The sequence below is a fragment of the Castanea sativa genome, chromosome 6 (genome assembly GCF_040712315.1).
Source record: "Castanea sativa cultivar Marrone di Chiusa Pesio chromosome 6, ASM4071231v1".
Classification (NCBI taxonomy): Eukaryota; Viridiplantae; Streptophyta; class Magnoliopsida; order Fagales; family Fagaceae; genus Castanea; species Castanea sativa.
In genome coordinates, this window is record NC_134018.1 from 45,889,816 (window position 1) to 46,029,584 (window position 139,769).

At 35.6% G+C, this 139,769-nt stretch overlaps 8 protein-coding genes and 1 long non-coding RNA gene across 19 annotated transcripts; 1 reads left to right on the forward strand and 8 right to left on the reverse strand.

Annotated features, from left to right (window-relative positions):
• Window positions 1-4,508: 4,508 nt before the first annotated feature.
• Window positions 4,509-10,160, reverse strand: LOC142640539 (BTB/POZ and MATH domain-containing protein 3). 2 transcript variants are annotated; one of them, XM_075814674.1, is made up of 5 exons: window positions 9,559-10,144; window positions 7,657-8,005; window positions 5,784-6,060; window positions 5,203-5,247; window positions 4,509-4,923 (listed from the first exon to the last, which is right to left on the reverse strand). In XM_075814674.1, the coding sequence occupies exons 1-4, from the start codon at window positions 9,981-9,983 to the stop codon at window positions 5,204-5,206; spliced, it is 1,095 nt and encodes a 364-aa protein (XP_075670789.1). In that variant the 5' UTR covers window positions 9,984-10,144; the 3' UTR covers window positions 4,509-4,923; window position 5,203. The 2 variants fall into 2 exon arrangements, with proteins under 2 accessions (XP_075670789.1, XP_075670790.1); XM_075814675.1 differs by lacking the exon at window positions 5,203-5,247 and having other exon boundaries at window positions 9,559-10,160.
• Window positions 10,161-17,425: 7,265 nt separating this feature from the next.
• LOC142640059 (uncharacterized) lies at window positions 17,426-17,851 on the reverse strand. The gene has a single exon (XM_075814159.1). It carries the CDS (start codon window positions 17,849-17,851, stop codon window positions 17,426-17,428), a length of 426 nt encoding a protein of 141 aa, XP_075670274.1.
• Window positions 17,852-25,759: 7,908 nt separating this feature from the next.
• LOC142640391 (putative methyltransferase PMT11) lies at window positions 25,760-31,549 on the forward strand. The gene is made up of 9 exons (XM_075814451.1): window positions 25,760-26,623; window positions 26,932-27,081; window positions 27,192-27,462; window positions 27,820-27,930; window positions 28,194-28,353; window positions 29,246-29,503; window positions 29,591-29,713; window positions 30,409-30,486; window positions 30,920-31,549. Exons 1-9 carry the CDS (start codon window positions 25,940-25,942, stop codon window positions 31,125-31,127), a joined length of 2,043 nt encoding a protein of 680 aa, XP_075670566.1. The 5' UTR covers window positions 25,760-25,939; the 3' UTR covers window positions 31,128-31,549.
• Window positions 31,550-31,712: 163 nt separating this feature from the next.
• Window positions 31,713-39,822, reverse strand: LOC142640392 (protein HESO1). Of its 8 annotated transcripts, none has more exons than XM_075814460.1 (11): window positions 39,411-39,822; window positions 38,861-38,926; window positions 38,584-38,735; window positions 36,925-37,089; window positions 35,157-35,335; window positions 34,980-35,075; window positions 34,544-34,613; window positions 33,389-33,519; window positions 32,531-32,641; window positions 32,153-32,418; window positions 31,713-32,110 (listed from the first exon to the last, which is right to left on the reverse strand). In XM_075814460.1, the coding sequence occupies exons 3-11, from the start codon at window positions 38,726-38,728 to the stop codon at window positions 31,936-31,938; spliced, it is 1,338 nt and encodes a 445-aa protein (XP_075670575.1). In that variant the 5' UTR covers window positions 38,729-38,735; window positions 38,861-38,926; window positions 39,411-39,822; the 3' UTR covers window positions 31,713-31,935. The 8 variants fall into 8 exon arrangements, with proteins under 8 accessions (XP_075670575.1, XP_075670572.1, XP_075670573.1 ...); XM_075814457.1 differs by adding an exon at window positions 39,141-39,173 and having other exon boundaries at window positions 31,713-32,418; window positions 39,411-39,821; XM_075814458.1 differs by having other exon boundaries at window positions 31,713-32,418; window positions 39,562-39,821.
• LOC142640393 (uncharacterized) lies at window positions 37,581-38,576 on the reverse strand. The gene is made up of 2 exons (XR_012845190.1): window positions 38,247-38,576; window positions 37,581-38,139 (listed from the first exon to the last, which is right to left on the reverse strand). It is a non-coding gene; the product is annotated as an uncharacterized LOC142640393 (long non-coding RNA).
• Window positions 39,823-45,365: 5,543 nt separating the features above from the next.
• LOC142640394 (protein HESO1-like) lies at window positions 45,366-58,825 on the reverse strand. Of its 2 annotated transcripts, XM_075814462.1 has the most exons (12): window positions 58,698-58,825; window positions 57,946-58,092; window positions 52,370-52,528; window positions 51,032-51,207; window positions 50,851-50,952; window positions 50,415-50,484; window positions 48,973-49,097; window positions 48,593-48,703; window positions 48,275-48,468; window positions 46,729-46,819; window positions 46,160-46,219; window positions 45,366-45,736 (listed from the first exon to the last, which is right to left on the reverse strand). In XM_075814462.1, the coding sequence occupies exons 2-12, from the start codon at window positions 58,082-58,084 to the stop codon at window positions 45,722-45,724; spliced, it is 1,242 nt and encodes a 413-aa protein (XP_075670577.1). In that variant the 5' UTR covers window positions 58,085-58,092; window positions 58,698-58,825; the 3' UTR covers window positions 45,366-45,721. The 2 variants fall into 2 exon arrangements, with proteins under 2 accessions (XP_075670577.1, XP_075670578.1); XM_075814463.1 differs by lacking the exon at window positions 50,851-50,952.
• Window positions 58,826-63,726: 4,901 nt separating this feature from the next.
• LOC142640396 (protein HESO1-like) lies at window positions 63,727-79,786 on the reverse strand. Its single transcript, XM_075814464.1, has 12 exons — window positions 79,614-79,786; window positions 78,873-79,019; window positions 76,019-76,180; window positions 70,120-70,292; window positions 69,955-70,050; window positions 69,541-69,610; window positions 67,464-67,594; window positions 67,025-67,135; window positions 66,428-66,894; window positions 65,078-65,165; window positions 64,500-64,559; window positions 63,727-64,074 (listed from the first exon to the last, which is right to left on the reverse strand). The coding sequence occupies exons 2-12, from the start codon at window positions 79,009-79,011 to the stop codon at window positions 64,060-64,062; spliced, it is 1,512 nt and encodes a 503-aa protein (XP_075670579.1). The 5' UTR covers window positions 79,012-79,019; window positions 79,614-79,786; the 3' UTR covers window positions 63,727-64,059.
• Window positions 79,787-83,363: 3,577 nt separating this feature from the next.
• Window positions 83,364-95,343, reverse strand: LOC142640397 (protein HESO1-like). Of its 2 annotated transcripts, XM_075814466.1 has the most exons (10): window positions 95,130-95,343; window positions 94,291-94,437; window positions 91,168-91,281; window positions 91,076-91,123; window positions 89,815-89,990; window positions 89,634-89,735; window positions 86,489-86,558; window positions 85,047-85,171; window positions 84,187-84,294; window positions 83,364-84,071 (listed from the first exon to the last, which is right to left on the reverse strand). In XM_075814466.1, the coding sequence occupies exons 2-10, from the start codon at window positions 94,427-94,429 to the stop codon at window positions 83,586-83,588; spliced, it is 1,368 nt and encodes a 455-aa protein (XP_075670581.1). In that variant the 5' UTR covers window positions 94,430-94,437; window positions 95,130-95,343; the 3' UTR covers window positions 83,364-83,585. The 2 variants fall into 2 exon arrangements, with proteins under 2 accessions (XP_075670581.1, XP_075670580.1); XM_075814465.1 differs by lacking the exons at window positions 91,076-91,123; window positions 91,168-91,281 and having other exon boundaries at window positions 95,130-95,323.
• An 11,636-nt stretch (window positions 95,344-106,979) lies between these two features.
• LOC142640796 (protein phosphatase 2C 37-like) lies at window positions 106,980-109,000 on the reverse strand. The gene is made up of 4 exons (XM_075815057.1): window positions 108,410-109,000; window positions 107,975-108,289; window positions 107,644-107,749; window positions 106,980-107,511 (listed from the first exon to the last, which is right to left on the reverse strand). Exons 1-4 carry the CDS (start codon window positions 108,881-108,883, stop codon window positions 107,171-107,173), a joined length of 1,236 nt encoding a protein of 411 aa, XP_075671172.1. The 5' UTR covers window positions 108,884-109,000; the 3' UTR covers window positions 106,980-107,170.
• Between the last annotated feature and the right edge of the window lie 30,769 nt (window positions 109,001-139,769).

Consider the following 139,769-nt stretch of genomic DNA (forward strand, 5'->3'; position numbering starts at 1 on the left):
CTACTCAGTAAAAATTAGGGGGAAGTTGGTCAGAACACAAACTGTAAAATCTAAGGGTTCTGAGTATTAGAGGGTCCACAGAAAATCTGACCCCTCCCTCTAAAATGGTCATTAAAGGAAAAAAACACCACATGAGGGCGTCGCTGAAGAGTGATGTCACCCTCATGGCAATAAGTAACATCTACGTCCCCAGGAATATCATAAACTGCCCTAAAATTAGCCAAAGATGCTTCAGTGTTAAGAAGATGTGAGTAATCCATTCCTGATCCTAGAGTGAGAAAAAGAAATTGAAGAAAAAGAAGGAAGAAACGAGGAAGCTTACTGTGGGCTTTAAGAATTGGTGATCTTGGTTGAAAAACCTATGCATAGGAGGAATATGCTCAACAGAGAGAAAGTTGAAAGAGTAGGGGCGTGAAAAAGTAGTATGAAGCGTCAAAGGGAACTATTTATAGGGGAAAAGCATTTAATGAAAAAGGAGCGGGAAAACTCTTTTAAATTCTTTTTCGTAACTCCCACATGCATGGCCTCGGTTCACGAACCATCAGGTCATGATGGCGATTGGACTTGACAGCCTGACATAACACTCCTTTTTAGAGAGCTTTAATAATCGTCATATTCTTCATTTAATGACTAACGGTTAGGCTTCCTGAGGAATCTCCAGCTTGTTAGATGGTCCTTAATTCGTTCCCAGTAGTTGGACACGAATCAACGGGAGGCTATTGTACGGGACATGACCCCGGGCCCATTGGGCCTTGGCCCGAACAGTCTCTAGGAACATCACCAAGCACAAGTCCAATGGTGGGTCCATTTCGTTTTGAATGCATAGTAGACAAGCCCATACCAATCAGATATGACTTGGTCGGGAACACATTTACTCAAAACAGTCTATGACCTCGGCAGGTCAGTATTGCATTGGGGAGTATCGTTGTCAAGCAACCTTTTGAAGGCTAGAACCAGTTCCAATGTCATTACCACAGTTCCGAATGAAGCATATTCCTTGGCAGGAATAATTAAATCAGACCCTACCCACACGAGTGAAGCCAGAACGCAATCAAGACCACTCCACCAAGCTTAAGCTATAAATAGTAGGAGGGAGTAGAGAGACGGGGTTGGCAATTCTGAGTAAAAAATAGAGAGTGACAGAGAGAGCGAGTACTATCGAAATAGAGAAGAACTTAGAAAGGAAAGAGGAGAAATTCGTGAGGGCTAAAAGGTGTTATTAAGATACTTGATAAGGAGCTACCCTTAGTAGGAAACACTAAACTCACTATACAAATAAATTGTGAGCCCAATCCTAAGCCTTGTCCAATGAGGAAATTTTGGGTACGCACACAAGTCAATATAGTTGATTTTTTTTCCCTGTTTTTCTAAGCAAAAAAAAATATATGTATTGTAATATGATATACTCAATAGATTACCACAAATAAACTACACATCACACAAAACTATCACAATAATAACATCTTTCTTTTTGTACTGACTATTAAACTAAAGAAAGTATCTCTTACATCAGTTTCATGAGACCTATGTCTTACTGACATGTGAGTCCCTCGCATGTGGAACCCACATGTCAGTGAGACATGGGTCTCTTGAGACCGTCACATACAAGATTTTTCCATCAAACTAATATCGTTGTCTAGCACACCGATTATTGAATTTTCTAGAAAACATTTGGAGACCCTTAATTTTCTAGAATTGTCTAGCATACCAATTATCAATGTATGCAATATGATTTGTTATCGAAAAGACATAATAAATTTACAAAAACACGACCCCTTAATTTTTTTTTTCTTTGCAATCAATACTTAAATAGAGAAGAGGATTTGAACTTAGGGGTTAACACTTAACAGGTTCTTCACAATAGAAAAATTAGATAATGCCACCGACTATAAGGCTCTATATGGGACCCAAATTTAAGAAGAAGAAGAAATATAAGAACCCAAATAAATATATAAAAATAAGTTTAACCAAATAATTATCTTGCTTATCTGTCCTGTAAAATTATTGAGTTATATCAGCATTTCAAATTAAAATGGATCAAGAAGTGCAAGTTGACAAAATCTCCATTGTGCATGGAACGGGAACCCAATTATAAGGCTGTCTTGTACAATCAATTTGGTGGTGTTCACAGTTGTATACGAACTGCAACGAATTTGGTCCTCATAAGAAAGTAAAACTGCTTAGTATTTATACATATCTATTGTCTTCCTAGCTAGCCCAGCATATTTCTCTCACTAGCACACGCTCGCTGCACTATAACAGCAACAAATTAAACGTGTTACATGAGAAGTGAGAAGGTAAACCAACCCATCCGTGTGATCCGGGCATGCCTCTAGAGCCTGCCTTCATGAAATTGTGCCTATAAAACCGAAGCTTCTATGTACCTTAATTAAGCTTACTAGGAAAACAGCAAAGATGGGAAGTCGAGAAAAGAATGGTGTTAGTTTCTTTCAAATGCCTCTTCACTACCCAAGGTACAGCAAGAAAGAATACTTGGACATGCCTGAGTGGAAGCTCGACCAGCTTCTTGCTGAGTATGGTTTGTCTACGCATGGTGACTTGGATTACAAGAGAGAGTTTGCAATGGGTGCCTTTCTCTGGCCTGATTTACAGAACCGTTCTAACTCTTCTCCTTATCGTCATTATAGCTTTAAACTTGCTTCATCTTCCTCCAACAAGAAAATTAAATAGTTGTTGTTTTTTACCTTCCAATATGATATATATATATATATATATATATATATATATATATATCATCTTGATGTTGATGTGCCTTCTCAAAAGTCAAAACCCAAGTCTTGTACTTGTTGAAAGTTTAAACGGTCCTAAGAGAGATGGATAGTGACCGAAGTACTTTTTTTTTTTTTTTTTTAATTTTATTAAGACGTTCTTGTTACTCCGTTAAATGCATTTTATATTATGTTTCAGCTGCAATATTAAAATGGGATGACATCTGTTTTTCTTTCTTTCTTTCAAACATGCTTCGAGATATATAATATTTATTTATTTCATATAACAAGTACTACGCCCACAAATAAAAATGAGCCCAAAATACTCTTTAAAAAAGCCCAAATTGATCGGCTTACTTGGGCCTTAAACCTCTAAGTCGCTGAGCTGTTGCTGCTAGGGATGGCAATGGGGCGGGACGGAGCTGAAGGATGGGGTCTTCGTCCTCATCCCGTATGGTTTTGTCTTGCGCCATCCCCGCCTCACCCCGCATATCGGGTAAAAATTTCTCACCCCATCCCTGCCTTTTGGGGCCCTGCGAAGACCGGTCTCACCCCGTAAAATTCTACTTTTTGTTAATTTGTCTTACAACTAGTACAATTTTTTTAATGAAACTTATTTCATTAATAAAAATATACTTGAAATTACAACTAAATTTATCTCATAAAATCAAATCAATTTTTAGAAAAAATTGAATAATATATCCAAGTGTTTAACAAGACAATCATAAAATTAAATCTCATAGTACAACACATAACAAAATAAAAGCCAAAGAACCACATTGGGTAGAATAAAATAAGCTAATATTGATATAGTTGTTTAAATAGTAGGGTTTTAACTTTTAAGATATGAAAATTTTACAATTATAACCTTTAGCAACGCGGGGCGAGGCGAGGACGGGAATGGCGGGGCGGGCTTAAAAAGTCTAAACTCATCTCCGCTCTCGCCCCCACTCCCACTCCATGGTGCGGGGCTAAAATCTTGCCTCATCCCCCACCTCACCACCTTTGCGGGATGGGGAAAACCCGCGCAAGGTGAAGTGGGGAGGGGTTAGTTAAGCGGGGCGAAGAAAAATTGTTATCCCTAGTTGCTGCTTTGTCTCTTTCTTTTTCTCAACCCCATCCCACTTTTTTTTTTTTTTGGTTGGTTGCCTTAGAGTAGAGGGTAGGATTGAGAGCAAGTCCACGAGAAATATAGACCTAAAACACTTGTCCCCCCAACTTCTGAAGATCACCCTCGCCGGCTAAAATTCCATTAGCAGGACTCGTGAATTCTGTATCTTAGAATGGAGTATGAAGGGACCAAAGTTGATGTAGTTTTTTTCATATTAAAATATGTAGTATCCAAAGAAAAAGAATCATCCTCATCAACTATAATAAGAGGCATTAAAGGACCAATACGGGTAAACAATAGAGAATGGCCCATAGAATGTGATCTGTTATCAGAATTAATCCCACCAACCTCCACCTCCCACATGGTTTGTACTTATTGGATTGTTATATACTTATATGGATTATTTAATTAGTGAGACTCATCATTCATGTGAGAAGAGAGAATACGCATTTATGATACTCTGAGAGTACACAAAAATTTTCCGAAGAATCAAAGGTGGGTATAGTTGTTATTTTATTTGAGAATCCATGGCTGTTAGGATTTGCTTGGTACAAAATTATTTGGATAATTACCCTCTTTTATAATGACATTTCATTAATTAATAGTTTACACCTTCACATCCCACAGGAAAAAAAAAATCGGCAAGGCCATTCAAGTCCCTTGTAAAGTTCAGTGATACCCAAAGTAATTAACTTGATAATGTGGAAGTTTGGGACAAATTTCGCCTTTCAGAACCTAAAACTTTATACAGGAACTAACTCAGAGGAACATAATGAGTGACTAGAATGTTATACATAACTAAAGTTCTGTTTATGAGACAACTTCTAGGATTAATGGTTCTGAGCACTAAAGGTTACTAAACAGACTACAATCGCCTCCTCAAGCGCCTGCCATTAGGATTCACTGATTCTGCTTCGGCACCATCTCCTGCTAGATCTAGCCCAAATACACTGCTGCTACTCCTCTTCCTACTCAATGGAGAATTTGGGTTCTCATCCATTGATGCAAATGTTGCCAGCAGCTCTGACAACAATGAGGGGCAGCTCTCCTCCAAGTGCCCAAAAGCTTCTGACTTCATTACCGCTACAAACATGAAAGGATATGATTACTTCAACATACAGCACAACTCTTACCCTCAAAACGAGGGAGTTCTCCCGTCACAAAAGATTGTGAAACATGCGTCCTTTCTTTGGCAGAGATCATGTATAACAAAATTATAAATTTGGATAAACAACACAAAAAAGTGAAGACGCACTCAAATAATATGTTCAAGACAACATAAAGTCATGCATACAAGGAATATTTTTTTCATACAAACAAATTTTGCAAACGTGCGATCCTAAATGATGCGAGAACTCATACATCAAAGACGTGTGTGAAACACGGCCTCATCCTCGCACATTTGACCTATAAAGCATGCAGCCAAGTCGATTAGAAAATTTTGTAGGCTTCATTTCTATATAATTGCTCAAAACATTCAATCATTTGAAATTTATATAAAAAAAAAAAAAATTAAAAAGTTATCATTAAGAGGATGGGGGAGACGGGGATGTGGGGGAAGGCAATGCCCTAGTACGTAGGATATATACAAAAGAGAAGGCAAGCCAGCTCTTGAAACAAGCTTTAATTTCTTTCAATAAAATTTTGCACTGAAAACTGCATTTGATTGCTTTATTCATACACTTGTGAAGACAGCCTACTGAGTTCACACTTTTAAACTGGTATTTTACAGTTACACAATATGCAAAAAACTTTTTTCATACTGCCTTTTCAAGAAAGAAACAATCGGAAAACTGGACCATCGTAAATGATTAATATATCTTGAAAATATTTGACAAGGTACCTATGCATGATGAAGCCTCAATATTCTAGATTAAGCAGAACATAATAAAAGATTGACATAACCAGAGACTTTGCACATCACTACTATGGGTAATACACACCTCCCAAGTTTGCTGGATTTGCTGTGAACTTTAAACAGATGTCCTTGAGCTGTGGACAGTGGTGTTGCTCCGCTAAGGCAAGTATTGTCGCCACAGTGTCAATATTGATTGCTTTACACAATTCTGATTCGCATAATAATTTCAGTCGATCCAGATTATATAGGTCAGCAGCAGCCAACAGATGCTGAACCATGACAGTGGATGAGCACATGGTAACTGTGCTCTCAACTTCGTCTACATCAGGAAGTTTGTCGGTGTAGATAAACAGAAGCATCGCCTGAAAAAACAGATAAAGGTCCATGCGACTCAATATAAATGTTCTAAACAAAAGCATTTCATACTTTGATAACATTTATGGTTTGACTTTTCAGGAAAAAATAGGCTTCAAGACATCCATTTTAAAATGCAGCTAAGCCACATAACAAAATAACAGCAGAGCAACTTAATCTTACAAATCTTTTTACCTTTTTCTAACCATTAAGGAATCACTGCTAGTAATTTCAAAGCACCACACAGATTATAGGTTTCAATCATTAGCTTTCTTCTATCTTTTTTTTATATTTTACACTTAACTTCAATTCTTTTAAGAACAGAATTTAGTAGGGCTGAACCCAGTTTGGTGCGGTCAGTGTGGAGAAGGGATTTGGCACTGAACTGAGGGTTTCAGTTTTGCCATTCTGGGAACTGAGACTGATCAAGAAACCCCCAAAACAGCACCATACTGACCCAAAAAGAATTGGTACAGTTTGGCCACTTTTCTAGCTCAGTTTTCCCTTATTTTCTGCCCGCATTCATATGCAGCAAAGGATCTAAATCATTAATCAACCAGTGCCCATGTGATAATTGCCACTCTTGGTGGGGCTTTAACCTTCCAAATTCTCCTCCAAGGAGATGAAACATCCCCATGTGATTGTAAAGCCAAGTAGAAAGTTTTAAACTCAAAACTGACTGCTTGAAAGGACCATATCATTTTATCATCAGTAATCCACAAACGTTGGTAGGTAATATAATCAAGAAAAAAGACCAAAGATTCTAACTCCTAGTCTTGCACTGCCCGAGTGAAACTTGGATTCCAATGGAAATTACCATTTCACCGGCCCATATAGTTCACCACTGTAGCACGTCTATCCCTAGCAATTTGGAATAGCTCAGGAAACAAAACTTTTGGTAATGTCTCTCTTCACAATATGTCATGCCAAATTCCAGCATATTAGAAAACACAGAAAATGCAGTGTTTAAAATTCTATTTACTTTCATTCACTTTTTCATACAACAGTTATTGGTCAATTTTATTCTAACTTCAAATCGAACTACATCCCATAACTCCTTCCCCCGCCCCCAAAAAGAAAAATATCCATATGCACGCTCTGACATTGGGAAGCCTTTTATTTTATATGTTTTCCAAGGTTTCATATTAAGTTTTGAGATTAGGAGTACTTCAAGTTATTTGCAATTAGTTTTTCTAAGCTCTTCACATACTAGTGGTATCAAGCCATATAGATCATAGATCATCAAAAATTACAGAATACATGTGCTAGAGGCTGATAAACAAATACTGCATCAATGTCAATACCTCAAACATTATAGCCAAGACTCTCTCTCTCTCTCTCTCTCTCTCTCTCTCTCAAAGAGCAATAATATCCACACCAAATTGTCTTATTTGTGTCCACGATTCTGCAGCTACTCAATTAACAATATACATCTTAACAGCATAATGCAAAATAGTAAAGCAATTGCAGTAAAGAACACATTTCCAATCTACCAAAGTGCAACACACACATAGAGAAGAATCTTAAAAGATGTTCACATGATCAAGTCATTTCTCTTCCTTAGAATTGTAACAAAAGGGAGCATTATGATCAAGAGGCATTACCTTGAAGATGAAGGGGTCAATATCCTTTACAACTACTTTATCTATGTTAGGATTCCCAACAAGTCCAAAAAATTGGGCTCTAAATACAGGAGAACGGGCAGCAAGTATCAACTTATGAGCTTTGAACATTTCACTGCCAACCTGGAAAACTATGTCACACCCAACTTCAGAGTCTAGCAAGTCCTTAAAACCTTGACCCATATCTGACGGGGGTACAGAAATAGTACGCAGTTTAGGGCACTCAAGATGATTTCTGACAACTCCAACCTTACAGTACATGACAAGGCAATCATCCTTTAAATAGTCAGAAGCTTCTAAAAGATTTCTTCTGTAAAATCGCTTGTAACCCCTGAGATGCATGTGCAACAGCCAAATTAGTACAACACATAAATCTCACGCCCCCCCCCCCCCAAATATATGTGTATATATATATATATATATATATGAAAAAGCACAATGGTGGAGCAGAAGGACAAAGATTACTCAAAATAGAATTTTTGTAGAATAATTTGTAAATATGCACAAGTATGAAAGCTTGATGATGATTATCCCATGACAGGCAGCTCAGCGGGCATAATGCAAGAATTAAGAAAACTGTTAAATAATTTTTTTTTTTTTAATTTTGATAATTCAGTTATTACAACAAGCGGGGAAGGGGTGATTAAAACTTGGTTCTCCTTATAAAGCTTCATGGTGTCAAAAAATTAGGTCAGTAGATTTGATTTATATCCAGAAAATTTTAATAAATCATAAACCTACATAGTGGGTCTTTAAATGAAAATTAGTAGATCCAACTCTAATAACAATTGAATGCTTCAACTTCTTATAGATGTGTCCTAGAACTAGAAAGCTTAAAAATCTAAATTCCACCTGTGGCCACGATAGAGCATTTAGCTAGAAAATATAAACGAAAACTATATGGGAAATTTATAAATGATAAAATCCACCATTACCTCAAATCATATCATACATAGAAAATGAGTAAAATGGAACTTCTTAGTAGGTATCCTCTATTTCTGGCAATATGTCCTTTTTTCATAACTAGGCTTTCAGTTCCAGATATTTCTGAAATTCCATTACTATCTCTTCCTATTTTTCTTCCAAGGCTCCTCTTTAAATTTAGCATTCCTATCAATCAATGCACCGCTCATAAGCTAGTCTAATAGAAGTCCAACAAAGGAGAGCATAACTGGGTCCTCCACTTCTAACAAATATGGTGATTTTTTCTTCTGGTTTTCCCATCAATTTCCTCCTAGCTCTCCCATTGATATTATAAATAAGCGATATCCTAATGATTTTCCTAACCAGAATGGTCATGATGTACATGCACGAATAGCTGCTTCTTCCATTTTAAAATAGCCTTCTTCAAAGCTTTATATGGAACCTCATCCCCTTGTAAAAATAAGGTGGAGGGTGAGGTCGTGGGTTCAAGACCCATCAAGTGCGCATGCCTAACTTACCAATAATAAAATAAAATAAGCACACCCTTCTTCAAAATATAACATCCATACAAAATTGACAACATAAAATCACTCACAATTGTTAATGAAGACCATTAAGTTACTAAATTAGCTACTGAATTACACACTTCTCCCACATCAAATCATTCCTCTCACACTCAAATATCATTTGCATACCATAATCCACCTCAAAAGCTTACTCAATTATCAACCTAAATTAAAACTTACCATTCTTTTTTTATTAAAACTGGCAATAAGCACACACAAACATCCCTAAAACCTTTCAATTCAATTAAATTGAATTCAAGCCACTAGAAAAACCATAACAATTCCCAATTCCCCCTAAATCTCCAGCTCTAAAACCCTAATTCCAAAAACCACAATGCAACAACAAATTCAACAACAAACAAATCCACGAAATCAAGAAAAAACCATCACATACCACATGCTGCCTCTGTATTTAAGCGTATACGGACCACTCTCAAGCGCGCGTTGAAAATGGCTATGCACCTTGTTATTCCCATTCCCACTCTGATCCACCATCGACAACTCGAACAAGGCCCTCACGTCCGTACCATCGCTCGCGAGAGCGATGAACACCGAGACGTACATCGAATTGTCCTCGGGGTTTTTACCGTCGGGGTAAAAGTAAATCGCCCAGTCGTAACCGCCCACCGTGAACGTGTCGCTCATTATGTATTTACCCACGCCCATCCCTTTGGCCAGAGAGTAACCTTGCACCGTGAAACGGTGCGTTCCGTTCACCGTCTCGCTGATGAAGCTGGAAGACGAGCCATTGTCGGCGCCTGGCTTGGGATTCGCCATGGGTTCGCTTGATTCGGCGATTCCCGGAGGCTTGCGATTCATCGGAGAGTAATTCGCCGCATGAATTGGGGGCAATTTGGGAATTTTCGGCGGAGTAATTGGACGGAATGCAGGGAAATTAGGGTTTTGCCGTGGCGGAGAGGAGGAGCAGTGAGAGATGGGAATGTAAATGAAAGAAAAAAATAAGCGTGTGGTTGTGGGAGAGAATTGGGAAAAGTAAGTGAGGGCGCCTTTTATATATAACGGGACCTAATTGTGGGCGGTCTAGAGATAGAAATTAAAATAGAAATAGAAATAGAAATAGAAGGGTCTTCAAAGCCTCGTGTTGTGTGAAATACTAAAATGTTGTGTGTGTTTTTTTTTTGGTACGGGTCTGAAAAGTCGGTAGTACTCCTTACTGCGTGGTGGTGAGTTGGGGATTAGAGTGACGTGTAAACTCAGAAATGCTGCGTAATTTGCTATACCAACCAAAAATTTTAACTTTTTCCTGTTACTTTTATTGACTAGAAGCGGCGGATTCTCTTTTCACGTTTGTTGTAAGAAATTTTTCCAAAAATAAATAAAACACATTTGTTGAAAGAAACAAAAATAAAATAAAATTGGTGCAATTACGCTCTGTTTGTTTCAGTATAAACGTTTTCTAGCAAATGGTTTATTTTTTAAAGAGTATTTTCTAGAAAATTGTATCATTTTTCAGTATTTGGTAACGATCTTGAAAAATAAACTTGAGAATATTTTCTGATGTTTGGTATGCAAATTTTTATTTTTATTTTTTAAATTTCTTGTGTAATTTAAAACATGTGTATTATGTAAACCAACTAATGTAATCAATATAAATAAAATAAATAAAAAACCAAGAATGAATTTAGTTTTCATACTAAAATTTTGACAATAGATACAATTAAAATTAGTTGTCAAATTTTCATGATCTCTACTGCTCATCTTGCTCATATGTATGGACATTACTGTCCATACATACATACATACATACATACATATATACATACATATATATATATATATATATAAATCATTTGTCTATATACATAAAATTGACATGGGAATACATCTTTAATAAGTACAAATAACAATAACTTTTAATTGTCTATTTTTTTTGCTTGTACATTAATTGTCTACTATGGTCAACGACAAGTCTTTAATATTACTCGAAATTATGTATTTATATAATGTATCTACATAGTATATTATTACTACATAGTATCTGCATAATGTATCTACCAGCAAATACATTTCCCCTAAACAATTATCATTCATTATATAACAATATTATTAATTTACCGTAAAGATTATCCTATGTAAAAGCAATTTAGAGCCGGCACTATGTTTAAAATTTTCGTTTTTTACTTCATTCATTCTTTCTTCTTCTTTTTTATTTTTTATATTTTTTTTAGCACTCTTATGTGCAAAAAAGAACTACCTAGAATTTATCAAACCAAAAATTTCTTAGAGAAAAAAATAAAATCAAGTTTGAAATTCAAAGTAAAGAATTGAGATTTTGGTAGAGAGGAATGAAATAATTACCGCTGCAAATATGTTCTCCTTTGCAAGTTAGTAGAAAGGAATAGAATAATTACTGAGCAATGAGGGGAAAAAAATCTAATAAGAGAACTGTGTTATAAAGGGGAAAAGAAACATGGAGAGAGAGAGAGAGAGAGAGATCTATAAAAGAGGGGAGATAAGAGGTAGTGACAGTGAGGGTGTGAGGAAAGAAAAAGAAAAGGGAAGAGAGAAAGAGTAAGAAAGTGTACTATGAGAAAGATTGTTTTCCAAAAAAAAATTTTGGAAAACAACTTATAGAAAACAAGCCTTATTTTTATTAGGATTTTCTATTGACTAAAGATAGTTTTCCGTTGACCAGTTTTTTTTATGTTACCAAACACTGAAAATTATGGAAAACTATCTTTACAGAAGGTTTTCCAACGAAACAAACAGAGCGTTAGTGTGACATCTCTTTCACATCATTTTATCACTAAATTTAAAATGACTGTCTCCGTTAAAACCATACCTAAATGATCAATTAGACACTACTTTTTGTTGTTAAAATTTTGTTTTATTTTAGTAAAGAAAAGAAAATTATTCAACACGAATAATTTGTGGTTAGTATACCTACTTCAACAAGAATAAGTGACTCATAATTGATTATATAAGAAAATAATTTTACAAAAATATGTTATATATTGTGTGTGCCAAAAACTAGCAGCCCAACGTAAAGGAGATATTTTGGTGCTATATCATGACCCGAAACAATTAATATATAGAGGTAGGTTATCAAGGTTCAACTTTTCAAACTTAATTCAGTATGTCAAATGATTAAAAGAGGGTTGTGCGTTCAATGAAAGATTTCCAAAGGAAAGAAAGAAGGGAACAATAGGAAAATATATGTATAATTGCTTCCTCGAAATGGTTCAAGGAGTTTCCGATAGTTTGAATACACTTCTTATTTGGTTACAAAGTTCTTGATTACATTTGATCTCTTCTTTCTCTCTCAGTTTCCATACCCTTTTTTGGAGGAGATTATTTTCCTATATAGCTACCTGGAATGCATCTCAACTCTCCACCTGGACAATCACCATTTCTCATTTGGATGCTTGTCCCATCAAAGCCTTGCTGGAGGTGGTGGAATGCGCTATTAGTTGTGAGGGCACTGTTCAAGGGGTCACTCTTTCATTAATGCGGCTAATTAAGTTGGTGCAGTGCATTGAATGCAAAAGTGATGGGTACTTTATCTGGAAACTTCCCCTCTTCTTTAATTGCACATCTCCACTTTTTCCCTTACTCATAATCTCCTGGCCCAAGTGGCTTATCTACAGTCCTCCGAGGAGTGTTTGCTCTTTGGGCTCTTCAAGCAAGTCATTTCCTTGGTTTCCATATTAGGGCACTTATCAATGTGTTGGGCCAGGACTAGTGAGAAGCCGGGCCCATTTTCTCCTCAAGTCTGGACTGCTTGGTAATATTCCACACGCGCATGCGCTCACACACACACACACACTTAAGAAATGTGAGATAGTTAAATTTAAGTACTCCAATTAAATTCAACTATGTGAGCTCGAATCCTAAGATTATATATGACGAAATGTACTGGCCAATAAGTCACATTGATAATATTATTTGAAGAATTTAAGATATAATACCTAAAGAGCAATACCTATATTAAATTTATTATGAAAAGAGGAAAATATAAAGTGTGAAATTTGTTAGACAACTAGAAAAGGGACTAGGAAGCATAGCTTGACTAAATGCGGCGGATTCTTTTTTACATTTGTTGTAAGAAACTTGTCAAACTAAAAAAACATTTGTTGTAAGAAAAAACAAATTGCTGTGATTAATGTAACATATTTTTCACGTAATTATATCACCAATTTAAAAAGACCATCTCCATTGAAATTAAAAAAAAAAAGAGTGTACTTGATTAAAAAAAATAGAGAAATAACTCAAATAATTTACGTCATACCTACATCCACAAGGATGACTCTCTAATAATCAATTATATAATAAAATAAGATTACAATAGTATATGTTATATATATTATAATAATTTTAATATATATTATATTCCATTTTCAACAAGTGTGAGATAGTTATATTTAAGTATATCCCTTTTAAGTGTAGCCCAATTAAATTAAGCTAAGTGAGTTCGATGCTAAAATTATACATGACAAAGTTTATTGGCCAATTAAGTCAAATGGTTATACTGTATCGCCCAATAAATCACATGGTTAAATTTAATTGGAGAATTTTAGATATACCAAAGGAACAATGCATAGAAAAATATAAAATGTAAAATTTGCTAGACAACTAGAAAAGGAACTAGGAAGGTAGTAGTCCTTGCATGAATGCTACAAATGTGGCCTTTTCATCCACATCATTGGCCATAACGATCTTCTTATTGAATCACGCCCATGTACAACCTCAGTGTTTCACTTCACCTTCTCGTTGCTTGACGTTCAAACTGTAGGTGGGCAAACATATGTTCATATAAGTACAAAATATATTTTCGTCTTTTTACAACTAAATTAAAGTTTAATGGGTCCCACTTCAACCTCATAGTTTTGTGCTTTGACACGTTTTCATTGCTTTAATGGTTTACCTCTCTCCGCGCAATTCAAAGATAAATAATCTTATCTTATCTTCTCAAAAAAAAAAAAAAAAAATGTTATCCTATCTACACAATTTTTTTTACAACAAATTTCATAAAAGTTGACAAAATTTGTTTTACAACTATTGAGTTGTTAAGTTGATATTAATCTCTTTAGGACCAATCATTGAACCATTTTATTGTTTATCATTTACAACTTTGTCATTAAAGTGATTGTTAAAAATTTTGTGAAAAAAACTATTAGATTTATTATTTTTGAAACATATACTTGTAGTCAATTGTGATATATACTTGTGAAAAAAAAAATTTCACAAGATATATACTTGATATCCTTAGTGTTTACAATAATGATCTTCGTATGATTGAATAATAATACATTCTTCGACAACTCAAAATATTATAAGCAAATACCCTTACATAATGTTACTTTCCAGATTAAATATTTAATTCTTCTCTTTTAAAAAAAAAAGTTTTTTATTTTTATTTTAAAAAGCTTACTAATTTATACAAATCTTTAAGAATAGGTGTCATTTATCACCTATCTCATGGAAGAGTGTAATTTTGTTCATCGTTTGATTTTTTTTCTTTAAAATAAAATATTCCATTATAAAAGTCATACAATAAGTGAGCATGGTTTTAACTATTACATTTATACAAATCTTGAAATAAAAATTAAAAAAAGTCCACTCACATAACCTGAAGAAGGCCAGGTTTAATTTTTCATTTACTTTATATAGTTTATCTAAAATCAAGTAATGGCTAATTTAAGTTAACGTTTAATTTATATATAAAAAATGTCAAATTTAAAACTAGTTAAACGTCATAGCTTGCAACTAGTAGTGTTCAGACCTTATCGGCAAGGTGCTGTATATGAGAGAGTAATGTAATGAGCCCAAAGATGCAAAACAGCCCAAGACCCTTCAAGACCAGCCCATCAGTGTACAATACACATGTAGAGGACGAGATATGAGATTTAAATAAACAAATTGGTGCAAGACTAACTCAAACAAAGTTAAGGCCATCTTTGGTTTGAGTGATTTTCATCACTTAATTCTCATCATCCATTAGAGCGCTTGTACAACTTTTGATCCTCGAATAGCCAAAACCGAGGAGCTTTTCTGCATACGTTGTCAACCTTAGACTTTTCCTTAGGTAAGATATTTTCTTTAAGAAATAGCACAATGGAGTCCATCCAACTAGGTCCAACTCTAATCTGATGACTACAGACTGTATCCACACTCGTCTTAGTAGGCTTACATAAATCTTCCACCAAGATGACCCGAGGTAAGCTCTGTGCCAAGAACATTGCCAGGGTGGCTAGAGAACTAGTATGAGTATTTTTGCTTCTGGGGATTTGTACTAAGGTGAAAGACTCAAATTTTGATTTTAAATGTCTAACCTAACTTAAATACCCCTACATCCTCAGATATCTGGCTACTAGCTCTCCTTCCACTTGGCCTACAACCAGTCTTGAATCCGAGAACATCTCCACTGTCTTCCCTCCCAACTTCTGAATCATAGTCATTCCTACTAGTAGAGCTTCATACTCGGCTTCATTATTCGTGGCTGAGAAATTTATCCTCAAAGATTTCTCAATAACGATCTTTTTCCGGAGATATCACAACTAACTCCACTCTTAATCCTCTTTGATTTGCCGTGCCATCCACATACACCTTCCATGACAGAGGTTCCTTCAGGGATATCGTGCCAACTGATTTTTCATCCATGTTTGGCCTCTTAGTATTTTCTTCTAACGAGGGCTCAGCGAACTCGAGCACCAAGTCGGTGAGGACCTGGCCTTTTATAGAAGTGCGTGGCATATACTTGATATCAAAAGCTCCCAAAATTGTACCCCACATGGCAATCCTTCCCGTATAATCAACACTCCGAAGTAGAGACCTAAGCCAAAGTTGTGTCAAAATCACAACTGTGTGGGATTGGAAGTAGTGGGGAAGTTTACGTATAGCATGCACCACTGCTAAAATAGCCTTTTATAGTGGTAAGTAACGAATTTCAGCTCCATGCAATGATTTACTCATATAATAAACTGGTTTCTGTATGTCATTGTCAACTCGTATCAACACCAAACTAACGACATGGGAAGCCACAGCAATATAAGTAAACAAAACCCCATCCTCCTCAAGCCTGGACATAACGGGTGGCTGAGAAAGGTATTCTTTAAGCTGCTGAAAAGCCAAAGCATACTTCGTAGTCCATTCGAATCTCTTCCACTTATGTAATAGGTGGAAGAAGGGCCTAAACCTGTCCGCAAACCGAGAGATGAATCGGTTTAAGGGAGCAGTCATTCTTTTCAATTTTTGAACTTCTTTAGGATTCTGAGGTAGCTGCAAGCTAATAATTTCCTTAACCTGATCAGGATTGACCTCAATTCCACAATGAGTGACCATATACCCAGATATTTACTTGATCCCACGCCAAAGGAGCATTTGGAAGCATTAAGGCGAAGCTTGTGTTTCCTTAGTATCTCAAAGATATTCCTAAGGTCCTCCACATGTTCGGACACCACTTTACTCTTCACCACCATGTCATCTACATAAACCTCAATACTTTTACCTAATTGTGGCTCAAACATCCTGATCATTATCCTTTAATAGGTAGCCTCTACATTCTTCAAACCAAAAGGCACCACTTTGTAGTGATACTGTCCTGTGAGAGTGACAAAGGCTTTTTTTTTCTGATCATCCAGGGCCAAGGGTATTTGATGATATCCTTGGAAAGCATCTAGGAAACTCATTCGAGGATGCCCCACGGTGGCATCTACCAGTTGATTTATACGAGGCATTGGGAAAGGGTCCTTAGGCCAGGCTTTGTTCAAATCTATGAAGTCTATACATACTCGTCATTTCTCATTCTTCTTTTTCACTACCATTGTATTAGCCAACCATTCAGGATAAAAAACTTCCTTGATAGCGCCTACTTGCTTGAGTTTGATCACTTCCACTTTAATGGCATCAGAATGCTCTTTAGATGAACGCCGAGGTGGTTGCTTCTTAGGAAGGACAACCAGGTTGACATTCAAGTGATGACAAATGAAATTTGGGATTACTCTGGGAGCTTAAGCATTCCATGCGAGCACGTCGATTTTCTTCTTCGAAAATATGACTAACTCTTCCTTAACCTGAGAAGGCAACTGAGCTCCAACCTGAAAGAATTTCTCCGAATCATCATCAATAACAATTTCCTCCAACTTCTCACACACGAGCCTTTCTAACGCTATCTCTATAGGCATGACCGGGGTCCTTGATTGCTACAAGCCCCCCTCAGCAAAGACCGAGGATTCAGCTTCAGGCTAATGCATAATTGCAGCCACCATGCACTGCCTAGCCAGGGATTGGCTCCCAATCAGCTATTCAATATGGTCCCCTGGTGGATATTTCACCTTCAAATGCAGAGTTGAGGAAACAGCTCCCAGGGCATGAAGACAAGGTCTTGCCATAATGGCTATGCAAGGAGAGTAGGCATCTACCACGATGAAGTTCACTTCCACCACCTCTGAACCTGTTTGCATAGGTAATCTAATATGACCCTTTGTAATGACAACTTTCCCATTAAAACTTATTAATGGTGAATCATAGGCTGTCAAGTCCTCTGGTTTCAAATTTAGCCATTTGTATAAGTCAGGGTACATAATCTCTGCACTACTGCCTTGGTCTACCATCACCCTCTTCACATCATACCCTCCTATGAGCGTGACCACCAAAGCATCATCGTATAGCTGCGTGGTCCTAATCTTGTCCTCTTCCGAAAAACTCAATGCTGGTAGGATATTCATTCTAGCCCTCTTCAGCCCAGAATTAGAGTCCTCGGCGAGTGTTCATGCTATAGACATCACTCTGGAGGGACGAGAATTGGTCCTTCTAGGAGCAGCAAAGATGACATTAATCGCGCCCAAATGAGGCCTTGAGGAAGTATTCTCCTGAGTTCCTAACCCTGTATGGTCCCCCTACTCGTTGGGCCGATACAAAAACTGTTTTAATCTTTCATCCCTGACTAGTTGCTCCAAATGATTCCATAAAGTCCTGCAATCCTCGGTGGTATGTCCTCGCTATCGGTGGTACTGATAATGAAGACTCTGATTGCGCCTCATGGGGTCCCCCGCCATCTTGTTTGGCCATTTGAAGTATGACTCATTTTTAATTTTCTCCAAAACTTGATGTACCGATTCTCGGAACATCGTGCTGACCACTCGAGGAGTCGTAGATCCAAATTGCCCAGCAAAATCTCTTCGGTTTCTGTTATTGTTGTATCTGTCCGACTTGAAATCACTCCTCTCTTGAGGGATAACCTTCGTTTTCCCCTTCCCCTTCCCCTACTGTTGGTCTCTTCAACCCACTTATACTAGTAAATACGGTCCATAAGCCAGCGCACACTCCTCACAGGCTTTTTGGTCAGTGATTTTCTCAAATCATACCTGGTAGGTAGGCCGACCTTGAAAGTCTTTATTGCTACATCGTCGAAGTTTCCGTCAATCTCATTAAACATCTCCCAGTATCTGTCTGAGTATGTTTTCAGGGTTTCCCCTTCTTGCATGGTCATAGACAACAATGAATCTAAAGGCCGAGGGACTCTACTGCTTGTAATAAAGCGAGATTCAAACGCTTAGGTGAGTTCTTTAAAAGGAATCAATAGAACCTGCCCCCAAACCGTTAAACCATCTCATTGCCATAGGTCCCAAGCTAGATGGGAAAATCTTGCACATCAAAGCTTCATTTTTGGAGTGCACAACCATCCTCTAGTTGAAGTGGCTAACATGTTCCACAGGGTCTGTTCGGCCACTGTACATGGTGAATGTTGGTTTAGTAAATCACTGAGGAAGTTTCCCTCCTTCAATTCTACGTATGAAGGGTGACCTGGAAATTTGATTAAACGCTCTGCTTATAGCGTCATTTCCCAGGCCTCTGCAAGATGAGTTCTTACTTCTGCGGCCATGAGGGCTGTCCTCCTCACATGAGAAAGACTCACTAGAGGGAGTCCTTTATCGGGGCTTGCAAATGCTGTCCCCACCATCATCAGAAGAAGGGTCAGAAAAGGAAGGAGTTCGCCTCAACCGTTTGTGGCTCAACTTCCTCTTTAAATGATTAATTTCCAACTGCATGACTCTAGCATTTTCCTCATGAGAGACTTTGCTCCCACCTCGTGACTAACTCCTACTAGTGTGGGTGGTGTGTACACTTCCTTCCTACTCCCTACCTCTTTTAAGATTCAGAAAGTGATCTTGACATTGGGACCCCATCGATTCTACTTGGTGTGGACCTGATCCTACCATAACGTTAAACTTACTAAAACACAAGATTTTCTCACAGAAAGCGTCAATTGTAAGGACACAATTTACACCTAAGCCCAAAATAGAAAAGTGAATAGGCCCAAAGAGCCCAATACAATAATTTCGTAGAGAGTGGACTAGAAATCTAAGTTTTAATGAGTTTAGTTAGCAATCATAGTGGGTTAAAAATCAGAGTATGATGAAGTTGGAATAGTTTGTATAATGAAAATTGATGATGCAAAGAAAATCAATAGGCTGGATGCTTCAGACTTGAAAGGATTACTTGCTCTTTCAATGGCCTGGAAAAGAAAGAAAAGCGATCAAAGGTGACCGGGGTTGCCGGCCAAGAACCCTCCTATGGCAAAGTTAGTTTCCTCTCTATATTTTCGTAGTTCCAACTTTTTGGAAAATATAAAGCGTACATTTTTCTGGTCTGAATGTGTGTTTATATAGTGTCTTAGGAACAATTATTGGGCTTGTAACCTCCCCTAGATTTGAGGAGGTGCGAGGGTTCAAGGACAACTTCCACAACTGTTTAGAAGTTATATTTTCTTATATAACGGTCACCGGAAGTTATGCATATGTTACGGAGTGGTGACATGTACTCAGGAATTCCGAAGTGTAAAGGGCTCGTCTAGGGGTCCTCTTGTTGTATATACCTTGCTTCTAAAGGAGGTTGTTCCTCTTATAGACGAACCTCTTCAGGACGAGGTTGATAGCTTTCCTAGGACGAGTAGATGCGGTTGTGCCAAATTTGACTGAGGGTATGTTTTCGTCTATGGACAACCATGGACGTTAGCCTCGTCCTGGTGCTTTCTTTTGGACGACTGCTGGTGTGGATAACCATGGACGGTTCGGAGTACTTTACTTTACTTCATTCCTCACCAAAAATTGTCCTCGGACTTAGGGCGAGGAGGTTGATTCTTATATTTCACTCTTCTAAGGACAGGTTATAGATATTGTTCTTGAGTATACAACGTTTTCCTTTTCTCTTTTTCCTATCCCCTCTCATGGGAGATCTTTTATCTTATATAGACCCTTTTAGATGATTCTGGCCTTCCACATGTTGATCGCACAGGTCATCCCCTATGTTCCAGTCTCATCTAGCACCTTCTACGAGTTCATATAAGATGCGGCACCTAAGGCAACACTGTTCAAGAGTCTTCACCACATAAATGCGGCCAGAAGGTTTGGTAAAATGCACTAAATGTGGTGGCAGTCTAGTTTTTCAATCAGCTCAATGCCATCCCCCTTCCCAAAGTCCTTTCTGCACAGTAAAGCCTCCTCTGATGGCGCATTGACGACGTGATCACCAAATTCAAGGACCTAGCCTCCTCGGCCCACTAATTGTCATTCTCAGTCAAGCATGACACGTGGCGTGATCACCTTACTCAGAAGCTTTGTACCCTATAATAGCCCCTCAAAACTCCAATTTGTTTCCTCCCATCCGAGAAGGGAAATGGGGTTTTGACTTCAAGCAATTAACCTGATACGTGTCTCTGACTCCCCCGTGCGAGAATGTCATTTCGCATGTCCCGTAACTGTACTTAACGTTTCGGAATCCGTAATGCTTCATTAAATGCTCTAGGCAACGCCCTATTCCCCACATCCAACGGTGAGATAAGGATCCCACAGTTAATAGTTTTCCTCGAATTTTGGGCGGGATAACTCCCAATTGAGACACAATAAAATATTATATCATTTTCACAATACTCTTGTTTTTTGTTGAGATGAATCTCAATATAATTTATTTTATTTTATTTTGATCAATGATGTACTAACACCTCAATTTATTGTAAAAATATTATGAGATTTTGTGGTGTTACTAAAAGTCTAAAACATCTCCTCTAACTTTAAACAATCTGACACAAAATAAATGCCACCAAACAAAACTTGTTAGCTGTTTACACTTTTGACCAATATTAACTCCTTTTATCTTTTTCTTTTTTCACTTACCTAAACTTCCTTCTTTTCATTTGAAGTTCACCTCGTGGAGTTCTAATTACACATAATAATAATAATAATAATAATAATAATAATAATAGTAATAATAATAATAATAATAATAATAATAATAATAATAATTATTATTATTATTATTATTATTATTATTATTATTATGGGGGGCAGTGGTCAAAATACGCTTTTGGGTCTTGGGCCTGATTTAGAGGTATTAATTCGTCCGAGTAGAGCTTTGAAGTCCAAAAGTAAGCTCTTACTGGAAGGGTTGATGGGGTTGTTTGAGGAGGGGAATCTCCTCGGCCAAGTCAAGTAAAGGTCGAACGATGTGTCATGATGTATAGAGGAGAATGTTGAAGGGTCTGTTGGGTAAAGATATGTTCTACACAGTTATAAAGAGGAAGAACACATGAGAAATATCATGGGAAAAGCTATTACCACTGCATTAAAGACTCTGCACCTACCCATCTAGCCTCATTAATGGGAAAATAACATCTGAACAGTATAAATCAACCTTACAACTGTTGTTTGAAAACTTCCAGAGGGCGGTGGATGGGACAAGTATCTGGATCATTGTTTTGATCCATATATGGAAGAAGGGGGATGATATAAAGGGAAAATAGTGGCATTCCAGGGGGAGAGAAAAAAGAAAGAAAGCATTGTACTCATCATCTTCAAATTTAATCTATTGTTTGGAGAAGAAAAGACAACACAAGTCATTCTTGGCTTACGTCCGAGGAGAGTTTTTGCTATTTTATCCATTTGTTGTGTAGCTAATGGCAATCTAGCCTACCATATTTACTATCCAATATCCATAAAACCTAGATTTTAAGCCCACGCTGTACAAATTTGATTGTATAAGGCTTTTTGGGCCGAAATCCATCACGCGGTTGGGTCTGGGTACAAATCGTGCACCTACAATAATAATAATAATAATAATAATAATAATAATAATAATAATAATAATAATAATAATAATTATTATTATTATTATTATTATTATTATTATTATTATTATAATTGATGGGGTATAAAAAAAATACAACTCCAACTTCGTTCATGAAGGTCATCCAAGACAAAACCAAGTAGTCAAAGGTTGTAAGAACCTCGTCTAGGATAAGGCCGTCCATGCAGTAAGGTGCATGGACAGAGCTTTGCATGGTCAAAATTCAACACTATGCCTTGTCATCCAAAGAGAACCATCAACCTCGTCCTGGGAGATCGTCCAGAAAGGAACGACCTTGCTTGGAAGCAAGATGCACCTAACTGGAGGTTCCCTGGATAAGGACCCTTGGATGAGCCCTTGACACTTAGGAAAAAATTCCTAACAACTCCGTATCACATGCAAAACTTTTAGTGACCGTTTTGTGGGAAAAATGTAACTCCTAAACAATTGAAGAAGTTATCCCTAAACCCTTACACCTCCTCAAATCTAGGGGAGTTACAAGTTTGATAATTGTCTTTAGGACACTATATAAACGTCCACTTAGACCAAACAAATATATGTTTTTACATTTCCCAAAAAGTTGGAACTCCAAAATTAAAGAGAGAAAACTAACAGCAAGTAGTCATTTCAAGTCCGAAGCATTCAGCCTACTAATTTTCTTCGCATCATTAATAATAATAATTATTATAATAATTATTATTATTATAGGGACACAATTTACACCTAAGCCCAAAATAGAAAAGGGGATAGGTCCAAAAAGCCCAATACAATGAATTTGTATAGAATGGACTAAAAATCTAGATTTTAATGAGTTTAGTTAGCAATCATAGTGGGCTAAAAATCACAGTAGGATGAAGATGGAATAGTTCGTATAATGAAAATTGTCCTCGAACTTAGGCCGAGGAGGTTGATTCCTATTGTTCACTCTTCTAAGGACAAATTACAAATATTGTGTTTGAGTGTACAATGTTTTCCTTTTCTCTTTTTCTGATCCCCTCTCATGGGGGATCTTTTATGTTATATAGACCCTTTCAAATGATCCTAGCCTTCCACCTGTTGATCGCGCGGTCATCCCTCACGTTCCAGTCCCATCTAGCACATTCTACGAGTTCCTATGAGATGTGGCACCCAATGCAACACTGTTCAAGAGTCTTCTCTACATAAATGCGGCTAGAAGGTTTGGTGAAATGCATTAAATGTGGTGGTAGACTCTAACTTTTCAATCACCTCAGTGCCATTCCCCTTCCCGAAGTCCTTTCTGCACAGTAGAGCCTCATCTGATGGCACATTGATGACAGGATCACAAAATCCAAGGATGTGGCCTCCTCGGCCCACTAATTGTCCTTCTCAACCAAGCGTGACACGTGGCGTGATCACCTTACTCAGCCTTGTACCCCATAATAATAATAATAATAATAATAATAACAACAACAACAACAACAACAACAATAACAATAACAATAACAATAACAATAACAATGTCTTGTATGTTACTAAAGCATTAAAATGTCCATTACTTTTTTCTCCTTCATTTCTTGCATTTTCATAGTTTCAAAATTTGAGTTTCTACCATGAATCCAAAATTTTAAATAATTAAAAGACTAAAGAAAAGTTGAAATTTATTTTCTCAATTTATTTTGAGGAATCAAATTAGATCTCTAAACTTTATGTATATAGATTAATCTCTTACTTTGATGATTGATCATCAATAACTATGAATTTGATGTTTTACAATTGTTTATTTATTTTACAATTTTTAATTTTAATAGGCTTTGTATGACAATTATTGTTTGTTATAATTTTATTATTAATATCAATTAATAATTTTAGGTTATTTTTTTTATTATTATCTTTTGATCTTGCCCCCCCTTAAACTAAAATCCTGACTCTGCCATTGCTTACCACTTATGAAGTGGATGACAAATAATTTATTGAATGGCTATATGCTGTATGTCGCATGCATGCCATAGGGCTATCAACTTCCTCTTATAGTTCAAGCGCACTTGCTCATCACTTTGTGGAAAGGATCTACCTCGTGAGTGTTGTTGCCAAGGACATGGCTTGTGTCCAGTGCATTAGTGCACTGAACATGATATGATAAATTAAAAATTTGTCTACATTCTAACGTATAGGATACAACTAATGCACTAGACACAATGCATGCCAGTCCTATTGCCAAAACATCTCTACATGAGCTTACAATTTTGTTGTGCAAGCTCTATAACCACACTCTCTTCCAGGCTCCACATTCATTATTTTATGGCTATCATAATTGGCAATGGAGATTGGTGGGATTTAGTTTAGACCTTAGGATGGTTCGATTTACTCTTCAATTTTTACAATTATCTTGATTGTGTTGGAGGACACTAACCATGCATTTTATGGGCGTAATCTTTATTGGTGGCGGAAATCCCAAGCTTAAGATCTTTGTTTCTATGGCTATAGATAATGTGCCATGAGAACCTCGCATTACTATTCTGATGTTGTCCTCATCCAGGTTGTTCTTGTAACGAGCTTGGGCATTGAGGCGCTTATCCTTGATCGTTCATTTGGATTGAGAGGGAGGGAATGAGAGTAGAATAGAATAGAGTTGGCCCAAAATTAGCTTATTTTCAACTAACTCTACTCTACTCCCCTCCACTCTCCCTTCTTCTCCCTTCAATCTAAACAAGCTCTAAGGTTATTCTTGGAGGGAGGGGATACCTCTTGCTCTTTAAAAATACCCTCCTCTCTCTTATAATGTTTAGCAAAATAAAATTAAAATTAAAACATTTTACTAGAGTGATACTAGAAAATAATATTACGAATTTTATCACATAAAATTTGCAAACTAATTTATCACCAAACAATAAAAATACAATTTAAGCATTCATTTATTAAATAGTTAAAGCACATCAACTTATTATATGATTTTTTAAGTTTTATATAAAATAAAATGGTCATGTTAACAGTTAATGGATGTGGGATTATAGCATTTATTAATGGACAATTTTAGAAAAAAATTTGATATTACTTTTATAAAAAATATAAAAAAGTTGTAATTTATTTTTTATAAAAGGTTTCAAAAAATATTTCATGCACCTAAATTTTCTAAATAAAATTTATGACAACTTTAACAGTTTTCCGTTGGTCCCTAAAATAACTCAACCATTAGTTTACAAACGTTGGTTTATATCAAATCGATGAATAAGGACCCTACATGATCTCATGCTTATCAATACTCACAATCGAACTTACATCTAATAAGTCCATAATCAATACTTTTGACGGTTCCTTTCAAATGATAAGATTTCAACTTCAATTAACCGGTAAACTCAAGTCAAAATTCCTGGAGGGATTTTACACGAATGGCTATCAATTTCCCGCTAAATTCCAACCGTATCGACCCCTCAGGCCCCCATCAATCCCACTCGTTATAGCCTCTCCAATAAAACCAAACTTCCATACTCCCCACCCCAAATCCCACCACGTGTATAATAAAAACAACCTCATATCCTGATATCCATCACCCATGCAACTCTAACAAATCCCACAAGTCCTCAAAATCACCACTGTCTCACACTCACAACACAGTCACTCCAAAAGGCTCACATTTCTTCAGCCGCACGGATCTAAGATCTATAAATTTTTTTTTTCTTATTCTATAACTCTCTTTTCAATTTGATACAAACACAAATCATAGAAAGAAAGAAATGAAAGCCCTTGTAAATGGGGAATGGTTAAAAACACCGGTGGTGTTGAAAATCTCAGCTTTCTTTGTAATTTCGATCACATTCTTTTACTTAGGCAAGCACTGGTCCGATGGGTACCAACAACTCATTTTCTTCAACACCTGGCGCCAAAACCCTTCTTCTTCCGCCGTCGTCGCGCTCTCTCCCAACAACGACAGGTCGTTTAACCTCTCCGCCCTCATTGGCCAAAACGACACCCAATCCATCGTCACCGACAAAACCCTAGACCAAGCCCAAGTCCCGGCCTCGATCGCGATCTCGGCCCAGCCGCCGCCGCCGCCGCCGCTTCAGCGATTCGGGATCGTGAACGACAATGGGACGATGTCGGAGGAGTTCGAGGTCGGTGAGTTCGGCGAAGGCGATTTGGTGGAGGAGTGGAGGAACGAGACGAAGGTTGGCGATGGAGATTCGGATAGGGATAAGGGGAGTAGGGTTAGGGTTACGAAGTTTAGGATGTGTCCGACGAGTATGAGTGAGTATATTCCGTGTTTGGATAATGTGGAGGCGATTAAGAAGCTGGAATCGACGGAGAGAGGGGAGCGATTCGAGCGGCATTGCCCCGAGGAAGATCGTGGGTTGGATTGCTTGGTTCCGGCGCCCAGGAAGTACCGGACTCCGATTCCATGGCCGAAAAGCCGGGACGAGGTATCGGTTTTGTTTCTCCACCTTTTTTTTTTTTTTTTTTTCGGTTTGATTGGTTTTTGCTAGGTTCACTTGCAATTATATGATGAAAATGCGTGGAATTTAATCTGGGTTTTGATCAAAATGGGTAACTAGTTAGATTTACATGCTGATTGAGTAACACTGCATTGTTGACAAATATTACATTGCTTAATATCTTATTGGTTACCAATATTAAAGTTTATTGGACTGCACCTGATGAAGCAGAGGTCACTAGTTAGAATAAATACATAAATGTATTTTGTTAATGGAGATGCTGGGTTTTGTTGTAGGTTTGGTTCAACAATGTTCCTCATACTCGTCTAGTCGAGGATAAAGGGGGTCAAAACTGGATTACAAGAGAGAAGGACAAGTTTAAGTTTCCTGGAGGTGGTACACAGTTTATACATGGGGCAGATGAGTACTTGGATCATATTAATAAGGTTATTATATTTTTATTTTTTATTATTATTTTTTAAATTCTGGGATAGAATCTAGGAATTGGGTATTGTATCTTGTTTTTAATGTTTAAATTTCTCATCTATATGTGTAGATGGTCCCTGAAATTGCTTTTGGTCATCATACCCGAGTTGTTTTAGATGTTGGGTGTGGTGTAGCTAGTTTTGGAGCCTATTTGCTGTCACGGGATGTCATCACCATGTCTGTTGCACCCAAGGATGTTCATGAAAACCAGATTCAATTTGCACTTGAGCGTGGCATACCAGCAATGGTGGCAGCATTTGCCACTCGACGCTTATTGTATCCAAGCCAAGCTTTTGACTTGATACACTGTTCACGATGTAGAATCAATTGGACTCGTGATGGTATGTCCTTTTTGTTTGCATATTGGTTTTATCCTTGTTAGATAAGAAGAAGGAAAATTGATCAAGCATTAGTGTTTATAAGGTTCTTATATTTTGGCGCCATTTTGTTGTGCTCACTCACTCTTTTTTACTTACTGGTAAAATGGATTAGTTTTTCCTATAGTTTGAAAACCTGCTCCTGGTGAACTTTTGACACAAGTGTTCTCCAATATTGGTGTTTTAATCCTCCTAAAAAAATTATTTAAATTTGGTTTAATTTTTTTATAATCATATCCTTTCATTGCTTTTTTTATTGGTATGCACACCAAATTGGTTTTTTGAACCCCAAGCTCATCCTTCCATTACTTTGTGATGAAGATGGAATTTTACTTCTTGAGGTCAATAGGATGCTCCGCGCAGGAGGATACTTTGTTTGGGCAGCTCAGCCTGTTTATAAGCATGAAGAAATCCTGGAAGAACAATGGAAAGGTATTACTACCAACAATTTTTTTTTTCATGGTATTCTTGTTTAAAGTGGTAGTGTTCAGTTCTAACGTTAGAACTAGAGAGAGTTCAGATTTTGGAATAGAAGTGCATAGAAACAGTTCTAAAAACTGTCTCATGTCTATTTCTTCTGATTGCTATAATTAGTTTTACAGATTTTACTTTGCTGGTCCTTCTGACCTGAACATTTATTTGAGTTGGTTGTTGTCTGTATTAATCATGCATGTTTATTTGCCTCTGTATTTCAGAGATGCTTGACCTTACTACTCGTCTCTGCTGGGACTTTGTGAAAAAGGATGGATATGTTGCAATATGGCAGAAGCCATTTAACAACAGCTGTTATTTAAACCGTGAGGCAGGAACTGTACCTCCACTGTGTGATCAAGATGATGACCCAGACAATGTTTGGTGTGTTTGCAATTCTGCCTTTCATCACCTATTTTTCTTTTTAAGAAGTCTGTCAAACCTAAGATATTTTGTTAGTAAATATTGTGGCTCTTGTTTGATCAAGTAGAGCTTTCCCATATATAAAAAGTAAATATAATGGTTGCTTTTTATTTTAAAACACACTTCTTGAATTAAGAACAAGAGATTATCATTTTTTCACTCATCATCTTTCAGCTGTCCTTTGATTCTTTTTCTTTCAGACCATCTAAGTCAGCATGCTTTGGTGCTCTATCATTCATTGGCCCCCCTTACCATGGTGCTTTTCAATTCCAATTCACTACTTAACCCCTGTACACTGCCTGTGTACTGTGGTTGTGTTGTATTCATTTATTTATGAATAAAATTTGCTTTTACTGATCAAAATACAAAAAAATCCAATTCACTACTTAGACCTTTCTCCTTGTCCCTACAAAAAAGCTGTGCAGGTTTTTCTTTGTTATTTTCTCCAGTGGAAAAGATCTGAGAACACATGCTTGAAAGATGTTGATGGTATTTTTAAAGTATAAATCATTTGTCCTACTTGTAGTGTTCCACTTAATGCTCCACCAACTGCAGTGTGCCACGTGTCTGGTTTATTTTCTTTCTCCCTTCTCATTTTAAAGTTTGGTTAATAACAAAAAAAGAAGAAGATGCATGTGACAGACTACGATTGGTGGAACATAAAGTGGACACAAATAGTGTGGGATAGAGGATTTTTTTTCATTTTCAGACAGTTAAGATATATTTGCCAATAATTTGATGATTTTGTTTTGAAAAAGATTTTCAGTCATGCACAATGAAGTTTTTTCTTGTTGTTATGACTTATGAGGTATTTTAGTCATCAGTAATAGTATTCTTTGCATAACCATGTTAGGTATGTTGATCTGAAGGCATGCATCACTGGGCTTCCTGAGAATGGATATGGAGCAAATATTACCACATGGCCTGCACGTTTGCAAACTCCACCTGATAGGCTTCAGAGCATACAAATGGATGCATTATTATCTAGAAATGAACTTTTCAAGGCAGAGTCAAGATACTGGAATGAGATAATAGAAAGCTATGTTCGTGCTTTACATTGGAAGAAGATTAGATTAAGAAATGTAATGGACATGAGAGCTGGCTTTGGAGGGTATTATATTAATGTCATATTTTACTCTTCCATTTTATATTTGTATACATCTCTCATCATTAATGGTCTATAAACTGGAATTGGCAGATTTGCGACGGCATTAAAGCAACAAAATCTTGATTCTTGGGTTATGAACGTTGTCCCTGTTAGCGGGTTCAACACCTTACCTGTTATATATGACCGGGGGCTTATTGGAGTTATGCATGACTGGTACTTTCCAAAACTTTTTCTTATCATATTTCACCTTAAATATGTACATATATGGATACTGTAGTTGATTAGATTACATAATCTTATTAGTCATGTGTTTGACGTGGATATTATGGTGGGAGTGTAATCGTCTTACATTTGAGGATTTCGAAATTTCAGGGACACATTTGATAGAATTGTTTGCTAGATTGTTGTTTTATTGATCTCAGGTGTGGGGTTCTACTAATTGTAACTTCATTCTTGTGTTTTTAGAGTAATTTTCCTTCTGTACATAACATTTTGGAAATCTTTAGACTCTTTTATGTTCATTTCCATGTTCATGAAGTATTAAATTTCAATAAAATACTCATTTACTTTTCCCAAAAAAAAAAAAAAAATCTTATTGGTCATCTGCACCTCAAATATGTACATTATTGGAGTAATCCAGTTGGTCATTTTTTTTTGGATACTGTAATTGATGGTTCTGATAACTTGATATTTGACATAATGATATGTATCCTTCCTTTGTCTAAGTAGGTTTTTTTTCCTCTCTGAGGTTAACTTTTTAACATTTTGGGATAGGTTGCACTTAAATTCTGGTACTGGTTATATTATAAATTGATGGTGTGTGCATACATTGTTGGATCAAAATTAATTATGAGTTATTGGTTACTGTCGCTTTGTGGCTAAAAATATTCTTGCATATTATTGTCCAGGTGTGAGCCATTTGATACATACCCAAGAACCTATGATTTTTTGCATGCAGCTGGCCTCTTCTCTATCGAGAAAAAAAGGTACACCCAGCACTCTTTAAAAAATTCCTAGGTAGTCAATTCCCATATTAAAGTTGTTACGTGCTTTTGTTTTTCTTCATCTGACTTGTTCTTTTATAGAGGTAACTGATGAACAGGCATAGTGGCATGTAGGGTTGACAAATTGTGCCTGGCTAAGAATTTCACAGTTTCTTGGTTATAATCAACAGCTCTACTTTACTAAGATTTAAAGTGGGGAAGTTGTATTATTGCTTTTAAATATGATTTTATTCAAATAATGTTTGAATTTACTTGATATAAGGAGCACTAAATTAAGTCAAATAATGCAGGTTTAGAAAGGTTGATTAGGCCTACATTTACTTGTTATCAGGGTTTTTGCTCATGATGTGGGCTTGGGATCCCCCTTGGGGAATTTTAGTGGTTTTCCTTAATTTGTTTGATTTCTTTGTATCAGGTGCAATATTTCTTCAATCATGCTTGAGATGGATAGGATACTGAGACCTGGTGGGCGTGTATATATTCGCGACACTCTTGCCATAATGGATGAACTTCAAGAGATTGCAAAGGCCATGGACTGGCATATCGCTATGCGTGATACATCTGAGGGCCCTCATGCGAGTTATAGGATCTTGACTGCTGATAAACACCTTTTGCGTGGTTGAAGTTATGGAAACCACGAACTGTATTGTTTTTCCCAAATAGAAGATCCGCAAACCAAGCTATTTTTCTCTAACAGGACAGTTCTAAGAGCAATTGAAAAGGTCACTGAAAATGACAATCATGCAGAGAGAGAATTGCTTTTATTGTGTAGTGATTTGACTATTGACATCTGGTACACTGAGATTGCATTGTGATCTTGGAGACTTAACCTTTGGTTGGTGGGGGGGGGGGGGGGGGGGCACGGATGCGGGAAACAATATGTTTCTATATACAGGCCCAATTGATTGCAGCACGTCATGTAACTTACCTGTAATATACCATGTCATAGTACAACCAAGATTTTTAAGCTAGAATTTTATTACATTGTTTACCCAGATGTAAGAGATACATAAAAACCATATTTTATTTGTTCATTTTTTATGCACCCCCGTGTTGATTATTGTGTACCACCGTTCAGAATTCTATAGTTTACAACTAAACCTGGTCTGATCCTTAGTTGCAAGTGCAGCTATACCTGGTGAACATTCATTTTGTAGAAATCGATAATGTTTGGATGGAGGGAGTTGAAGGGGGAGAAGAAGAAAGGAGAATGGAAGATGATTAGAATATACAAATTTGATCCTCAAGAAACCGCTAATGTATCACAAAACTCAATCAGCTTCTCTCAATTGATTTGGCAATGGTCAACATATACCATTCAACAATTATACTCTTGGCAGACATCAAAACAACTGGGTGATATTAAAGTTTCAAGAGAAACGATGTACTGTGCAGTAAAAAGCCAATTGAATAATCAAAAACTGGTGACGCCTATCTATCAGATCTTGCTCTCCATCTCTGCTGTCCTTGATTGTGATTCGCCTGCACAGGTCTTGTCATAGTTGAATAGTGATTCGCCTGCACAGGTCTTGTCATGTTCTGAAATTGATGCTGTGTTTGTGGGGTCTCAAGCCTCGTGTTCTGAAATTGATGCTGTGTTTGTGGGGTCTCAAGCCTCATGTTCTGAAATTGATGCTGTGTTTGTGAGGGTGTGTGCATGTTCCTGTACATTTGTGGACGAGTTGGTTGGGGATGGTAGCGTCTGCCATTGTACGTTGGGCTCGGAAGGGGTGTTGCTCTCGCAATATACTGTGATACCTGTGGTGGGACGAGTGTGGCAAGGAGAGAACCCTGATTCTGATCAGCTGAACTAAGTCTATGGTGGCTTCTCTCAAATGCTTCAGATATCCTTGTCAAGTTACCCATACTAACAGTCCTTGCGGAATTTTCTGGCTGCTCAAAAGGATCCTCGATCTAACCAGACATCAACAGTATCAATAACAGAATCAGTAGCCATGGGGCCGTAATAATTTTATCATTAAAGAGAGAGAGAGAGAGAGAGAGAGAGAGAGAGAGAGAGAAGTACAAATATGGCATAAGTTTTGGGCAACCATCTCATATTGCTCCTTATGAACTCCCACTTTCCTGTGTAGGGACAAATTCCTTGTTCTGAGGCCCTCAAACCAATGTTAGAAAACTGCCAAAAAATAAAAACCTTAATCAGCACCATAGCAACCATCCTAAGATTGGGGAAGATAATAGGCAAACTTCAACAAACTAATATAGAGAAAGGTACTTTCCAAAGCATATAATTTATATGCTACATATCGCATCGTCATTTGACTCGAAACATTTTTAATGAATTTATAATCTAGATATAGAGTTAGTGGGGGAAATTACATTTTACCCCCCCGCCCCCCCAAAACCCTAAACTATACCCTCTTTTACTCTTAACCCCCAAAATAATTACCTGTGTAACACTTGCCCCCTAAACTATGAAAATGCACACTTATCCCCCTAAACTATTACCCATGTAACACTTTGCACCCCATCCTATGGGTAATTGTTTAGGAAAGTGTATTTTTCATAGTGTAGGGGGTAAGTGTTACACGGGTAATAGTTTAGGAAGTAAATGTATAGTTTAGGGGGTAAGTGTTACATAGGTAATAGTTTAGGGGGTTAAGTATGCATTCTCATAATTTAGGGAAGCAAGTGTAAAAGAGGGTATAGTTTAGGGGGGGAGGGGTAAGTGTGCATTTTCATAGTTTAGAGGGGTACATGTAAAATGAGGTATAGTTTAGGGGGGTGAAGTGTAATTTTCCAATTAATGGAGTAATACAGAGGTGTACTATATCCTGAAATTTGATGAACACATCATATAAATCTCTAAAACCAATATTTTTCATTATCTATCAAGATAGAAGGCATGACATAAAATGATTACCTTAGCAAGGAATGACCTGAAAAGCTCAGACAAAGAACTGCGATTAACTTTTCGGGATCTGGTTTGCCTGAACCTGACTATGTTAGCAGCACATGTTTCTGCAATATGTCTCTCTACATTAGCTCTCACACCTGCATGAAGCATGTTGTAATACAGTTTCCATGACAATTTGTCTTCTGAAGTAGCTAACTGATATTTGATTCAACAGATATTTCAATAGGTACTCCTAAGCATTTTCAGTAATAGTCTAGAGTTCTAGAAACCATCATGATTAACCAAAAAAGAAAGGGTTAAAACCATCAATTCAAATTAGTGTCAAATGTGTCATGTAGAATCTGTAATGAACTCAAAAAGAATGATCTATCCTGCACATCCATTACAATCAAGTTGACCAACCTTCTAATAAATCAAAATCCTTCTATCTTTAGTAAAAGAGAGAAATAACCATCCTTGTAATTGACCTCAGATTTTTCACTCTTTCATTTTTGGCTAAAATACTATTTACACCCTTCAAATTTGAGGTTGCTTCTAGAACGAACCTTTGACTATGAAAACTTGCAATTCACACACTCAAGTATACAACAGTGTAAAAGTGTCCCTTCTGACAACATCTGTTAGAATCTTGCCGTTAACCAACCCAAAAATGATGTCGTTTTGAGCAAAAATATAAAAAGGCAATGTCAATTATAGACAGGTTAATATCAACAATGTCACAGAGCATAATGGAAGGGGTACATTGACATCATTATAACAGTCGAGGGTGTAAATTGCAAGTTTTGAAAGTCGAGAAATTGATTTAGAAGCAACGCCAAACTTATAGTGTGAATTGCATTTTAGCCTTCATTTTTAATGTTTTGTTAGGCAGGTCACTAATCTCAAACACCATATTTAAATTCCATCATTGTCATATGTAGACAATCAGATAGTTTAACCTTTTATCCCATCTACAAAGTACAGACATGGATTTTCTCTAAGGAAGAAAGTCTGTGCGAATCAGTTCTGATCCTGAACCATCATTATAATGTTTATCTTGATCCTTTTAACTTCAACTGAAATTGCCCTTGAACCACATTCTCAATTAGAAATATAAGCATGGAGAGAGAGAGAAAGAGAACATGAGTCAAATTAACCTTGTACAATCTAAAAGATAAGTACCTTGAAGATCATCAGCAACATTTCCTGTGTATATATCTCTAAGAGGTGGTAAAATTGCAGGCTCACATGTCTGAATAAAAACAGCAAAGAAGAAAATTAAATTTTCACATCACTTGTCAGAGCTGAATCAGTAAATTTCAAAATGCATGGAGGCAGAGACAGGAAACCAGACCACCTCAAGAATTTATATATATAAATCAAAATATGTAAGTGAGAAGAATATTATACCCTGGTGTCTCAAACGTCAAAAACAGTCCAAAAATATGTTTTATCTATGCATATATAATTCAGAAAACCAGGTCTAAAGTAAACATATTGGATTCATTTCATGGAACAGCAAGAAAATCTAATTTAAATTTCAACTTAAAAAAAAAAAAAAAAAAAAAAAAAAAAAAAAAAAAAAAAAAATTCAACAGTAATAATTATGAAGAATTACCTGGAAATGGAAGATCACAAGCAGACTAAGAGAGTATGAGTTGAAAGTTCCACTTTTTGGATTATTTATATCATGTGCTTTCGCCCATTCTTTTACCTACAAAAAAACTAGAACGAATGCATCAACTACCGGAACTTATTCGCGCAACAGAAGTATTAGATTGCTATGAAAATGTACCAGTAAAACCATGTCATGAAAACGCTCATCTATTTCACTAATCCTAAATAAAAGTTTGGATTTCATTTGGCCCTGCAGGTTATCAATCGATACATCACAAGAGATGCTCTGGCGGCTACTCTCAAACTTTAGAATTGGAACTCTTGCATTGGGGATATATTTTATCCTGCGCCATCCACCTGCAGAGTAACAATGTTAAGAATTGAAGAAAGAGACATCATAATGAAGAACAATAAAACAAAAAAGAGCAATATCAAACCCTTTTAAAACTTAGGTAAGCTTGCATTACATCATGCAATTATGCTCCTTATTTCTTTTCCATTTTAACAAAGTATTACTAAATTTAAAACTTTATAGGGAAAATCACTGGAGTTCAAATAAACAATACATAGGGAACAGAAGGATTCAATTTCTAAAAGATTATTAGAAGGCCACTTTGATTAAGAATTAAACCTAAACCCAACAATAACAACAACCAAGCCATAGTTCCAAAATTTTGGGATCAGCTACTGATCCCCAACATGCTAGTTAGGACTGGTGAAATATATTCTTTTTCTCCATCCTATTCCATATGAAGTCATACTCTCCATTACTTCCTTCATTGGACATGTCCTTTTCTAATTTTTACTACTACTAATGTTATTTTAGGCCTCCCTCTACCTTTTGTTGTTCCCTGGACTTGAATCAACTCATTCTTCCTCACTCATGTATTAATTGCTCTCCGATGCAAATGACAAAGGATCACAAGCTACCCTCACTCATCTTTTCATCAATGGGAGTCATCTCATTTTGAATCCTATCTTTCCTTGTATCTCCACTTACTTAACATTCTCATTTTGACTACACTTATTTTATGAACATGTTGCTTCTTAGCAACTCAACATTCAACACAATAGAGTATATCTGGTCTTATAACAATCTTATAAAATTTCACTTGAACTTATTAAAGTAACATTCCATATACTCTGTTTTAATCTTGATATTCAAACTCAATCTATAGATTATGATCCTCGTTTTCAAGGTTTCAAAAACATTTTTTTTATTTAAATTATTTTAAAGATGGACACAATAAAGACATAAACACACGCATGACGAATTAACCAAAATTATGAGGAAAAAAAAAAGAAAACAAAGAAGAGAAAAATCATTTTTTAAGTCTCAACTCCCAACACTGATCCTATAGATGCAATTAATCTACTCTTTTACAGATGCAATGTCCAATATAATGAATGATGCATTTGCAGACCAATGTCATATTAAAGCCACATATAGAATTTTAACCATTTTTTATTACAGCTTGGGAAAATGGCCATGAGTCTATTCTGTATAGCATATTACAAACTACAAAGACTATAAACTTTCACAACTGACCTGCACGCTTACTAAATTAGGGGGGGGGGGGGGATTGCAACTGGTGAAGATGGTACAATGACTGAAATTCCTACTCTGCATTTAATATATATTACAGTTCCCTTCCGGCTTCATACGTCTTTTTTTTTTTTTTTTCTTCTCTTCCTTTCTAATGATAAGTTCCATATCATAAAATGTCCCAATTGTGAGAACATGTGTCAACACATGCACTAGAGAAGCAATTACAATAATGCAATACTTAAAGTTAACAAACTGCTCACAGGCCCCATGTAAGGAGGGGGAGAGATAGTCCAAAAATAAGAAATATGAGTTCTCTGAAGCTTCTATGCTTAAGTCATGAGGCAAGACAGGATACAAGCATCCAAGAGAGAAAAAGCTTGAACTCAAAGTAAATTACCCATCTTTCTCAAAGCTTTTTGGAAATCAACTAGTAAATTTTGTTTGCGCTTTTTTCCAGCAGATGAAATATATGCACCATTGGGTAAGTCAATAGAAATATCCAAATCACCCCATCTTGTGAACAGATTGGACACAAATGAACCAAACGGCTCCACTGTTGCACCTGTTTGAGCCAAGCAAGGAGTTCATAAAACATTTTACCTAATTTCAAGCTTTATTCATTATGTTAATAAGACATAAAATTACATGATGAATAAACAAATGATATATGGGGAAAAAAATAAGTGGATAATGAAAATTCACTTAATGTGATGTATCTTTATTTATTTATTTTTTTGATAAGATATCTTTATTTATTTATTTATTTATGTTTGATGGGTAATGAGACGTGTTATGGTTACTTGTCTCTTTCTGCTTGAAGAGACTCAAAGAAAAAAGACAGAGAAGACATAAAGGTTAATATGGCGTTAAAAAACTACAGAACTAAAAATTTCAGTCCTTGTAGCACACGCATGAATCTCCTTTTTTTTCTCTCACTCTCTAGGGACCAAAGCACAATAAACCCTGCCTAGCCACCCCATCAACTCAGAAAATATGGATTCCCATAATGTGCAGGGGAGGGGGGGTGGGTCATGCATCAGTAGACATAGTGGATGACTGTGACTCCCTCCAATTAGTGTGCCAATCAGCTAAGAAGTTCCTATCTCTATGCACATGGAGGTGAAGCTTCCTCACCAAATACAACACTCATAAGAACTTTAGATCCTTCAAGAAACAAAAATGTCATAGAGTCAAAACCTCTCATTCAAACTCAATTCTACATATGCAATTTAGCATAATAAGTTCTAAGAACCAGAAGAAGTAGCCCAATTTTCCAAATAAACAGAAAAGTCATCTAATTGCTCTTTATACAACAACTAATCACTCATGCTCAAAACAGAGAACTTCCTATTGACCACTCCACCTGCACAATTATCATGCCAGCTGCTAGCTCCCTCTTTACATTCTAAGATCCAACTGAGGATCCAACAAATATGGGCCACAAGGTATGCAAACATGTAAACGTTATTGGATTAAAAACTATAACATTTCAACATCTTATAGAAAACCATGGCCACTATATAGTCTTGGCCCAGTGGTGCTATATAGCCATCTTGGAGCAAATACCATAGGTTCAATTCTATCAAATGATCCCCCTCCCTCTCCAAGGGACCTGCAATCCAAACAGGTTGATCAATGATCAGCAGCCACAATTCTTTGGCTGGCTTTTTTACTAATTTTAATTTATAATCAAAGATCAATTAATGGCAACCAGAAAACCTTAATTTCCACTTAACAGCCCATGGAATTGGAACCCTCTTGTTTTACTAGTATACTCTGTCTTCAGGCACAATAGGGAAGTATACCAGTTTCAGGGATTTCCTGGGATGCAAAAGTTTCCTTTTATTAACATGATCCATTCAAGTGGATGGATCTGGGATTAAAAATTTATGGAATATAGAGTGGAATCTTTCCATCCCCACAAACTTATATATTCATAAATTCTAATGCAAATCATGGAATTTTTACTGATTCTAAGTATTTTTCAACTGAAAGTTGGCAAGTTTAAACGACATAAGTAATAATCCTTCAACAGAATCATGAAATTGCAAATTACCTCTCAAGCTTTCCACAGATTCGACAACTCCTTGTAATTCATTAATGACTTGCAACCGTGTCGACCTATCTCCCTGCTGAGGTTTGACCACTTGAAGTATCTCCTTGAGAGTATGCTCCAGCTCCAATGTAATATAGGCACTCATTTTATTTCTGGATGACATTTGAGACATAGTTCAGTGTCAAAACTCAAGCGCAACGATGGCATCCAGTGCTAATTAAAATCAACCACAGCACAAGGTATAAACTATTTAAGTCACACCTACAATTGCTAATACCTTATTCCAATAAGAAGAACTTCATCAAATCAAAGCCACAGAGCTCCTTAGTTCACCCACCATAACCTGAGCTTTGAGTATTGTTCACAAAATAAAGATGATATTCATATATCATGCAGTCACTACAATATAGTTCATTCCATTTAATGTATACTTAGATGCAGAGGTAAGGATTTATTGAATGAAACATAACACTACACATAAATTTAGGGATTAGTCTACCAAGCCTGATGAAGTAAAACAACTATGATAAAAGTTTAAATAATGAAGACATACGAACCAAGAAGAATTTTCACAGAAGCACCCTTATTTCCTGATTTTCAATTCATATACAAAAAACCCATTACTCAGAACCCCCATAAACAAACAAAAGAAAACAACTTTACCCAATAAGAGAACACCCCACAAGGAAATTTTGGTCAATCTTTCAGATTTTAACAATAGATTATCAAAATAACAACATATACATACACTCAAGACTGTTTAAAAAAAAAAAAAAAAGCTAGAGCAAAAAACATATATCAGAATCATCGTCAACAAAAAACATTACCAGAAGCATAACTGAGAGACCCTTTTCATCCACCTTTTCTAGGACTCCAATCAATCCAAGGTACCCAATCACATTGCCTTTATAAGGGCAACCAAGTTGATAACTTTCTTAAAGAGCAATACAAATAATATTATCGGCATATAGTATATACCATGACAGAGTTGTATAGTGTAGAGTAGAGCTGTAGAGTCTAGCTTTGCTTAGAGGAAGGGGTTTTCTTTGGCTTCTGTGGCGAGGTACGAAAAGTTTGGAAAAGCGTAAAAAAGCAAAAGAGAAAAAAAGGAAAAGGGTGGGTCTGAATTGGGTAGTCACAGAGGTTGAATCTTTGTTGGGGAAATTGTGAATTCTCTCATGTGTGTTTCACATGTACTCCAGAGTTCAGACCCTCCTCAGTTTGTGCTTTGCTTTGGTGGACCATTGCTAGTTATAGGAGGCATAAAAGCGATGGAGTCAATGATCAAACAAAGACTTTGATTTTGAAAAAAAATTGTTATTTTGAAAAAAAAAAAAAAAATCCTTTGATATGGGGATTTACTTGGGAGGGAAAAATTTGTCATACACATATAAGACTTACTTCTCATACGTAAGTAGGCCCTACAAAATTTCTCAGAGTATGAGACTTGCTTCTCACATGCATGTGAGCTCCACACGTGATAATAAAAAGCATAATTATCAGAAGCCATCGTCATAACTTGAAGCTCTATAAATAAAGAAAAAATTGAAAAGTCTTTTTTTTTTAATAGCCTTCAATGATTCATTAATTTTGAAACATAAGCTAAAAAAAAGTATATTATTGTCAAATAAGATATATATGGTTCAAACTTTGCATACACCAAAAACCATTAGGTTGAAATTCTAAAACCAATGTTAGGTTTTTCAAATTTCAAATAATTTGTTGCATTAACCAATAAAATACAAACAATATTATCTACTAATATTAATATATATAAAAAACCAATGTTTTTGTAGCTAAGAAATTGTAGTTAAGTTTTACTTTTATCCATGTAATGAATTTTTATAAAATGAAGCTTTCTTTTCTTATCCTTTTTTGAAAAGTTTAAGGGAACCAAATTTAAACAAGTAAATAAATAAACTAATAATTATAGACATGGAATAGATGACTTATTAAAAAGTCACATTTATATCGTGACAATAACAACCATAAGGTGGAAATATTAAGATGAATTTACACCATCAACATATGATGAAGTTACTTGTAAATTAGGTTAGCAAAAATGTTACTTATAAATTAGTTTCTAGTTTCTCAAATTTCAAAACTTCTAATTTATATCATCGACTATTACAACAATGTCAATGTTCCTTTCCGTAATAGTTGATCACATTTTCACCTTTAGTTTTACCCAAGAAGCAATATCACTTTATGTTCTATTCAAAATGACATTGCTTTTGAATGGATTGACAACAAAAATCTAACAGATGTTACGAGGGGGGCATATTAATATCGTTGCAATATTTGATGGTGTAAATTACATGTTTTTATAAGATTTCTTAAACTTTTATTATTTTCTTCATACAACAAAGAATAAAAGAACTTGCTCTATATTTTCTTTCTTTACCAAAAACACTGTTTTCACCAGATCAAGTCAATATTCCATGCTTTCATACTATCCCTAGTTCCCTACTCGCTTGCTTTTATCCATGCCGTGGATTACAAGATATAACGTAACGTATGAGGTTCAATATGAATCCCACCTTATAATTAAGGGATTATCATAAGGTATTTGTTAATTAACCATTGGAATTTTATGTTTGTATCAATTGATACTTTTTTTTTTTTTGAGAAAGAAAGAAAAAAAAAAAAGAAGTATGAGCATTAGATTTGTTCGAAACAAAACACTATACTTGTATTTTTTTTTTATGGGTATACTTGTATTTTCTATCAATTAGACCAAGACACCAAATCAATTTTTGACATAAGCGGTGATTGAACTCCAGATTTCTTATTTAACCATTAGAGACTTTACCAATTGAGCTAACTGAAATCTACCAGTCAAATGCATTTAATTGCATGATATATACATGATTTCGGTTACTTTGTTTATGAATTTTAAAATATCATTATTATTTTCATATCATAAAATAAAAGTTGTTAAGCTTTAAAGAAAAATATTTATAAACTTGCTCAATAAAAAATATTCATAAACGTTTTTATTTGTCATATATCTGAAGTGTATACATTAAATATTCAAATTGAAAAGTTTAAAGACAAAATTGAGGCTCATGTGTTTTTGTAACTAATTAACTTATAGGTTAGCTATTTACTATTTAACTTTTATATATAGCTTTTATATAGAACTTTTTAGAATTTAATTTTTTAAATACTGTGATTGATCTCTAGTTGAAAACTTTAAAGAAATGCTATGGTAAATCAAAAAAAAAATATATATATATTTTGAGGTGTAAAAGAACCCAAAATATAAATAAAAACATGTCACCCTACTCAAAATTGCAAATGCATATGATAAATGCCTACCTTTAAATTGTCCCCACCATCATATTTTTGTACCATAAATGCAATTATATCATTTCATATCAACATGATGGAGCTCCATGTTCCCTTATTTTAATTGGTAAGTGCAACTGTGCAAGTTTGTCTCTTTCGAATTGTTAAAAAAAAAAAAGAAAAAAAAAAGAAAAAGGGTAAACTTCGCATGCAAGATTCGCCGGCAAAAGTTTCATTGATAGGATTTTTATGGTAGTGTCTTGTAGCCGTACCATGGTCCATTGACTCATGAGTGAACAGTCTCACCAGATTTATGTCTCAATGACACGTGACTTTACAATTTTATTGAGACATAAGTCTCCTAAGATTGGAGTCTTTTGGGTAAATATTGTTAAAAGTGAAGTTTTTTGGGGTTATAGTCACTGTTCGAAGTTATTTGGAGAAATGAGGAGAGAGAGTGAATTTCGGCAACAGTGTTGCCGAAATTCGAAGAAAAGTATGAGAAAGAAAATTAAAAGTGAGGAGAGAGAAATTTTGGAATTTCGGCAACAGTGTTGCCGAAATTCCTTCTGCCCAAACCCTGCCCGCTTCACTGAGTGCCCATGCGCGTGAGTGCCCAAAAGGAAAAAATAAAAAAGGTTTTTGGCAATCCCATTGCCGAAAATGGAGGGAAAAGAAGAAAAAAAAAAAGTGGCCATATAGTGCCGAAATAGGGAAAAAAAAAGTAAAATTGGCAATGGGGTTGCCGAAATAGGGGGAAAGAAAAAAAAAAAAGTGGCCATGTAGTGCCGAAATAGGAAAAAAAAAAAGTGGAAAATTGGCAATGGAGTTGCCGAAATAGGGGGGAAGAAAAAAAAAAAAAAGGAAATGTGGCAAATAAGAGCCAAAAGGAAAGCAATACACAACTCTTTATAAAGGAAAGCAAGCGTGGCACTACCCCAGCTATATTGCCCAACTACACCAAAGTCCGCTAACAGCCTGAGAAAGCAGCAATGCAATTTATTTTGGCTCTTATTTCCAAATAGTAAAGTCAAGACCTGGAACATGTATGCCCTAGCATTTCCTTATTTGCCACATTTCCTTTTTTTTTTTTTTTTTTTTCTTCCCCCCTTATTTCGGCAACCCCATTGCCAATTTTCCTCTTTTTTTTTTTTTTTTTTTCTTCTTCCCCCCTATTTCGGCAACCCCATTGCCAATTTTCCTTTTTTTTTTTTTTATCTTCCCCCCTATTTCGGCAACCCCATTGCCAATTTTCCTCATTTTTTTTTTCCCTATTTCGGTACTACATGGCCACCTTTTTTTTTTTTTTTTTCCTATTTCGGCAATCCCATTGCCGTAATTCTTTCTTTTTTTTTTTTCCTTCTTTTCCCTCCATTTTCGGCAATGGGATTGCCACAAACCTTTTTTATTTTTTCCTTTTGGTCACTCACGCGCATGGGCACTCAGTGAAGCGGGCAGGGTTTGGGCAGAAGGAATTTCGACAACACTGTTGCCGAAATTCCAAAATTTCTCTCTCCTCACTTTTAATTTTCTCTCTCATACTTTTCTTCAAATTTCGGCAACACTGTTGCCGAAATTCACTCTCTCTCCTCATTCCCCTAAATAACTTCGAACAGTGACTATAACCCCAAAAAACTTCACTTTTAGCAATATTTACCCAAAAGACTCCCTAAGATTGTCTCATACACAAATTTTCCGTTCCAAACAAACGGGGCTGCACATACATTTCATGGGTTAAAATGAACCCCTAACTTGAAAAAAATATATTTTATATATATATATATATATATATTATTGCTTTACTAATTTAAATCTTGTTTTAACTTTTGCACACCCTTATCACATATCAGTTTATTCCACAATCAAACAACAATTTAAAGTATTATTTATGTATGGATGAGTATGGTTGTGTGAGTTTAATAATTATATAGTGCAAGTGGAGTTGAGTTATTTCACTTAGTTTAAAATATTTTTATAAAAAAATGACAAATATATAACCACAATTTCATAAAACAAAAATATTATACAAACTTAACAAAATAAAATGGTCATATAGATAATAAAAACTAATAAAAACTATCATGAGATGATTTCAAAATATAAAAACTCATAAAAAGAAATTGTAAAATTTTATATATTTGCATTTTTTTTTTCAATAATTCAATACATTCAAATTCTTTTTTTTAATTAAATTTTTGTTTAATTTGAGTTTCTTAATGATCCACCTAGGAAAAATTCCTAGAGTCACTGGTGGTTCTAAAGATATTGTATTGAGTTAATGAGGGACTTTTGGTTGCTGATTTTGGCAGATAATTGCTATATGGTGTACTATGAATTGAAACTAGGTGCAATAACCAATTGGTATAAATAGTTGAGATTTAAAGTTGAAAAAACAACTTTAAATATCAACTATTAAATATAACAAATGAGTAAAAACAAAAAGTAAAAAAATGTTGTAAGTAGATTGGGGTGAATTGCATGGTGCAATTGCATTCTCAATCTGGTGTACTATGATCTATGGGTATTCCTGGAGGGCAAGGGTCGGGGTTCAAGTCTTCGGGAGGGAGCTTCACACACATATACACTTAGATTAGGTTAGAGTAGAATTCTATTTTGTATAAAAAAAAAAGTATAGTATTTAGACTATAAATAGGAGATAACATGTTTGGATTCATAGATGTGTTAGTGTCAAAACGTAATAAATTTGGGTTATATCAATAGAATTGTGTTATGATTAAGTCAAATTAGAACCTACTCAAATATGATGAGGTTATAACACTCAAAGATGATGAATTGATGATTTTATGCTCATGTCTTTTACAACATAACAAATGTTCGAATGAAACCTTGTTTCACTAGAAAGTACCTTGGTGTCAAAATTATTTAAATCGGGTAAAATGAGGGCTGAACCCATTCAGGAGACATGATCTCTTTTTCCCCCTTTTTTTTTTTTTTTTTTTTGTGTGTGGAGGAAATGAGACTTGATCTTTGTCATTCTTTCTCAAACCCTGAGTACAGTGTTTAGATTGTCACAGTAATTCATGTTCCTAAACTTTTTTTGATAGGTATGTTCCTAAGCTACCGATACCAATGTATATTCTCTACTCTACTTACTCATGTTCAGCCATGGTATATTTTGTACTTCAACTTCATGCAAGTTGACTGTTAATTTGCAGTATTTCCACCAAAACTATTCCTACCTCAGGGCCACAACAAAAATGGGTAACCTCTGCAGAGCATAAAGAGACTAGATTCTCAATTTAAATACAACCAGGCTTCATGCCTAGGCCTTGAACACCAGTCTGACACAACTGAATACAACCAGGCTTGACACCTAGGCTCTGAGCACCATCTGACATAATGTATTAAGGCATGCATCAGTAGTTCAGTACCATTTCTGTTTAAAATTCCTGGTTAAAATGATGCCCATATACATATTCTGCATCCTTCAATCTCCAACCTAATTACACATCATTTCTGTTTCACTAATATATAGGGGAAGGGAAACTACATTTACCTTCTCTAACATATATAGGGAAATAAATTACATTTACTTTCAAAGAGGTTCGAACAATTGTGACAGTTTTAATAGCTGATACAGTCTTCCACAATCAACCTGAATCCATAACTAAAAGAAAATCAAAATGGATTAAAAGATTCCAAACACTGTTTTTCCAGTACTAATCACACAAAAGTAGTAATAATTAATATGGCAATTTCAACAAAATATTCTGTGACGTTAAAGCTCCAGCTTTTATCTGAATTCACTGCAGCTCCATTAGGGGCATCATCTCCACAAAGCTGAGCAGAAACATCATTTATGGCAGAATTCAACTGCAAATGCTTCTCAGTTTTTTGGTTCCTGTATTAATAAATCACACAACCAATGCAGTATCAATGCATTGTAAACATCATAAATGACCCAACTAAAACAATATCAATCACAGTTAAAAGATGATGAAAATACAAGTTAACATAAACTATTGTAAAGTGTTACTTTTCTTGAGGGTTCCAATGTAGCAAAGATACAAATCCTAAAGCTTATTTATGCATAATGAATCATACAAATCAAGCCATGCCCAGGCCCTAGAATGTGATGCCTAAAAACCTAAGAGAGAGAATTATACATTTCTTTTATTCTTGTTTTTCTAATGAAACCAACCTTGAGTATTCCTCTTGTTTAAACTAAAAGACTTTACTTTCAAACACCAAACACATTAAAAAACATGCAAACACGGATAACGAGCAACTTTTAAGGATTGCAATTGCGAAAACAAGTTCTCACATCTGAATCATCATCAGAATTATCAAAAAACTTCTTCAGACCATCAGCTGCCTTGCTTATCTGCAAAAAGTAAAAACACGATATATCAGTTGGTGTCATCAGAACTTTGGCCAAATATATTAGTGGGAGAAAGAAAAGCCTCTGAGCTGTTGCTTAGATAAGCAGTACATTAACCACGTCATAGCCTAAAAGTGAACTTCTAGCAAGGTTCAATCCATTAATTACTGATGTATCACATGCTTAATTGGACCAAATAACTATATACATTAACCCATCTCGTGAAAGTAAAACTTAATTGAAAAATCTTTAACCTGTAGGCTCAAAAATAAGATTAGTAACATCAATGTGTCGAAAAACATATACACCACTCTGCTTAATTCAAACCTAATGGAAACACAGACACCCAATACTCCCAATACGAAACTATCAACAAATATACTTGCACTATTTGGTCTTCCACCAAATAAATCATATTTTAAATCACATAAATTGATAAGGAAACATAGGCACCCAACACCAAATAGGTTGGGTTTTAGTAAGATATATAAAGCTAAATAATCCAACAATACCTCGGGTGCAAACATGTAGCTTAGTGTCCCAGCTACCAAGCCTCCCAACAAAAGGCCACTAACGAAGGCACTTGATGTTCTAGTATCTCCACTGCACTTGCACAAAATAGAAAGTAATTAGAAAAAAAAGATATCTTTCCAAAATGAGAAGTAGCTAAGATTCTTTAACAGGAAAAGACAGAAACCTCAACAGGAAGTGAAAGAAGATTAACTGTTAATTGCATCAAATGTAAGTGTTGCAGCTGCGACGTGTTTAAATCTTTTTCTTTTGTTTTTTAAGTTAACATATAACACAGAAACTCATTTTTAAAATTCTTCTCCTTTCATCTACTTTCTCAGCAACCAAACAAATAAATAGCCTACAAACAACAGCCACCCAGGTCCCAGAATCAACAGAACAAAGAAGCAATTAACAATATTCCCAAGAAGCCCCCTTCAAACCCAACAAATCTGTTCCCCATCTCCCATAAAATAATTAAATTAGAGATATCACCCTGATGGTATACCTTTAAAACAAGGAACTACTGTGTGCTTTAATTTGTGACACTAACCTTCTTAGTAGTTAGCTCCGTGAAGCATTTTTGCTACCTCAGAATTTGATGATGTGGCAATTGCGTACATCACCTATTGGGAAGAATTGAAGGAAAAGAATGTTCTACCCTTTTACACCATTTGAATGGAGAGAAACCAAATAAGGATTGAAGGAGAAAATTTGAGAGAAATCAGAAATATGAGCGTAGCACGATCTGTTTCTTCAATTCTCATAATAAGCAATGTTGCCACATCAATGATTCCTTTTAACGGACATACCTCATACAGCTAACCAGAAGGGATGTAAGTGTCACAATTCACAAATAGAGCAAATGGTAGTTCCATGTTAACATTTGTAATTTACCCCCAAAAAAAAAAAAAAATCTCCAAAAAAAGGACTATACCCCCATCCCTTTTCCTCCTCCTGCCCCCCCCCCCCCCCCAATCACCACCTGAACACAGTAAACCATTCATTTCCCCAAAAACAGATCTTCAAGTCATGCAGAAATGTCCCTGTATGCTTTAAACTTTATGTGGATCTTAAAAATATGCCACAACAAAAAATGCATCAAAATGGTTAATAGAAACATAATTTTGTTGAAGCATCAATAATCATTACAAATCTTTCCATGTTTTCAAGATCCAAAATAGGCCAAAATCAATGTGGGTGCCCGAATTTGCCCGTTTTGAGATTTGCCTATCAATATGTGTGTGCCTGTGTTCCACAGCCCATTGGGAGTTACAATGCACTTAGATTATTGCAATTTTAGAATAACCTTTACCAGTTAAGGATTGATAACCTCAGTAAGAAACTGTAAATAAATCACATAAGTCAATCTGCTTCTCTGAGTTGATTTCGCAGGGGGCAGCATATAATATTCAACAATTTATTCTGAAAAATATCAAAATACCTGGGCGCCATCGAACTTTCAAAAGAAATAACAAACTATACTGTAAAAAGCCATTTGAATAATCAAAAACTGGTGAAACCTATCCATCAGATTTTGGTCTTCACCTGTGCTGGCCTTGATTGTGACGTGCTTTAATTTCCGGGGATACTTGTGGTCGAACAAGTGTGGCAAGCAGAGAATCCAGATTCTGATCTGCTGAAATAACCCTACTCATCTCAAATGCTTCAGATATCCTTGTCAATCCACTCATGCTAACAGCCCTTGCAGAATTTTCTGTCCGCTCAAAAGGATCCTCAATCTAACCGGCCATCAACAGTGCCAATAACAAAATCAGTAGCAGTGGCAGCAGTAATAATTGTACCGTTGAAGTGTCAAAGTGAGAGCTGACAATGATGTGCATGTGTGTAGAGAAAGAGAGTTACCAATATCGCATCATTATTGTCTGACCATCTTATATTGCGCCTTCTGGACTCACACTTTCCTGTATAGGTACAAATTCCTAACTTTGAGGCCTCGAATTCTTTGTCAGAAAACTGCACCCCCCCGCCCACCAAAAAAGAAAAGAAAAAACTCCAATCAATAGCATTAGGTAGTACATATGATGCCATAGCATCATATTTTAAAAGGGCAGTATATAAACATCTGGTACATAATCAAATTTTAAAATAAATTTACATTCCACATATATAGTGTTAATCGCATAATTCACAGGTCAAATATATCTTGAAATTTGATGAACACCATATAAATGTCTACAACCAAGATTATTTATGAAGATAGAAAGCATGACAGAAATGATTACCTTTGCAAGGAATGAAATGAAAATTTCAGACAAAGAACTGTGATTAACTGGTCTGAATTTGTCTTGACTGAACCTTCTTATGTTAGCAGCACATGCTTCAGCAATATTTCTCTCTGTTCTCAGACCTGCATGAGGCATGTTGAAATACAGGTTCCATGACTATATGCCTCCTTAGTCAACTGCTATTTTGATTCAACGGATTATTTAGATAGGTAAGTTTTTTTAGTGATAGTCTCGAGTTCTACAGACAAACATGATTAACCCAAAAACGAAAGCGCTCAACCCAGCAATGCAAATCAAAGACTAAAGGCACAAGAATAGGATCCCTTGAAATAACATTCCCCCCCTAAAAAAAAATTGTTTTAGAGAACATGTCATGAACTCAAAATAATGCATCTATCCCACACATCTATTACAACCAAGTTGGTAAATCGTCCAATAAATCAAAATCTTCCTATTTTGGATTCAGAGCTATGTGTCACTATAACTTCCAGAAACCCCAAAAAAGAATGGTTGCAATCCAATACCATTACTTGAACTCATAATTTTACCTCTTTCATTTTCCAAATGTTTTGTTCTGCTACGTAGATGATTTCTCTCAAACACTATGTTTCAATTACATCTTTGGCACATATAGATAATCAGTTTGATTTATGCCGTCTACATATATTCTAGAAGAAAGAATCAACATTGGTTAATCAGTGTTTTCATTAATTCCTCATGATTTGGTGCCATTCCGTACTCCCAACAACCGTCACATGGGTCATATGGTTAACACAATCTTTACAACTACAAATTTTGTTACCAAAGTACATTAAATTTAACTAAAAATTCAAATTCAATAGAGATGAGATTTATGACAAGACAATCTAATGCTAGATGGCTCCTCTTCCAAGTAAACTGCACCCTTGAATTACCATTTGCCTCTCTTTCAAGAATACTAGCATTATTATTATTATTATTATTATCTAAGCCTCGGTTACCCTAGTATTCTGCCAAACCAACCATATGGCTTTGATAATAGAAGAGGAAACAAAAACCCTGGTTCCTTGAAATTTGGACCACACCACTTAAGTGTAAACGTGGCAGTATAAAATTTAGAAACACCAAACCCAAACATAGAGAGAAAGAACATGATTCATATGAACCTGGGACATAGGAATATTTTCCTTACAACCTAGTTGACCTGATCCTTTGTCATGTCTTTAGACAATGCTACTATAAGTGTGAGGCAAACAAAATAGTCTTTTAAAAGACAAAAAAAAAAAAAAAAACTGCAAATTGGCATTCTAAATCACCCCCCAATAAATTAACCAGCATACAAAATAGAAAAATGATTAATATTTTTTGAGAAAAGAGTAGAACTCAGCTTATGTCTCAACCACTGTAAGAATCCAAAACGACATAGATGTTTTGTGCTAAAGATTGAAGATGAAAATTACCTTGAAGATCATCAGCAACATTTCCTGCATATATATCTTTAAGAGGTGGAAAAATTGCTGGCTCACATGTCTGAAAGAAAACAGTGAGAAAGAAAATTAAATCTTCCTACCACTTTTCCGAATTGAATCAGTAAATTTCAAAATGCATGGAAGCAAAGACAAGAAACCAGACCAACTCAAGAATATATATGCATAAATCAAAATATATAGGTAGGAAGAAGAACATATCCTGGCATCTCATAACATGACAACATATTTTAATCATAAAAGGAACAAGGCTGATACAACAGTATAATACTCCTTTTTTTTTTTAATTAGCATTAAGCAAACCAAGTCCAAAGCAAACATCTTGTATGCATGACATGGAGCAGCAAGTAAGTCTCTTCGAATTTTAACCCTTTTATAATTTATACGAGAAATAATTAAAAGGTATTACTTGAAAATGGAATATCACAAGCAAAGTAAGAGAGTATGAAGTGAAAGTCCCACTCATTGGAGTTGCATCATTTATCTCATGTGCTTTCGCCCATTCCTTGACCTACACATACTTGAAAGAATGCATCAAATACCGTAACTTATCCCACAACAGCAAGTATCAGATTGCTACAAGAAAATACCAGTAAAACCATGTCACGAAAGCGCCCATCTATCTCACTGATCCCCAAAAGGAGTTTGGACTTTATTTGGACTATCAAGTTATCAATTGATATATCACAAGAGAGGATATTGTCGCTACTCTCACATTTTAGAATTGGAACTCTTGCAGGGATTAATTGCACCATCTGCCATCGACCTGCAGATCAAAACTGTTATGAAATGAAGAAAGAGGCATCATAATGAAGAATAATCAAACGAAGAAGAGCAATGTTGAACCCGTAAAAATTAAGTAAGCTTGCATTACATCATGCATTATGCTCCTTTCTCTTTTTGTTGGGGAGTAAACACCTTGGGAAACCTCCAATTAAGTAATTAATATAACATATAAGGATGCCACCCAACCCAAAAGCTTAAACTTATGAGTTTAGGCCTAACTATATTATATTAACCACTCATTCTTCTTATTATTATTCAATGTGGGAGTTCACTCACACGTTTTCTTTGAAAAGGCAATACAAATAGAGAAGGCCAATTTGATTAAGCATACATAAACCCAGGGGTCTAAATTTTCAAAGATTATAGAGAGACCACTCTGACACCATCAGTCCTTGTCTTCACAATTTCCAAAAGCATTTTCTTTTTCAAAGATGGATACAATAAAGACACAAGAACGCGCATGAGGATTGAGGAATGATATAAATTTTGAAAAAAAATAAGAAAGTTAGTTTACTATTTACGGCTGCAATGTCCAATATAATGGAATGATATATTTCCAAATGTCATATAACAGCCACTCATAGAATCTTGCACATTTTTCTTTTCAAAAAAGAATCTTGCACATTTTCAATTAAAAACTTGAAAAACGGCCATGAGTGTCTGCTGTATAACATAATTACAAATTACAGAGACACTAAACTTTCAGAACTGGTCTGCACGCTAAATAAAGTTTTACTAAATTCCGGAAGAGAAAAATAGCAATCGGTGAAGATGCTGCACTGACTAAAGTTTCCCAATTTGCACTTTATATAAATTAAAGACTTTACAGTTCATGTCCAGCTTTATGCATACATACATGCATACATACATACATACATACATATATTGTTTTAGATAAGTTCTAGGATTCATAAATACTTTTGGTCCATATCATTAAATGTCCCAATTGCGAGAACATTTCTTTCAAGACATGCACTGGAAACAAATAATTACAATAAAGCAATAATAAAAGTTAACAAACGGGCGAGAGAGATTGTAGAATATAAGAACCGTGCATTTTCTGAAACTTCTATGCCTAAGTGACAGAATACCAGCATCCAAGAGAGAGAAGGAAAAAAATTCTCAAACTCAAAGCAAAGTACCTGTCAAAGATTTTTTCAAATCTTGAAGTAGTTCTATTTTGCGGTCATATTCAACATGTGAAATATATCCACCCTTGGTTAAATTGATGGAAATATCCACGTCACCCCATTTTGTGAACAGATTAGATACAAATGACCCAAATGGCTCCACTGCTGCACCTGTTTGAGCCAGGACATTAATTTATGTTGTTAATAATAATAAAAAATTAACTAATGGCAAGCATTATTCCTCATGTAAATAAAACATAAAAATTCATGATGGCTGAACAAATGAAATGCAGAGAAAAAAAAAAAAAAAACCAGAAAGAAAATTTACATAATCTGATGATCTTTATTATAGGTTACTTCTCTCGGATTGAGGAAATAAAAAGAAACAATGAGGACAAATATTTATATGGTGCTAAAAACCTAATGAAGTCATTGTAGAATGAAACTTCCTTTTTTCCTTTTTGTTGGGTTAAGATAGCTGGAAACCGGTAAATTAATTTGATTTACCCAAGCTGATTAATTAGATTCAATTGCATGCAAATTGTAGAGGCACAACAAATTACCAAATAAACTAATATGCAGCGAAAAATAAATTAACACGGTGATTTGTTGACAAATGGGGAAAACTTCTCGCAAGGCAAAAACCTAACCAAGTGATTTTAAGGTCACAATTCTCAATAATCTACTAATCAATAATTAAGCAGTTACAAATATAGGAATTCTTACCACTACCCTGACCTATCCTAAAATACCAACCTACAATTGAACCTTTACTTCAATACCCAATTGAAGTTGATCTTGTAGTAGCCTTCTTTCCCTTGATGCACAAATCTCCGATCTTTGATTAGCCCTTTACACGGATCTCAGTACGTGACTAACTCTAGCAACTTGAATGGTGTTGTTGGCTATAAAATTCTTCACTTCATCAACAATGAAGATCATAAAGCATTTGGTTACAAAACTCTGTAGCGTACAAATGCAGTAGCTTCTCACAGAGAAAATAAATCTCTTTATCTCTGTATTCATATGTGATGGCTCTTCAAATAAGCCTTATATATGTATAGGATTATGAGAAAAAAAACCCTAAACAAATACATAATATTTGGCCAAATTTCAAATCTGAAAATTCTGAAATCGTAATTCTCAATAGATCGAGGATGTGTCGAGCCATCTGTCGAGCCATCTATCGAGCTTCATATTAAATCTCGATAGCAGTCATCTGTTGAGCTATTTATCAAGACTTAATGAATTGTTTTTCTTCACTTGTTTCTTGGACTAATCTTCATGTCTTTTAATACAAACACTTGAAATGCTTGAACAACATATTTTTTGATGTATTAAACCCAACTTAGATCTACCCAATTATAAGTAAAGTGCATTTTGTCAAACTAGCTAATTACATAAAATATGACACAAACACTTTTTTCAATAGGGACCAAACTACAACAACTCTAGCCCAGCCATCTCGTATCATGTCAAAAAGGATGGAACTCCTTTAAGGATTTCCTATCTCTATGCACATGGAGATGAAGCTTCCTCACTAAGACCAACATAAAGAACTCAGGTTCCAAGAAAAAAAAAATGTCATCGAGACAGAATTTCAAGATAATTTGAAACAAGTTTTGTTTATAACACAGTAGACATATAGGTCGGGAATTCTAAATATGCAACTTAAGTTCCTCAGGGACTTTCAAGATTGGGAGCGAGAAGGGGTGAAGGATAAAAAGATTGCTTATTTTGGACTCCAAATGGGAAAGGGTGTATTTGAGAGTATTTTAACTTTGACCTATTTGAAGTATAATATGTGGTTTGATGCCTATTGCCAAGTTTAGAATTGATTGAATTTGAAGTGGGATAAATTATTTGACTTCATGTTTAAAGGGGAATGGTTCGGCATTGCCTCAATTAAGAACACTTTTTATGCTTGAAGGATGAAATGCAGGTAACAATGAACTACAGAAAGCAAATACATTACAATCTAAGGAACTATGTACAAGGACAAAACTTTTAGTAGAATCAGATGCCATTGGATTCCAAGTAACTAGGTTATTCATGATCACACTAAACCTGATTCCAAACAAAGCAATTCAAAGTCTAATTATGCAGAGCAGTGAACATATCATAGTCTGAGTAAACATTCTAAACATCCAATCAAATCAAAGAAAATGCATTATGGATCAAACAGAACTGACAACTAAAAAATTGAATCAAACTAAAATAAACTTGCATAAATAAGATTAAATTGAGTAACAAGATTACAAGAAAGCCCTTACAAGCATGAACACCTTCTAAGCCCTATGAACTACGAGAGAATCTCCTAGGGAACTAATATTACAAGGAATGATATGGCCTCTGTATAAGCAGGTTTGTTAGTGAACAATGTTGTCCTTTTCTAGAGAATCAGCCCTCATTTGTACTCGAGGCTTGATCAAAATTGACAGTTGTTCCTTCCAAGTGTCTTTCTTTCCCTGGGCTTGAAATACACTTGTCGCAATATTGGAAGCTACTTTGTAACTTTTAAAACCTGCATCTATGCCACATGCCTCTACTTCATACACTTTATATGGGTCAATAACTGCCATGGGATCTGCTACATTTGCCCCCAGGTCATTTTCCATGTACCCGTGCCTTCACAGGTTTAACTTCCCTGTTGTGCCACTTGGAATGTCCTTAGCAAGCCAGGAAATTTTGGATTAATACCATCAAGGAGGTCTAGTGTATGATCCTATTAGGAGAGTTTGAGTCATGTGCATCTGCAATCCCTTGGAAAGGCGTGTGGGGGTAGCAAGGTACCTCATAAGGTGACTTTCTTTGTGTGGACAACAACCTGGGATAATCATGTTAAGAGGAAGATGGTGGTTGTTAATGAGCGTATAATGTGCAAGTGTAGTTGTGGTACTTTGCATTTGTAGCATTTGGAGTGATATGGGTGATGCCAAGGTGGGTCGACTTGATGTTTTCATGGAGACGAGTGTTTGGTTGATCAAAACTGGCTGTGTGGCAAGCTAGTCCTCATTATATTATGTGGACCATTTGGAGAGAGAGAAACAATAGGACTTTTGAGGATGAAGAGAAATCAACGCAGGATATTAAGAGTAGTTTTATGAGAACTTTGTTTGAATATCGCACTATGATTGAAGGGGTTTCATGTAACTATTTAGTTGATTTTTTGGACCATATGGCTGTCCATTTGTAAATTTTTTAACGAAGCTCTCATTATGAGCTCTTCTTTCTTATAATAAAATATCTTATTTATTGAAAAAAAAAAAGTTCGAAGAGCAAAGAGAAAAAAGGTGCTTAATTTTCCAAATAAAAAAAAAAGTCATTTAATTATTATTCGCATAAAACCAATCACATGCTCAAAAAACCCTCCAATGTGCCACGCCACCTGCAGAACTATATTGCCAGCTGCCAGCTCCCTCTTCACATTCTAAGACCCAACCAAGTATCCAATAGATATGGGCCAAACGGTATGTGCTAGTGTAAATATTAGTGAATTCAAAACTACAGCATTTCAACATCTTAAAGAAAACCATGGCCACTAGGTTAAATTTGATCAAAAATCCCTCCAATGTACCATGGCCAGTGATGATATATGGTCATCTCAGAGCAAATACCATAGGTTAAATTTTATCAAATGCTCCCCCGCCCTCTACACAAAGCCCACAACCCAAACAGGTTGAACAGCAGCCACGATTCTTTGGCATGCTTTCTTACTAAATATATATCGTAGATCAATTAATGGCAACTAGAACACACCTTAAATGCCACCTAACAGCCCGTTGAATCGGAAATGTTTTTTACAAGTCAACTATATGTTTTTTCATAGTATGAAAGTCGACCAGTATCACAATTCCAGAGATCAAAAAGCTTCCCTTTTTTAACATGAGTGGTGAACCCTTCCAATGGATGGATTTGTGCATAAATTTTTGTGGGATATAGAATGGAATCCTTCCATTCCCACCAACTTATATCTTCAATTGCAAATCATGGAAGTTTTACTGATTTTAATTATAAAATAAAATAAAAATCTTTTGACAGAACATGAAAGTACAAATCTATATATTACTAAAAGCTGAAACATAGCGTTTGAAACTATTGCTTTCATGTTGCGCTACATCAGCTGCCACACCATTTAAAAAAATATATAATTTGTACTACAATTTTAAAATGGTTTTTACAGTTTTCAACCCTATAAATGCAGCCCACTACTTATTTATTTACTTCCACTATCACCGTATAATAAATCTGTATAATTAATCTAGCCCACCTCTTATTTATTTAGTTCCACTATCAAGCCCAAGCCAAAGTCTTTTCAGTTCAACTTTAGGGTTTTGTGTGAGCCTTTTCAGCTTAAAAGAAGGAAAAAAAACAAAAACAAAAACGTTGAAGCCTTTCAAGTTTTAGGGTTTTTTTTTTCTTTCCAATTTTATAATTGTTTTTAATATTTATACTTCTCCAACCTTTCTCTCTTCCTTACCATTTCATCTCCCCACTACTTATTCAATCTTTTTCCCTCCTTTACTTTTTCATCTCCCCACTACCCTCTACATTAATATCATTCTTCCTCTTTCCCTTCATCTTCCTTTATTTTTTTCCTCTTTTTATTCACACCCTCTTACTATAAATTTGTCACTATCTTTTCTATTCTATGCATAGTTTTCCCTCACAAAAAAAAAAAAAAAGGTTCTCTCTCTCTCTCCCTCTCTCTCTATCTCTCTCTAAATTTTTTGGTGGATTTTTTTTATTTTTCTTGCATCTCTACTTTAGGTTGATAATTTTTTATATTCTTTAAAACTCTATTTTGGGTTAATGCGATTTAGTTTTGTTTTTTAAATTGTTATTGTTGTTGTTTTTATTTTTTATTCTCTTTGATTGTTAAATGTTATCCTATTATTATTCTCTTTGAATTAAATATAGCATATAAAAATATAATATTATTCTATTACATAGCATGATTTGGATTATTTGGTATTTATTCTGTTACATAACATGATTTTTTAAAGTACTCAATTTAGATGTTAAACTATGAGACTTTACTAATTTTTGTTTGTTTTCTAATCCTTTGTGTTGGACAAAGTACTCTTAATAATTGTATTAAAAGTAATCTATCATGTCATTCATTTAAAGAAAAGCAAAGGTTACCCAAACGAAAATAATCGGATAGGTGACAAATTTTAACTTTTGCAATTTTATTTTTATTATTATTATTTTATAACAATGCATGTATAGAAATTTAATTCTTAGATTTTTGCTAATAATTGTTTATTTGATAATATGTTTTGGGTGGTCAAAATTATAATTTCTACAACGAAAATAACCTTAATAAATTATCAAAAACAAAATTTTATCCTAATATTGGTTCAATTAATCATTGTTAAGTTTTATTAATTTTTTTTTAGTTTACGTTTTTTTGGTGTTTTGGATTGTTCCTATATTATATTTATGATTGTTCCTATAATAAATAAAAATATAATTACAAAATACATTACTCATTATTAGATTAGTTTAAATTGTAAAAAAAAAATTTAATAAAACTACCATAAAAATAATTATCACGCACAACGCGCGGGTTTGCGGCTAGTTACCTCTCAAACTTGGCACGGATTCAACAACTCTTCGTAGTTCATTAATGACTTGAGCCCGTGTCGCTAAATCCTCCTGCTTGGGCTTGAGCACCTCAAGTATTTCCTCGAGTATATGCTCCAATGTACTATTGGCACTCATTTTTATTTCTGAAAAAACATTAGCGATGCAGATCAATGTGTCAAAATTCAAGTGCAGTAATGGCAAATAACACAAGGTAGAAACCGTTAAAGACACACCTGAAAATGGTAACACCTTATTCCAATATAAGAATTTCATCAAAGCAAAGACTCAAAGTCCCTTGGTGCCCACCATAAATTAAGCTTTGAGTATTGCTCATAAAGTTAAGATGTAAGTTGTATATCACTTTGTCACTATAGCAAAGTTCATTGCACCTAACATATACTTTAGATTTATAGAATGAAAAATAACATTACACATAGATTTGGGGATGATCATACTAAGTCTGATCATGTAAAACATATGCTGAGGACAAATGAACTAATAACAAGAATTTTTACGCAAGGACCCCTATTTCCTCATTTTCAATTCATCAACTAAAAACACATTACTTTAAAACCCATAAACTGTACCAAAAACAAAACAAAACAAAACCCCACGTCAAAAAATTGCTTATTCATATCAAAAGTCATTAAACTAACAACTAATAGATACACAAATCTTTCAGATTGTTATATACACCAGAGCAAAAATATATACACTATATCAGAATCATCATCAACAAAACCATTACCAGAAAGCTTGACTGAGACTTTTTTCTACCACCTTTACGAGGTTTAGGTCTAGGACTCCCAAGGAATCCTAAGCTACGCTATCAGATTGCCTTTTATAAGGCAAACTAAGTTGAGAACTTTATTTACAATAATATATTAGTACAATGTACATACCATGATATAGTTGTAGAGTGTATAGCAGAAGGGCTTTGCTTAGTGAGAGGGGTTTTTTTTCCAGCTTTTGTGGGAACTTTAACGAGGTACGGAAAAGGAAAAGGTGGGTAACAAAGAAGAATATTTGTTGGGTTGTCCACACTCTCCTCCTCAGTCATTGGTGGACTTGAAAATAATGACTTTGATCAAACAAAGAGTTCGATTTTGATGATGGTAGGAGACTTGGGAGTGAAGTCTTGGTCTTCACCACCCCTCATCTCATTGTACTAACCTTGCCTTTTCTTTTGCATGGCATTTGATAAAAATGTCGGTGCAGAATCAAGTAGCCAGTAGCTACTTGCCATGCCTATTTCCCTTTCTTCCTTTTATTATTATTATTTTTTTTTATACTAAATATAAATTATGTTCTAGTCTAATCTAAGTATATATGTGTGTAAAGTTTCCTCTTTGAATTTTGAACCCTGACTCTTACCTTCACATCCCATAAATATTTATACTTATGAAATAACTATCGCACTAAAGGTGTGCAGATGTACCTTTCAGTCCGCATATTCTAAAAAAAAACAGATACGTAGAATATGAAGGGGAATTTTCCTAGTCCTGGTAAAACAGACACTTCTCATTTAATGCTTTTTTTTTTTTTTTTTTTTTGGGTACTCATGATTTCGCGTTTATTACTGTCTATAGAAAGTGTGAGAATGAACTCCGTCACTATCTCCAAGAGGCTAAATTGTCATAGTGCCACCTTCTTTAATTTACAACTGAGACTTTTAGGATCAAATCTTCACTCTCCCCACTAAAAAAATAAATAAAAGCACCATCACATATCAAAGAGAAAACTGCCAGTTGTGCATCTAATATCAGTAGACTTGCCACGACATCCAAGGTTTAAGTGTTTGTTTGGGACTATAGTTTCGGATAACTTATGTGAGGACCCGAGGACCCGAAGATCTAAAGACCCGAAGACATACTGGAAGGCATAAGGAGTAGAGGAGAATAAAAGTTAAGGGCCCGAGGATGAAGTGGGATGGTCTGGAAAAGGACGAAAGATAGATTGGTGATGTATGGGGTATATTGCAAATATTTGGGTGGGGGTGGATAATTATGAACGTTGCATTGAATGTTCTACACCAACCATTCTGGCCGCATTGAATAGGGAGTACCAGCTTTATCCGTTGCATTAATGTGGAAATGACCTGAACAGTACAAAGCACAGAGTTAAAACTTTTCTCCATTACCGACTACGAGGGAATGGACAAGTGTCAGTAAAGGGGGTTGAGTAGATGAGAGGTATAGGGCTGAGATAGTAAGGGCAGAGATAATAAGGGCAAAGGGAATAAATAAGGGGACTTTGTTGTTGCTACCCTCTCTACAAATTCATTGTTTTTGGACCTTTAGTCATAAAACGTTGTTGTTGCTAGTCTTGTACGTGATTTTTGGTCCTTACAACTTACTTGCATATATAATTATTTTGTTAATATTCTTTAAAAAAAAAAAAGCTAAAAGGTAAATTATTTTTTAATAAAGTTTTGCTAAATTAAAAAAAAAAAAAATATATATATATATATATATATGTGTGTGTGTGTGTGTGTGTGTGCGCACGCGCGCGCTTACGCTAGTTTTGTTGATTTCTTCTTCTTCTTCTTTTTCTTTTATAAAAGAAAGCTGAATTTTTTTTTCAGGCATATACTAAATCCCCACCACCAACTGTTTGAATTATCAAAGAACAAATTATCAATATATATATATATATATATATATATATATATATATATATATCACTCGACTCCTTTTTATTTCGAAAAAAAAAAAAAAAACACTTTCCTCCTTTATGTTTGGGGTGATTCATAATTTCCAAGGGAATTTGCAGGATGCATTAGTGAGGGAAAGAATATAATAAGTTGACATGGGTGAGGATGAATATTGCAAACTAGCAGCTTGAGTTTTAAAGGATCAATTTCAATCTAAATATTGAGTTTCGAATACTCGAATTCTACTTGCTGATCTGGGTAGGTTTTGCCACATAGATCTCGAGTCTTAAAGACTCGAGTTCTAAAAAGCAAAACCGAGTCTCTAAGACTCAATTTTGGAGAAGAATAGATCGAGAATGATCTAAAGAAGAATAGAGGAAGAATAGATTTTAAGACGCACGATTTGGAGCTCCGAAGAACCTGGCACGATTTGAAGAGACATGATCTGGGTGAGCCGATTTGCAGCGCCGAAGAACAGAGGAAGAGGCAAGATCTAGGTGAGCCGATCTGCAGCTCTGAAGAACAGAGGAAGAGGCACAATCTGGGTGAGCCGATCTGCAGCGTTGAAGATCGAAGAAGAAGAAGGAAAAAACAAAACGCATGAGAGAAAGAAGAACGCATAGAGGAAGAAGGAAAAAATAAAACGGTGAAACTCGAGTCTTAAAAACTCGAGTTCCACGTGGACATCATTTCACGTCAGACACCACCACTTACAAATCGAGACTTAAAAACTCAAGTTTTATCTTGGAACTCGAGTTTTAGACACTTGAGATGCTAGTTTCCCATATTATTTTAAAACGTGACAACTAACGAAATGGTTTGATATTTAAGTTTATTTGGAAAAAAAAATTCCATAATTTCCCCCATTATCTTTGAAACCTACTAATTTTTCCATTTATGTTTTTGAAATGAGCAAATACCCTCATTTCGTTTCTCTTTCAGTTAAATTTAATGGAATTTTTTAATACCAAGAACATTTAATTATGTAAACTGTAAAGTCTAAAATACCCCCAAATAAATAAATAAATTCTTGAAAATACCTTCCAATCTTTTCACCCCACGGACCACCGCCTTCGGGCAAAATTTGCTCTATGGCACAATTTTAGAAAAATATTAAGAGAATAGCACACACAAAGTTATTTGGTTATTAAGAACATTTTTGGAACTCGAGTTTGTCAAACTCGAGTTTTACCCCAAATTCAAGTTCTAAAAAATACCTTCTCAAAATTAAAAAAAAAAAAAAAATTCTGAAAAATGTGCAATATAACTAAATAACTTCATCTGTTTACCGTTCTCCTAATTTTTATTTATTTATAAAAACGTGCTATTTGGCAAATTTAGCCACTGCCATCACCACCACAATTCCTCGTGTTCCTCCACCTCTATAAAACAAAAACTCGAGTCCTCGGCTGTGACATCACAGCAGGAAGAGCACAAGGTGATTGCAACCTCCAGATGGTACCCGTGGCTCAAAAGGTCAGATCTTTGACGTGAATTTAACTTTAAAAATTAAAATAATAATAATAATAAGGATGAGTCCACATTGCAGTGAAGTGAATGGTTTGGGCACACGAATCCCAGGTATTCCGAACTGAGACTTTAATAAGAGTAAGAGTTGGTTAATTAAACAAAATCAAACCGTGAAATTCTATTAAACCATTCATTGTACCATCGTAGAAGTAAATCTCCTTCAAATTTTAACCATTACAAGATAATGTAACACCCCACAATTTAATCATTTTACATCAGTACCATTTCTGTGTAAAATTCCTGGTTAAAATGATGCCTATAATAGAGGTGTCAATTCGGGTTAGCATGTCGGGTTCGTGTCGTGTTGAGGTAGGGGTATTCGACTAAATTACTCTACCTTAACTTGACCCATTTAATAATCGTATCATGATCCTTCAACCCTAACTTGACCTGTTAATAAGGCAGGTTGACCTGACCTAACCCATTTGACACGCATAATAAACGAGTCATGTTAGGTTAACACAAATGTAACACAGCCCATTTCAACCTACATAATATTTAATATAACATCCATCTAGAAATAATTTTTTTTTTACATCCTAAAAGCAGTGCATACACTTCAAGTCTTCAACCCACATTCAAAATAATATAGTTCAACAAGAATATAATATTCATATAGAAATAAGTTCTTTACACTCTTAAAGAAGTGCATACACTTCAACCCAAATTCAAAACAACATAGTTTAACAAAAATAACATAGTTCAACAAAAATATAATATCCTTGGAACTCGCCAAATGCTAAGTATCAATATTGAAAGAATTAGAGTAAACAGTAGACTAATCCTGACTATGACTACGATTATCATCCATAGAGAGAGAGAGAGAGAGCAATAATCGGTTTGAGACTTTGAGTTTGAGAATTAGGCATGAGATTATAAGATAGTAGAGTGAGTAGTACGGCTGAAATTTAAAATAAAAAAATTAGATATTTATAAGAAGGTTTAGAGATTTAGGGTCTGTAGGATTTAGAGATCTAAGGTTTGAGTAATAACCAGTTTGAGACTTTGAGTTTGAGGATTGGGCATGAGATTATAAAATAGTAGAGTGAGTAGTATGGCTGAAATTTAAAAAAAAAAAAAAAAAACTAGATATTTATAAGAAGGTTTAGAGATTTAGGGTCTGTAGGGTTTAGAGATCTAGGGTTTGTAAAGTTTCAATTTCCAATTACATCCCTTGTAAATTTTTATAATTACTCACTTTTCTTTTTAAATTTAAAATATATGTTGGATATAAAAAGTATTTGACAAATCTAAAATAAAATGAATATTTATTTGTTATACGAGTTAAATCAGTTGTATTAAATGGGTCGTTTTGGGTTGAAACAAATAAATTGACGTGTCAAACGTGTCTATTGCGGGTTTCGTGGGTTGACCTGCTTATGACACGTTTCTTATCGTCTCACTTTCAAGTCGACTCTTTTAAGATCCAAATCCATTAAGGTACAACCTTAACCCGAAAAACCCGTGTCGGGTTTGTGTCGTGTTCGCGAGTTGGGTCGAACATTGACACCCTACATATACATATTCTGCATCCTTCAATCTCCAACCCAAGTACACATCGTTTCTGTTTCACTAATATATAGGGGAAATTACATTTACCTTCTCTAACATGTAGGGAAATATATTACATTTACTTGCAAAGAGGTTCGAACAATTGTGACAGTTTTAATAGCTGATACAGTCTTCCACAATCAACCTGAATCCATAACTAAAAGAAAATCAAAATGGATTAAAAGATTCCAAACACTGTTTTTCCAGTACTAGTCACACAAAAGTAGTAATAATTTATATGGCAACTTCAACAAAATATTCTGCGACGTTAAAGCTACAGCTTTTATCTGAATTCACTGCAGCTCCATTAGGGGCATCATCTCCACAAAGCTGAGCAGAAACATCATTTGTGGCAGAATTCAACTGCAAATGCTTCTCAGTTTTTTGGTTCCTGTATTCATAAATCACACGACCAATGCAGTATCAATGCATTGCAAAACATCATAAATGACCCAACTAAAACAATATCAATCACAGTTAAAAGATGATGAAAATACAAGTTAGCATAAACTATAGTAAAGTGTTTACTTTTCTTGAAGGTTCCAATGCAGCAAAGATACAAATCCTAAAGCTTATTTATGCACAATGAATCATACAAATCAAGCCTTGCCCAGGCCCTAGAATGTGATGCCTAAAAACCTAAGAGAGAGAATTATACATTTCTTTTATTCTTGTTTTTCTAATGAAACCAACCTTGAGTAGTCCTCTTGTTTAAACTAAAAGACTATACTTTCAAACACCAAACACATTAACAAACATGCAAACACAGATAACAAGCAACTTTTAAGGATTGCAATTGCAGAAACAAGTTCTCACATCTGAATCATCATCAGATTTATCAAAAAACTTCTTCAGACCATCAGCTGCCTTGCTTATCTGCAAAAAGTAAAATCACGATATATCAGTTGGTGTCATCAGCACTTTGGCCAAATATATTAGTGGGGAAAAAAAAAGCCTCTGAGCTGTTGCTTAGATAAGCAGTACATTAACCACGTCATAGCCTAAAAGTGAACTTCTAGCAAGGTCCAATCCATTAATTACTGATATATCACATGCTTAATTGGACCAAATAACTATATACATTATCCCATCTTGTGAAAGGCTCAAAAATAAGATTAGTAACATCAATGTGTCGAAGAACATATACACCACTCTACCTTATTTGAACTTAAAGGAAACACACACACCCAATACTCCCAATACAAAACTATCAAAAAAGATACTTGCACTATTTGGTCTTCCACCAAATAAATCATATTTTAAATCATTAATGTGATGAAACAAACATATACACCACTCCACTAATTAATTGATAACCTTAGGAAACATAGACACCCAACACCAAACAGGTTGGGTTTTAGCAAGATATATAGAGCTAAATAATCCAACAATACCTCGGGTGCATACATGTAGCCTAGTCCAGCTACCAAGCCTCCCAATAAAAGGCCACCAATGGAGAGACTTGATTTTCCAGCATCTCCACTGCACTTGCACAAAATAGCAAGTGCTTAGAAAAAAAGATATCTTTCCAACATGAGAAGTAGCTAAGATTCTTTAAACTGGAAATAACAGAAACCTCAACAGGAAGTGAAAGAAGATTAACCGTTAACTGCATCAAATGTAAATGGTTCAAGTCTTGCGGCTGCAACATGTTTAAAACTTTTTCTTTCGTTTTTTAAATTAACATATCACACAAACTCATTTTTAAATTTCTTCTACTTTCATCTGCTTTCTCAGCAACCAAAAAAATAAATAGCCTACAAACAACCACCACCCAGGTCCCAGAATTAACAGAATAAAGAAGCATTTAACAATATTCCCAAGATGCCCCTTCAAACCCAACAAATCTGTTCCCCATCTCCCAAAAAATGGTATATTACAGCTATCACCCCAATGGTATACCTTTAAAACAAGGAACTACTATGTGCTTTATTTTTTGACACTTACCTTACCTCCTTAGTAGTTAGCTCCTTGAAGCATTTTTGTTACTTTAGAATTTGATGATGTGGCAAGTGCCTACATCACCTATTGGGAAGAATTGAAGGAAAAGAATGCTCTACCCTTTTACACCATTTGAATTGAGAGAAACCAAATCAGGATTTAAGGAGAAAATTCAAGAGAAATCAGAAATATGAGTGTAGAACGATCTGTTTCTTCAATTCTCATAATATGCAATGTTGCCACTTGCCACATCAATGATTCCATTTAAAGGACATACTTCATACAGCTAACCACAGGGGATGTGAGTGTCACAATTCACAAATAGAGCACATGGTAGTTCCATGCTTTAACATTTGTAATTTACCCCAACAGGAAAAAAGAAAAACCCAAACAGAGGAGTATACCCCCATCCCTTTTCCACCTCCCCACCCCTCTTCCCCATCTGGACACAGTAAACCATTGATGACCCCAAAACAGATCTTAAAGTCATGCAAAAAATATTGTCCCTGAATGCTTTAAACTTTATGTGGATCTTAAAAATATGCCACAACAAAAAATGCATCAAAATGGTTAGTAGAAACATAATTTTGTCAAAGCATCAATAAACATTACAAATCTTTCCATGTTTTCAAGATCCAAAATAGGCCAAAATCAATGTGGGTGCCCACATTTGTTCATTTTGTGATTGCATACCAATATGTGTGTGCCATTAAACTTTCAAAAGAAACAACGAACTATACTGTAAAAAGCCATTTGAATAATCAAAAACTGGTGAAACCTATCCATTAGATTTTGGTCTTCACCTGTGCTGGCCTTGACTTTGTGCCTGCACAATTTCTGTCATGCTTGGATTGTAAGAGCAGCTTTCTAACCTTGAGTTCTGAAATTGGTACTGCGTTTTTGACTCAGATGCCTCAAATTTGCCATACATGTTCACAGTTTCTGTCAAGGTTGGATTGTTAGAATTGCTTGTCAACCTCAAGTTCTGAAATTTGTTCTGAGTTTCTGCCTGTAAGTTCACATTCCTGTGCACATGTGGATGTGTTAGGTGGGGCTGGTAGCCCCCACCGTAAGAAACTGAATTCCTAAGACGTGATCTAATTTCCTGGGATACTTGTGATCGAACAAGCGTGACAAGCAGAGAATCCTGATTCTGATCAGCTGAACTAAGCCTACGGCGGCTGATCTCAAATGCTTCAGATATCCTTGTCAACTCACTTATTTTAACAGCCCTCGCAGAATTTTCTGGCTGCTCAAAAGGATCCTCAATCTTACCGGCCATCAACAGTGCCAATAACAAAATCAGTAGCAGTGGCAGCAGTAATAATAGCATTGTAGAAATGTCAAAGTGAGAGCTGACAATAATGTACATGTGTGTAGAGAGAGAGAGAGAGAGTTACCAATATTGGATCAGTTTTCCGCGACCATCTTATATTGCTCCTTCTGTACACCCACTCTCCAGTTTTTGTACAAATTCCTTGCTCTGAGGCCTTGACACCGATGTTAGAAAACTGCCCCCCCGCCCCAAAAAAAAAAAGAAAAAAGAAAAAATCTCTAATCAATAGCATTAGGAAGCGCATATGATGCCATAGCAGCCATCCCTTAAGATACTGGGAAGACACCAGGCAAACTTCAACAAAATATTATAAGAAAAGGGCACTTTCCGAGTATATAAACATCTGGTACATAATCAACATTTTAAAATATATATATAAAATCCGGATATATAGCGTTAATTGCATAATCAGGTCAAATATATCTTGAAATTTGATAAACACCATATAAATGTCTACAACCAAGATTCTTCATTAAGGTAGAAAGCATGACAGAAATGATTACCTTTGCAAGGAATGAAATGAAAAGTTCAGACAAAGAACTGTGATTAACTCGTCTGACTTTATTTTGTCTGAACCTTCTTATGTTAGCAGCGCAAGCTTCAGCAATATTTCTCTCTGCAACAGTTCTCAGACCTGCATGAGGCATGTTGAAATACAGGTTCCATGACTATATGCCTCCTTAGTCAACTGCTACTTTGATTCAACAGATTATTTCAATAGGTAAGTTTTTTTAGTGATAGTCTCGAGTTCTACAGACAAACATGATTAAACCAAAAAATAAAGCGCTCAACCCAGCAATGCAAATTAAAGACAAAAGGCATAAGAGAATAGGACCCCTTGAAATAACATTCAACCCACCCCCCACCCCCCAAAAAGAAAGTTGTTTTAGAGAACCTGTCATGAACTCAAAATAATGCATCTATCCCACAAATCCATTACAACCAAGTTGGTCAATCCTCCAATAAATCAAAATCCTCCTATTTTTCCAAAAACCCCAAAAAAGCAAGGTTACAATCCAATACTGTGATGGTGTGGCCCACAACGATGATGGGATAGTTGGGCCTGGACCCCAAATTTGTGTGCTGGTTAAGGGTATAGCCCACAATGGGAGGTCCAAGGAGGAATCTAGTTGCTGTCTAGTAGAGGAAGGTTATTGAACGGTGGTTGATGACTGAATGCCTGATTACCTGAGGAGGATCTCAGGTGGCTGAGGTGTCCTTTAGCTGTCCTGAGCTAGATCACCTTTTCCCAATTCTGGTTAAGAATGTCTCTCCTTTTCTCTCGTGTTTCTCTCCCGTAAAAATATTCCAACCCCTTTTCCTTTGAATCCCTGTCCTTTTATACTCTTCCATTAGTGGGATAGTAATCATAGGAAGATATTCTACCTGTGCATGAGTCTCATCATTCACCAGGTTTAAGTGGCCCTTTGAGTTTAAGCTGTTGTTCCAGCTTGTCTAATTCCACCCTAGGGAGTGGGTCCACTTTGGCTTCGTCGCCACGATGATTCCCTTGTAACTTGAACTAAGCATCAAGGCCCGTGCTTAGTTGGCAAATTCCTTAATGGTAAGTTGATGGCTTACGCGTTAGTTCAGCTCGGACCTATCACCTATAGGCCGGGCCAAGGATCAATAGTCCTCGGCCCGAGCCCAGTATGGGCCGAACTTGGTCCACTCACATTACCATTAATTGAACTCATATTTTTCCCTATTTCATTTTCCAAATGTTTTGTTCTGCTAGGTAGATGATTTCTCTCAAACACTTTGTTTCAATTACATCATTGGCACATGTATATAATCAGTTTGATTTATCCCATCTAAATCCATTCTAGAGGAAAGAAAGAGAGAATGATTTGGTGACATTTTGTACTCCCAACAACCGTCACGTGGGTCATATAATTAACACAATATTTATCTACAAATGTCTGCTACCAAAGAACATTAAATTTAACTAAAAATTCAAATTAAATTGAGATGAGATTTCTGCTTTCATAAACCTATATGATGTTTTAATATAACTTTGTTATGACAAGACAATCTAATGCTACATGGCTCCTCTTCCAAGTAAACTGCACCGTAGAATTACCATTTAGGTATCTTTTAAGAATACTAGCATTAATATTATTATCTAAGCCTCAGTTACCCTAGTACTCAGCCAAACCAATCATATGGCTTTGATAACAGAAGAGGAAACAAAAACCCCGGTTCCATGACCTTTGGACCACACCACACTAAAGTGTAAATGTGGCGGTATAAAATTTGGAAACACCAAACCCAAACATAGAGAGAAAGAAAATGATTCATATGAACCTGGGACATAGGAATATGTTCCTTAGAACCTAGTTGACCTGATCCTGTCCCAAACAAAATAGCCTTTTTTTAAAAAAAAACTGCAATCGGCCTTCTAAATCACCCATCCCCCCCCCCCCCCCCCCCAAAAAAAAAAATAATAATAACAGCATGCAAAATAGAAAAATATTAATGTGTTCAGAGAAAAGAGTACGACTCAGCTTATGTCTCCACCACTGTAAGATTCCAAAACAACATAGATGTTTTGTGCTTAAGATTAAAGATGAAAATTACCTTGAAGATCATCAGCAACATTTCCAGCGTATATATCTTTAAGAGGTGGAAAAATTTCAGGTTCACATGTCTGAAAGAAAATTAAATCTTCCTACCTCTTGTCAGAACTGAATCAGTAAATTTCAAAATGCATGGAAGCGAAGACAAGAAACCAGACCAACTCAAGAATATATATACATAAATCAAAATATGTAGGTAGGAAGAACATATCTTGGCCTCTCATAACAAGACAACATATTTTAATCATAAAAGGAACAAGACTGATGCAACAGTATAATACTTTTTTTTTTTAATAACATTAAGCAATCCAAGTCCAAAGCAAACATTTTGGATGCATGAGATGGAGCAACAAGTAAATCTCTTCGCATTTTAACCCTTTCATAAATTATACGAGAAATAATTATAAAGAATTACCTGAAAATGGAATATCACAAGCAAACTGAGAGAGTATGAGTTGAGAGTCCCACCATTTGGATCATTTATGTCATGTGCCTTTGCCCATTCCTTGACCTACACAAACTAGAAACAATGCATCATATGCCAAACAATGGCAAATATTAGATTGCTACAAGAACATACCAGTAAAATCATGTCACGAAAGCGCCCATCTATCTCACTGATCCACAAAAAGAGTTTGGACTTCATTTGGCCCTTCAAGTTATCAATTGATACATCACAAAAGATCTTATGGCTACTCTCGCATTTTAGAATTGGAACTTTTGCAGGGATGAATTGGACCATCTGCCATTGGCCTGCAGATCAAAAATGTTATGAAATGAAGAAAGAGGCATCATAATGAAGAATAATCAAACAAAGAAGAACAATGTTGAACCCGTAAAAATTAAGTAAGCTTGCATTACATCATGCATTATGCTCTTAGCACTTTCAGTTGGGAAATAAACACATTGGGAACCTCCAATTGAGTAATTAATTAAACATATAGGGACGCCATTTAACCTAAAAGCTTAAGCTTATGAGGCACCAAGTAGGAAAACCACTAGAAGTCAGCACCTAGGGTAGATCTGGAGTTAGCATCAGACCAAAGAAAGACCAAACGAGCATTTCTTCATTCGTCAAAATATCAACTCTCTCTCAAGGAGTACAATAGGTTGCTTATAAAGGATTGCTAAACCTTAGTTTTAATTGGCTAAGAAACCCTAATTGCCTTATTACAAAAATAACTTGTTTCTAAATTAAAATACTAATAGTCCAATAAACTAATAGGACCTAAAACATAAAAATACAATTGGCTTGCAAATATAAATAATACTAAATAATAATCTTCTTGTGTCTCCCGCATTATTCTCTTCTGGTTGGAGAAAACTCGACCTCGAGTCCTAAAGTGTTGAAGGATTAGGATGCTGACAAATAATACTTGTTTCAAGTCTGGAATCACCCTAGGGAGCATAGAGAAAAGAAAAACCTTGAATTCCACCATGTCAAACTCTTCTAGAATAAAAAAATCAATATGTGGAATCAATATAATCTTATCTTGAACCATTGGAAGCACTATGTTATCCACTTTCTCCACTTTAGCAAACTGTTTGTCTTCATGCACCATGAAAGGCTGATCAAAAGCAGATTCATTAGCTTCCAATATCACATCATGTGCACTCTCTAACATAATATTCTCTTTAGAAACCATCTTTTCACCTTGCTACTCTTTAATAGATTCATTTCCTTGCACGCATGTTAAAGCAACACTTGTCGAGACATGTACGTCTGTGTCAACATTAGGCTTTGGTGTTGCTTGAGGATTCTCCACGACTAAGATATCATCATCAATGTTGTCTTCTATATGGGTAGCAATAAGTTCATTGTGATCAATTATCCTTGGTTTCCCAATTGAATCGGTTTGAGTCTTCATTTGCTCCATCTGAGCAATCCTGTCTTGAACATCTTTCATGAGCTTTACAGATAATTCTTTTAATTCCTTAGTAGATAATTCCTTGATAGATTGTTCAAAAGTGCGCTGAGGACATGAAATGGAATGAGGATTCATCGTATTTGCTTCAACTTAAAAAGTACCACACTAAGATTGTGGTAGATACTTAGCTTGAAAGTATGGTGACAAATACTCATCATAAAGCTTTTCTTCATATCTTCTCACACACTAATGGCAGGTTCATAATTTAGATAGCGGAAATATTCAAGATTCTTCCAAAACAATTGTGCTCTACCTCTTAACTTCAACTTTGCATACCTAACTTTTATGTTGTTCGCAAAATTTGCTTGCTCAAAGAATTGCTCCATCCCATTCATCCAGTTGACAAAATCCCGTGGATTAGTTTTACAACCATCAAAATACGGTGCTTCTGATATTTCCATGATTCTCTAAAATAGTGCTTCAACAAATAGTTGGAAGTTGGAACAAAAACCTGGGCTGCTGTGATGTTCTCTAGACAGGTCGTTGGAATGGGCTTCTAAGACTATTCTCCCAAATAGTTGCTAGAATTGGGCTAGTTGACAAATTTGGATTTCATGGGCTAGGTCTTGTATTTTTTTATAAAATAAAAAAAATAAATAAAAAAACTGGTGTTGTAAAATGTGGGCTTTAGGCTTGTTAACAAATGGGTCAGGCAAGGGTTTGTCTCTAAAATGGGTTGGAAAGAATTTTTTTTTTTTTGGCTAAAGGAAGTGAATAACGTAGAAGGGGCTGTACTGGGTTACCTTTGAGATCAACGACACTGAGCAAGAGAAGGTCATGGCAACGCAAGGCAGGGATGGAAGGTGCTTATAGTGGGTTGCTGGTGCAAAAGGGATCTGTTGCTAGCAGCGTATCCGGCGGTGGTTTTGAAGGCTGGCGACTGTAGTTATTTTCTGCTTGGCTGGGAAATCTGGTTTACTGTAGTGGTTGGTATTCCGATGGTTAGGAAATAATGATTGCACTGGATTTTTTTTTGTGATTTTTTTTTTTTATTCTGGGTTGATTGCGCTTCAAAGTTCAACAAATCGGTGTTTGCTCTGATACCAAAACTGATGCAGGACAACCAGAATAAAACTGTAACAACAATAAAATAAGGGATATGACCTAGGAGTCAGCACCTAGGCCTTGCTTGGAGTTAGCACCAAGTGGGAAAACCACTAGGAGTCAGCACCTAGGGTAGACCTGGAGTTAGCACCAGACCAAAGAAAGACCAAATGGACATTTTTTCATTCGTCAAAATATCAACTATCTCTCAAGGAGTACAATAGGTTGATTATAAAGGATTGCTAAACCCTAATTCTAATTAGCTAGGAAACCCTAATTGTCTTATTACAAAAGTAACTTGCTTCTAAATTAAAATACTAATGACCCAATAAACTAATAGGACCTAAAACATAAAAATACAATTGGCTTGTAAATATAAATAATACTAAATAATAATTTTCTTGTGTCTCCCGCATCAAAAACTCTGGGATCTAAATTTTCAAAGATTATTGACACCATCCACATATTATGTGTCCTTGTCTTCACAATTTCTAAAAGTTTTTTTTTTTTTTTCAAACATGGTTACAATAAAGACTTAAGCACGTGCATGAGGAATGAAACAAATTGATGAAAACAGCCGCTCAAAGAATCCCGCACATCAATCAATATATATATATAAGCAGAGACCTCATGTGAGAGTGTATGAGGTCCTGCCACGTGGCGCTCTAATATTGTATTTAACTTTTTTTTACCTTTTTCATTAAGTTTTTTTAACCGTTACTCAATAGATTATAGTAACTTATTTTTACTATTATATAAATTTAGCAATTTTTACCTCTTTTTATTAAGTATTTTTTACTGTTACATAATAGATCATAGTAACTTTTTTTTACTGTCCTGCTACGTGGCACTCTAATATTGCATTTAACCTTTTTTACCTTTTTTCATTAAGTTTTTTTAAACGTTACCCAATAGATCATAGTAACTTATTTTTATTATTATATAAATTTAGCATTTTTTACCTCTTTTTATTAATTTTTTTTACTGTTACTCAATAGATCATAGTAATTTCTTTTTACTATTATATAAAATATGGGCTGTTCTTGACAATTAGACCCATTAGACCAAAAAAATTTTCATTAAGTTTTTTTAACCGTTACCCAATAGATCATAGTAACTTATTTTTACTATTATATAAATTTAGCATTTTTTACCTCTTTTTATTAAGTTTTTTTTACTGTTACCCAATAGATCATAATAATTTCTTTTTACTATTATATAAAATATGGGCTGTTCTTGACAATTAGACCCATTAGACCAAAATTAATTCACTATAAAATAAACTACCTTTTAAAAGTAGACCAAACCTTATGAAAAACTCAAGTCAATTCTTACCTTACATATTATGACCCAAGTTTGACCCTTCCCACGTGTAAATCAAAGCAAAAATTCTTACCCTCTTACAAATTCTCTTCTTCCTCCCTCACGTATAGGTGATACTTCTAAAAAATCTCATCATCATGAAATCATGTCTTCATTTTTCCCCAATTTCAATTCAATTTGCTTTTGTCTATTAATAATATTCTATGCAATTTATGCACCAATGCAACAAAAATATATATAAATCTTAAGATCCCTAAGGTTGTTGAAATAATTGACAAGTGCATATTTTTAAAATTTATAATAACAAAAAAGTCTAATAAATATCATACACTATCTCACAAAATGCCATTAACTTAATATTTTCTTCAAAAAAATTCAATGATAGGAATGGTAAAAAACATGATCGGAATGGTAAAAAACATGATCATATACAAGAAATACCAAAAATACATGCAAATTGAAGTTTTTGATGCAACTATCAAAACAAATTTTGTGATATTTGATTGAGATGTCGAGAAAATTCTAATTGAATCTACAAGATATTTTGCTGAAAAATAAACAGAGGTACAACTTATTTAAATTATTGTAAAAATATTGATATTGGAAAACAAATTCCACATGATTTGAAAAAAACAATTAGGAAAAAAATGGATTTCTCTACTTCATTTGAATGAATTCAATCTAAATGATGGTTTTGAAAATTACATAGTTACTAAGATTTTTGATACACCTTCAAATGGTAAAAAGGTATGGAAGAAAAAAAAAACACAATTCAATATGCTATATTAATTCTTTTTACTGCACTATTCCAAAATTAACAAAAATAAAAATATTTACAAAAAACTGTAACATCATTGAAATTTAATATAAATACAAATACTATGAAAAATCTTAGCGAGAAAGTCCAAACTTTGTAAGATCCAATTAAGAATCTCTCGATGCCAAATCATTAGTGATTAACACAAATGATGCAACAAAAGGAAAAAAAAATGATGAAAGCTCAAAAATTGAACAAATATGGACGGACTAAACTTCAAACGTTGAAGATAGAGAAATTGATGATGATAACAAGCATCACCATACCTTAATAACAAAGATTGAAGAAAAGAAAAAAAAAGATTTCATAATGAAGTTTTTTATTACATCATATAATAAAAATCAATAATATAGAATAAATTAATATGCTTTTATCAACTATTATTATACAATATTACTCCAAGTTGTTTTAATTATTGCTCATTACTTGAACAAAAATAATTATAATAGACTTATGTGAGCAATTTATAATTGTTACTTTTTATGATAAATTCATTACTAACAAAGTTTTATAATAAATATGTTATAATATATGTCTAATATTTTTCAAAAACAAATTTACATAAAACATTACAACAGTATTCGTGCGATGCACTGAAAACTTACTAGTTTTTCTTTATAAAAAAAAAGAAAAAAAGAATCTTGCACATTTTCTATTACAAACCGGAAAAATGACCTTGAACGTCTGCTGTACAACATAATTACAAACTACAGAGACACTAAACTTTCAGAACTAGTCTGCACACTCAATAAAGTTTGGAAAATGTTAACAAGCACCACCTAGTATTTGTTAAAGTTTCTATTTTTGTGTTTCACTTAAAAAAAAGAAAAAAAAAATTGTCAAAAAAAGTATTAAAAAAAAATTGCCAAAAACTAAAAACTACCAAAAATTAAAAAATTACCCAAAAATTTACTCAAAGTATGTTGTTAACGGCCACTTACGTGCCCGTTACCACAACCCATAAAGTTTTACTAAATTCTGTAAGAAAAAATTGCAAAAGGTGAAGATAGTACACTGACTGAAGTTTCCCAATTTGCACTTTATATAAATTACAGTTCATATCCAGCTTTACACATAATCTTTTTTTCTTTTTTTTTTAAGATAAGTTCCAGGATTCATAAATACTTTTGGCCCATATGATTAAGTGTCCCAATTGCGAGAACGTGTATTTCGAGACATGCACTGGAGTCTGGAGACAAGCAATTACAATAAAGCAAAAACTTAAGTTAACAAACGTGCAAGAGAGATTGTGCAAAATATAAGAACAATGGATTTTCTGAAACTTCTATGCCTAAGTGACAGAATACAAGCATCTAAGAGAGAGAGAGGTGGGGAAACTAAAAATGCTTGAAGTCAAAGCAAATTACCTCTCAAAGGATTTAGCAAATCCACAAGTAATCTTTGTTTGCGGTCACTTTCAACGTATGAAATATATCCACCCTCCTTGGGTAAATTGATAGAGATATCCACGTCACCCCATTTTGTGAACAGATTGGACACAAATGACCCAAATGGCTCCACTGCTGCCCCTGTTTGAGCCAGGTCATTAATTTATGTTGTTAATCATAAATTTTTTTAACTAATGGCAAGAATTATTCCTCATGTAAATAAGACATAAAAGTTCATGATGACTCAACAAATGAAATGCAGAGAAAGAAGAAACCAGAAGGAAAATTCGCTTAATCTGATGATCTTTACTTTAGGTTACTTGTCTTGGATTGAGGGAAAAAAAGGAAAACAATGAAGACAAATATTTATATGGTGCTAAAAACCTACAGAAGTCTTTGTAGCATGCAACATCATCTTTACCTTTTTTCTATGGGGATTAAACTACAACAACTCTAGCCCAGCCATCCTGTATCAAGTCAGAAAAGATGGATCCCCTTTAAGGAATTCCTATCTCTATGCACATGGAGATGAAGCTTCCTCACCAAGACCAACATTCAAAAGAACTTAGGTTCCAGAAAAATAAAAAAATGTCATTGAGACAGAATCTTAAGATAATTTGAAACTAGTTTCGTCTATAACACAGTAGACATATAGGTCGGGAATTCTAAATATGCAACTTAAGTTCCTTTGGGACTTTCAAGATTGGGAGCTAGAAGGGGTGAGGGAGACTTTTTAGGCTTGAAGGATGAAATGCAGGTAACAATGAACTACAGAAAGTAAATAAATTATATTCTAAGGAACTATGTACAAGGACAAAACTTTTAGTAAAATCAGGTGCCATTGGATTCCAAGTAACTAGGCTATTCATGATCACACTATACCCGATTCCAAACAGAGCAATTCGAAGTCTAATCAATCTAAGCAGTAAACAGTTTGAAGGTAAAATATGCAAAGCAGTGAACATAACTAAAACATCAAATTGAAGATAATGCATTGTGGATGAAACAGAACTAACAACTAAAACTTGAATCTAACTAAAATAAACTTGCATAAACAAGACTAAATTGAGTAACAAGATTACAAGAAAGCGCTTACAAGCATGAACACCTTTTAAGCCCTATGAACTACGAGAGAATCTCCTAAGGAACTAATATTACAAGGAATGATATGGTCTCTGTATAAGCAAGTTTGTCAGTGAATAATGGTGTCCTTTTCTAGAGAATCAGCCCTCATTTATACTTGAGGCTAGATGAAAATTGACAGTTGTTCCTTCCAAGTGTCTTTCTTTCCCTGAGCTTGAAAATTGACACTCGTCGTTATTTCATACACTTATATGGGTCAATAACTGCCATGGGATCTGCTACATTTGCCCCCAGGTCATTTTCCATGTACCCGTGCCTTCACAGGTTTAACTTCCCTGTTGTGCCACTTGGAATGTCCTTAGCAAGCCAGGAAATTTTGGATTAATACCAACAAGGAGGTCTAGTGTATGATTCTATTATGAGGGTTTGAGACATGTGCATCTGCATATCCTTAGAAAGGTGTGTGGGGTAGCAAGGTACCTCATAAGGTGGCTTTCTTTGTGTGGACAACAGCCTGGGATAATCATGTTAAGAGGAAGATGGTGGCTGTTAATGAGTGTATAATGTGCAAGTGTAGTTGTGGTACTTGGCATTTTTAGCATTTGGAGTGATATGGGTGATGCCAAGGTGGGTGATAGACTTGATGTTTTCATGGAGACGAGCGTTTGGTTGGTCAAAACTGGCTGTGTGGCAAGCTAGTCCTCATTATATTATGTGGACCACTTGGAGAGAGAGAAACTATAGGACTTTTGGCGATGAAGAGAAATCGACGCAGGATATTAAGAGTAGTTTTATGAGAACTTTGTTTGAATATCGCACTATGATTGAGGGGGTTTCATGTAACTATTTAGTTGAGTTTTTGGACCATATGGCTGTCCATTTATAATTTTTTTAACGAAGCTCGTCATTATGAGCTCTCCTTTCATATAATAAAATATCTTATTTATTAAAAAATAAAAAGTTCGAAGAGCCAAGAGAAGAAGGTGCTTAATTTTCCAAATAAAAAGAAAAGTCACTTAATTATTAGTCGCATAATACCAGTCACTCATGCTCAAAAAACCCTCCAATGTGCCACGCCACCTGCAGAACTATATTGCCAGCTGCCAGCTCCCTCTTCACATTTTAAGACCCAACCAAATATCCAATAGATATGGGCCAAACGGTTTGTGCTCATGTAAATATTAGTGAATTCAAAACTACAGCATTTCAACATCTTAAAGAAAACCATGGCCACTAGGTTAAATTTGATCACAAATGCCTCCAATGTACTGGCCAGTGATGATATAAAGTCATCTCAGAGCAAATACCATAGGTTAAATTTTATCAAATGCTCCCCCCGCCCTCTACACAAAGCCCACAACCCAAACAGGTTGAACAGCAGCCATGATTCTTTGGCAGGCTTTTTTACTAAATATATATCATAGATCAATTAATGACAACTAGAACACACCTTAAATGCCACCTAACAGCCCATTGAATTGGAAATTTTTTTTACAAGTCAACTATATGTTTTTTCATAGTATGAAAGTCGACCAGTATCACAATTCCAGAGATCAAAAAGCTTCCCTCTTTTAACATGAGCTGTGAACCCTTCCAATGGATGGATCTGTGCATAAATTTTTATGGGATATAGAATGGAATCCTACCATTCCCACCAACTTGTATCTTCAATTGCAAATCGTCGAAGTTTTACTGATTTTAATTATTAAAAAAAAAAATCTTTTGACAGAACCATGAAAGTACAAATTACCTCTCAAACTTTGCACAGATTGAACAACTCTTCGTAGTTCACTAATGACTTGAGCCCGTGTCGCCAAATCCTCCTGCTTGGGCTTGAGCACTTCAAGTATTTCCTTGAGTATATGCTCCAATGTACTATTGGCACTCATTTTTATTTCTGAAAAAACATTAGCGATGCAGATCAATGTGTCAAAATTCAAGTGCAATAATGGCAAATAACGCAAGGTAGAAACCGTTAAAGACACACCTGAAAATGGTAACACCTTATTCCAATATGAAGAATTTCATCAAAGCAAAGACTCAAACCATAAATTAAGCTTTGAGTATTGCTCAGAAAGTTAAGATGTAAGTCGTATATCACTTTATCACTATAGCAAAGTTCATTGCATCTAACATATACTTTAGATTTATAGAATGAAAAATAACGTTACACATAGATTTGAGGATACTAAGTCTGATCATGTAAAACATAAACTGAGGACAAATGAACTAACAAGAATTTTTACGCAAGGACCCCTATTTTATCGTTTTCAATTCATCAACTAAAAACACATTACTTAAAAACCGATAAACAAATCAAATAAAATAACTGCACCAAAACAAAACAAAACCCCACGTCAAAAAAATTGCTTATTCATATAAAAAATAATTAAACTAACAACAAATAGATACACAAATCTTTCAGATTGCTATATACACCAGAGCAAAAATATATATACTATATCAGAATCATCATCAACAAAACCATTACCTGAAAGCTTGACTGAGACTTTTTTGTACTACCTTTACTAGGAATAGGTCTAGAACTACAAAGGAATCCAGATCCTAAGCTACGCTATCACATTGCCTTTTATAAGGCAAACCAAGTTGAGAACTTTATTTACAATAATTATTAGTACATAGTACATACCATGATAGAGTTGTAGAGTGTATAGTAGGACTTTGCTTAGTGAGAGGGGTTTTTTTTTTTTTCCAGCTTTTGTGGGGCCTTTAACGAGGTGCGGAAAAGGAAAAGGTGGGTAACAAAGAAGAATATTTGTTGGGTTGTCCACACTCCCCTCCTCAGTCATTGGTGGACTTGGAAATAATGACTTTGATTAAACAAAAACTTTTGATTTTGATGATGGTAGGAGACTTGGGAGTGAAGTCTTGGTCTTCACCACCCCTCATTCTCATTGTACAAAAACCTTGCTTTTTCTTGTGCATTGCATTTGTTAATAATGCCTGTGCAGAATCAAGCAACCAGTAGCTACTAGTGTAACACCACGTATTTTTTTTATACCAATTTAATTATTATACTTAAATTATAAAAGAGACCTACAATTAAATGGATTATATTAATCTGGGCCTAAGATATTAAAAATGAGATATATAATTTGGAATATAAAGCCCAAGTGAGGTGACATAAGTATATATATATATATGAGCCTTGTTAAGCTTAAAAAAAAAATTAAATAAATAAAACCCTAGCTTTCTTTCTCTTTGGTCACACGTGTATTTCCTTTTGTTTCAGCCGACTATTGAACTCTGCTTTCTTCACTATGGCATTGAGTTGGAGTCTACATGTATGATTTTCTAATGCTCTAAATTTAAGAAGTTGGAATAGTCATAGGTAGAAATTGTTATGAACCTAGATTATCTCTATACTAATAGAAAAGAGTGCAGCCTCCACAACCATCACCTTTTTGTTATTGGCTAAAACAAGTCCAACGGCATCATGGGAATTATAGGCTACTAGATTGATAGTTAAGGCTTCTACATGGCTTCCTATATTTGATTGAATAGATATATATAATAATTTTTTTACTATGAAGATTTAGAGCTTTTAAAAGGGAGTTTTGGCTTCTCTAGCAGACCATGATGATTATTGTAATAGGAATTGTATATATATAGCCGTATGGTCACCATAGACTTTGAAATTGAACAAATAGAGTAATAGGCTTGGACTTTGTAACTATGTTAAAGGGATAAGGGTGCTTGTATTAATATGTATTCACACATAGCCTCCATTGTTGACCAAATCAACTATCACCCTTTTATTGTTTTCTAAAACTTGTCCAGCAGCTTTAATGGGGGAATAGACAACTAGATGAATGAATTAAGGCTTGTACGTGGGAGCCATGTTAGATTGAATATATATATATATATATATATATATAATGTTAGAGTCAATAGATATCCCACTTGATGTATATATATAATATTGAGTCTATACCCAGTAGCATCAAGTGGGAATGCTAAGCAACTAGATGGATAAATTAAGGCTATACGTGGCTTCCAATATTAAATTGGTTAGTTAAGTGAATAAACAGAGGATTTTGGATATAATAATTTTGACTAGGATAAAACCGTTTAAGCGTGAAAATAGATTTTTAAGTGGGAAATTGTGTATTGATGAACCTATTTTTGGTGTTGCTAGGTTCTAATTCTACAGATTTGTTATGATTCAAGGGAGGTTGATTTCCTTTATTTTTGCAACTAAGAGGTAAGTGGTGTTTGCTAATTTTGGGAGTTTTCCCAAAACAGTGTTTGATTATTAAACTATTCTATATCAAATAAATATGTTGATATTATATATAAATTGATACTTTATAAATGCTTGGTGTGCACATTGAATATTCATTTTACGAAAAACACGTGGGACAACCTAAATTTATTTAAACTTGTATGTGTGAATATATATTGATATTTTGAGAATTATGAATAGATTATTTATGTGAGCATCTTGAATATGTTTTGAAAACCTATGGCAAGTCGTGATTAAAAAGCTCAGTATTGTGTTAGTCCTTAGCAAGGGACGGTCCCAGAAAAGGGGACAGTGCACATTTGGTAGCTCCTTAGCAAGGGAGTATACTATTGAGGATCCAAAAAGGAAGCTCCTTAGCAAGGGAGTGCACCTTTAGGTTCCAAAGGAACCATCCTTAAGAAAGGGAATGAAAAGGAGGTTCCAGTCCTAGAAAAGGGGATAGCACAACCTTGTCAACGGGGCGTAAACGTTGACCACGAGTAAAGTCTAGGAAATTGTGTTTGTGATGGTATCGATATATATATATACACTATGATACCTCACTATATAAAGATTATTATTTCTTTTATATGAAATATTTGATGATAAAATATTGATGAGGTATGAGTAATGAATTGTTTGTAAGAATTATTTTTTAAAAGGTTGTTCCCACACCCCCAATGTTAGTGAATTCCACTTATTGAGTTATCTCACCCCCCCTTTATTTCCCCTTACAGATACATTAGATGGATTATTGGAGTAGAGATTCTTGGAAGTCAGCAGTTACAAATTATTTTGTAGGACTGAAGATTTTATTTTTACTTTTATGATATTAAACATTGTACTGGAGAATTTTTTTTGAGGATGTTTTAATTTTTGGTAGATTAGAGCTCTGACATTTGTGATGAAATTTTTAGGTTACTGGATTCTTTTATTTAATATTTTTATAAATTTTTCAGATTAAATAGAATTTTATTACTTATGATTTTTGGGGCGTTACAACTAGCCATGTCTATTTCCCTTACTTCCATTAGCACTCCTCAGTCCTCACACTCTGAAGAAAAACAGGGACGTGGGAATATGGAGGAGAATTTTCTTATCTAGTAAAACAGACACTTCTCAGTTCTCATTTAATGCCTTCTTTTTTTTTGTTGGGACACATGATTTCGCATTAATTACTGTCGATAGAAGTGTGGGAATGAATACCATCCCTATCTCCAAGAGGCTCACTATCACAGTGCCACCTTCTTGAATTTACACCTTCTTGAATTTACGACTAAATGGTCTAAGTTCAAATCTTCACTCCCCACTAAAAAAAAATAAAAATACCATCACATGTCAAAGAGAAAAACTGCCAGTTGTGCATCTAATATTGGTAGACTCACCATAAGTGTTTCTTTGGGACCGTAGTTTCGAATAACTTATTTGAATATTATTTATCAAAATATATAGTTTTGATTTTTTTTAATATTCTAAAAAAAGCTAATAGGTAAATTATTTTTAAGAAAGTTTTGTTAAATATAATATATATATATATATATATATATATATATATATATATATATATTACTCGGATGACATTTTGTATTTCTAACTTTGGTCCATTAAAAATAAGAATCGTTTCTAGTTTAACTAAACAACCCCCCCCCCCCCCCTAAAAGAGGAACCAAGCTAGGAATACAACATGTGACGTAGTGGGAAGAAGAAAGAAGCTTGGTTTTTTTTTTTTTGGATTTGGGGGGGGGGGGGGGGAATTGTTGAACTTACATTTGCATTTAATAAAGTCCTCCTTTAAATTGATCCCACAATCATAATTTTGCACCATAATATCAATATGATGGGGCACCATGTTACCTTTAATTGGTTAGTCTCTCTTCTCTTTTTTTCCCCTCAATTGATAAGGTGATTGAACCCTAGGATATCTTTGTTGAAAATATCATAAGATGCTAAGTGTCAACCAATTGAGTTATAAGAATCTTGACAAATATGTTTCTATTAGTTTAAAGAGGTCCACTAGTCCAGCCTTTTCCATTAAATAATAATAATGGTCGAACATATGAAAACATTTATAAATAGGCAATCAAATCTGTTAGAATTATGGTTAAGTGATTAAACTCACCATTTCCTAATAGTTTAAGCTTTTGGGACAATCGATAATTTAACATGGTATCAGAGCAGCTGTAAAAATCCATTTAAATAATCATAAGCTGGAGAAACCTATCTATCAGATTTTGGTCTCCACCTGTGCTGGCCTTGATGGTGATGTGCCGTGGCAGTTCCTGTCAAGTTTGGATTGTTAGAACAGCTTTCTAACCTCAAGTTCTGAAATTGGTTCCAAGTTTTTGACTGATATTGTTCGTTCATGTTCAAAGTTTCTGTCTTGATTGGATTGTAAGAACAGCTTTCTAGCCTCAAGTTCTGAAATTGGGTCTGAGTTTCTGACTGTAATTTCACATTCCTGTACACTTGTGGACGTGTTAGGTGGGTATGGTAGCCCCCAACACTAGAAGCTGGATTCCTAAGACCTGCCCTGGCAATAATATCCTGTGATACTTGTGGTCGAAAAAGTCTGGCAAGCAGAAAATCCTCATTCTGAGAAGCTGAAATAACCGAACTCATCTCAAATGCTTTAGTTATCCTTGCCAATCCACTTTTGCAAACAGCCCTCGCGGAATTTTCTTGCTGATCAAAAGGATCCTCAATCTAACCAGCCATCCAATAATTAAATCAGTAGCAGTGGCAGCAGTAATAATAGTATTGTATGAAGTGTGAGAGTTAACAATAATGTGCATGCGTGTAGAGAGAGAGAGAGAGTTACCAATATTGGCCTAGTTTTGCGCAAACATCTTGTATTGCCCCTGAGCTCCCACTTTCCTGTATAGGTACGAATTCCTTCATTTGAGGCCTTGAAACCTATGTTAGAAAACTGCCCCCCCAAAAAAACTATAATCAATACCATTAGGAAGTACATATAATGCCATAGCAGCCATTCTAACCTCAGAATCAGATATGGGGAAGATACCAGGGAAACTTCAACAAACTATTATAGAAAAGGGCACTTCCCAAGTATATAAACATCTGGACTCTGGGGCATAATGATGCAGGAAAATCAAGAGGAAAATAGAAGAATAAAAAATTAAAAGGATAACCCTATGAATCAACACTTGGGGTTGCCTAGAATCAGCACCAAGCAAGTAAACTTAGGCATCAGTACCTAAGCTGTTAGGAATCAGCACACAACAATTTGGAAATCTCCAAACTGAAATTGTATTGATCAATCGTCACTATATAAATTAAACCACCTGAAGTTTTTTTATAGAGCTTCCAGGAATAAAAGATCATGTCCATAAAACTCAACAGATAACAATCTAAAATACTAATCCCTTGTTAGAATTGTGTGGTTAAATGATTAAATTCACCATATCTCAATAGCTTAAGCTTTTGGGACAATCGGTAATTAACATTCCTATTTGAACTCAAACTAAAATGAAATCCTAAACTATTCCAACTACATAAGAAACCCAATCCAATAAGGTGTGATGCCCGAAACACTTAATCAGCATTTTAAAATGAATTTATACTATAGATATATACGGTTAATCAAATATATCTCAAACCATATAAATGTCTACAACCAAGATTCTTCATTAAGGTAGAAAGCATGACAGAAATCATCACCTTTTCAAGGAATGAAGTGAAAAGTTCAGACAAAGAACTGTGATTAACTCGTCTAACTTGTCTGAACCTTCTTATATTAGCAGCACATGCTTCTTCCATATGTCTCTCCGCTACAGTTCTCTCACCTGCACAAAGCATGTTGAAATGCAGCAATGCAATGCAAATTGGTGACAAGAGGCATTGAATATAAATGGTATGAAGAGAATTGGATCCCTTGATATATAACATCACTCTCCCCCCCCCCCCCCTCCCCCCTCCTCCTCCCCAAAAAAAGAAACAGTTGTTTTAAAGAACCTGTAATGAACTCAAAATAATGCATCTATCCCGCACATCCATTATAGCCAAGTTGGTCAATCCTCCAATTTTGATAAGGAAAGAAATACCTAATAGCTATATAACTGTAACTTCCAGAAACCCCCCAAAAAGCAAGGAAGCAATCCAATACCATTAATTGAACTCAGACTTTTCCCTCTTTCATTTTCCAAATGTTTCATTCTGCTAGGTAGGTGACTTCTCCCTACCACCATGCTTCAATTCCATCATTGACAAATGCAGATAATCAGTTTGACTCATCCCATCTACAGATATGGATATATTTGAAGAAAAATGAACGCCGGCTAATCAGTGTTTTCATTATATCATAAATATTTTTTCTAATCTATTCCTAATTAATCATGACTTGGTGCCATTTGGTACTCCCAACAACTGTCACATGGGTCATATGGTTAGCACAATCTTTAAAACTACAAATTCTGTTACCAAAGAACATTAAAGTTAAGTTAAATATCAATTAAATTGAGACAAGATTTCTGCTTTCATAAACCAATATGGTGATTAATTTAACTTCAATATCTATGTTAGGACAAAACAATCTGATTCTAGATGGCTCCTCTTCTACGTAAACTGCACCTTTTAGATTACCGTTTACCTCTCTTTCAAGAATAATAGCACTAGTTTTATTACCTATGCCTCACTTACCCTAGTACTTCGCCAAACCAATCGTATGGATTTGATAATAGAAGAGTAAACAAAAACCCCAGTTCCATGACCTTTCGACCACACCACTAAAGTGTAAATGTGGCAGTATAACAATTAGAAACACCAAACCCAAAGCACAGAAAGAGAGAACGTGAATCATATGAACCTTGGACATAAATATATGTTCCTTAGAAACTATTTGACCTGCCCTGTCTTTAGAAAATCCTATTATAAGTGAGGCAAACAAAATAGTCTTTTTCTTTTTCTTTTTTAATTTTCGAATGGCCTTTAAAAACACCCCCCCCCCCCCCCCCCCCAAAAAAAAAGAACATTAGCAGTGCACAAAATAGAAAAAGAAATTAATGTTTTCAGAGAAAAGAGTATAAACCAGCTTACATCTCCACCACTATAAGAATCCAGAACGACATCAATGTTTTGTGCTTAAGATTAAAGATGAAAGATACCTCGAAGATCATCAGCAACATTTCCTTCGTATATATCTTTAAGAGGTGGTAAAATCGCAGGCTCACATGTCTAAAAGAAAACAGTGATAAAGAAAATTAAATCTCCTACCAATTGTCAGAACTCAGAACTGAATAAGTAAATTTCAAAATGCATGGAACCAAAGACAGGAAACTAAACCAACTCAAGAATATATATACATAAATAAAAATATGTAAGTAGGAAGAAGAATATATTGGCATCTCAAAACATGACAAGACGTTTTAATCATAAAAGGAATAAGTTTGATGCAACAGCATGATATCCCAAAAGTTTTTGGCAAACCAGCTCCAAAGCAAACATCTTAAATGCATTCCAAAGAGAAGCAAGTAAATCTCCTTCAAATTTTAACCATTACAAGATAATGTAACACCCTGCAATTTAATCATCTGAATCAAGAATCAATATTAAGTGGTGCACACCCTAAAGAGAGAAATTATAATTTTATGAACATGTTAGGAAGCCTACATGCACAATGACCAAAGAAAGAGGTTATATATAAAAAATAAAATGTTTTCCAGAAGTTCATTTCGTATTTACATGGGTAAGGAAATTGGATGGGATACTTAGCCCAAAGGACCAAGTAGACAAGGGGGAAAGTTATTTAAGTGGGCTTATAGAGATAGAAAGTGAGAATGATCTTAGGCAATTTTAGCAATGGAACCAAACACTAGTTATCATATTAATTTTCCTCTACCTGGCGTCACCAGATTGTTTTCCCTTCCCTCTGTAGCCAACACAACTTCCCCACACTTGTCACCACATTTGTTCTCCTTCACTCTATAGCCAACACAACCTTTACCTCAGTTCAGAATTTATACAACATGTGACCCAACCAAATGCCTAGCTGAATCTTGGAGAAATAAGAAAGGTTGACGTCATTGAGGCAAGTCAATTGAAGTTTTCTAGCAATGCTTTTATAGCCTTGTCTTTGGGAAAGTTAGAAATCATTTGATGTTAGTTCCGTTGGGGTAAGTCAATGGAATCTAATGTTAGTCTCTTGGGCATCTTTGATTTAGAATAGTTTCTGTTGGGTGATGTTCATAGATGTATGGGTGGGTCCATGGAGATGAGAAATCCACTTTCATACTTAATTATAAGATTTGGGAATCATGTGTTTGAGGCTTTTGGCTTATATATTAAACACTGACCTTTAAATCAGATTTGTAATTGCTCTACGAATTACAATTATCTACTGTAGGTTGCACATGATAAGGGCTGTATTATATTTGGTATGTTATGGGTATGGAATACTAATCTTGTATACTAACTGATGAGAATGTGTGGTTAGTTCGAAATTGTCATTGTGTTCAACTAAAGTGCCTAATGTTGTTATGTAATTGGACTTGTCAATTGAATATATATCAGCAGAAGGTTCTCTCCACAAACATATTTGCTACAAGATTCCACTTTATCAATTTATCAAGTATATTAAGTGGTGCAAGGGGAGTATAAGATTTCAAGGGTCAGAGTTGATTGGCTGTTTAAGCATTAACCAACCAGCCTTGGGCTGATTTTGCAATTTCTCTTGAAGTTAAATTGGTTAAATTTTGATGTAGAGGGCTTGGTTTTGAGAAGTCTTGAGATGGGATTGTGAAACCTAGACTTAGTGGTGAATTTTAGAGTTCAATTAGTTGTTTGGGTTTGTTAAAGGAATATGGATAAAAGGAAAATTGGGGGAACTATTTTCATAATGTAATTAGGACCATGAGAATTACAGTATAAATTGATTCTCATTTATAGCAGAAAAATCAGCACTAGGTGACTAGGGTGCCTTAGTTACTAGCACACTATTTCATGGTAGTAGTTAATATTACAATGCATTGTCATGTATGTTAAAGTACCTTTGAATTCAACCTTATAGGCTCTAGCCAGTGACTTTTGGAGAACTCAGTTGTTGGTTTTGCAGGAAGCTTAAGGTAAGCAATATTTGTTAATGTGGAGGTTATCCCAAAAATAGTTTTGACCGTCCAACTAAGGTTATAATGAAGAAATATTTATATTTATGTATACAACTTGTTTCTTACTCTCTAAATATTTGATGTGGATATTATTAAAAGCCTTGATTCCTTGTTTGTTTGAAAATATTGTGGGACGAGCTAAATTTTATATAACTATGTAGGTGTGGATGAGACATTTTAAAAGTGTGAAATTTTATAAAATCATATGGTTTAAGTTTCCATTGCATTTCCTTGAGAAATGTTTTGCTCAATTTTACTCATGATATTTTGAGAAAAGTGATTATGAATACTTTGCAAAATTTCGTTGAAACGTTGTCTTGAGAACTTACTTACTATTGCACAACCCTGTTAAGGGGGTGTAAACATTGACCACAAGTAGAAAGGCCTAGGGAGGAATTTTTAATGTGATTATATTTGATATGTCATGATGTTACTGCTCACAGTAAAATTGTATTGTTATATGACACATTTTTGTGACCATTTTGAAGCAGTAAGATATGTTTTCCCACTATTATTTTATGAAATAATTGCTTTTGAAATCTTGAATGATTGAAAAGTTGTGATTTTGTTAAAAAGGTACTATTTTTGGAAATGGCTCGTCCCCACACCCCATGTTAGTAAATTTCATTTATTGAGTTATCTCACCCCTTTTTATCCCCTCATTTCAGATACTTAGAGGCACTCACAGATTAGAGGTTCCCTGGATGAAGGCAGTTGCAGTCTATTTTTATTGATCTTGAGGGTTTTATATATTGACGGTTTTAAATTATGAACTTGAGGATTATTTCCTTCGGATTTTCGAGGATATCATATTTTTGGATTTGATGTAATACTGGTCCATGAGTAATTTGGACTCTAGGGAGTCTGTCTTTTGTTGATGGAACTTTCTTTTTGTTAGTCTGATGTTTTGTAATTGGGATTAGAGCTCTGACAGTTGGGACATGAATTTTAGAGTAATGGTTCAATTTTTATTTTATTTCGTTATGGATTGTCTCCAATTGAACAGACTAATATTTATGGATTAGATAATTTAAAAAATTATATAGACACAAATACTTATACAGATTGGCCAAGTAGTTATCTCATGCTCTCTAGACCCTGATCAGGTTTGGGACTTGACAAATAATGATCAAGATTCAAGAATTACCTGAAAATGGAAGATCACAAGCAAACAAAGAGAGTATGAATTGAAAGTCCCACTTATTGGAGTCGCATCATTTATCTCATGTGCTTTCGCCCATTCCTTGACCTACACATACTAGAAAGAACGCATCAAATACTATAACTAATCCCACAACAGCAAGTATCAGATTGCTACAAGAACATACCAGTAAAACCATGTCACGAAAGCGCCCATCTATCTCACTGATCCACAACAAGAGTTTTGACTTCATTTGGCTCTCCAGGTTATCAATTGATATATCACAAGAGAAGCCATAATGGCTACTCTTGCATTTTAGAATTGGAACGCTCCCACGGATTAATTGCACCATCTGCCATCGACCTGCAGATCAAAACTGTTATGAACGAAGAAAGAGGCATTGTAATGAAGAATAATCAAACAAAGAAGAACAATGTTGAACCCGTGAAAATTTTGTAAGCTTGCATTACATCATGCATTTATGCTCCTTTCACTTTCCCATAACAAAAAAGTACTACTGAGTTTAAAACTTTAAAGAAAACCTCTGGAGTTTGAAAAGGCAATACAAATGGAACTGAAGCATCCAATTTCGAAAAGATTATTAGAAGGCCACTTTGATTAAGCATCAATGCATCATACACAAACCCTGGTCCCTAGGTTCTAAATTTTCAAAGATTATAGAGTGACCACTCTGACACCATTCACAGATTTGTCTTCACAGTTTCCAAAATAACTTTTTTTAAAGAAGGATACAACAAAGACATAAGCACATGCATAAGGAATGGAAAAAAAAAATGATGAAAAAATTTAAAAAAAAAAGTCATTTCTTTAAGTTCCAACTCCCAACAATGATCCTTTAGATGCAATTAGTTTACTAGTTAAATGCAATGTCCAATACAATGGAATGATATATTTCCAATGTCATATAAAAGCCACTCATAGAATCTTGCACATTTTCAATTACAACCTGGAAAAATGGCCATCAGTGTCTACTGTATAACATTATTACAAACTACACAGAAACTAAACATTCACAACTGGACTGACATGCTAAATAAAGTTTTACTGAATTCTGGAAGAAAAATATTGCAAAAGGTGAAGATAGTACAAGGACTGAAGTTCCCCAATTTGCACTTTATGTTACAGTTCATACATAATTTTCTTTTTTATAATTTCCAGGATTCATAAATACCTTCTGCCCTTATCATAAATTGTCCTGATTGCAAGAGCATGTGTTTCAATACATGCACTAGAGATAAGTAATTACAATAAAGAAATAATTAAAGTTAACAAACAAACAAGATAGATTGTCAAGATATAAGAAACATGGATTTTCTGAAACTTCTATGCTAAAGTAATGAGGCAATACAGAATACAAGCATTCAAGAGAAAGAGAGAAAGGGGGAGGGGGGCAAAACGAAAAATACTTTTACTCAAAAGTAAATTACCTCCCAGCATAGCTTTTTGTAAATCTTCTAGTAAAAATATTTTGCATTCTTTTTCTTCTCTTTTTCTTTTTTTGATAAGCTTTGTTTGCAGCCATTTTCAACATATGAAATATATCCACCCTTGGGTAAATTGATAGAAATATCCATGTCACTCCATCTTGTGAAGAGATTAGACACAAATGACCCAAACGGTTCCACTGCTGCACCTGTTTGAGCCAAGTCATTAATTTAAGTTGTTAATCATAAATTTTTTACCTAATGGCAAGCATTATTCTTTATATAGATAAGACTTAAAAATTCATGATGACTCAACAAATGAAATGTAGTGAAAAAAGAAACCAAAAAGAAAATTTATTTAATTTGATGATCTTTACTATAGGTTTCATGTCTCTTTCAGCTTAAGGAGACAAAGCAAACAATGAAGACAAAGATTTATATGGTGCTAAAAACCTACAGAACTCATGAAAATATGCTTAATTTGACAATCTTTGTAGCATGAATCTTCCTCTTTTCTTTTTTCTCTGGGGACCAAACTACATCGACCCTAACCCAGCCATCCTGTTTCAAGTTAGAAAAGATAGATCCTCTTAATGCCCCGCCTGCATATAGGGAGATAATTTTTTTTGGGTGGGGGTATTAGCGTGCCAGGCAGCTAAGAATTTCCTGTCTCTATGCACATGGAGGTGAAGCTTCCTCACCAAGACCAACATTCAAAAGAACCTCAAGATAATTTGAGACAAGTTTTGTCTATAACACAATAGATACATAGGTTGGGAATTCTACATATGCAACTTAAGTTCCTTAGGGACTTTCTAGATTGGGAGATAGGAGTGATTGAATCAATGGGTCTACTTTATTCCAGGAAGATTTCAAAAGAAATGAAGATTGCTTATTTTGGACTCCAGATGAGAAAGGGCGTGTTTGAGATTATTTTAATTTTGACCTATTTGAAGTGATTTCAGGTAGTTCAATGCCTTTTTCCAAGTGTCAAATTGATTGATTATGAATTGTGATTGATTATTTGACTTCGTGTTTAAAGGGATGTGGTTCGGTATTGTCTCAATTAAGAGGAATGTCCATGCTTGAAGGAGGAAATGCAAGTAAATAAAATTATAAGTTACCACACTAAGCTTCTAAGTAAGATCAAATGCCATTGGATTCCATGTTACTAAGTTATTCAGGATCACACTAAATCTGATTGTAAACAGAGCAATTCAAAGCCTAATCAATCTAAGCAGTAAACATTTTGAAGGTAAAATATACAAAGCAGTGAACAGATCACGGTGTAAGTAAAGATTCTAAACATCAAATCAGACAATGCACTATGGATTAAACAAGACTAACAACTAAAAACATGAATCAAAGTAAAATAAACTTGTATAAACAATATAAACAGTGTAACAAGATTACAAGGAAGCAGTTACAAGCATGAACACATTCTAAAGCCCTATGATCTACGAGAGAATATCCAAAGGAACTAACAATTCAAGAGAAGAATATGATCTCTGTATTAGCAAGTTTGTCAGTAGAGAATGGTGTCATTTTCTTAATAATGAGCTCTATTATACTTGAGGTTCGATGGTTATTGACAGTTGTTCCTTCCACTTGTCTCTCTTTCCTTGGTCCTGAATGACAGTTGTCACAATGTTGGATTCTGCTTTGTAACTTCTAAAAACTGCCTCAATCCCACATACCAGTGCCTTTACAGGTATAACTACCCTTGTGCCACTTGGAATGTCCTTAGCAGATCATGAAATTTTGGACTAGTACCAATAGGGCAGTTTACTGTATGATCCTATTATGAGTGTTTGAGACATGCCAGTATCTGCATTCCCTTAGAAAGGTGGGGGAGGTAGAAAGGTATCTCCTATGGTGGCTTTCTTTGCGTGGACAACAAACTTGGATAATCATATTGAGAGGAAGATGGTGGTTGTTAATAAATGTATAACATGCAAGTGTAGTAAGAGCATCTGCTTCTTCATTGTCCTATAGCTCGTTGTGGTCTGTTGCATTTACAGCTTTTGGAGTGATATGGGTAATGCCAAGGTAGGTGATAGACTTGATGTTTTCATGGAGAGGTCAGAGAGTAGCATTTGGCTGTCATCGAAACCAGGTTGTGTGGCAAGCAACTCCTCGTCGAATCATGTGGAACATTTGGAGAGAGAGTATTCATAGGACTTTTGAAGATGACGAGAAATTGTGCAAGATATTAAGAGAACTTTGTTTGAATATTGCATTATGATTCAAGGGGTTTCATGTAGCTATTTAGTTGACCTCTTTGGACCATATGGATGTTCATTTATAATTCTTTAAGGAAGCTTGAGCTCTCCTTTTTTATAATAAATAAAATATCTTATTGATTAAATAAAAAGTTCTAAGAGCGAGAAGAAGACGGTGCTGAATTTTCCAAATAAAAAGAAAAGTAATTTAATTATTAGTCACACAAAACCAATCACACATGCTTTACAAAAAAAACAAACAAACAAAAACAAAAGTCCAATTTTTACCACACCATCTGCTCAACTATAATGTCAGCTGCCAGCCCCCTCTTCACATTCAAAGGTCCAACTGAGTACCGATTATCCAATAGATATGGGCCAAAAGGTATGTGCTGATGTAAACATTAGTAAATTCAAAACTAACATTTTCAAGATCTTAAAGAAAACCATGACCACTACATCTCAGTGGTGATACATAGCCACCTTGGATCAAACAACATAGGTTATTTTATCAAATGATCCCCCGTCCTCTACACACAGCTCACAAGCCAAGCAGGTTCAACAGCAGCCATGATTCTTTGGCAGGCTTTCTTGCTAATATTATCATAAGATCAATTAATGGCAACTAGAGCACACCTTAAATGCCACCTGACAACCCTTTCAATTGGAACGTTTTTTTTACAAGCCAACTATGTGTTCTTTCACAGCATGAAGGTCAAGCAGACTTAGGATTCCTGAGATCAAGAAGCTTCCCTTTTTTAACATGAACCATTCTAGTGGATGGATCTGTGCATAAAAATTTTAAGGGATATAGAATGGAATCTTTCCATTCCCACCAATTGCATCTTCAATTGCAAATCCTGGAAGATTTATTGATTCTAAGTATGTTTCAAAAGTTGGCAAACACCATACGCAACAGTTTTTAACAGAATCTTATCCCCAAAAAAATAATAATAATCTTTTGAAAGGCCATGAAACTGTGAAAGCACAAATTACCTCTCAAACTTTCCACAGATTCAACGACCCCTCGCAATTCCTTAATGAATTGAGATCTTGTCACCCAATCCTCCTGCAGAGTCTTGAGCACTTCAAGTACTTCCCTTAGAATATGCTCCAATGTATTGCAGGCACTCATTTTTATTTCTGAAAAACATTAGAGATGCAGTTCAATGTGTCAAATATCAAGTGCAAAAATGGCACACAAAAAAAGATAGAAACTGTTTTAAGTTGCCTCTGAAAATGCAAATACCCAATATGAAGAATTTCATCAAAAAAAAAAAACCTCAAAGTCCCTTAATTTACCAACCATAAATTGAGCTTTGAGTATTGCTCACAAAGTGAAGGTGTAAATCATATATCATTTGAGTTCATTGCATCCAACACATAATTTACAACAACAACAAATCTTTAGTCTCAAAAAATTAGTTAGAATTAGAATCGGCCACAATTATTCTTTTACTTCATTATATTCTATCTAAAATCATATATTTTGTTTCATTTGTCGAAATGAAAAATAACATTACAAATAAATTTGGATAGTATAATGATGTAAAACATAAACAGAGGACAAATGAACCAACAATAATTTTTCACATAAGGACCCCTATTTCCTTAATTTCGATTTATCAACAAAAACACATTACTTAAAAACCTATAAACAAATAAAAGTAAATAACTTTACCAAAAAAAAAAAGACAAAACCCCACATCAAAAATTTCCTTAATCATATCAATAGTCATCATACTGACAACAAATAGACACATAATCTTTCAGATTGTTATAAACACCAGAGCAAAAATAGCTTATATCAGAATCATCATCAACAAATGCATTACCTGAAGCTTAGCTGAGACAGTGAGACCCTTTTCGTCCACCGTTTACTAGTTCCAAGTAAGTCAAGGCACCCTATCACAATGCCTTTAAATACCATAATATACTAGTACTGTTATAGACGCAACAAAACTTCACAACAATTTTACAACATTTCTAAATTAACACCCTTAAATATTTAAATTAAAAATTATGGTGGGTCATGTGTGAATTCACATATTAATTTAAAATTATTGTGACATATTTTTTCGTATCCTGCTCGTAATATATCAGTACATACATGATAACGGTGTTGAGAGAGCACAGTAGAGGGGCTGTGCTTGAAGAGAGAGTTTTTCTTTTTCTCGTCCTTTGTGGGGGACCAATACCATTGACGAGGTACTGGAAAGTTTGGAAAAGCAAGAAAGGAAAAGAAAAAGGTGGGTCTATCTTAGAATTGTCCACAGTCCACACTCTCCTCCTCCTCGCTTCAGTCATTGTCTTTGATCAAACAATTACTTTGATTTTTATGACGATTGGAGGAGTGGGGTCTTGGTACTCATCACTCCTCGTTCTCATTGTACTAGGTACTAACCTTGCTTGTCTTATGCGTAGCATTTGATAATGATAAGGTCTGTACAGAAATAAGTAGGCAGTAGCTATGCTTATATTTTCCCTTCCTCCATTAGTACTCCTAACACTATGAAGAAAAAGAGAGACGTAAGAACGTGAAGGAAAATTTTTCCTAGTCCTAGTAAAAAGTACAGACAATTCTCATTTACATTTTTGGTGGGAGGATGAACTCAATGCCGTGTGTTTATATATATACATACAATTATAGTATCTCGCTCTTCGTTCTCGAATTTCACTTCTTAAAATTCAGTCAAGTGCATTTATATATACGCATAGAATTACAGTATTTAGTCTTGTTAACTAAGTTCACCTCTTAAAATTCAGTCACATGACTACATAACTAAAAAATACATTTTCATCATATAAGATCCTTATCCTATCAAATTATTGATGTGTTTTAATTTTTTTTTTATGGGAATTTATTTAAAATATTATTATTATATGTGCATATTGTCTAATTAAACTCCTAAATACTTAAAAATATTTTAATTTATCATAAACCTAAATTAATGATTCAAATTGAAAGTTAAGGAGGGAATTGAAACTCATCCAAAAATTCAATGATTTTTTTATAATAAGGTGTAAAATTAACAACAACAAAAAAATCTCAATCTCTCTCTCTATCGTGGGTGGTCAAAATTTGAGTAAGGGCATTGGAGTAATTTCACGTAGTGAGATCAACACAAAGGATACTACTGAACATAATGTGGATAGTCAATAAAAGAGTAAGGGATATTAAAATTATTTCACATAATAAGACCGCACAAAAATACTACTGATCATAACGATGGTACCATCTCCTTATCATTATCTAAAAGGTTGCATTAAGGTCCACATCAATCATAATTGTATTAATTACTCCACCAACCCCTACTAAGGTTTTACTCCTTATCATTTTAATGCGATGTGGCCTATTTCTTGGTAAGGTTTCAACCAATGGAAAAGAGCGTCTAGGCCGGCATAGTAGGTGTAGACCAATCACATTTATGCATATATAGTTAGAGCATCTACAATGGCTCATGCCAATCCTATCATATTTTACCATCTTAAAAAGTCACTTTATCAATTATACAATACTATTTTATGATACACCAGCACCCCAACTTTTATTTTACCATACTACACATTAAAATAATATAAAAACATTTCTCACTTCTCTCTCTGATCTCTATTTCTCTTCCTTTTTCAACCACCCACCCACCACCACCGTCCAGCTTCTGAGTCACACCACCCACTTCCGCTGAGCAAAATCCATAGAAAAATCCAACAAATCACTCGCCGATCTCCAATCCAAATCAAAATCAAAAATCAAAATCCATAACAAATCACTTGCCAATCTCCATCCAAATCAAAATCCAAAATCAAAACTAGAAACCCACCACTGACCCACGCCCATATCAGTCACAAACCCACCATCACCAAAAACCCACACAACTCGCTAATCTCCATCGCTAGAAACCCAAATCACTTGTCAATCTCCATCGCTGGAAACCACAAAAAATACACAGAAATGAGAGACCGATTGAGAAAGAAAAGCCTGAGATTAAAGGAATTTGGAGATGGGTGGGTGAATCGGCAGTGATGACGAGAGAGAGAGAGGGGATGAGAGAGAAGAGAGAGGCTTGGTGTGAGAAAGAGTTCGGCGATGGAGAGAGAGATGATCGTGGAGAGAGAGAACTGATATTTACAAATAAAATATTAATATATTTTTTACAATTGAGTTACAGTGTGATTCTACATTTAGAATCACACACTGTAGCACAATTACAAAATTTTTTGCAATTCTTAAACTTTACAAGTTCCGTTGGAGTGGCTCTTTTGGGCTTGAATGGTAAAATGGGCTTACATTTGCCATTTACTCATTCCGCTGCTAATGCACTTAGAAGATAGCCATAATGGCTACCAGGTTAAGCACATGCCCTTAAAGGTATAAATACCACCTCCTTATTCACTTAGAGGTTCGCATTGAATATCACAAAATTGAGTTCTCAAATTTTTCTCTTTTTCATATTAATTTATGCTTTGGGGTGCTCATTACTGCCTAGTGCGATACCGTGCCTCACTAGTATTCAATTAGAGCTTCCAATCCTACCCAATCTTCCTAAATTCACCCAAGTTTAGTCTTTTCGCTTACATCTACAAGGGAATCAACATATAATGCAAAAGAACCAAGTTATTAGAACTTGGAGGCAAAGACTATGACAAAGGTGGTTTTTATTTGCTCTTATATTGTTGTTGGAAGAATTGTTTCCTAAGTAATGATTTGGCTGGGTCAAAAGAGATTGTAATTCAGTCGCTCACGCTATTACTAAATTGTCTCTCTCGTTGCTCTAGAGTCATTTTGCTTTAATAATCTCAGTCTTTTTAAAGCTTTAGTAGCCTTTTGTAAGGTAGACTGCCCCTTCATTTTCTCTTCTTAAATAAAATTGATGTTTATAAAAAAAAATTTTAAGTAAAGAATTGACAAAAATAAAATAAAATAGAAACAATAAAGAACCAAGTTTGGAGAGTGAAGGGTGATGATAGGAGGAGTGGTGTCTTGGTCATCCCTCATTCTCATTGTGCTAACCTTGCTTGCCTTGTCTTGTGCACGACATTGGATAATGTCAGTGCAGAAATAACTAAATAAGTAGCCAGAACAACCACACCAGATCAGCTAAAATTTTGTAAAATGAAAAAAAGTACAATTTTTACACATTTTATACAAAAAAAAAACACCCACATCAGTGAGTGTATAATTGTGCAAAAACGTGGAAACCCATAAACGAGCTACAGTACCATGTAAATATACACGAGCATTGTAGCTCGTGTATGGATTATTTTATTTCAGAGTTCGCTCCATTTTTCCTCTCTCTTCTCCATTCTCAACAAACTCAGACATACACTTCCTCAAATAAAAAAAAATTTTAACACAGATACACAAACACACCCACGATGCTTTGGTCGGCAGAGCTGCAGATCGAAGCTGGGCTCGGCGTTGCGTGGATCGGAGATCGCGGCTAGGCTTGGCGGAGGGTGGATCGAAGATCGCGGCTGGGCTCGGCGTGGATTGGAGATCGCGGCTAGGCTCGGCGGTGCGTGGATCGGAGATCGCGGCTGGGCTCGGCGGTGTGTAGATCGGAGATCGCGGCTGGGCTCGGCGGTGCGTAGATCGGAGATCGCGGCTAGGCTCGGCGTGGACCGGAGATAGCGGCTAGGCTCGGTGGTCGTGGATCGGAGATCGCGGCTGGGCTCGGTGTGGATCGGAGATCGCGGCTGGGATCGGAGATCGGTGCTGTAGATCGGAGATCGGAGCTGGAAAATGGGTAGAGAGATGGGTAGAGAGAGAGAGAGAGCGAAAGAGAAATAAGAGAAGGAGAGAGAGAGAGACATGAATCAGAAATGAAGAGAAGAAATGAAGAGAAGGAGAGAGAGAGAGAGAGAGAGAGAGAGAAATTACCAAAAAATGAAGAAGGCGCGCGGCAGTTGAGAGTAATAATAAAAAAAAAAAGTGAGGAAATTAATATTTAATTAATAGAGAGTGTAGGATAGATGAACTGATGTGAATGATTTGTAAAAATGAATGTATAAAATTTTAAAAGGAGGTTTTTTGTGTAAAATAGAGGAAATTTTTACATGAGCTGATGTGTTTGCTCTAAGTAACCATGACTATTTTCCCTTCCTTCATTTTTTTGGACACATGACTTCGTATTATTAGCTATCAATTGAAGTGTGAGAAAGAAAGAATAGCATCACAAGCTCTGTTATGTTCTCTTTGAAGGAGACTCCACACGTGTTGTTGAGGCTCTGCAATATATCCCCTTCTTGGTTCCTACTTCATTTTTCCAATGAACTGAAATATATAACGTTTAATACTCTTTCCAGTTTCCACTCGATGGCATCTCATATTTGTCGAAGACAATGTAAATTTTTGGCTCACATTTTACAATATATGCAGCCCGTTGGGCTCTTTTTATTTTTGGTAATTGTTAAAGGTTTTTGTCCCCAGAGATAGGCATGGGCTTGGCCCATATCTTAGATCTTGGTATAAAAACTTTCAACATCACCACAAGAAACAAATTGATTAAAGAATTCCTATCAAAAAAAAAATTTGATTAAAGAATAATAATTTATGACTAAATTATACTTTTTGGCCCTTAAAATCTACTATTATTTATATTTTGATTCTTAAAATTTGAGATTTTTTATTTTGACCCATCAAATTTGATTAGGTTTTTGAAATGATCTATTTTTTCCATTTACAAGGTTGATTTGACCTTTTTTTTATTTTTTGAGAAATAATTACAACATGCTGCTAACCTCGTAACTCGAACATTTTCCCCCTTAGACCCTCAAGCACTTTGTGCATGGGAAGGTGTCAATTCAGCTACAAAGCCTTTCGGGATTGATTTGACCTTTAAGTATTAATAAAATGACATAATTTTTTGTTTTTTTTTTTCACTCTTAATTTTTAATGGTCAAATTAATAGATATACAAATTAATTTTCTTATGTTGTAATGTCGAAACTTAATTTTCACCGTATGCAACACCGAGATATGAATACCATCAACCTTGCCAGGTTTGATGTGTGTTAATTTTTCTTGTATATTGACATAATTTTAAATATAAATTAACATCTATTTCACAACATATAGAGATTAACATCTTTGCCTCTCAATTTTTCAAGGCTTTAAAAAATATCACTTTGGGAGTTTGATGGAAATGTCAATTTAGTACTTACATATTTTTATGTGAATATATATATATATTTTTTGGAGAAAAATGTGAATAATTAATCATTGGGACTTTAAGATATGCAATAAATCAAACCATATGTTAAAATTTTTTGTTAAAGTTAAATGAATTTAAGCACGTGATGTACACATGGTAATAATAACATATCAAAATTATTTATGATATTCCCTATATGTGTGTGTGTGTTTCTCAAATAAAAAAAGATATTCAGTGTTGTCGAGTCATCCCACATCGGTAAGGTGTGATATTGAGCACTTGCTCCATGACACTAACTGCCATACAGTTTTAGTGTTGGCTTGTGAGTGTATTCTTTTATCTCATCTTTCTTCTCTTATATGTGTGTGTGTTTCTCAAATATAAAAAATATATATATATATTTATGATACGGTAGAAACATGAATACATCACACGATTAAATCAATGTTTAAAAAAAACAAAAAATATTAACTGAATATCTCATCTATCACCATTCCATGGGATGAATGGCTTAAATCAAGAATTCAAATCAAACACTTGCATCAAAATCCAAGAATAAAATTTGTAACCCACGCCCCCCCACCCCCCCAAAAAAAAAGCCCAAATCAACATTCCATTTACTTGGTTTTGAATTTTCAATCGGAAAATGTCATCTAATTCTATGACAGGGGTCTAGCTAAAGTGTATTCCTTTGAAATGCCTCTTGCTAGAATTTGATGCCGATAGAATCTGGTTTGTCAAATGCTTATTCCCCATACAATGCTTATAGCATCAGCTATCTATATTTAGGATTTTTTTTTTTTTTAGATAATGAAGAGGATAATGTATTAATGTTCACTACAAAATGGATTTCAACATTCAAGTAGAACTTCCCTTCTGAATTTCGGCATTTGTCTTTGAAGTATATGCTTTAGGAATCTAGCTTATAAAATTTTCATTCCATTTTTTCATTGACTTCTTGCTGAGTTTCTCTGTCAACTTATCTCGTAGAGCAATATCATATAACTACGTCTACGTTTTTTTTACCCCAGAATTAGAACATGCATTCGATATTGCGAACAGAACCTGGTTCCTGTTCTATATCGGTATATCTCCCACACATGATTAAAGTGCCTACACCCTATTCCTTTCTGGTATAGACAAGGGTACAGAAATTTAAAGGCACTGAAGGCATACACTAAGTTAAACCCAGCAACAAGTAGTATTCAACTATTCAAGAGAAAAATAAAATTAATTAGAACTATGATGCTATAGAATGTGCTGTAACCTTTGTAAGTGCACAATTGTACCCGGACCCAAAAACGAGTGTTGGGCTCAGGCCCAATGAGCCTTATACAATAAAATTTCTAGAGTATGTGTTTGAAATCTAGGCTCGGGATGTTGGAAGTTCGATTAACAGGCTAGAGTGTTACAGTCTGTGCAAATGATGAAAAAATATGACAAATAGATCTCCTCGGACGTAAGCCGAGGACGATTTGTATAAATATTCCCTTTCTAGGCCAAAGTTTACAATCCTTAGTTCTTATTTTATTTTTTAGCAGAAAGTGCCGATCTCCCTCTCTTTCCTCTCTTGTCTTCTTATATACTTCTTCTTCACTAGTTCCTCCACGTGTCATACAAATCTTCCCCTTAGATACTTGTCCCATCCGCCACCTTCTTGAAGTCTTCAAACAATAGCAAGAAGGTTGAATTCTACTGTTCAGAGGTCATTTCCCCATTAATGCGGCCAAGGAGGTAGATGCAGGGTCTTTAATGTGGAGGTAACAGCCTTTTCTTTAGATATTTCTCTCACATCCTTGCTTCCAGAGGGTGCTTGGATCACCCTCTTACCCATCAGTTTTTCCAGAATTCTGCCTTTAACCTTCTAGGCAAGTCCCAAGGTCATTGCCGAGCTTGTCCAAGGAGACATTCCTCCTCGGACAACTCCTCGGACCTTTACAGTGCAGACTGACTTATGGGCCTAGAGGCCTTAATCAAAAAACAAACTGGTACCCGTCAATAAAGCCCAAAGCCCAAATGTTTATTCGGGAATTTTTACCCCCCACAACCTTAAAGTCTGTAGTCTTTTTTGTTTTTGTTTTCACAAAATTTTTTATAACGGTTGAGTAGTGAGTTGTAAATAGTAGACAATAAAACGGAGTTATTGATAAATCAAAACGAGTACAAGTACACGGCTATGTTATGAGTCAACAATTAATGTAGAATCTCTTAAATTTTTAGTTACATTTTTTCAGTCTCCTAACTGATGCATGCTATAAATTTGTAGTGTTTTTATCAACCGAAGTATACCATGGACATCCTTTGTGGTTTTGTCAAATTACTTGAACTGCAATTTGCAATGTGTTTATCCAAATAATCATGTAACCATCTTTGAATTGAAATTTGAACCTATTGTGTTCATTTTGAGTTTGGGATCTCATCTAGGCATCAGGAAAAAAGGCTAACAAAATCGACCCAGATGCTTGATGACTCCAAGCATGTGAATTCTGTTTAGTATTTTGGACTAGGCCCAAAGGCCCCAAAAATATTCAACCATAACCACTAATAGATAGCTGGTGTCAATGTCATTATTTGGGATGTGTTGGCTACTAGAAAGAGCATTATTTCAGGGTGGACTGTAAACAGTACTATACTATACTTTTTCATTTATTTACTAGTAAAATTAGCATCAAATAACAAGATTATGTTTTTTAATGAGGATGCAATTATAGTCAAAGCAGTGTTGAGTTGACCGGTCCAAATTACACTTAATCTTCCTTCATTGATAGTGACCAAAAACTAATTTCTGACCATGTACGGGTTGGCTCACAATGTAAGTTTCTCATTCTTTATTAGTATTAATTATTCTTAAGAATCACTTATGAAAATCACGATCTAATCAATCATCAATGTCTTTCATCATTATTAACATTATGTTGGCCCCCTTTGTCAAAGTGAAGCTTTTTTCAAAGAAAGGCAACACAGGAACCAATTTTCTGTTTTCTTTTAAGTTTTAACTTCTTAATTAATATATTTGTTTATATATAATTTTTTATAATTGAAATTCAATTAGAGCATAATTTTGCGCCATGTGCCTCATCCAATCTAAATTTTAGAATTTTGTGCCAAGTGAGTTAATTTAGTTTAAAAATTGAATTTCAATAAGAGTTTAATTTTGCGTCACGTGTCTCATCTAATCTAAATTTTTGTACCAAATTAGTTAATTTAGTGTAGAAAACGAGGAATCCAATATAATAAACTATAAAAAACATAATCATATAACTAAAAAAATTCAAATTTATAAGTCATATATATATATTAATAGGTTAATCTTAGAGAAAATTGAATTAGAATTTAAAATTATAATCTAATTTTGTGTCATGTGTCTAAATTTATGTGGGAACTACACCATAATTATCCACTTAAACTTGTATCATATGTCTACTTAAGTTTTTTAATCCTTGTGTCAAGTGAGTTAATGGGTGCAAAATACTAAAAATCTAATATTAATGAACTATAAAAAAAAATTTGAAAATCACATATACTCAATAAAAATCACCATATATTTATCAAAGAATAAATAAAATAAAAATTATCACATAACAAAAATCACCACACGTTCTATTTTATTAAAAATTAGAAAAAAATGACCATAAATAGTATTAAATTTAGGTAATAATTTTAATATGTGACTAATTACGTTTACTTTAAAAAAATAATTTGACTAATTATCTATATTTTATGATAAAAATTATGTTTAATTTTAAATATATCCATATATATGCATGAATGCATGTGTTACATGTTGTAAGTGCACAATTGCGCCTGGACCCAAAAACACACGTGGGCTCCGGTTCAATGAGCCTTAAACAATGAAATTTGTAGAGTGTGGGTTCGCAATCTAGTTTAGTGATATTTGAAACTTGATGAATAGGCTAAAATATTACAGTATTTGCAAATAATAGACAAACAGGGCAAAATAAACCTCCTCCGGCGTAAGCCGAGGACAACTTATATATTATTTCTTTTTTTTCTCTCAAATGTCACAATTCTTAATATTTGTTCCTCTATTTCTTTACTCTCTTTCCTCCTTAAATACTTTTTCTTCTTCCCTCTTTATCCACGTGTAACACAAATCACCCTATTAGATACCTGTCACATCCACCACTCTCTGGAAGTCTTTAAATGATAGCAAGAAGGTTGACTTCTACTATTCAGGAGTCACTCCCCCATTAATGCAGCCAGGGAGGTAGATGCAGGGTCTTTAATGTGGAGGTAGCAGCCTTTTTCTAAGATATTTCTCTCACACCGTTGCGTCTGGAGAGTGCTTAAATCCCCCTCTTAACCAATGGTTTTTCCAAAACTCTGTCTTGATCTTTTTGGCGAATCCCAGGGTCATCGTGGGTCTGTCCGAGGAGATATTTGTCCTCGGACGAATCCTCGAACTCTCGATTCATGGGCCGACCTACAGTTCTAGGAGGCTTTTAGTCTAAAACAAACTAGCGTCCATCAACAAAGCCCGATACCCAAATACTTACTTAGGTCCTTTTAGTCCCCACACATGCTTTAAAAAAATTAATTTGACTAATTATTTATATTTTTATAATAAAATTTTGTTTAATTTTAAATGCATCTATACATTTGCATAAAATTACATACTAGCTTTCATAATAAAAAAATTCAGTACTTGAAAATATGTTGTATCGTTGTATTTTCACCACAAGTATCATGGTTAATAACTTTTTAAAAATACTATATATATATATATAAATTTTAATTAATTCATCTAATAAAATATTTATCAAGATCTAAAGTTCGATTTCTACGTTGATCTAGTGATAAAAAAACGATTATCAACAACTCAGAACTTACTTGACAACAAATTTTGCTACCTGAGAACCATTATAGTTACTGCCGCCGTTCTTCTAATCAACAACGGACGTTGAGAGAACCAACCGTTTGGCAAAAGTGTCTTTATTCCCAAAATTATGCTAAAATTTACAGCAAACAAGTTTCTTGTTCGGGTACATCAAACAAAACTTTTGAATACCAAACTTAGAAAGAAAAGTAGGGAGTAAATAATTAAAGGAACAAATTTACTCGGTGTTCCAATTGGTCCACGATGGAGGTGTCAACATCAAATCTAACCAAATCTAGTCCAGCGAGGTGACATTGATGCCATAACCCAGACCAAATGCTACGTGTTTGCCTTTGATTATAGGAGTTGGTGAGCCCCTCAAGAAGTTGTCGAGGAATTCGAATAAAAATGGTGGAACCTCTATAAAAATCCCTCCCTAAAATCTACGAATATCTTTGTTGTGAAATTATGATTTTATGAAAGGGAAGCTCATGTCTATCCGTCCACGCCATATTGGGTCCCCAAAACCCCAATGACAGTGCTGTCTATTTACGAACTTTAGCCTTTATTGCCAGTGGACGCAAGCAGGCAAGCACATGTATAATCTTGATGCTAATTAAGTAGATGGACTTTGATTTTGTGTAATTAGGCAAGTTCAAGTTTGGCCTCTCGTGAGATTAACATATCAACTCATAAAATCATATCAAAAATCAATTAACATCTTAATTTGATGATAAACAACAATCATTAAAAACGGACTATTCCTGCTACAGAAAAATTGGAATTTCGTGGTTAGGAGGACGTAAGTGATGATAATAAATGGAAAAATAGACAAGCTCTTACGAAAATGTTTAAGAGGTGTTTTATACATGTTTTCAAATAATAATTTTTAATTTTTAAATATTATACGTATTTTTATGTATTTTTCCACCCACACCTATTTTTAAAAAAAAATCTTTTTAAATTTGAAAACTGTATATCAACCGAACTCTTAATATCAATATAAAATTTTCAAATTTGGTAAGCCATGAATATAGCACCACCCATGTGCATAAACATAATCTGATATAATGCAGGGCACCCCATTCCGTTCTCCTCTATCAAAATTTCCTCTAATCATCTCTAAATTGATTCTCAGAATTTAAGACTGTTTAGTACCAGTGTTTAAACAACAATTTTCAAGAATTAAATAACAACAACACACATTTTTCATAACACTCAAAACATGTATTTTTACAAAACTAAAAACTGAACAGCCATGCTAAAATCTATAGCCAAACTAGCCATAAATCTGCTTGGATCAGCTTATTTCAATTAACTTACGTTTACTTATTTCTTATATGTAACTTGTTAAAGTCACTTCGAAAAGTAATTCATCAAAACTTAGTATATGTAAAAGAAATTATAGCATGCCCACTTTTTATAGTTTTTATTCTATCATTGATCAACTACGAGATCGAGGACACATGACATAACGCTATTTGGCCTAACTTCACCAAGAAATATAATATAAACCAAGAGAGATAATAGATAAAATATTTCTAATTTGGGGACTAAGAAGTTCCATTGTTGTTGTACATCATTCACAATTCAGGCTCATTTTTCCACCTCTACAATTTGTATCTCTCACATCGCTTTGGAATTATAATATTAATATATCCCAACATAATATAAATAAACAAATAAACAAATAAATAAAAATAAAAAAAGAAATAACATTTTTATATATAAATTTTTTTTTTCTTTGAAAAAAAAAACCTAAAAATTACAATTAATGGCAGAACTTAACTATTATCATAGCTTTTTTTTCTTTTTCTTTTGTAACTTTTCTTTTCTTTTTCTTTTGGGCAAAGATTGGTTTTATGTATTCTATAATCGAAAAGGGGCTATAGGTAATGATTTCTTCTCAAATCAACAACAACAACGCTTACGTTGTCCGTACTATGCCTAGCCAAGGCCAACTTGGTCAACAGAATTGACGCATCGGAGCAAGCCTTGTCGGAGCTCTCCGACGCGGCGCCGACCGCCGCGTTGCTTCCCGGCGACATGGGCGGCGAGTGCGGTTTCTGCGCGCGCAAGCACATGCGCGCCACACTGCAAGCGGTGTCGTTTGACACCACATCCCAAAGCCCATCGCTCGCTAGGATTAGACACTCATCCTCAGCCGTCCGATCCGTTATCGTCACCTCCGGTTCCGATATCACGTACGGTTTCAAATAATTGTCACCTAAAAAATAAACATAGAATCATTTAATTAGTACTAGAATTGTTACTATTATTAAACTCGGCGAAGCTAATTAATATGGTAAAAGACAGTGAAAACTGAAAATACTGTTTATCCTAGAATTAATTCACGTACCTATTGCTCTGGACATAGCCAAGACTCCTAGGACCCTAGCACCATCCCAGTAAATAACGCGACCACCAGCTTCTTGGATCCGAACCAACTCGTCGGGTCGGTCGGGCTGTCAATAAAAATAAAAATAAACCAAGTGGAGACACGTCAGCACTGCGTTTAAAGGTGGCGCGTGTACACCACGCGCAACCGCGATTTGATTATAGACACGTGAAATGAAGCGCTAAAAGTTTCATTGAACTTGTCCCACAAAACATGTTGCCGAACTTTAAGGTTTTTTAAGTTTTTAATAAGATCTCGAAAACGGAGCACAAAAATAAGAGATTTTTGCTACCTTGTGATCAACGGAGAGAGGGACAGCGACGCCGTTTCGGCAAAGCACAGCGCGGGAGTCGCCGCAGTTAGAGACGATGATCTTCTCCGGAGTCACAACGGCGACCACGGCGGTGGATCCAACGGCGTCGCACTGCGGAGTCTGGGGGTCGCACCTGCAATTTGAGCCCATGACGGGCTCACTAGATTCCTGAACCTCCTTGTCCATCCGATCAAAGCTCTTCTCCATCGTCACCTTCCATTCCACTCCTTCACCTTTACCTTCTACCTCTTCCTTCACTATCTCATGTAACCTGTCCTTACACTTCATAGCAACCTTCAAAAATTTAAATATAAAAAAAAAAAAAAAAAAAAACCGTTAGAATACAATTCAAAAATCGGCGTCGTTATTAGCTTTTATTATATCAGAGAGATCTGAGGGTTCAAATATAATTACATGAGAGCAACCATGGCCGTCGAAAACGCCGAAGAAGTGTGACTTATTTGAAAAAGAACCGTGGACTGAAACAGCGTCTTCCATGTCTCGTCTTCGTCCACAAACGGAGGTTACTCCATACTTAGGGCACACTAGCACCACTTCACTGTTCACCTCCAAAGGCTTCGAGCTCTCACGGGAATTCTGTTCTTGATTCTGATGCAAAAACACTTCGTTTTCCTCTTCTCGTTTCCCTTCGCTCAATACGACGGCGTTTGCTTTCTCTTTTTCGCAGTCTCGCGGCGGAGCAACTAGCTTCTGGCGTTTCCTACCAGGACTCGCCAGTGTCTGCGGCGCCGCCGCCGCCGCCGCGTCAGCCATTAGCTTCAAAGGGATGAGCTGTTCCATTCTCCTACGCCTCGAAGCTCGAGAGCTCGGCTCAATCGCGGCCGCTGCTTCTCCTTCTCCCACAACTCCACAGCAAATCCCGGCCATTGAAAATTTTCTCAAGAATTACAGAATAGCAAATAGTAGAGAGAAATGAAGGATCTTTAGTCACGCTCCAGAGGACCCATTAAATGGTTATCCCACTGAAGCTTTTTCTAACATAGAAAGAGAGAGAGAAGAAGCAGAGGAACAAATTAACACTTCGCAATATCACACGTGGGGGCCCACAACTAATCACGGGCAGGCTACCCGTCACCGTCCCGGGCAGCGATTCGACATTGTACAGTTGGTATGACGTCGAACTACTGAATACTATAAGGGATCATCTCCACCGTCCATCCTTCTCTCCTCTTTGAATGTCCCAACACGTGTGCTTTCTTTTGGGACCCCCTACGATACGTGGCCCAATGAGAATGCAACGCGCGTAGTGGAAGCGACCTTCCTTTTCTGACACGCATGTGGTTCTTAATGTACCCTCTCTCTCTCTCTCTCTCTCTCTCTCTCTCTTACTTTTTGAGTCTCCCCCGCCAATATTTTTTTTTTTTACCTTTCTCATTATTAAACAAACACACATCTCTGAGGATATCACCACGTGGCGTGATCGTGGGATACGAGATTCCGGGCTTGCTTGCACTTCACCACGCCCCCTACCGCGAGTACTCAACACCCCTGCCTAATTTGCCTCCATTTAGGTATAATCAAAAACTTTGTAGCTTGACTAGGTGTTACTTTCTTTCGTACTTTTAATTTTAAAGAAGATTGTAAAAAATGAAGGAGTTATTTCCTTTCATTCTCAAATTTTGATGTATATATTGTAAAAATGTAATTGTGTTAAGTATTTTTAATAAAGATATTCCGAATATAATTTCTTCACCTCCAAGTAGGCAACTATTAATGTATAAAAATAAAGAAATAAATAACAAAAGTTTGATAAGTTGTGAACTTGTAATTTTGTTAAGTGGTTATCATATTCTTACAACACATGACAATCATTTCTTTGTATCAAGGATCCATTTATCATGAATTTTGTAGTTTGGTAGCATGATTTATTTGTATTTATTAGGAAAAAAAATATGAGTGAATCTTCTTTCTTTCATTTTCATCCAAAAATAACAATAACAACAATAAAAGCTAAAAACTTGCACGTTATATTAAATATTTTTTAAAAGTTTTATTTGGCCAAAACAAAACTTCTCACAATTCTAAGAGAATTTACAACAAACAATCCAAACCCAAAATTCTCTCTAGTTTAGAGGGTAAACCCACAAAATGCTGTTCCAATAGCCTCTCTTAAAGGCAAATAGTTCTTTGCTAATGAAGAGCCACTCTATTGGCTTGGAGAGTACTGTTCATTAGCAAAAACATTAAACCGGAATAACAAATTTTACACAACTAATTAAAATATTCAAATTTATCTCAAGTTCTCAATGGCTACAAATTGAACAAAAGTCCTCTCTCTCTCAAATAAATCTAAATGAAAATACACAATTAAACAACAACTCAATATTGTCCCCAACAAACCAATTAAATCATAAAAAAAGAAATAGAGAAGTTGATCTAACGCAATCCAAGCCATGTACACTTGGAAGTGCATAGGAGGAAGAGTGGTGGCGGAGAGGTGGTGTTGCACTATGAAAGTTGAACGATCAACTTTCTCCTCTCTCATTTTGGTCAATCGACAATTGAGAGGAGGAATGCAATTCTTTGTGAAGACCTTGATAGGGAAGAGTATTCCTTGATGATGTGGTGGTAGTGCTATGGGGCAAAGCGACTCTCTCTCTCAAATGAATTTAAAGGGAAATACACAATCAAACCATAACACAATCTTAATCTTAATAAACCAATTAAGTCATAAATAAATAAATAAAAAGATAGAGAAGCCAATCTGAACCGATTTGGATCGTGTCCACTTGGCAGGTGGGACGACGACAAGCGATGATGGAGAGGAGGCATTACATAGTGAACGTCAATTAATCAACTTTTTATCTATCTCTTGGGTTTTGGCTAATCGGTAGTGCAGAGGAGGGATGCAAATCTCTCTCTCTCTCTCTCTCTCTCTCTCTCTCTCTCTCTCCTCAATGTGAATGAAACATATATGGTGTGTTTTCTTAAGCAAAGATGTGTGATTTAAATGATAAGTTTTCTCTTGAAAAAAAGATGATTAGTTTTTTATTTTATTACAAATTAATGAGAAAAGTTTTTACTAAAAAAAATGGTAAGTTTTTATGAAAATTAATAATAAGTTAATGAATAATAATAACCATTAGATAAACTGTTATTGATTTGAAAAATAATTTAATATATTTATTATTACAATAAAATTTTATTCATGCTATAAGGATTGGATTTGAACCCTCAGCCCAATGGAAATGGATGGTGGCCCAATGAGCTCAAAACAATATATTTGTTAGAGGATGGATTTCACAGGTAAAAGACTCAACAGATCAATATGGGCCTCAGTAGATTTGACTCATGCCAAGAAGATAAGAAAACACAATTTAAACGGAATAACACTCCTCGCTCAAGTCTGAGGATGAAGTGTTCTTATATTCACTCAAATTTATCTAAGTACAAGGTGTTCTTTCTTTTTCCCAGAGATTACTTGCCTCGTTTTCATGGAGTCCATTCCCTTATATAGTTTTACTTTTTTCGATCACAGCCTTCCACTTGTTGATCATGTAGATGATCTCCTGGATACTTATCCCATCAGAGTCCTCTTGAAAGCTTTTTATGTAACTGTAAGACTAAATATCACTGTTCAAGCATCATTTTTATATAAATGCGACCAGTTGGTTAGGTGCAGAACATTTAATGTGGTAGTAGCAGCTTTCTTCTCAGATAATTCTTAGTATACTGTTGACTAATTTCTCAGACGTTTATCCTCAAAGTATGGTTGCCTCTTACAAGGTATCCTCTAGGCGACCAGGTGCCAACATTCCACAATGCTCCCTGAGGACGTTTGGCTCCTCGGGAGACACCTTGTTCGTTGCTAGGGATGGCAATGGGGCGGGGCAGGGCCGAAGGATGGGATATTCGCCCCCGCCCCGTATAGATTTTTCTTACTCCATCCCCGCCCCGCCCCGCATGACAGGAAAAATTTCTTACCCCATCCCCGCCTCTTATGGCCCCGCGAAGCCCCGCCCTATATCGTAAAACTTTATTTCTTGTTAATTTTCCCTATAACTATTACAATTTTTTCAAATAAAATGACATGTTTCAATATTAAAAATATACTTGAAATTATAAATAAATTTATCCTATCAAATGAAACTAATTTTTAGCAAAAACTAAATAATATTATTGTAGACGACTAAATTTCTTAGTTCGAAATAAATCAAACAAGTAAAATAGTTTCACAAATGCGAATTTGTATTGATAAATGTGTGGTACAATTCTCTGTAATTACAAAAGAGTGATCCTCTGATTCGATCTCCTTGAAAGATTTATTGATTGGATTTGTGGTAATGTGATTTTGATTTGAACATAAGATATTCTTCAATTTGGCTGAGGAATGGATCGAAGATCTTTGAAACGGAATTACAATGAATCTCTGGCTATGAGCTTGTTAGAAATTCTGTGTTCTTCGTGTTCTTCGTGTTCTTCGTGTGTTCTTCGTGTTTGAAGGTTTGTGGTGGAAGTTCTTCGGTGCTTTAGAGGCTTGATTCCGTAGAGCTCCGTTGATTTATGGTTTGTTGAGATTTCTGGAGGCTTTTGAGCTTGATTCCAGTGAACTTTGAGATCTGGACGAGTAGTTTGGATGATTTTGCTTCGAATGTTTTTTGTATTCGAGGTTGAAGTTCTTGAATTTCTTGGAGGCTTTGAGGTTTGATCCTGGCAGAGCTTCTGGGTTTCTGAACTCAAGCTATCTTCTTCCTTCTCTCGTTCTGTGTCCTCCTAAATGTTTTAGGAAGGCTTCTATTTATAGGAGTTTAGGGGTAGGTGAGCGACACGTGGCGGAGTTTGATTGGTCCGCTTATGTCATCGCTTACACGTGCTAAGTGCTTGTGTCATTGCTTACACGTGCGAGGCTGCCTGTGTCATTGCTTACACGTGCTGAGTGCTTGTGTCACTGCTTACACGTGCGAGGTTGCTCGTGTCATTGCTTACACCTCGCCGATGCAGTTTCATGCCTTCATTTCAATGACACTTGGCGAATTTTTACTGGTTTCTGAATAGTGATGGCAAAACCTAGCAGCAGTACGTGGCGCTTTGTAATTGGTTGTATTTTGTGGATTTTGGTAGTATGATGTGTCAGCTTGTGATAGGTCGGGAATTTTCCCTCTCTACAAATGCCCCCTCGAGACTCGTTCGTGCACACAGTTTTGGAGTGTGGTGAGCGAATGAGTCTTGAAAAAAATGGATTTTTATGCTTGACTCTTCTAATGAAATAGCTGATGGTGGTGGAGCTTTTACCAGGATGAAGTAATTGCAGAAGAGTAGTCCCACCTATATGAAAGGTTTTGATGAGACTGAGAAGGGGTCTGCCCGTATTTGAATGTACTCGTGTGACCGAGCTTTCTGAGCAAAGGTTAAGTCAAAGTAATTTCAGAAGAGTATTCAATGGTACTTGGAATGGGTTGGTGGGGCTGAAAGTTATTTGCAAGAAGTTGGATGTACTTGCAAGATTGAAACATTTCGGTAGATGTTAAGCTGAAGTAATTTCGGAAGAGTATCTTGGATGGTTGGTGGCGATCACAGGGTGTTGAAGATGGAGAAGAGGTGAGAATGTTGGCATACAGCATGCAGAGCTCTTGGAGCTAGCCTCTTATTTTTAAGGATTTCTGGTGAAGTTATAGCTGAAGGGTATACTTCGGATCACAGAGAGAACATGTGGGAGTGTGGTTGAATGTGCTTGCGTTATTGCATCATTCTGGTTAAGTTGAAGTAATTTCGGAAGAGTATTTTGGGATTGTTGTTGTTGATGGTGAAAAAGATGGTGATGAAGCCAAGTGGATGGGTGGGATATATGACATCATGGCTCTGACCCTGCATGTTGGGGATTCTCTGGAGTAGATGTCTCTGGGACGTACACCTTCGGATGTGGGACTGGCTGCATGCTGAATGATGTTCGTCAGCAAGTCGTTGAATGCGCCTGTGTGACTGGACCATACTGACGGACATTAAGTTGAAGTAATTTCAGAAGTATATTTTCTGAAATTCTTCAAGCTGATCTTAAGTTGGAGTAATTCCAGAAAGTGTGCTTTGTAGTACCAGCAACGATGACATTTGGACCCCATGATGGCGGAAACATGGGATGAGGCTTTGGTAACCCTTCACCGACACCAAAGACTAATTTCTGATGAGCTGGTACCTTGGAGGTCATCACAAGTGTTGGATGGGAGACAATTTGTAGGATACCCCAACACTTCTTACCATCTTCACTTGATGCATTTTTATTGGGAAAGCATAACAAATGAAAGATGGAGCTAACTTGTGATCCTGGTTTTAGAAACCAGCCATGCTGCTGTTTGTTCCGAACCACCGCTTCTATTGGGAGACCAAACAGTTGAAGAGAGACTACGGAAGCCCTGGTCTTAGGAACGGGTGTCTCTGCTGGACTTGGATTTCCTGGTGAACCAAATCCAAGAAAGCATGGAACAACGATGCCGACCTTGTTATGAATAACTCTATGAACAAACGTGGTCATTATGTGAGGAAACAAAATTTGTTTGAAGCCTAAAACAATGATGATGTTGTGAGAAGGGTTGCTACTGAACCATGAAGGGGTTGATTTCAAACTAATCATGAAGTGATCTTGGTTGCTCGGTATTGAGAATGACGAGACCATAGTGAGAACTGGCTGTGAGAAGGAGGATTTGAAAATTTGAAAGAAGCAAATTTTCATTTCATAACTCAGTGTATGTGTTTTTTTTTCTTGATGGACTTAGCGAATCCGGCCCTTCTATTTATAGCGAGGAGATGAAGAATGGTAGCTGGGTAGTTAAGAATGGCGGATGAGACTTCTCGGTCGGAACGGTGGATGAGAATGGTAGGCGCCGAATGGGAACGTTAGGTTGGAGACTGGTAGGCACCGACGAAAATAATAGGTTGAAGCAGTGACCCAATGTAATTTCAATTCTGAGACATACTTGTGAGAGTTCGTCTGTTTCTGAAAGGGGAGCCTCGATCAAGTCTAGAGGATAATTTTGAGGGAATCCGGACCAAATGGATGGATCTCAAATTATGATCTTGAGAGTTTAAATTTTGGATACCGCTAGTACTTTGGAGAAGCGGATGTAGTCTCTAAGTCCAAAACAAATACCTAGATTTCAAAATTAAAATTTTTGCGAAAACTTGATAGGACAAGTTTTGCTTGAACATCTTGATTTTCGGTCAGAGTTTACATCAAAGCCAATAGCTGTAGAATCACACTGTTTGAGCAATTTTTGGATTCTCAAATGAATAAATAGAACCAAAAATTGGAAAGCACACGAAAAATTGAGCAAGACAGGTCAATCTTAAAAATTTTGACTTTTGGTCAAAATTTGTGCAAAAGTCAAATTTTTTTAGAAATTGGACTGTTGTGCAATTTTCGAGCTTCGGTTGAAGAAACAGGCCCCAAAATTGGAAAGTACGTGAAAAATTGAGTGGGACAGGTCCATTTTGAAAATTTTGACTTTTTTTTTTTTTTGGTCAAAGTCTTAATTTGTCAATTTTTTTTTTTTTTTTTTTTTTTTTTTTTTTTTTAAGGGGGTCCGGATCCGGGTCGAACCGGGTCTAAGCGGATTGAACCGGCCAGAGGATGACGTCATCCGTGACGTCATCGACGAGGAGCGCGTGTCACGCATGGCGCGTGCAAGCGCGTGAGGGAGCGCCGGCGCGTGGAAGCGCGTGAGGTCATTCAACGGCGCGTGGAAGCGCGTGCAACTGACGCTGGGATGGCCGGACATTCTGTCGGCGCGTGGAGGCGCGTGGCTCATCGTTTGGGCTTGAAATTTTTAAATGTTGCAGTTACAAGGCCGTAGAAGACTGCTATATGGTCAGTTTTGTGAAATTGTGCATAGATTTGCTCAGTTTTGAATGAGAAACCCGCGGGTCACTGAGAATTTGTGGCGGCGCGTGGTGGCGCGTGGCCGGGTATCTGGGCCTGTAACTTTCAGGTTTGGCGGATCGAAGGCTGTAGAAGACTCCTGTGGTGTCAGATTTGTGAAATTGGTTCTGGATTTTCACCAACTTGGACGAGAAAGTCGTGGGTCTTTGTTGGACTTACAGCTTTCTTCTTCTCTGGTCTTATTTCGTGGTGGCCGCCTTGACAGGATGCAGGAATTCTGGTGGCCTCCCTGACAGGATGAAGACATTATGGTGGCTGCCCTGACAGGATGAAGACATTGTGGTGGCTGCTCTGACAGGAGATTTTGAAAATTCTGGAAGGGAAGCTTTGATTGTTGAACTTTGTTACTTCTCCTCCTTTTTCTTGTCTGTTTATCCCAGAAATTTTCTATATAAAGCCCTACGGGCATGCATACATTTATTCAAAGTGTAATCTTCTGAATAAAAGTGTAGAGATTTTATTTTTTTATTATTATTATTATTATTATTATTATTATTATTTTTATTATTATTATTATTATTTTTATTATTATTTTCATTTATTCATTTGTTATTATTATTAAAATTTTCACTGATTTTTTTTTTTTTTCTTCAGGGAATCATGATGCTTTATTTCAAGGATTCGAAGATTGGGCAAGAACCAGCCTTATTTATTTGTAAAGAGAAAGACGACAAGGATGCAAAGGCTACAACTTTGATTGTTCGTCCGCCCATAATTGGAAGATTTTCAGAGAGATGGGGCCGTAACTCTTATCCTCTCAATTTGCCAAAATGGTCACAAATTATCCACTCTGATGGCGGCTCTAATCCGGAGATAGTTACTCTTCTTGCTTCGCATCACAAAAATGTTGCCAAGTCAAAGTCGTACAACACTTTGGGACGAGAGATAATCGCAAAATGCGCCAATTGGGATTCTTCCTTTAGCATGAATGGAGGGTTTTCCTATTTTTTTCTTTATTGGGATTGGCTAGAAGATGTTCTTGGTCGGTGTAAGCACCTTCTTGATGCGGTCCACCTCTACGATGCTGTCTTTGCCTCTCTATTCACATATGATCATGATGAGAATCTCATGAAGGCGTTGTGTGAATGTTGGAGTCCGTCTACCAATACCCTCCATACCTCAGTTGGGGAAATTTCTATCACACCATGGGATCTTTCCATTCTTGGCGGACTTCCTTGCACCGGTGCATTTTATGATGAAGTGGTACCCAATGCACAAGAGCTAAATGGCACAAATGACGAAGGACGACCCTATCTACCGCACAGCTGCCGCTACCTTTTCATGGCGTATCATCACCTTCAAAACCGGATGAAAAGGCAAGGGAAAGTGAGCGTTCGTGACCGGATTACTTTTTGGTACAGAGGAAACAGCAAGTACCCGGCTCCCGTAAAACCAAGTGAGACGGGCAACCATTCCCAAGTGGAGTCGAATCCCTTGGGCGAGATAAACGAGCCCGGACCATGGTCCGATAAAGAACACGGGGTCTTTGCAGATCTTCAAATTGAGGGTGACTCAAAGGAGGAGACTTACCTATCGGCACTCCTTTCCCGCCGGGCCGTGCATATTTGTCTTTCCTAACAAGGATCCGAATAGCATCCGTCCCGGCACTTTCAAGATTGCTAGTTCTATGGCCAATGGTCGTTCATTTGGCCTTGCCCCCCGCATCGGCTAGCATTTATCGTGGGCTTAACACCATTTCTTCCTCTCCTACTCCGAGCAAGTCCGGAGCTAGTTTTGCTATTCATTATGTTTATGCTTGGGTGGGTCATTTTTTCAAAAGCAACCGCATCGTTCATGCCAAACTATCCCCTCCTTTGATGACTAAATACTCGGTGTGGGTTCTCGCTTCGTATTCTGTGAATTGTCCGCACGAAACGTATACGAACCGCCACCGACTTCTTTTGGCAAGGGACCGCTTTTAGTAGAAACTATGACCAGACATTTGTTGATAATGATCGTTTATCCATTCAGAGGTTCGGATACTTTATGAGCCTTCGCTCAGGGTATTTGACATTTCGATGTGAAGACCAACACATTGTAGAAGCATATAGCCCCCACCGATTCGCCGGCGCTTTGGATTTCATCAAGACATTCCAAGTGACTTAAAGGAAGAAATTCATACAGGTTCTTTAAAGGATCCGTACCAATTCTACCAATCTTTCACCTGTCGCAACACAAACATTCTAAGGTACTCATTCTGGCTTTTGCGTCGACTTTGGAAGCCGAGTCGACATAGCTACCAACAATGGTGGGAAGGAGTATGTAAAACTGATTTTACCAACGGAACAAATTTACTAGTTGAAATTGCCTCCTCTGTTAAATTAGTGACGCCCAACAAGCCTCAGAAGGGAAAGGGGGATCTTCAAGATTCAGACATCCCACAACCCTTGTCAAAGTTTGCACCAAGTCAAAGCATCAAAGGTTCGCTTGCTGTACCGCTAGGGATGCCATTGAAATTTCTGAAAAGGAGGTGTGTGACGACTTCAATCCTAGTTGGAAACATTCGAAGAATCCAATGAAAGGTGTTGATGCGGAGACTTCTACTGATCATGCACATCTTTTTACACATAGTCAGTCTTCTACCTCAAAGCCATCTACGAAGAGTTCAGATCTCAAGAGGCGTAAGTTTGCTGATGCTGGCACGTCATCCAAATTTTCAATTGAGACAGAAATGACACCTCTCTCTCCCTTGCAACCAATCGACCTTCCAGAAGCCTCTATATTCCATGCCAAGGTGCATATTTCTTCTGTGCGTAGGACAGGAGCTTCTATGCTGGGAGATGTTCTTTTAAACAGGCTTTCGAATCTTTCTACAGACAATATCCTCCCACAAGCCGAAGCACATGAAATTTATAGTGAGATTGCCATTCTTGGAGTGGACCCTCAATACTTGCGCGAAAATGTTGACAAATATTGCAAGGGTGTTGCAGACTATTTGAAGATGAAAGAATCTCTGACTACACGACCAAGTTCTCGCCGTCTTAATTCAACGCGAGACTAAAGTTGAATTCCTCCTTGCTGAGGCATCACATAAGAAGGCATCTTTGAAGACCGAGCTTGATACTGTTACTTTGAGGATGGCTAATTTGCAAACCGAGCTTGGCCATTTAGAACAATCATTGTTTCAAATCGAATCTCATCAAGTTGAACAAGACGACGTTGTGCAAGCTTTGGAGGAACAACTTGAAGAAGTCAAATCCGCTCCCGTTCTTGAAGACCAAGATATAGAGGCTTTAGAGAGGATACGAACCTTGCTGGAAGATCGTCGTTCCAGTTTGAAAGACTTAAAATGGATGTCGTAATCTTTTGTATTTCAATTCCTTTCATACGTGTCATCATGCTTTCTCCTGTACCATTTTCCTTTAATCAATAAAGAAGACTTATTCCCTGCTCTTTTCTTTTCATGTTTTAACAATGAAACCATTTTTTTTTTGAGTGACTGAACTTAGCAAAAAGGTACTAAGTTGCCTACGTACCCTCGAGAGGGATCAAGTCATTACGTAGTTCAATGATTTTTTTTTTTGTTTTTTTTTTTTTTGTTTTTTTTTTTTTGTTTTTGTTTTTTTTTTTTGTTTCTTTTTTTTTTTACAAAAAGGGAGGGCTCACGTGTGTAATCCTTGCCCTACACCCCACGGCATTTCATGGGTACCAATTGTGCAATAGTGGGTATCATCTCTAATCAAACCCGAGACCTTGGCCTCAAGGGTGACATGGACATCCAACCACTACGCCACACTCACAATTGGTGACATAGAGTGGGATTAATTTCTCCTTATTTGTGCACTTTCAAAGGTAATGGGAAAACATCATGTATCCTTGTAGTGCTGCAGTGGGTAGTTTAAACTCTTACCGAGGAGCAATTCTTGATTTTCAAGCATAGAAGCGTTTGAGGAACTTCCCATTGATGGGGCCGATCCTTACACCCTCCTGGTCAATCAACTTGTAAGCTCCATTAGTGTAGACTTCTTGTACAACATAAGGTCCATCCCATTTCGAGGTGAACTTACCACCTGTACGATGAGTCATGATGATAGGTCTTCGAACAGCGAGGACTAAGTCACCAACTTGGAATGATCGTGGTTTAACTTTTTTATTGAATGCGCTTGACAAACGAGCTTGATAGCACTCAAGGCGTTGTTGGGCCTCGAGCCTTTTCTCATCCAGTGCCTCCAACTCTTGTAACCTAAGCTTGGCATTTTCCTCTTCAGTTAACCCTTCTTGAATGGCAATCCGTAGTGATGGGATCTGGCGTTCTAAGGGAAGGATAGCTTCTACTCCATAAACGAGAGAATACGGGGTCGCTTGAGTAGGCGTTCGAAATGTTGTTCGATATGCCCATAATGCTTCTCCAATTCTTTCATGCCAGTCTCGCTTAGTTTTGGATACCACTTTCTTTAACAAACTGCCAAGAGTTTTGTTAAAGGCTTCGGCTAATCCATTCGCTGGAGCATTGTACATAGAAGAATTGTACTGTTTGAATGCGAATTTCTCGCACAATTCTGTCATCAACCTATTCGAAACGGTTTGCCATTATCGGTTATGATATATCGAGGGACACCATACCGATAGATCAAGTGAGTTCGGATAAAATTGACCACCGTCTCTTTCTTTACTTCCCTAAGAGGCACAGCTTCTGCCCATTTCGAGAAGTAATCAGTTGCAGCCAAGATGTACAAATGGCCGCCAGATGATTTTGGTAATGGTCCTATTGCGTCAAGCCCCCATGCATCAAAAGGCCAAGAAGCTACAGTTGGGTGTAGAGGTTCTGGTGGTTGATGGATGAAGTTTGCATGATATTGACAAGCTTCGCACTTCTTAGCATACTCTATGGAATCTTGCACCATCGTAGGCCAATAGTAACCCATTCGCTTGATCCTGTAGTGTAACTTAGGACCTGATTGGTGTGCACCACATATTCCAGAATGAGCTTCTTCTAAGGCTTGTTTAGCCTCTTCCTCTCCTAAGCAACGGAGAAACAAACCATCAAATGAACGGCGGAAGAGAGTTTCTTTATAGTAAATAAATCGAGCAGCCCTTCGCCGAACTTCAGTCTTATGGCGTACATCATCCGGGAGTCTTCCATGTTGAAGGTACTCAATGAGCGTTTGTCGCCAATCTTCCTTTTCGACAAGGCATACGAAATGACGTTGGCCTCGATTTTCTTCTTTTTCTTCTTCAATCACGAAGGCACCACCCACCTTTGGGAAACAGCAACTTTGGCAGTCTCTTCTTGGGATAATGCTAAGGTGGTAGCCAGATTAGCTAAAGCATCACCGTCTATTCTCCTTCCTCGGTATATGCTCCAATGTAATTGCCTCAAAATTTGTGAGCAATTTCTTCGCATATTTGCAATAAGGGACAAGGTCCTCTTTCTTGACATCATACCGCTCCAAGGTTTGGTTGATAATTAATTTGGAATCCCCAAAGACTTCGAGATGCGATATGCCAATTTCAATGGCCATTTGTAGACCAATGATCAATGCTTGATATTCGGCTACATTGTTGGAGCAAAGTTCACTTAATGAGAACGAATATAGAAGTATTTGTCGTTGTGGAGAAACAAACACTACACCTGCCCCCGCTCCTTCTTGACGTGCAGCCCCATCGAAAAACATCATCCATGGTGGCATTACTTCAATGTAAAACACATCCTCGTCTGGGAAATCATCGAGAATTCCCAATCGATGGAACCGGGTGATCGCCTAAGAAATCTGCCAATACTTGTCCTTTGATGGCTTTTTGCGGAACATATGTAAGGTCGTATTGTTGCAGCAAGACTGCCCATCGAGCTATGCGACCCGAAACCACTGGCCTAGAGAGGACATATTTAACCGGATCCACTTTTGCTATCAAACGGACCGTATGTGCTTGCAAGTAATGTTCCGGTTGTCTACGGCAAAGAAAAGAGCGAGGCACATCTTTTCAATAGGAGAATAATTTAATTCAGCTCCATTGAGAGTTCGACTCAAATAATAAAGGGCTCTTTCTTTCCCTTCTTTATTTTCTTGTGCCATAAGAGCACCTAGAGACCTTTCTTGTGCCGCGATGTACAACACCAAAGGCTTTCCCGGATAGGAGCACCTAAAACCGGAGGATTAAGCAAGTATCTTTTGATGCGCGCAAAAGCATTGCCGCAAGCCTCATCCCATTGAAAGTGTGCATCCTTTTTCATTAATCTATTGAAAGGTTGACATCGACCGCCAAGTTTGAAATGAATCGTCGTATGTAAGCTAGTTTTCCTTGCAAGCCTCTAAGTTCTCGCAGTTCTTAGGCTCGGCATTTTCTCGGATGGCTTCAATTTTGGACCGGTCAATTTCAATACCGCGGTGCCTAACAACGAAACCAAGAAATTTCCCGGATGTTACACCGAAAGCGCATTTGCGAGGGTTCATTTTAAGCCGATACTTTCTTAAGCGGTTGAACACGGATCGCAAATCTACCAGATGGTCTTCCCTCCTTTTTGATTTAACCACCGCATCATCGACATAACACTCCACGTACTTATGAAGTACATTATCAAAGATCTTTTGCATGGCTCGTTGATAAGTAGCACCGGCGTTCTTTAATCCAAAAGGCATCACTTTGTAACAAGAATACCTTTAGGGGTACGAAAAGCCGTGAACTCTTCATCCTTAGGATTCATTCGAATTTGGTTGTAACCGGAAGAGCCATCCATGAAAGATAAGGCTTCATGACCAGTAGTGGCGTCAACCATGATCTCAGTGATAGGCAACGGAAAATCATCCTTGGGACACGCATTGTTCAGATCACGGAAGTCAACGCACACCCGGATTTGTCCATTCTTCTTTTTGACAGGGACGATATTAGCGATCCACTCCGGATATCGTACTTCACGGATGAAGCCTCGCCTCAATTAGCTTATTGACCTCGCTTTCTATTTGAGGGATAAGCTCCGGCCGAAAGCGTCTTTGAGCTTGTTTTACCGGGTGCACGCCCTTCTTTATCGCCAAATGATGTAAAGCAATACTTGGATTGAGCCTGTGCATTTCTTTGTAAGTCCAAGCAAACACATCTTTATATTCTACCAGGAGCCGGAGGTATCCTTCTTCTTCTCGGGAGTGAGAAGGGCACTAATGAAAGTTGGTCGAGGTTCTTCGCAGTTCCTAAATTGATCTCTTTAAGTTCATCAACCGTAGCCCGTACTTCATCCTCCAAGGCCAGGGGAGCTTCATCGACCTCATTCTTTGCGGCTTCATCATCCGACGGTGTATCTTCTTCTACCGTGATGTGAAACGAGGATGATACTTCTTCATTTTGCTCATTGTGGGCGAGTGACCGACTTGTGTGTACAATCGTTCGCCTTTTGACTTTGAGAGCTCCTTCTTGTCGATATCCAAGATAAAGTTACGCTTCATGCGTGAAGGAATATTACTACATATCTCATCATTAGCTTTCTCCTCCTTTTGGTCCTCGAGTTTATTAAACTTTCAGAGCAAGTATCAATGGGCCTTTTTGTTGCCCCCAATCGATTAAAGATCGATCCACACGCAAGAGTGTCCCGACTTTGCATTAAACAAGCCGTATTCAACTCCGTCGAACACCGTAATTCGTGACGATGAAGCTTTAATGCGATCAAATACCGAGATGCGTGATGAAGAGTGATTTTTTCTTTGATTCGGACTTTCATCAACCTCTCGCCGTTATGTATTGGGAACTTGAAGCATTGCTTCTTTTATTGATCCATATTTGAGCCGGTGGTTCCGGAGTATAACCTATTCCGGTCTTTGGGATAGGAATTTCATGCCCTTCAAGTCGCATTTTCCCTTGCGTTTTACTAAGACCGTGCATCTTTTCTCCGGTAGCTTCTGGAATTAGTTTCCCTAGGCCGCTTTGTTTTGAGAAATCATAGCCTGCTTTGGCTAATAGCCTATATGCCTTTGGGTCAAACCATTCTTTCTTCCGTTTACTTGGTAGAACACCATGCTCGTCGTACTTTGTGAAGACTTCACGAATCCATTTAGTGGCTTTGAGGGCAAAGGATTTGTGGATGAAGTTAAAGGCATTACATGATTTTCTTTCAACATGGCTACATCCTTCATCGTGAGCTCTGTAGGAGGTCTTCGCATATCCATTGTAGATTGAAGGCATTCCGTGAATGGTGATTGTCCGTTTTTGCGGCGTGACAATGGTACATAACGGAGGAATGGAGGGTTATTGGAAGGCGTAGAGCTTTCATCTGCTTTCTCTGAATTGCTAGTAGACTCACTAGACTGGTTATTCCCATGTCGTGGATCTTCCTTCGAGGAAGGAACATCCTTTTTAGTGATGAATTTAACATGCTTCTTTTCATCCCGCTTGCTTTTCATGGACGGGACTTCAACCGGGAGAACTTCATTAGGGATATCATCTTCTACATAAAACTTTGCGTCGCAAAGTGAGCTTCTCGTAAAAAGGCTTCAAGTCGGCATCTACTTTCTTTATTCCACCCTGAAGATACTTGAAACATTGATGCAAAGTTGACGGCACTATTCCGTTCCCATGAATCCATGGACGTCCTAACAACATGTTGTAGGTTGTCTTGGCATCAATGACATGGAACAGAATATTACTTGTCAATTCTTCAATAATTAACTCCAAGTGTATCATGCCGATGGCGCGTTGTCCTCCTTGGTTAAAACCTTGTATGACCAAGCGACTGTGTGATAATTCCTCCATAGCAAGACCAAGTCGTCTCATTGTCATTTTCGGCAGTATATTAATAGCTGAGCCTCCATCAATGAGAATGCGATCAATTTTTTGTTCACGAACATAACCAGAGACATAAAGTGGACGATTGTGAGGCTTAGGGCCTAATAATAGATCTTCGTCAGTGAAAGTCAAGTCTGGGGAGCACGCGAAACATTCCTGTGTTTGTTGAAGTGTATTGGCACAAGGAGTGTAAATCTTTGGCTTTTCAAGAGCTTGGGTGATCCCTTCTTTCGGTGAGGTGGAGGATTGTGAGGGTTCCACTTTATCAACCAGAGTTTTGAGTTGTTCTAAAGGCGACAAAGTCTCATTTGAACTACCATGGTCAACACCTTCGTTTTTCATCAACCTCACAACGAGAGACCGTGTGAACAGCCTCCGCCGACTTGTTTTGAAAGAATTTTATGGGGAAAAATTCTTCCAATGTGACAAGACTTCGAAATTTTTGGGTTTGTGCCGAATCATCGCACATTTCCGTTCTTAGTCTTTCTTTCCTTTTATCATTCTTTCTTCTTGATCGCGGCTGAATTTGGTTTTGTGTTTTTCTCGGACTCTTGGGTGATGAAATGAAGAGGGAATACTCGTCTCTTCTTCCATCTCTTACGAGTAACCAACGTCCAACCCTCTTCCTCATCCATTGTTGACTTTTTATCATCATTTGAATTATAATCGATGCTTTTTGTGAGAGTTGAACTTGAACAGGTTCCAAAGAACCAAATCGGATGAACGTGGTATTCACCCTCTCGCTTAGTAGTTAGAGACATGCAACTAGGCGACTCGCAAGCAAATGTTACAAGGTTTGATCGAGCAACATCACCAACATCTAAGTCGATTTTCCTTTCCTTGGCTAGCTTCATGATGAGTTCTTTAAGAACAAAGCATTTTTGGATCGGATGACTTATGATGCGATGATACTTACAATAGTTCGGGTCATCAACCTTTCCCCGCTTCTTCCTGTCGTTTGCATTCGGCAATTCAATTAATTTCAAGTTGAGCGCTTGTTCTAGCATTTCGGGTATATCAGCGTCAAGGAAAGGATACACCTTTTGTTCCCATTCCTTGAGTGATGAGCGACGTGTCTCACGTCGTTGACCTCCCTCGGCCTCTTCTCGTTAGCCTTTTCATTTGCTGTTGAAATTTTGGTAGGGCGGTGGTTGACATTCATAGAGTGTTTGACATTACTTTTTGTATTCCTGTCATTTCTCCTTATTTCTCGCCTTTCTTTCTTTTCTTCAGGTACGGGAGGTTTCACATTTTCATGGCAAGAGATACTCAATTCCATGTCGTGCGCACGAGTTGCCAATTCTTCGAATGTTCGGGGTTTTACCCCTTGTAGGATGTACAGAAGTCCCCAATGCATGCCTTGGATGCACATTTCTACAGCAGATATTTCAGACAGTCTATCCTTACAATCTAAACTCAAAGAACGCCACCGACTGATGTAGTCAACAACGGGTTCGTCTTTCCAATCGCTTAGTATTGGTAAGCTCCATCATGCTTACCGTGCGGCGCGTGCCGTAAAACCGGTTAAGGAACTCCCTTTCCAACTGATCCCAAATATCAATTGACTCAGGTTCCAAGTCTGTATACCAATCAAAGGCATTCCCTTTCAGTGAACGAACAAACAGCTTTACAAAGAGGCCTCCTTGAGTCCCTGCGTTCTCACATGTTTCTACAAAGTGAGCAATGTGTTGCTTAGGGTTTCCCTTGCCATCGAATTGCAAGAACTTGGGGGGTTGATACCCATTTGGCATTCTCATATTGTCAATGCGCTTCGTATATGGTTTTGAATACATGAGAGAATGTGTGGAAGAACCTCCATATTGTGCTCGTATGGTGTTCGTTATCATGTCCTGCAGTTGTTGGACAGATATCGAGGCCATTGAGGTGGAATGTCCTTGTTGAGAAGTGCCTTCACCTCCTTTTCCCTTATCACCCTTAGCGTTTTCTCCCTTCAAGGTAAAGCCAGGAGGGTGCTCAAGGTCTGGATTTGATTCACCCGAATCTTGGACTTCCAGTTTATTCATCAGAGTTGCAATTTGGACGTCCTTATCTTCAAGTGCTTTTGTGAGAAGGGTGACCCTTTGTTCCATTTCAGCCATCTTTTCTTCCACAGTAGAGGTGTTGGTCATCATTACTGGCATGACCTCTAGATATGATGGAGAAAACGATGAGACAGGATGAGTCAAAGGCATTTTGTTCCTTAGGCTTCTCATCACAGGCGAAGAGTTGATAGAAAAGGTCTTTGTTGAGGATGATTCATCATTGATCTCAAAATCCTTCGAGACGAGATGAATCCTTAGCGGTGGCTTCCTTTTTGCAAGAAAGTCTAGAGAGATGATATTATGAAGCTTGCTTTCCTTGGTTGATTGGGGTTGCGGTTGATCAAGAGCTTTGGATCGACTACGAGTGATTGGGCCGACATAATCATCCGCAATGGAAGCATCCATCACCGATTTTTGAGCATTCTTGTTAGAAGCCATCGAAGCTAGTAGCAGATCGAATTTCTTTTCTTTTGAAGGAGAAAGAGATGAGAGGCAGAGATGTCCCACCGGCGTGCCGAATTTGTAGACGACTAAATTTCTTAGTTCGAAATAAATCAAACAAGTAAAATAGTTTCACAAATGCGAATTTGTATTGATAAATGTGTGGTACAATTCTCTGTAATTACAAAAGAGTGATCCTCTGATTCGATCTCCTTGAAAGATTTATTGATTGGATTTGTGGTAATGTGATTTTGATTTGAACATAAGATATTCTTCAATTTGGTCGAGGAATGGATCGAAGATCTTTGAAACGGAATTACAATGAATCTCTCGGCTATGAGCTTGTTAGAAATTCGTGTTCTTCGTGTTCTTCGTGTTCTTCGTGTGTTCTTCGTGTTTGAAGGTTTGTGGTGGAAGTTCTTCGGTGCTTTAGAGGCTTGATTCCGTAGAGCTCCGTTGATTTATGGTTTGTTGAGATTTCTGGAGGCTTTTGAGCTTGATTCCAGTGAACTTTGAGATCTGGACGAGTAGTTTGGATGATTTTGCTTCGAATGTTTTTTGTATTCGAGGTTGAAGTTCTTGAATTTCTTGGAGGCTTTGAGGTTTGATCCTGGCAGAGCTTCTGGGTTTCTGAACTCAAGCTATCTTCTTCCTTCTCTCTGTTCTGTGTCCTCCTAAATGTTTTAGGAAGGCTTCTATTTATAGGAGTTTAGGGGTAGGTGAGCGACACGTGGCGGAGTTTGATTGGTCCGCTTATGTCATCGCTTACACGTGCTAAGTGCTTGTGTCATTGCTTACACGTGCGAGGCTGCCTGTGTCATTGCTTACACGTGCTGAGTGCTTGTGTCACTGCTTACACGTGCGAGGTTGCCTGTGTCATTGCTTACACCTGCTGATGCAGTTTCATGCCTTCATTTCAATGACACTTGGCGAATTTTTACTGGTTTCTGAATAGTGATGGCAAAACCTAGCAGCAGTACGTGGCGCTTTGTAATTGGTTGTATTTTGTGGATTTTGGTAGTATGATGTGTCAGCTTGTGATAGGTCGGGAATTTTCCCTCTCTACAATTATCTAAATGTTTAACAAGACAATGTCACAACAAAAATCTCATAGTATGACACAAAAATCTCATATTATGTTAATGATGAAAAGTAAGTTGAGAAAGATATATGAATCATGAATGAAAAGACAAAAAAAAAAGAGTTAAAATTGGTACCTTATTTCCAACTTTGCTTGAGAGAAAAGAGAGGTAGAACCACGTTAGGTAGAATAAAATAAGTTGATGATATTTTTGTTTAAATAATAGGATTTTAGAGTATGAATAAATTACAACTTAATCCTTATTAACGCGGGGTGGGGGGGGGGGGGGCTAAAAAGTGTAAACCTATCTCCGCCCCATCCCGTGGTACGGGTCTAAAATCTCGCCCCATCCCCACCCCATCACCTTTGCGGGGCGGGGAAAACCGCACGGGGCGAAGCGGGGAGGGGCGGGTCAAGCAGGGCGAGGAAATATTGCCATCCCTATTCGTTGCATTTTGTCCTTGTTCTCAGCCCTTTAGCCCACATACTTATCTTATTGTTTGATCATTCTCGAGCTCCTCTGCATTCTCAAGCATGGCCCACGGCCTAATACCCCGACTCAGTTATTTTATCCCACACATGCAATAATATTGACTTTGTATTTTACTGTTCAAAAAATCATTTATTAGCTGACTTAATATTTTGAATTTGAACAACATTAATGTGAAAAAATAGTCTCAAATAAACAAATTTTTTTTTTTTGAATCATTCTATTGATAAAAATAATTATTAACTTTAATAAAACTATACAATAATATTGAAAATTTTGGCTACCATCGTCAAATAAGAAAAATAACTTTTATTATAAAAACAGATGATAAAGAATTTGATTATAGAGTCAGCCAATTAAATGGATGCTTGCCATAATTAGAAAATATTCAAAAAAAACTTTTGTATACCAATTTAACAACTTAGATATTTAAGTTATAAATAACTATAAAGTAAAAGTTAACAAATGTCTTAAAAGTATTGATTTTTATTAGATAATTCATTATTAAATACTTTAAGAAAATCCGTTAACATAATTGTAGGTGCACACTTGCACCTGGACCCAAAAACACACGTGGGCTCAGGCCTAATGAGCCTTAAACAATGAAATTTGTAGAGTGTGGGCTCGCAATCTAGTTTAGTGATATTCGAAACTTGATGAACAAGCTAAAATATTACAGTGTTTGCAAATAAAAGACAAACGGGGAAAAACAAACTTCCTCGGACGTGAGCCGAGGACAAATTATATATTATTTGTCTTTTCATTTTCTCAAAGACCACAATTCTTAATATTTTTCTCCCCTTTTTTCTTTGCCCTCTTTCCTCCTTAAATACTTCTTCTTCTTCTCTTTTTGTCCACATGTCACACAAATCACCCTATTAGCCACCTGTCCCATCCACCACCCTCTAGAAGTCTTTAAATTATAGCAAGAAGGCTGACTTCTACTATTCAGGGTCACTCCCCCATTAATGCGGTCAAGGAGGTAGGTGCAGGGTCTTTAATGTAAAGGTAGCAACCTTTTTATAAGATATTTTTCTCATACCGTTGCATTTGGAGAGTGCTTAAATCCCCCTTTTAACCAACGGTTTTTCCGTAACTCTGCCTTGATCTTTTTGGCGAACCCCAGGGTCATCGTGGGTCTGTCCGAGGAGATATTCAACCTCGGACGAATCCTTGGACTCTCGACTCATGGGCCGAGTTATAGTTCTAAGAGGCTTTTAGTTTAAAACAAACTAGCGCCCATCAACAAAGCCCGATGCCCAAATACTTACTTAGGTCCTTTTAGCCCCCACAATAACCCTACCGACAATAAGGCAAAAAAATCAGCAAAATATAATAGGGTCTCATACTTGTCCTCTATCGGGATTCCTCCTTATGTGAGTTTGTTTGTAAAACGTTTTCTTGGTTTTAGTCACTCTCATTCATGGCTGAATAGTTTCCCCCAAATTATGTTTGTGATTTTTTATTTTCATGCCATCGTTGCTCTTTAGAATCAGTGATGTCTTTTCAATTGTGGTTGTAATAAACTCTTTTGCTATTCGCTAAGGTCTATTTATCTTAGTACTACTGACGTGACATCAGTGATCTCTTTCTAATTGTGGTATGTTTTAATTTTCCATGTCAAGTAGGAATTTTGAAATTATGACTACCACATTAGGGAAAACCAAAAAAGAGAAAGTTGAAGGAAGAAAGATCATGAATGAAAAAAAAAATGATGGTTTTAAATACAATACAATAATATTTTATTACGTTAATTGCCTCTATAACTAAATAATCAATAATTTAGTTATTGTCATACAAAAATTCAAAATAAAATTACATATTATGTAATTTCTTGACAATGTAACGCACTGACCTTTACAATATCAAGAAGTCAAGAACCTTTTTATCTAACGACACCTATGTTTTTCATGGGAGAGAATCAGATTCAATCCCCAGACCCAGATACAAAGTTACATCCAATTACTACAATAATTTTAAAATTGAATATTTAATATATACTGAGTTGTACTTCACAATTTTGGAAGAAAATTTACACTTATCATATCGATGGTTACATGCACAACAAATTTAAAATAATTTGTATGTTTTTGTTGAGATTTACATGTCTTGCATGAGTTTAAACTTTTTTTTTAAAGGAATTACTCATAAGTTATCTCTTCAACAAGTTATAAACAACAATTATGTTCTTAGATTTATTGTTTTCAACAAGTTATTGAAAAGCTATGCTCTTATAAAATTACATAGAAATTCTATAGACACAATAAAATTTTACAATATTTTTATAACACATTTGTTTTTAATTGTAGTGGGTGTCAGTCTAATATTTTGTTATTTGATCTGGTTAAAGGATGCTCGAGCATTGGTTAATTCACAATTTTAAAAAGTTTCAATGACATTTTCATGGGAAATATAAAAAATTTAAATAAAAAAGTAGATATTTTTTACATTCTTATAAAATCTTTCTAAAAATATTTTATAAACCAATGCCTTTAGGGGGCGTTTGGTTCGTTATGATGTACCTTTGATGTGATGCACATTACAATGATTTGACATTAAGGTTTTTGGTTTATTTTATTTTTTCTAACATTACCGTACTCTAAAATTACAAAATATATCACATCACCTTAATCTCATCAATTTCCTAAACAATGTATTGTTATATTGAAATTACATTAATGTAAGATTATAATAATACAATATTATGATATAATGTAACATCAAGGCGAACCAAACACCAATAAAAAAGTTTCAACTTATAGCGTTCACTCCTGAAAAATAGCTTTTTATTATCAGACCAAGACACCAATTAACTTTTGATATAGACAACTATAAAAAATTTTACCGGTTAAACTAACTTAAACCCATTGTTATTCTACATTTCTACTTTGACTCTATTATTGTATAATGGTGTGTTCTCTAACTCAATCACGTATACTCATGATAATAGCACAAAGTTGAGTAATTAGTGTAGGAGCGTGACATTGGGGGTGTGTGAATAAGGGAGATGATGAACTTTTGTGTGATTGCTCCCTCCAGTTGTCCAATGAAAGTGGCTACGTAAGAAGGAGAGATGGGGACACGTGTGGGACCACATGTCAAGGTCGATTGTAGCTGCTGCGGAATATCTGAGCTTCGCTTTGCTCCTTTCTCGACACCTGTCCCCTTACTGACGTGGAGTTGAAGCTGCACCCCTCGTTCCTCGCGCAGGACACACGTTTCTACCACTAACCCTCTCTCTCTCTCTCTCTCTCTCTCTCTCCCAAATTATAATTTTATGCCGTCCTTTACAGCAATTACCAATACCACAAGATTGCATCTTCTATCCCCACAAGTTTGTGAAATTGAAACTAGCCCATGGATTGTTTTTTCAACTTATTTGACTTTCATCTATAGTTATAAAAACCAGAACGATGAAAGAACAGAAAACGTTCTCAATTCTTGAATTTAATTGATTTTTGATCGGTTTTTATAGGATAGGATTTGGGTCCAGTTCAGTTTTTAAAACTATACTCCCATCACACTTCCACTATTCATTTATTTATTTATAGTTTAATTATCATTTTGATCCTTAATTTTTATAGTGTTTCAAAATAGTTTTTTATGTTGTAAATGCATCAGTTTAGTATTCAATCTTTTGGTATTATATCAAAATAGCCTTTATTCTTCTAGTCTTTTGGTATTATGTATCAGATTATTATTTTGTCAATTAAAGTTTCAAAATTATAAAGTTGTTTTGATATGAAACCTTTATCAATCTCTGTTATTCACTCATTCTAAGTAGTAATGAGCAAAGAAAAACAAAAAATTAATTATTAAATGGGTGTTTGATAAAATATTTAAATAGCAGTTTTCGTTGTTTAAACACAACACATATTTTTATAACACTTCTTTACATATACATATTTTTAAAAAACTTAAATAACGTTACACAAACAACATTACGAAACAGATCATGAAATTTGTGTTTCATTTCGAGTATGTTCATCATTTTGTTACGAAAGTGATTGCACGGAAATCAAAGATGTCTACCTCAGTGAAACACAATGTTTTATGACTTTTATCAATTAAAACATGAGATCCAATCCAAAATATGGTATAAACTATGGGCTTTATATTTTAAAGAAAGAGTCTTTTTCTTTTTTGTTTCTATCTTTTGGGATAGGTAGATGGTGGGTAATGGTGGGGTGGTATTCAAACATGTCCAGGACATTACAAAAGATGTCATTAACAATGGGCTATCCCTTGAACATCACTAAAAGAATTTGGTTAAAGTGGGAAAGTAATTGCTAGAAATTCAAAGATGACTACTTACATGAAACACAAAGTTTTTTGTCAAGGATTTCCCATTTCTCTCTACATAATGGAAATGAATAACATAGATGGACAAAGACTTTCAAATTGTAACAATCTCATAAGCTTTGGACTTTAATTAAGAAAATTAAAAACTTGTCATCCAATCTAAAACATAATAATTCTAGACATTTTATGTTTTTTTTAAAAAAAAATTTAAATAATGGTACTTAAAAAAATGAGATAAAAAAATGAATTTTTTTAGAAGGCAAACCAAACAAGACAATCTACAATTGCTTTGTCCAAAAAAATTATTCAATCCACGTACGCTAGCTACACCCACCCAACAAACTTCTAAATCATTTTTAAAGTTTAAACAATTCAAATGGGGTCTGGTCGATGATCATATCTCCTCAAAAACATAATGTAGGTCACGCATGGGAATTAATCAAAGAAGATAGATTAACAACTTCACATAGGTGAATATCGGTATGCATCATTACCTTATTTTGATAATCATATAAAAATTATAAATTAAACTGATATAATTTAATTGAATAAGTGATGTAAAATTCAATAAAACGATAGCATATGTTAGTATTATAATCCAAATACTAACATAATGTTCTTAAATTGAAAGATTAATAAACATGAGATTAGATTTTGTAGCAATTATTATGGCTAATCCTGTAGTTCAAACATTGTTCTCTTAGACGTTGTGTAAGAGGAAGTGTCAATTAAGTTATAAGGCTCTTGATATTATAAAATAATGAATGATAACTAAAAAAAGTTTTCTGAGAGAATTAAACCACGAAATGTAAATACATTTCGTATTTCCTTGAAAAGGAATAAGTGTTGCATAAAGATGATTAGAAAGGTGTGTTTGACTAATAGGATGCACATGACATCAATAACTTGTTAAAGTCGTACGTAGACATTAGAAATGAAACCGATAAAGAATCTAAAAATTAATTATTAATGAAAAAAATTCAACAAGGATGGTGTCAACTCAGTGTCGATCTGTCTTTATTTTTAAGTATAAACTAATTTGTTTGAAAAGTATTTTGACTCGAGGTGGAGTTTGTATCAAGTTCAATGGAAAATGCGTTCAAGGATCAAGTTTTCGTTATTGCTTCAATTAATAGGAATTAAGCCAAAGTGTGATAATGCATATGTAATTAAATATGATCATAGGTTTTGGAATTATCCGTAAGCTGCATGAATAAAATAACTCGAACAAAACAATAAAGTGCACAACAAAATCGAACACAAAACTAAAGAGCTGAAATAAACTTACTTGCATTAACAGAATTAAGCAACTACAATCAAGGCTAAATTTATAATTAAAAAAAAAGGTTGTTCTCTGCCATATATCTATGGTTAAAGACTCAAAACACTTCAATTTTTTTACAACAATTATTAATATATATATACACACACACTTTTGTTTTAATTTTATAGTTACAGGTTACAATAATAGAGAAAGAGATTCAAATTATTACAGTATTATTTTTTATATATAAAAGAGACTAAGAATAGTAGACAAATGTCACTAAATTATAAGACTCTTGACAATTAATATATATATATATATATATACACACACTTTTGTTTTAATTTTATAGTTACAATAATAGAGAAAGAGATTCAAATTATTACAATATTACTCTTTCGTCCCACTTTGTTTGTCCTCTATTCTATTTCGAGATGTCCCAAAATATTGTCTTATTTCTCATTAATTTACTAATGTTCCTATTATACCCCTATTTTATTTTCAAAACTATTTGAAAAGAAAACTATTATACCCCTATTTTTGATAAATTTATTTAATGGTAGTTTTGGAAACTTATACATTTTTAAAAGATAGACAAGATAATAAATTATATTCCTTTCAAAAGTTTGACTTTTTAAACAGGACAAACAAAGTGGGACGAAAGAAGTATTTTTTTATTATATAAAAGAGACCAAGGATGGTAGACAAATGTCACTAAATTATAAGGGCTGTTTGGTACATGCACTTAAAAATTGAAAACATGTGTTTAAAAATATTTGTAGAAATATGTTTGAGTAAAAAAGTGTGTAAAAATATGTGTAATATTGTTTAAAAACTAAAAACATGTATTTGAGTGAGTCTATCAAACAAGGCCAAGACTCTTGACAGTTAACCGTTGAAACCATTAAAATATCTCGACTTCATGTGGTCCATAAATATCTTCTTTCTTTTTTTTTTTTTGGTAGAATAAGATATATGAAATAGAGATAAAAAAGGAACCTACGCATTTTTCGACATCCCCCACAAGAATCAAAGGATTAAGTGCAGTGTCTCAAAAAAAGAAAAAAGAAAAAAGGATTAGGTGCAGTGATTGAGACATTTCCTTCAAAGTCACAACTTACAAGAAGTATAGCAAGTTGCGTCTGATTTTTCTAGGGAAAAAATGCATTTCAAGGACAAAATATTAGTTATGGGAGTTTATATCTTTATTTTTATTTTTTGAGGAGGGGGAGGGGGGGGGGGGGGGGTTATATTTAATAGCAAAAGTAGTTGGAGTTATATTCCATATAGGGAATGAATGCCAAGCTAAAAATGGGATCCATATAACTATGGAACTGACGTCTTCTAATATTGATAAAAAGGCAAGACTTAAGTCCAATATTCACACACTTTTATTTGATATAATTAATGTAGGCACATATTAGCATTTTATCAAATTTGATAACATAAAAGCATTGTACCCAAACTAGTTAAACGAATCATGATAATATAAAAAGGCAGGCTCCACAACCTTTGTGACAACAAGCAATGTGTTTGTACTTTGATCCGCATTGGATGGATAGGAGGGTGTTGTTTCTCTTTCTCCACCAAGCTTATAATAGAAGTGAAAGTCTACAAGTTTTATCACAATTCTAACATATTACCGTATGTGGTGAAGCAAAAATGATTGATTCATCACTTAAGTTGAATACTTTGACTAGTTGTAATAAACGATTATTGATATGATCATAAAATAACTGATAATATAAAGTATCAATTAATTCCAAAACCACACCCTTTCATGATATCAATTTTGTTTACAAGTATGTTGCGTGCAATTTTAAATGAACTCACTTTTTCTTCGTTGACAAACTGTGACATAAAAGAAATTGGTAGATATTATCATATAGTATAAACCAAAAAAAAAAAAAAAAAAAAAAAAAAAAAAAGGAATGATGAGCCACGTTATAAACCTAAGCTGTCAAGCAACACTCGCACTCGCACCTCCTCTCTCTGCATGAGGTGACGTAAATAACCATGTGACACGTGACGCAGAAACCAGAGAGTTGAGTCAGTACCCAACCCTTGTGGTTACTTTTTTTAAGAGTTTTTTTTATTTTTTTTGCTATGTTATGATTCATGAATGTATGAACTAGAGTTTTAAAAGTCCACCTCTTTGTGGTTAAAAAAGCCCATTCAAATCTTGTTTTGTTTTCTCACGACGTTGGAAAGGAGTGTATTGGTTAAACATATAGAGAGGAGTACGTGGCAGTGATGGTTAATGGTGGACACGTAGAAAGGCAAGCGTGAAGGTGTGAGAGAGAGAGAGAGAGAGAGAGAGAGAGAGCTTCAAAAAGTTCAAAGTCCGAAACACGAGGCTTTCCGGGACTTTTTTGCCAACATTATTTTAATAGGTACACATCATCATTTATTACTATTTTTTTTTAAAGATAATTTTTACAGTGTTCTCTTTAACAAAAAATTGCTAACGGATGTTTTTAGGAAATTGGTTAATAGTTTATTTAAATAAATTTTTTATTTGAAAAAAATTAATATTTTGATTTTTTTTTTATAAAATTGTTGTCAAATTTTTTTTAAAATAGATTGTTAACCAGTGTAGTAAGGACACTTGCTAGTATAACTCCTATTTTAATAATAACTCTATATTATTAAACTAAGACACAATCGATTTTTGGTGTGAACTTTAAATTTTATTCAACTATTAGGGTATGTTTGGTACACTGTAATGATTATTACATGAGCATAGGAATAAGTATTATAAGGAATACATTAAGTTGGAATATAATAAGTATTACTATTTATTAGTTTAGTGATCATTTAGGAATAGAATCCTGAATATGCATTCACAATTTAGTAGAGTATAAAAAGAAGGTGTAATTAAATCATTTTTAAGTCAAAATTCTTAAAATACACTTATTTCATGGTGTTCAAAATAAAGCTAATAATTAACAACAAGAAAATTTTATTTTCTTCCCTTTTGAAGATGTGGCAACTACCGCCGCACATCCTTGGTGCGATGGTCATTCCACAAGTATAAGTGCTTGTGAAGTGTGGGGGGTAAGGGCCGGAGTTCAAGTCTTTAGGAGAAATTTTCACACACATATACACTTAGATTAGGTTAAAGTAGAATTTTATCTTGTATCAAAAAAGAAGATGTGGCAACTAATGGCTTTTCAGGAAAAAAATTTCAAAAGTTATTACAGAAGGTGAAAGAATAGATATTCAGTACTTTTGATAATGAATAGTTATTCCTCATTTTGAAGAATAGCTATTCATAAGAAATAACTCTTCATTGTAATAAAAATATAACCAAACAACCGAATAGTTATGCCATAAGAATATCTATTACATTACAGTGTCTATTACAGTCTACCAAACGTGTCCTTAGAGACTTTACTAATTAAGGTAACTGAAACTTACCCATTTATTACTAATTTAAGTTCAGTTTGTTGGTGAACATATGGGGTGTTTGGTATAGTAGTTTGAGATGAAATTTTTGTAATTTTTTAATATGTGTGGGTAAAAAAATGTATGAAAAAGTGTATAATATTGTTTAAAATATAAAAATATGAGTTTTGAATGGGTACCAAAGAAGCCCATACTATTTTCTGTTATTTTTGGTTAAGTTTGGTCCACGCTAGATGTTTTTATGGTACAGCTGTATAGTACCTTTTTTATTAGTACTTTTTTGGTCATTTTTTATTAGAGAAGAAAAAAAAAAGTATGGGGGGGGGGGGGGTGTTTGAGTGGGGAGTTTCGAGTTCATACATATATAAGAAAATCAATTATTTTATGAGACAGTTTTATATTTTCATGCACATCTTTCGTACCATGTATAGATTTTGCTGATAAAAATTTTACATGTTGTGAGAAAGAAGTCTCATGAGATACTTTCTCATTTAATATTAATGACAATAAAGTATTTTTGTCCTATTCCTTCTTTTGGACGTAGAATACACATATGAGGATAGGAGTAAGATAGGTAAAGAACACGATAGAATGGATTAAAAGTATTTTGTCATCTCTATTGAGGTGGTTTTAATATTAATAAGGCAAATGTGAAAGAGAAAGAGAAAAAGTAATTGTGAGAGTGCAAAGAAAGAAAAAATAAGTGTATATAGAATTGTAATAATATATGCACACAATATATATATATATATATATATATATATATATTCTTACATTCCTTAAGTTCTTTGTCTTCTAATTTTATTTCTAACATAATTTCCTTCTTTTCATCTATAGACTTTTTATTATATTTTTTATATTTCTTATTCTTATATATTTTTTTATTACTTTTAAAGTATTGATATTGTGCACCTAATGCCAATTTATTTGTTTTGTTTTATGATTGTGATTTTTTTTTTTTTTGTTTCATTTTGGGTTACTACACACATCAAGGGTGGTAGTGGGAAGACGGAATGAGGCGACCAAAACTTGTCCCTATCCCATTTGAGGTGAAAAAGGCTAAGCATGAAAAAATGAGATGAGAAAATGTTGGCATGTCTAAAGTTTGGTTAGTTTTATTGTTCTTAAAAAATGATAAAACTTAGGCTACATTTGTTTCAATTGAAAATTGATTTTCAAAAAATATTTTTCTAAGTTATGAGCGTTGGGATGACTGAAATTACAGGTAAAACTAAAAATAGTTCATAGTTTACTGTAACATAATAGGTGTTTTAAGCCTTATGGTCCTAATATTTTATGCTTCACCAAAAACTCATCGGTCTAATATTTCCCCCCCCCCCCCCCCATTTATCAATAGCCCAACCACCCTCCTTTACTCTCGTTGTCAATCACCAATTGCTGGTCACCATCTCTCTCTCTCTTCTTGGGATAAACTTCTCTTTTTTATTTTTTATTTTGGGTTGGAATTTGTTTATTATATATGTGATTAGGAGCTGAGATATTGTGGGGAAAAAAAATATATGTTTCCATGACATTTTAAAAAATGCAACTAGACACTTGAAAATATTTTCAAAAAAACATCTGCAGGAATACAATTAAACACTTGAAAATATTTTTAGGTGAAATAAATGCAACCTAAGACACAATTTATTGGTAAATACAACCATGTATTCAAATTTGATTAAAGAGCATAGTGTTCTGCACTTTTTCTTTTACTCTTAAATAATATGTAGACTATGGAAATCAATTATTTAATTGGTAACTTTTGTAAATCCCGTCCATTAAAAAAGAAAATTTATTGGTCAAGAGTTTTGTAATTTAATGGTATATTACTCAATTTTTCATAGAGAAGAATTTGAATTTAAATTCCTCCTTCCCACTTTTTGTAAGCAATATGTTTACTTTGATAGTTATATATTAATTTGATAATAAAGAACAATTATTATACATCTCAGACCACAAATTCAAATCCTATCATGTTATTAATTAGTAAAAAAGGGAAATGCTAACGGATGCCCTTAAGGCAATGCTTAACGGGTAAATATTGGGTACTCTTAGAGTACTATAAATGCGTACTTCATTCTCTCACATAACTGTTAATTTCACTAATTAAATTTATGATGGGACCCGCAATTCATGTAGGGGA

Bases quoted from the DNA above. Each gene is read 5' to 3' on its own strand.
- LOC142640539 (XM_075814675.1), bottom strand. From the start codon at position 9,983: ATGAATCGCAAGCCTCCGGGAATCGCCGAATCAAGCGAACCCATGGCG. The intron at 6,061-7,656 runs GTAATGCCTCTT...CTGTTTTTTCAG, and splicing joins TTGACCCCTTCATCTTCAAG to GCGATGCTTCTGTTTATCTA. The intron at 4,924-5,783 runs GTGTGTATTACC...TCATGTTTGTAG, and splicing joins AAATCCAGCAAACTTGGGAG to CGGTAATGAAGTCAGAAGCT.
- LOC142640059 (XM_075814159.1), bottom strand. From the start codon at position 17,851: ATGAATATCCTACCAGCATTGAGTTTTTCGGAAGAGGACAAGATTAGG.
- LOC142640391 (XM_075814451.1), top strand. From the start codon at position 25,940: ATGAAAGCCCTTGTAAATGGGGAATGGTTAAAAACACCGGTGGTGTTG. The intron at 27,931-28,193 runs GTATTACTACCA...TCTGTATTTCAG, and splicing joins CCTGGAAGAACAATGGAAAG to AGATGCTTGACCTTACTACT. The intron at 29,714-30,408 runs GTACTTTCCAAA...ATTATTGTCCAG, and splicing joins ATTGGAGTTATGCATGACTG to GTGTGAGCCATTTGATACAT.
- LOC142640392 (XM_075814458.1), bottom strand. From the start codon at position 38,728: ATGAGTGCCTATATTACATTGGAGCTGGAGCATACTCTCAAGGAGATA. The intron at 35,076-35,156 runs GTACATTTTCAT...GTTTTTTTGTAG, and splicing joins TTCATGACATGGTTTTACTG to GTAAAAGAATGGGCGAAAGC. The intron at 32,419-32,530 runs GTACTTCTCTCT...ATGTCTGGTTAG, and splicing joins CCAAAACTTATGCCATATTT to ATCGAGGATCCTTTTGAGCA.
- LOC142640394 (XM_075814462.1), bottom strand. From the start codon at position 58,084: ATGAGTGCCAATAGTACATTGGAGCATATACTCGAGGAAATACTTGAG. The intron at 48,469-48,592 runs GTAACTCTCTTT...ATGGCCGGTTAG, and splicing joins ACAATAATGATGCGATATTG to ATTGAGGATCCTTTTGAGCG. The intron at 46,220-46,728 runs GTATTGTTGGAT...TACTTTTTGCAG, and splicing joins GCTACATGTTTGCACCCGAG to ATAAGCAAGGCAGCTGATGG.
- LOC142640396 (XM_075814464.1), bottom strand. From the start codon at position 79,011: ATGAGTGCCAATAGTACATTGGAGCATATACTCAAGGAAATACTTGAA. The intron at 70,293-76,018 runs GTAATTTGCTTT...TTTGATCTGCAG, and splicing joins TTTGCTAAATCCTTTGAGAG to GCCAATGGCAGATGGTCCAA. The intron at 65,166-66,427 runs GTGAAGACCAAA...GTGCAAGTGCAG, and splicing joins CAAAGTCAAGGCCAGCACAG to TGGAGATGCTGGAAAATCAA.
- LOC142640397 (XM_075814466.1), bottom strand. From the start codon at position 94,429: ATGAGTGCCTGCAATACATTGGAGCATATTCTAAGGGAAGTACTTGAA. The intron at 89,991-91,075 runs GTAATTTACTTT...TTTGATCTGCAG, and splicing joins ACAAAAAGCTATGCTGGGAG to GTCGATGGCAGATGGTGCAA. The intron at 85,172-86,488 runs GTATCTTTCATC...TGCTTTGTGCAG, and splicing joins TGTTGCTGATGATCTTCGAG to GTGAGAGAACTGTAGCGGAG.
- LOC142640796 (XM_075815057.1), bottom strand. From the start codon at position 108,883: ATGGCCGGGATTTGCTGTGGAGTTGTGGGAGAAGGAGAAGCAGCGGCC. The intron at 108,290-108,409 runs GTAATTATATTT...AAATTTTTGAAG, and splicing joins ACGGCCATGGTTGCTCTCAT to GTTGCTATGAAGTGTAAGGA. The intron at 107,512-107,643 runs GTACGTGAATTA...TTTATTTTTTAG, and splicing joins GGCTATGTCCAGAGCAATAG to GTGACAATTATTTGAAACCG.